This window comes from Tachysurus vachellii, chromosome 20 (genome assembly GCF_030014155.1).
Source record: "Tachysurus vachellii isolate PV-2020 chromosome 20, HZAU_Pvac_v1, whole genome shotgun sequence".
NCBI classification, from domain to species: Eukaryota; Metazoa; Chordata; class Actinopteri; order Siluriformes; family Bagridae; genus Tachysurus; species Tachysurus vachellii.
This window is the reverse complement of record NC_083479.1, coordinates 9,861,527-10,003,477: the sequence shown is the minus strand read 5'-3', so window position 1 is coordinate 10,003,477 and position 141,951 is coordinate 9,861,527. Positions and strand designations below refer to the sequence as shown.

The window sequence follows — 141,951 nt, the reverse complement described above, 5'->3', positions numbered from 1 at the left end:
ACATTACACATACCCCAATCACACCATGTGCACACAGTACACACACTACTCATAAACAGCTTTATTGTGATCGCTAGCTCTGCAGCTGTATGTAAAACCTGAGTCTCTGAATCGAACTTCTCACTCCCATACACATGAGCTCACAGGCAGGTGATAAAGAGCATCAAACTGTGCACAGCTTTCACGAACCCTTTGGTGAACTTTACAGAATCATGAACAGATCTCTTATTTGATCTCATTACTCCTGATCTTTCCAGTTTTTTGTACAGCCAGTTTTAAAGGTTCTTGAAAGGTTCTAAAAGGTTCTTGTCTGACACGGTCTCTGACATTATGTGCCCTTGTCCAGTGTACATAACCTTTAACCATGCCTCACATTTCTAAAGTTTCTGCAAACTTCTGAGGAATTTAACAGTTCTAAAAAGGTTTAGTTCCTCAAAAGCTGCTGCTGGATGATAGATGTTTGATTTCTCATCACACTGCAGCCTGAAATAACAGAAGAGACCCGAACAGTGGGGGACATCCGACATTACATATTATTACAAAGATGCACAAACATAAAGGACACTGCTTTGGGATTGTGTTATGCTTTATTGTTTCACTTTGCTGAGTGAATATGATGTTTATTTCCAATCATTTAGAATGATTTTAAAACCAAAGCTCTGTTGAATTCTCCAGTCTGATTGGTCAGATGCTATTGTAACATGTTTTATGTGGAGGCTCAATATAACCTGATATGGTGATGTTTTCTGTGAGGAAACGTTTGTTTGAGCTTTAATGAAAATATCTACAATGTTTTTTAAGAAACAAACGTAAAGCTTCTCAGAAACAGGCTACTGTGTGTGTGTGTGTGTGTGTGTCCGTCCGTTTGTGTACGTGTGTGTCCGTCCGTGTGTCTGTCTGTGTGTATATGTATGTGTGTGTCTGTCTGTGTGTATGTGTGTGTGTGTTTTATTAACTGGTGCACTAATGATGGATCATCTCAGCTTCTCAAACTGAAAAGCTTGTTAGTGTACATGCAAATATTTCTAAAAAAAAGTTGCTGCAGATAATACAGTGTGTGTATGACTCCTGAGGAATTGCTCACAACATACACACTTATATCTGTAAATAATGTAACATATAATTTGTCTCTATTAACAGTGACTTACTTTTCACTGAAAAACCTTCTCCAGAACTCGGCTGCGTCTGCCTTGGTGATGCGAAACGTGTCTCCCTGAAACTGGCCTTCAGGGAAGATGGCCTTAATCTCGGCCAGCATGTGGCTGAAGATGAGTGACAGCTTGGTGAGGTTTCGTCTAGAAGCCAGAAAGAAAAGAGACAGGGTTGCAACAAGGTCAGTACATAGATATGTTATCAGTACTCTCTATTCTGCGCGTGCACACACACACACACATACACACACGTTCGCACATGCACACAGGCAGACAGATGGAGGAGGCAAAAGGAGGACTCGAACAGCTTGTCCTTGAACCTGTCATGTGCAGGAATTGCACGGCCTTTAAACCGAACTGTAAATAATGCGCTAATGAGCTAAACCTGTGTGTGAAGGGCGTTCAACAGTGACAATATAAACATTAAACCACCTCGCTAAATTCCAGCCATGAGCTCGGTCACAAGAGAAAAGAGAGAAGGAAGCATGACCGAGTCAATAATCAGCTCTGGGCTTTGGCATTATTGTGGCATTGATGGGTCTCTAATGCCTGATTAATAGAAATATTACCAAAAAAAAACACTACAATGACATTTCAGTTTATCTGTGATGCTTAAAAAAACATCACAAATAGTTTGTTCTGTTTTAATTCTCAACCTGAACACAGATTTACGGCACAATGACAAACTTATTATCGCAATATAAAAATATTCTAATCGTGTCATTACACTATGAATGCATTAGTTTTTCTCTTTTGTGTCATAAATCAATTTTTTGTCAAGAAATTAAATAGAACAACATTTATTTAAACCAAAACAGAAGGCTACTCAGTTGTCCCTGTGTGTTTTTTAGCCTATTTCCAGCCACACCTTTAAGTAGTTAATTGCTGTTGTTCTAATGGACAAAAAATAATAATCATAATAATGATAAAAAAAAAAAAAAATAATAATTAATAAATAAATAAATAAAAACCTGCTTCAGCTGTCTGAATTCGTCCCAGACTGAAGATGAGCTCATTGTTTGTATAAAGCCACACTACTGCTAGCCAAGCCTCATACGACTGCAGGCTTACCGAGCACTAGAACTCCCTCACTCTCTTGGACACTCACACCAGCACTTACAGGCAATATAAAAAGTATTTATTACATCACTAACACCACAGACCTCAAAGTTCTGAAGTACTTCATTCCCTGTGGCATTTCTAGCTTATAATGGCACCTTCAGCTCAGCAGCAAGCCCACTAATAACTTATACAGTATCTCTCTCTGTCTCTTTCTTATTTTAAATCTCCATGGTGTGTCTCTGTCTTGTGTTGCACACACACACACACACACACACACACACACACACACACACACATCCCCCTCACTCACTCTCACACAGGTGATGCTCAATTAGTTAGGGTTACTATGCCTGGGGCACAGAGCTACTAGGAACTGCACCGCACATGGCAGATAACTAGCTCCTCAGAGTGCTGTCACAAACACTCGCACCCACCCACACACACACACACACTTTATAGAACAAAGTCAGACACCTGAACATCCCAAGAGAAATTCACCCTTTCCCATCACCCCATAAAAATCTCTCTCAGTCTCTCTCTCTGACTGACTGACACACACACACACACACACACACAGAACTTTCCATAGTCACATTTTTAGTTAGTAGATTACCTTCTCTGTGGCAGTGGTGGGCACGGCAGCATCTGACATACAGCCTCTGTGACACACTGCTACTGTTCACTATACTGAACACTCGTATATAAGAACACCAAAAAAACCCCGATATCTCATAAATGCTACCTGCTCCCCTCTGATTTAAACCTTCTGCTCTGGTTCATCCACTGGCAGGTTTGGTAATAATTACAAACCTATAATAATATAAGATTTTATAATATCGAATTGGCTCTGCAAGCAAGCTACATGAGACCTCAGCTCCAGCCATAACTTCAACCTTTTTATCTTGTTACAGGCGTGTGCTGGACCAACAGGAGCAAATTGTCGGGCAGTTTGCTATCCTTCACTTGCTCGGTTTTAATCTCGGTAGACAAGCACACACTTCTCATTGCTCTGGACTGGTGTAAGGATCAAACCTCGCTCAGCTGTGGTCTCACAACCAGGACAATCAGCTAAAGATCCTAAACTCAGGAACACTCTCTCTCGGTGTGTGTGTTCAAGGACAGATTGAGGAAGTGTCCTCAAACTCAGAGGTTTGAGCAGCTTGGGATTTTATATAATGCTCTCTCTCTGTGAACAGACTGCTTAAATACGCAAGCAAACGGATGGATTCGGTTCAAGAACGTGTGAGTGAGACTTCTGGCACGACTCGGCACAAACGGGGCACGTGCTGTGGCAGCTACTTAAGGAAAATTCTGTGATGACAGCCATGTCGCAGTCACGCTCATGCTTACTCACCCGCCCTCCGTCCGGTCTGTACAGGAGAGATATCATGAGTGCGGATGCAAACGGACAAAAGCGATATTATCCAACACACAGATACACAAACTGGGATAGACGTGGAAGCTAATGCATGAATTTCAATGCTCTTATATGAAAATCACTGCTTTTATACACACGGTTCACACACACAAACATACACACACTATAATCCTATAAACCTGACATGCACTGATAATATGCAGAAGATCCTTTGAAGACTCAAAGTGTGTGTGTGTGTGTGTGTGTGTGTGTGTGTTAATCCTGCTACAAAGCTTTAATCCTGAAAAAAGAGAAATTGCATTAAAATCTGAGCAATATGGGCAGTGCACAAGCATATACTATAGATTGACTCTGTCTGTCACAGACACACACACACACTTCTGTACCTGTATATTGCCAGCTCAATTAAACACAGCTCAAGTTAACATGGAAGCCACAGTCAGTGATGTGAATATTACCCGAGGCTTCTGTCCTGAACCTGTGAGCAATCACAGATACACTAAAGGTGTGGCCAGTAAACATTATACTGAACAATGCTGGCGTGTGTTCCTCCTCCACCTCCTCCGTGCATCTCTAACCACACGAGTTTTAGCTGTACAGCTTCTCCACTGAGCGTCGGTCAGCATGGAGTTTACTTGGCAGCTTTCGGTGCACAGTTTCTACACTCAAACAGTGCGAGCGATCGGTGATGCAATGAAAGCACGACTCCCTGGCTCCTCATTAGCATATCATGATGGTGGAAATCTAGTGAAGTCTAAATGAGACATGACAGATAGGGCACGTTATGCTCTCAGGGGAAGGGCCAGACGTCCACAAGTCTCGCTGCTTATTGTGTGTTAGGCAGAGGATCAGCTGAAGTGGTCATCTTTTATTATAATTGCCAGTGAAGACGACAGTATGAAAGTGTTGTGCTGAAGACTACAGGGTTAAGGTGTCCTTTCCTCTCATCTCCAGAGGAAATGGAGACTTCATGAAATTACACTGCGCTGCCTAGATTTCCCCACCATCAATTACGTGGTTTTCCGGTTTCAACATCCAATATCTATCCATCTCTACAACACAGAAGTGCTCTCTCTCTTACACTCTCTGTCCCTCACCCTCTCACGCTCTCTCTCCCTCCCTCTCTCACTCTCTCCCCCTCACTCTCTCTCCCTCTCACTCTCTCTCCCTCTCACTCCCTCTCCCTCTCCCTCACTCTCTCTCTCCCTCACTCCCCCTCCCTCACTCCCCCTCTCCCTCCCTCTCCCTCTCCCTCCCTCTCCCTCTCCCTCTCCCTCACTCTCTCTCTCCCTCACTCCCCCTCCCTCACTCCCCCTCCCTCACTCCCCCTCTCCCTCCCTCTCTCTCCCTCCCTCTCTCTCCCTCTCTCTCCCTCTCTCTCTCTCCCTCACTCCCCCTCTCTCTCCCTCACCCCTCTCTCTCCCTCCCTCTCACTCTCTCTCCCTCACTCCCCCTCTCTCCCTCACTCCCCCTCTCTCCCTCACTCCCTCCCTCTCTCCCTCACTCCCCCTCTCTCTCCCTCACTCCCCCTCTCTCCCTCACTCCCCCTCTCTCCCTCACTCCCTCCCTCACTCCCCCTCTCTCTCCCTCCCTCCCCCTCTCTCCCTCACTCCCCCTCTCTCCCTCACTCCCTCCCTCACTCCCCCTCTCTCTCCCTCCCTCACTCCCCCTCTCTCTCCCTCCCTCACTCCCCCTCTCTCTCCCTCCCTCACTCACCCTCTCCCTCCCTCACTCCCCCTCTCTCTCCCTCACTACCTCACTCACTCACAAGCATATATGTACATTTAAGAGAGCTGGGATGTGGTCAGTGTTCAGTTCCTGCCACATGGCTTGTGCTCTAGGCAATTTATGTGTAGTGCCAGCTCTAGATTTCACAACTATGAAGCAAAAACACATCCAATCCGAATATAATTCCCCCATCCACATAAATCAAATATTCTAAATCACATGTCCAACAGTGGGCTGGAGAACAGTAAGAAATTTTAGCCCTGTTAATTCATTGTGTTGGTGCAAAATGCTCATGGTGTTAAAGCAGAACTGGCAGCAGTAATCTCGTGAAAAAGCGGGAGGCCTGAGCGACCACAGACATTACAGGACGCACTCAGGGGCAGCTTGTTAAAATGACATGCTCGGATAATGTTACAGAAAGTGTGCGGGTGCCTTTGCGATAATTAGAGACATATCAAATACACCAACATGCTAATCAGACAAGAGGCTACAATTAAACCACATTTTTATACTAGTACAGTACCAGACATATTCCATTAAACACTGTGGTGCACCTGCAAGGTACATTTTACTGTTTAACTATTCATAATATTGCATTCTCTGCATTACATTGTTCTGGTTTTGTTTCGTAGCAGTGCTTTAAGTTACCACGTGCTGTCAGAAAAATGACATAAAAGCTTGCAATTAGCCCAAACAGCTGGATCTGCTAGAAAAGCTGCAATGGTTAATGATTTTTTTTGTTTGTTTTTTAAATAAAGAATAAAAATTCTCTGAACTACATCCTGTTGATCTGCAGCACTACAGATCTACTGAAACACTTTACTGGGTCTACATCAGGAATGTGGTCCCCCAGCTGGTGACCTCTGGTTACAGCACAGAAAATGAATAATGTCTGAGATTCCGTCTCGCTCCACACAAGCACGTAGATCTTTCACCCACCGGAGCGCTCGATTTCTCTTCTTCTTGGTTGGGTTGCAGAACGTTTTTTTATTTATTTTTTTAATTTTAAAATCTAATCATTTCCAGTCCTCGTAATTCTATATCCACGTTGCGAGCCAGAAGCGTCCGCCTGGAAGTTGAAGACTTTCTGAGCCACGTAAAGAGCACTAAATGCTGGATTGTGCAAGCGTGAGGTTGCTGGACGGAACTCACCGCAGTACTCTGGTTTCAGTATTGCTGCAGCATATGCTGTCTGTCCCGGAGGAGACAGCAGTGAGCAACCACTGATTTGATTAATAGCTAGACCATTTAGCCACAGAGAGTGAGAGAGTGAGAGCAAGAGTGAGAGAGAGGTAGAGCGAGAGAGAGAGAGAGAGAATCTCTTCTCCAGACACACAGCTCTCCATACTGATGCATGTGCACCACTGCATGTGGCATGAAACTGTCTGAAGTCTCTCAAAACCTGTTTTTGTTATAATGCTGTTGAGAAGAAAAAACAGTGTGCTGTTAGTATGACAAAACCATATGCTGCCATACACACACACACACACACACACACACACACACACACACACAAAAAAGCTGATTTTCCTATCAACACCTTAATGAGACAACAGGGACGTTCAACTACATTTATTCGATGTTCTTTGTATAGCGCTTTTAACAAATGGACATCGTCTATGAAGCCGTTTTAGAGGTCATAAGAAATATAGTACGAAAAGTGGAAAATTATAGCAAGATTAATATTATACAACACACCTATACACTGATATCATGTGATATGGGTTTTTTTATGTGTATTTATCCTTTTGGGGTAAAATAATCAGCTTTTAATAGCAAAAAAAAAAACAAAAAAAAAAAAAAAAAAAAAAAAAAAAAAAAAAAGAAAAAAAGACAAAAGGAGAAAGCACTGATGTCATCTTTGACCCACAATTCTCCAAGGTGTGTGTGTGTGTGTGTGGGGCACCTGTTTACTGACTGTAACCGTTTGGCTTCCTGTACACCTGTGCTCTCTCATTCTCCTATAACATTCTCCTATTCAGATAAACATACACTCCCACAAACACACATAGAAAGCAATAATGTGTACATAGGCAATGCAGACACCAGAGAAAAAAATAAACAAAAGGTTCATGTCAAGTTTAGAAAGGATTTAGCACTCAAATTAAAGCACCCTGTCCAAGCGTCGTGTGTAAATACTGCAAGCAAAGAGATGGATAATGAACTAATAAAATAAACTTTTTTCCATTTAAATTGCTTTCCTCGATTAAAACACACACAGCGCTAAAGAGACAAATAACACTGTAAATGAATCTGTATTCACACCATAGATTTCAGAACGATCGCACAGACTGGACTCATTTCCATAATTTGCTAATATGGCAGATGGCCCTTGCCACCCTTCTCTCGTTCGCTGCTCTCGTTTGGATTCAGTCCAAAATTATTCCAGACATCTGCAGTGACATTAGCTCTAAAACGATGATTTTTTTCCTTTTGACCAGCAGTAGCTTCTCGTCCATTTATTAGCCTTCAACAAATGTAAATCTTCATAAATCCCCATTCAGAACTTTAATCGTTCTACATTCCACTGAAATTCTTATTTCCTCTTTAGATTGACATTTAAAAGAAAGGTCACTATTTGACAGATAAAAGCCAATTTATGGTACACAATCATTAAACAGCACATATTTAGCCATTGAGAATATGTATAATTATTACTGTACCTAGTTGTAAAAAAAAAAAAATGGATCTGTAAAAAGGTTAAGTGGAAGAGCAGCACACAAGACACTTAATTAAAAGGGGTTGCCACGGTTGTATTTTTCACCCCAGATCTTTAAAACTCCTTGCTGACTGCCAAGACCTTGTTTAACAGCAAATTACAATTAAATCTAAAATTTCCACAAGCAAAGGCAAACTGTAAGTGCAAAAATGTATCTATGATGCAGACAAACCGTGCATGTGTACTACAGTGACCTGTTTAAGAAAAAGAAGAAAACTGTTTTCCAGTCACAAGCAGAAGTAAGGATCAGCTGATAGACAGAAAACATGAAATCTGTATAGTTAAGAGTCAAACCGAAGTAAGGAAGGAGTTAAAACAACCTGCCTTTATGTTTTTGGATCATCAGGGATCATCGAAATTTTAAATGTAGTAAAGTGAGCTTCCAAAAATCCATGTATTTATCAGTGTGTTTATTTGTAAAGAGATAAACTTTAGTAAAGAGAACCTAGCAAACGCACACATTAAGGATCAGTCTTATGACTTTTATTCGTTCTGACGATGTAGCCACATAAACGGAGGAACACGCGAGTAAACAGAGATATGCATCAGTCTGAGGTAATGTCAGGTCATCTGTGTTAGCTGTGCTTCTCTGCTGTGTCCATCTTCACCAGCATGTTCCCAGGAGGACCTGTGCCATAAGGGGAGGGGCTGAACTCCTCGATGCAACACCTGGCAGACAGCAACGCTCTGTGTGTGTGCGCACGTGTGTGTGTGTGTGTGTGTGATAAGAGCCAGCAAGGGTGTCAGCCAGACTGTTACATAGCATGGTGGGGCAGCTAATCTACTGACAAGCGCACACACACACACACACACACACACACACACACACACACACACACACACACACACAGAGAACACATCAGGGCCATAGAAAACAGATGAGGTACCATAACTACCCCCTACAGGCAAGCCTCTCTCTCGCTCTCCCTCACACACAAACACACACACACACACCTCCCTTGTCAGCTAAACCTTGATGTACTCATTTAACAAAGAACAAGAGAGGAGGATGAGGAGGCAGGAATGCCAATCTCTCTCTCCTTCTCTCTCTCAGACACAAACACAAACAGCAGCAGCACATTATTAGGCCTGACTTTCACATAATGAATTGTTTCCTAGCCAGATTTAACTCCTGCTTAATTGTGACTAATGCACTATTAAATGAATCATGCTGTCAGATGCCTGTATGTCCAATTGTCCGTCCTGACAGGCGGCTGTTGCATCGCCTTCACACAAGGAGCGTTCTAGATGAATGAATGTGACGGAGAACAGGAGGTATGGTGTTGTACACAGACTGACTTTTTATTTAACAGGAAGCACTCAGACAGCACAAGACAAAGCCATTCAGAGACAAAACCAACACACCCCTGGACCTGAGTAGTGACAATCATCATGCACAGAATGACTTTTCCTGTTTGGGGTTTTGTTGGTTTTAGGTTTAGTAGCAGGAACTTTAACCACAGAGCTAAATAAAGCGACAGTTCTGTAAAGGCAGCTGCTGACGGCCTTAATCTTAACGTCTGTCCATCACATACAACATTTCCTGATATGTTTGCTTTATTCCTCAACAAAGCACAACTGGTGTAGACCAAATAAAACGTGTGTCAGTGATAAAGACGGTCACGGTTTATCACTCGCATTTTACAAAATCCTTTCAAACGCTGTCACAAACTCACACACACTTACACTCTGCAGCTAGAAAATAAAACCAGTTCAAAGCAAAGCTGGTGGCTTTGAAGACACAAGATGTCTTTAAATCTTATCCTTCTCTTCACATTTTATCTGCGCTGGCACTTCCTTGAGTTGGTCCACGGCAAAGAGCTTCTTTGACACAGTGAGACTTTGATCAATAAATTCACAGGCCTTGTCTGATTTTATTCGATCAGGAGTTTGACCAATATGCTGGAAAAGGAATAACATTTGCACCTTGGACAATCTATGGAAATTAATCCATTCAAATGTCTTTTTTTTTTTTAATCCACACTGAAAAATTTAAGATGCAAATCCCTTCAGTACAACCACAGCGACCGGCGTTTTGATTTTCTTACCCTTTATGTTAAAAAAAAAAAAAAAAAAAAAAAAAAAAAAAAAAAAAAGGAAAGAAAGATTCAGTCTAAGCTTTCAATGCTATTTGTAGATAAAGCGAAAGCAGCGGAATAGCAAAGATAACAATAACATTGGACTGTAATTACTGTCAAACGCAAAGACACAGACGTAGCACCAGACTGAGAAGCTCAGGCCTGTGATCTGGCAGTAATGGGTCTGTAGAGAGTCTCAGGATTCACTGCAGTGCTCACAATGTGAAAGGTGACAATCCAATCACATCAATTAGCACATCTATACCAATCAGTATATTCTCAGCCCACACACACACACACACATACCTTCCTTACTGTCCTTTCCTTGTGAGGACCTTCCATCTTTCCTTTTTATAGATTTGGTTTCAGTTTTATGTCAAAGCTTTTGAGAAAACCTGTAAAGACTCAAATTCAAAAAGAATAGGAAGCACACTCACACTGTATCTCTCACACACACTCGCACACACTTTTTGCCTTACGATCAGTGTAAGAGATAGTACAGAGTCCAGTTCAGAGCTTCATGATACTATTACTGGACTAGACTGGAACCCTGAGGAACTCCAAACACACAACTGGTGTGTATATTTCACACGCATCACACAGCCATCTTACAGAAAACTGAATACAAGCTCACACCTCTAACAAACATACACAGTGCCACAGAGAAATCAGAGTCTCTAACCCTTTTAAGCTGCAGTAATACATATATTAAAGTCAGCCTATTCCCTCTGAAATTCAGTCAACAGTGACTGTCTGTCTGTGTCTCTGTCTGTGTGTGTATGTGTGTGAGTGTGAGTGTGTGTGTGAGTGTGTGCGCTCACGTGTGCATGTGTGTGTGTGTGTGTATGTTGAACCTTGACATCATAATACCAGGTTCAGCACCTGCCAGGTTCAAATCCTGTGATTTGCAAAAGAGCAAAAGTTTACAGTTTCAAAATGAAGTAGGTGTAAAATCATTTAAAATCTGTATCAATCCTCATTTACAGATTCACTTTCAGAACTGCATCTGGGCAACTTTCGAGCAAAAGCATTCAAAGACAGAAAGCTGCTTCTGATGGAGCACAGTAGATGACAAACTGTAAAAATAGTAAAAATCTAAATTCTGAATTTCAGATGTTCGATTTGAGGCTCTTAAGCATGAAGTGTTCAGTTTCAGTTGTTAGATTGGGGAAAAGTTGAGTACACAAATCACCAAACTAACACTGCAGAGTCCTGTCCAAAACCTTTACATTTCATCTGTATGGGCAATAAATACAGAGTGATTATTTGTATGCTGTCATTAAACCATCAAATATCACATGAAAGAGTTACACAATAAATGTAGATTAGTTTCAACAAATTCCATTACTAAAAAAAAATAGAACCCTGGCATTAATCAAATTTTCTCCTACAACACAAAAACTATCCTCAGATTAGTGCAATTAGCCATTCTAAATATTTGGACTATATCCCTGGTGTGTGTGTTTGTGTGTATGTGGCAAGAGCCGGCTCATCCTGTTCCAGCAGACTGTGGACACTTCTGCTTCGTCGGCCGCAGCGTGATTAAAATCCGTCCCAAAGGACCGAGCTGGGGAGAAGAGTCGTGGAGTCGTTTGGGAGGAGGTGTTGGGACACACAAGTCCCTTCATCCCTGTCTAAATAGATAAATTGGCTTTCTCTCCTCTTTTCCCTGCTCGCCTGCCACCTCGCCGTCATTACGCAACTGTTCACAATGTCAAATGGATTGTGTATGCCCCCCACCAGCCCCTCTTCTCTTCAGTGCCATGCCCTGGCAGCTACTGTGCCACAACAGTTTCCTCACGCTTGCATGCCCACACACACACACACACAGACAGAGATGTTGTGGAGACGTGCTGTATAAAATCAATCTCTTTGTTCCCACTGCATGGATTTATTGATTCTAATTTGCTCTGTGCTGAATATCATTTGACAAGCTCTAATCAGCCCAGCAGACTGTTTATCAGGGCTTGTCACCAGAAAGACCAAATAAATATTTATGTGAGCTAGAAAGAGAGAGGCTGCCACTTTCAATCTGTAATAAATGCCCATGTGCTACTCTGTAATAACGCCTGTGCTAATTAGCTCATCAGACATTCTTCAGGCTGCGCTGACAGAGATGAGTGTGTGTGTGTGTGTGTGTGTGTGTGTGCTTTTTTATTTTAAATTCAAATCAGCAACTCTTGATATTACTGATTAATTGCCGCCTTGTTATTAACAGAGTAAAGTGTAACCCCCACCAACCCACCCACCCACCCACCCACCCAAACGTCTTTATATGGTTTTTTTGTTTTTTTTTTACTTAAAACTTATTTTATGAGGACATTTGGCTTTTACCCACAAGGCATGCTGGCGAAGAACCAAGACGTCGTGTTTCTGTTTGGTTACTAAAGTTAAGGGTATGTATTAACAGAAGAACCTCACGCAACCATGCGAGGATCCTGAGGCATCTAGTGATGTACCAGCTCCAGTTAGGCTCTGCTTCATGAAATATCTGGACATTCTAGGAGGAGCTTCCAACTCCATGTGGTCTTTGAGGACAACAACCTCCTCATCAATACAACATTTATCGGACCGTATATTGAATTAGCATATATTTATATTTATAATCACGCCCTCCAGTGTCACCCAAATGAGGATGAGGTTCCCTTTTGAGTCTGGTTCCTCTCAAGGTTTCTTCCTCTTCCATCGTAGGGAGTTTTTCCTTGACACAGTCACCTCAGGCTTGCTCATTGGGGAGAAATACAAACACGTTTATATAAAACACACATCTTTATATAATAAACTTGTATTCTATTTCTTATGTTCTGTAAAGCTGCTTTGAGACAATGTCCATTGTTAAAAGCTGTATACAAATAAATTTCGATTGAACTGAATTAATAATTATTTTAGTCATAAAAGCGTAGTCGTAATAAGCATAGCGTGACAAGTGAGTGGTTTGTCTTTTAATTGTAGATGGAGCTCACATTGATCTGTGAAACTGATATGAATCAGCCGTTGTAAGTGATTGTAGGAGGTGTTCCGTAATAAGTTTCTACGCAGTAACGTCTTGTCACACGGAATGTTATGATTTTTTTTTAATGATTATAATCCAGCCAGGGGAATTCAGACTGGACAACATATGAACGGTTGCCACTGCAGCAGTTTTGTATTATTATATTAATAAACAAGGAAATGGATTCAGTGAAACATTGGCGTATTGATCATGTGGCTTTTCGGCTGAAAGCCTAAGAGCTTCTGAGGTAGATATTTGTCAGCGCTAGCCATGCGTGTGTACCAGCGTGCAGGGTTGGGGGTGTTTCCGATTTGCATATTTATATCATTTGTATTTCTTAATCAGAAGGAAAGTCTAGACACTCCTGCCCCCCACACCACACCACACCACACCACACCACACCACACCACACCACACCACACCACCCCCCTTATTGTAGAACCGCCACCTCGAGCAATTCATTATTCAACACTGAAATAAATACAGGAGCTGAATTTCCAGGCAAATCATCTGCAGAAACATTTCAGTTACTTCCCAAAAGCTAGCACATGCAAATGCTCAACTTCTCACAGAAGCAGTAACTTCATTACTAAAACTAGCATAACCATTGCATTACTCATACTTTCTTATACAGCATTGTTCCAGAGAGAAAAAAAAAACTGTTTTCCGATTCGAGTCTTTATTCTTTATACAGTTAAAATGCGTCTTCAAACCAAAAACTAATGCTAAATTATTTATGAGGTTAAATCTCAGGGAGCAAACAAACCGTTGGAATCAGCAGTTATACATGCTTCATCGTATTAATACAACGTTTTGTCTGTATCTGGCAGTGTGCAGGTTTATTGTTGTTGTTAGTGTGTGAGGGGGTACGTGGTGTGGCCCCTCTCAGTGGTAGGTGTAGGACTGCTATACACACAGCTACAATCTGTTTCTCCCTCAAGCCAACAACGCTTACCACTCCGGGGAGAGACCGTCTGTCTACTCCAGAGATGTGTTTATATTTAGTTTTGCAACATGCCATCATTTTCCACCTGCATGATAGTGTTATTATGAACACAACAGCGCACAGCCTCTATGGTCCATGTTGTCTACAGCGATTAGTTACAGAGCACATGAACTACATTTAAAGCTCAAGTAGTAATCACGACTTTCTAACCCAATACACACAGGTAGGCTTACTTGCTTGCTTCAACAATCTGGAGCTGGATAATGTTTGTTTGAGAGACTGGAGTGATGAGGATATGGTAGCCTGATGGTTAAGATGTGGGACCACCAACCGGAAGGTTATGAGCTCAAATCCCCGGTCAACCGAGCGGCCACTGCTGGGCTCCTGAGCAAGGCCCTTAACCCTTAACTGCTCAGTTGTATAATAACGAGATAAATTTGCTCTCTTTAAGGGAATCTAATCTTATAATCCTTTAAATAACCAAACAACGTTTGAAGCGATGATCTTGTAAAGAAAAAAATGCTGAGGACATTGAAGACCTCAAGGCAGAACAACTGTATTTCAGGGTTGAAGTGACAAAGTACACAAAGCACTTTGGGTTCATCGGAGTAAAGGTGAAACTCAAACAACATCAGCACAAACATCTGCATTACACAAGCAATTCCTGCAGGAAGGTAAAAGAAGTCTCAGTGTATATGTAAATTAAGACCAACCGCTGGCGTGATATCTTTCCGTTCCCTTGTTAACGAGGTCATTACAGTTGTGACCACACAAATGCTGGGGAAATACGCTTGTCCATACACAGCTCTTTCTGAATGGCGATTGTCCCAATGACAATGAAGCTTGTTTGAACACCTGCTTTTGTTCAGAATCTGATTAGAGGTATAATTTCTTACAAGCTAAAAAAAAATTCAAGAATGAAATTTCATATCCGTGCATTTAGCCTGGATAGAGTTACACACACAAATAAATGCTCAGCATTTATTACATTGGGCTTTTTTGAGAATACGGGTAGAAAAGTGGATTTCTATGTCTATATTTAATTACAGTTTATATTTCCAGAAGTTATCAAATTCTCATCGTTATTATCGTTATTAATGAGACATGTAATGCACACAGAGTGGCCTTATTGGTGCTCGAGTACAGGCTCTAGTCGCGCTCTAATAATAAAGTGTCAATCAGCAAGTCAGGCTTCACAATGATGATCAAAAGCAAGGTGTTCATTGCTTCATCTCTGTGCTATCATCATCATTTCCTTAACGGCTTTGCCAGGTCCGGTCACATCTGCACTTTTTCCACCCCAACAAGCAGGAATAATATAGTAGCAGGCAGATGTGTGTGAGTGTGTGTGTGTGAGAGTGTGTGAGTGAGAGTGTGTGAGTGAGAGAGAGAGAGAGAAGGTATAATCCCTAATTCACTGGGAACAGACAGTGTGATTCTTCACCCTCCCACAGAGACAGGAAGCGCTGCAGGAAATTAACTGGAAATGATATTCACAGCCTTCTGTCAACTCCTCAAATCCAGGATGACATCAGCTCACATGAACTAAACACACAATACAATACACCGCAAAGTGCACAATCACGTTTGTGTAGCAGCACTGCTGAGAATTTTACAGCACAGCAGAAAAGCGGAGCTGGAAAAAGATTAAGATATGTCTGTTATTATTATAGTTACCTCTAACGGATGAAATTAAGTGGAGATGAGCTGCAGGGACGTTTAACAGTTTATTGTGTCATGTATAAATAGACTGATTGCTACAAATCGTTGTTATTACATAGCACTGAAGTTACATAGGTTAATAAGTAAGTTAATAAGGTAACAACGGCAGTTATACAGTTCAGGAGCTTTGAAATGTCTACAGAGTCTTTTAACCTAAAGGACATTCACACACTAGTAGCATAACAGATAACATCACTATAATATCAGTATATGCAAAGCTGCCAGCTTTGGGAACATCAGTGCTAAATATGTAGCAAATGTCGTTAGCATAAAACACAATGGCACGACTGGTAGGATTATTATGTGTGAACTGCAATAATTACTGTAGAGTATTTCTGTAAAATTAGAACAGTTCAAAGGTAGAGAAACTTTTAACCTGGGTGCCTAAGAAAAAGATCTATCTTAGAAGAAAGAAATCTTAATTTAAACGCTTCCTAATCCTGTTGCCTGCTGTACTACCATCATCATCGAGGCCACAATCTGTCTGTCGGTACACTGATTTCTACATAGTAAGTGGATCTCTGATGAAAATGAGCCAAAATAGAACAATAAATCACTCTTCATTTAAACATAGAGAGATAATATAGAAGCTAGCCAGACTCATAATATTTGTGCTTGTGATGTACAGAGAGACTGCAGCTCAAAGCGAAACATTAAATCGCTGGCTTTATGTTTGAATGTCTTTCTATAACAGTTTGTATTTAAGCATCATTTATTCACCAAGTTCACCACAGACCCAGCACTGATTCCCTCCTGCCGAAGTCGTCAAATGGACGCTGATGAACACCCAACCACAAAACGGACCGACACGACGGTAGCTCAAAGACGGCGTGACAGTCTCCAGAGATCCCTTGAGTCACGGGCTGTCTATGCAGATCCATCCCTAGCAGAGGAACACCAGGGGACGAGGCACCAACCATCTTTATTAACAAGTCTTTATTAACACTTTACCAAGACAGGTGAAAGAATTCATGTATTAATGGTGTAACTAGACGACTCAAATACATTATCACGTTAGTTTAGATATCAGTTTGATATGTAGTGAGCGCATGTGCATTTCCACATGACAAAGAATTAATCACTTTACCAACTCTGTATTATAACGTTTCACTGTTTACTAAACAATGTACGTCGTGTATTGAAGCAAGCTGATGTTAAACTACTACACAACGTTGTAAAGATGAAGGTAGGAAAGAAAAGACTCTGAAGGCATCACCAGTTAAGAAATGCATTTCAAACATTTATATTTGCTTTCCTTCAAAAACCTCCAGTAGAACAGGCTTGATGGCATGCTGCCGCCCACACAGAGCAGACGCGCTCTCCAGCACGGCTTGGAACTTACAAAGGATACATTATCACCAGAACTGCTGCCTCAACAACAATGCTCACTTCCGCTCCGTCATGGCAGAGCACATGGACTCCAGACTCCCAAAGAAATGAGAGGTGGCTACAGCCTGAGAGGAGGGGATGTACAGGAAACTGTGTTGATCTGCTGAGACGAATTTCCTGTAGCGCACTGCCGGCGCACCTGCAGCCGAGCGCCTCTGAGAGTCTGGCGCTCGTCCATGTGCTGCTTAACATGTAAGAGAACCGTAAATTCTTAACGAGTGCATGATCTGTAGAAGTGAGGAGAAGGGAAACCACAGAGCGAAGCTTCCCAGCATGAGTACTTAAGAGGATGACGATGGAGAGAGAGTGGGGGTGGATGTGGGTTGGGAGCTGCCTCGGTTTGTCATAGCTGCAATATAGCTGTGTGTTTGTGTTTGTGAATAAGTGAATGCGTAATCGCGGCTTCCTGGGTGATCCCCAACTGTGTCATGGGTAAAAGCTGCTTATTCTCTGAGTAACAGTTTACTTCTAGGAGTCAGTCATCTCTTCATTCCTTGAGCCTCTCTTACTCCTTCATTCCCATCGTGTATCTCACTCCGTTTATACAACTTTACTCACTGTGTATGAATGAAACGACCCTCACTCACTCACTCACTCACTTCCTTAACAGATGTCTTGGGTTACTCCGTGTGAAGCTGATTGGTGTCAGAAGAGTCACAGCTCGTGGGAAATTAGCTGACGTAGAGGCATATGGACGTTCCCCTACGTCACCATGTTATCGCCTTAGTCTCGATGTCTGTTAGCTATAGAGGCCACGCTTGATTAGACCAGTCTTCATATTCAAACTCTCCATATAGTAAAAAACACAGCTAATTAAAATGCTGGATCAGGATTTAGAATATAGCTTATTCCAAGTTAATACTTCACGTGTTCTATTGAAACAGAAGTTAGTTGCCTAAAAGAATTTCTGGGATTAAGAGTTTTGCTGCTTTGATCCATGATCAGTTTTGCATTAATAGAGAGACCCAACAAGAGTGTGATAAGCAAGTGCATGCAAAATTCTCTAAAAATTCAAGGGTTAGACCAAAAACTAGCCCAGGCTCTGGAAGTTGATTCAATACACACTGGAACACTGAGGACTTTGAGGAGTGGCATGACTGACATGTACATAATGTTTTATAAGACGGTTGTGTAAAGTTGCTATATATCATGGTACTTGATGCTAGCAGATTTTTTTTTTTTAATGCTCTGAACAAATAATGGCTCAAAGAAAGCATGAAGTTAAAAGTCTGTAAAAATTATAACATCATAACAACAGAGAACACAGTGAGCATCAATGCCTGCCGGTTTTTGCGGTGCACTGTGGGAGTATCCTGAACACTGAGCTAGAGAGCTGATCTTTTTTTTTTCTTCTTCTCAGTCTGTGCATTAAAAACAGGGTCACTGTGGCGTTCACACATTTCTGGATTGTAGTCTTTTCTCTATCGCATAAATAGACTATTTTTAAAACAATGCAAAAATACTGCCACCTATGGATTTAACCTTTTCACCCGCAACTAATATTGGGTAATAAACGTATCTCTGGCAACCACAATGTCAACAAGTATAAAAAAATAAGTCTAGTCATAGTTACTAGCTACTTTCATGTAGCTAGCTTTGCCTTCAGTTTATGCTGAAGGCGGTTAACGGTTTTATTCATCGAACAGCATTTCCATTCAATTCTTTCCTAACTGTAAGCTGAAAAACTACAAATGGATAGTGAATAAATCATAAGGCAGTTTGTAGCTGAATTAACAGAATTTACTTGGATTTTCCCTCGTTTTTTTAGACTATTAGAAATTAAAAATTAACTAGACAGTGACAATGCCTCTAAAAATCTGCAAAATTTATCTGGAGTGAGAGCTTGATCCTGATGAAGGTTGTGGTGGATCTAGAGCCTATTCTGGGGAAACTCCATGGGGAAATGCAGAGTAGCTTTTCAGGAGGTAGGATGAAGCCAATGGAAACCCATCCGGACACACTGAGAACATGTGAAACTGCATGCAGTCAGTAACCTGAGCTCAGTATCGAACAGGGGATCCTGTGAGGCAGCCACACTACATGCATTGAACTACATGAACTACATGAAATTCACAACGTTGCTGAAGACTGATGGTATCTTTTCAGTGGCGAGAGCACTCTGGAGGAAAATCTTCATCTTCTAGTCTACTATTTTCTGTAATATTTTCTCATCTGTGCCATACGTAGCATCACATTTCCCAGTGAACATCATCATCATCATCATCATCTCCTGTCCTCAACATCACCAACATATGACCAATGACACATGCCTTCCTGTGTATTCTAGAAAATATCCAGGGAATAAATTGTTTTCCCCTGACACTGATTCTCCCTTACTCATGTACTAGGATCACGTCCAAATTTTCGCTACGTAGCCTTTGTGTTTATGTTATAAACGCCTAAAGCCGAAACTGACTGAGGTACACTCTGAAAAGAACCCTGAATCTGATATTCGCAATAAAGGAGAAGAAAAAAGAAAAAAAAAAGTCAAAGGGTTGTGGTCTCAGACAGAGCTCAGGCACATATACAATTCTGCCAGGAAGTAGAGGAAGCAGATTGACATCACAGTCATGAGAAGGACACTGTGACATGGTTACTTCCTGTACAAGTGTCAGTGTCCGTGGCGAGGTAAGATTTGTAAGATTTCTCTGGGAGGAAACTACTTTCTGCATGCCAGGCAGAATAACTGTGTGCACGCGTGTGTGGGTGTGCACACATAGGTGAGTGTGAGTGTGTTTATATATCTTGGTGAAGACTAAGTGCATCGTTATTTCCAAAGACAGGACCTTTCTAGTTAAAAACCTTGTACAAATCATGGCCACGATCGACAAACACAGACATAACACAAGCACTGCATATACATTTATGCTATTTAGTAGACACCCTTTTATTTATTTCGTTTATTAATTTGTTTTTATATACAACTGAGCAATTGAGCGTTAAGAGTATTGCTCGAGGCCCCAGCAGTAACCGCTTAATGATCCTTAATGATGGGATTCGACTCACAACCTTCCGAGCAGTAGTCTAACTCCTTAACCATTTGACATTTCTAAACAAAACAAAAAAAACTAAAGCTCAGTTTATGAAATGCTCTTTGCTCTACTTCACACTGTTTTTTCACTTTAGTCAACACCTTAACCATTGAGCTGCCCCTTCCCTATAACTCAACACTCACAACCACATGACAGGATGTGTCTATAAACTCTACCTAATATGTTTCCAGTAACATATATACACACACAGGTAAGCATTAGAAAATGTATAGGTCTATTTAAACATAGCAAGAGCCTTGCGTTCATTTACAGCGAGCAGTAAACAAAGGGACGGATAATTTTGTTAAAGCTGCATCCTGTTTCCTGGCACGGTGCTGTTAAAGCAGGCTGATTGTGCGCTGATCTCTTTAGGAAGCAGAAATAAAAAGGAGTCGGTTACAACGGCAGCAGCTGTGCTCTGTTCTCATGATTGTGTATGAACACCTCCACAATGACATGCATGAGGCCTCACACACGGATGTTATGGTAAAGAAACAGAGCTGGAGTATTTGGTTCGAGGGCTTTTCTGATCCTTAAACGGTCTCTAGCTCGCATATCTCTCTCATATCAAAAAGCTTGGGTGATCATATCATTATATTACATTAACACTGTGTGAAAATGCAGAAATATTTTGAATATATGAACAGCACATCCGATAGCGGTTTTTATATTATTATTATTATTATTATTATTATTATTATTATTAATATTCTGCCAAATACTGTCTCACACATTACACATTTTCTATGAGTACAAGCTTGTGGCTTTAGTTGGATCATTTAATAAGAGAAAGCCAGAAGGTCTCTGCACTCAGCAGTGTTTGAGGATTAAGATCTATCCATCATCTTCACACCACTAAACTTCCACCAGACTGAAATAGCTGCTTTAGGAGGGATGCAGACGTGTACCAGTGATAAACAATATTAACTTGCATCACTTTTTAAATTCAGTTTAAAGTCATATCTTTTCACCACCATGTCACATTAGTACGAATACAAAACACAGCTGTTTACATAATGGTTCAAACGCACACACTGTTTTCTTGTTAATGCATGTTTTTTTTTCTTCTCCTACTTGTAATTTGTTTGTTGTATCTTTTATATATCATGTTAAAATGATGGGTGTTCAGAGTTTCAGCGTAAGGATTTCACTGCGTTGTGTAGCTGATGGTTTCCTGTACATATGACAATACAGATTTGAGTCTGTTGAACCTAATGAGATGAATAACTTGCATGTTAATAGCAGTTGAATTGGAGGTTACGTTGGGAAGTTTCCTGCTGTTGTGCCAAGCTGATTCATGTTTGCATTCACTTCGCTGAACGTCATCGTTTCCCTAACCGTCTTGATTCGCTTTGTGTATTTAGCTAGAGTTAGAACTTAATTATAAATAAAACAAACACCCGAGCGCTGTGACTATTGTGCTGCTTTAATTTCTAACTAATTCATTTACCATTTCCAGATAAATCTCTAAATGATCGAATATCTCTTGCGGTCCTACGCTACAAGCTTCGTTTTTCGGACATGCTGCTATCAGAGTGAGTTTATTTTTTAGTGAGTCTTAAAATAGTCATCGAACAAATCTATCAAGGTTTGGAGCAGACGTTGTTCAATACGGCTCTTGGGCTCACAAGTTGTGTGTAAAGCCTGTAATTTGTTATGCCAAAGATCATGAGGAACAAATGAATATGCAAATCAGTCTTGGATGCATTGAGTGACGTCTACTGACTTTTCGAGCTGCCACCGAATCTGAACGCCATAACGACAGTCTTTAGAAAAGATCATCTCCCAATATGCAAAAGATTATTTGACATGATCCAGGTCTATAGCCAGACAGCGCCTGGAGCAAACATGTGGGCCAAACATGAGAGCTAAATCAGCGTGTCTTTCGCTCCTCAGGCTCGTCCGGCTGCGAGGAGACAGAGAAACAGCAAGACCGACAGAATGAGTGAGAGAAAAGTAAGAGGATCCGATCCCTCACCCTGTCTCTCTTCCTCCATTCTCTCTGTTCCGGTAATGAAACTGTTTATGGCATGCCGCTCCCAGATCAATATGTGCTCCAGCAGAGTGAAGCTGCTTAAGGATCTACTACAGGATCTGAGAAAGGGAGCGGCAAGTCCCAGCACTTCCGCTCTGTAGCTTAAATAAATGCATCCGTGGCATATAGACATTAGAAGGATTCGACCATTTCTGTCCACACAGGCTGCTCAGATACTTGTTCAGTCTCTTGTCATTTCTAGACTGGATTACTGCAATGCACTGCTGGCAGGTCTACCTATGAACGCAATCCGTCCTCTGCAAATGATCCAAAATGCAGCTGCCCGGCTTGTTTTCAACCTGCCAAAGTTCTCTCATACCACCCCGCTGCTGTGATCCCTCCACTGGCTTCCGGTAGCTGCACGCATCAGATTCAAAACACTGATGCTGGCCTACAAAGCCAAAAATGGACCAGCTCCCTCTTACCTCAAAGCCCTCATCACTCCTCGTACTGCACCCCGCACCCTCCGATCTACCAGCACTGCTCGACTGGTTCCACCATCTCTCAGGGTAAGAGGCAAGTATACTACAAGACTCTTCTCTGTACTGGCACCAAGGTGGTGGAACGAACTTCCCCTAGAGGTCCGGACAGCTGAGTCACTGGCTATTTTCAAGCGGCGGTTGAAGACCTACTTATTCAGGAAACACTTCAACTAGCACTTCTTTCATTATCTTTTGCATTTAAAAAAAAAAAAAAAAAAAAAAAAAAAAAAAAAAAAAAAAACCACACCTTTGACACTTTCATTGTAACTTTGAACAAATGTTTTAAACTCATGGTATCTTAAGTATGTAACTTAGTGATCCAGCATTAATGTATTCAATGTTAGAGATTTAAGCACTTATGTACGTCGCTCTGGATAAGGGCGTCTGCCAAATGCTGTAAATGTAAATGTAAATGTAAATATAGCAGTGTAATCAGGCAATTTAGGGACAAAATGATCAGGGGCCTCACACAGGATGATGACGAATCTAACGATAAACACAGAGACACATTTGAGTTTGTCAATAGCTGCAAGGTTGAAACAGGAAATTAAACCGTTTTGGGTGCATGAGGTCATTTAAGTAGTCACATTTAGATAGCACTTTTTCATGCATGTGGATTTTGCCTGTATGTGCGTTTTGTTTTTAAATCTTAGTGCCACAACAAGCATAGAAATATCAGACAGTTTGGACTTGGTCTGTTTTTTTTGTTTGTTTGTTTGTTTTTAACCACAAAACATAAAAAGAGTCACATGATTTCCATTTACTTTTTGTTTAGTCTTAGATTAAGTTGTATAGCCAGTGGAAGGTCCTCATTAGGATAGTAAAACATGGGTTGTGTTTGTGTGCGGTTTAGCAGTACGAGAGGTAAACATCACACCTCACAGTTGATGTATCTTTCACTTTGAGTGGTATGCAACAATCGGGCTGACGTGACATTTAGTCGTGTGTTGACGACTGTGAGAAAACCAGCTCAGATTTGGTTATAGCCGGATGGCAAAAGGTTCTGCTTTCCACGGTACTTGCATCATCACCAGACTTTCCCACAGCATATGACAAGATAAGTCCAGACTGTAAATGTAATGTGTGGATTCTGTCCATCTTCTGCATACTGTTCTGTCTCCATGCTGTTTTTTAATCCTCAGCATTGGAGCCTTGAGAGCTGCTCAGTTGAGCTGTGCTTAGTGTATGTCTGTGTGTGTGTGTGTGTGTGTGTGTGTGTGTGTGTGCGCGTGTGGTGGAGCCTACACACTTGGGACGTGTGTGTGTGTGCGCTGCATGTGATTACTGAGGGGGCCATAGGAGCCTGAAGGCATAAAAGTAGGCGCACAGACGTGTTCGCAGACACACGCTCACACACGCTCGCGCACGCACACACACACACGCGCACACACACACACACGCGCGCACACACACACACGCACACACACACAAAATGAATCAACCATGTCAGCCAGACTCCCAATGGACCAGGGCCACAAAGGCGCATCACTTACGGACAAAACATCTCCAGACGATCTTCACGCCCCCCACTTCTCAAAAAAACTCCCACTCTGACATGCACATCTGCCAGCAGGAACTGGGCCAACCTACATCACAAGCACGGACATGAAATAGAGGTCTCATTAAAGAAAACACACACACAGAAACACACACACAGACCCTTTTTCTTCAACGCCCTTCCCTTTTTTCTGTCTCAAACAGAATTCTACACTTCAAGCTCCAGCTGTCAAGATTATTATTGATTTTTGCCCTTGGCAATCTGAATTGCTCTTGATGCCTCACCTGCTCCGCTGATGTTAGCAAGACAAGCGGAGATGCTCCAGGACAGACGGGCGTCCGAGTGGAACGCCGGTATCACACAAGCTGTTGTGTATTCACACTGCTGTGATTCAAAACTTAAGGACATTAGAGACACAACTGACCCTGAAACTACGTAACGAGGAAACCAGATGTTGTGATGTTTAACGCAGAGACAAATAAAAGCCACTCTGTGATTAGGAAAGTGCTGCACTGTGGATTCATCCAAGTTTGCACCATTTGTGAGACTGCACGCGTCCAGGGTTTGATGCCACATCTTTTCCACATGACATCACATGACCTCCCCCACCCCGGGTGTTTGCGCGTGAGGACATTTGTAGCAGAGAACTGAGCATATCTTTGTATATGTGATTTTAAGTGGACGGACGCATGTGTTTATGAGTCTGTGGTTCAGGTGACGGGTGGCCCTAAGAGGACTAAGCAATGCTGTAGCTGATTTAAGGATATAGTGTGTGTGTGTGCTTGGGTTTGTATGTTTGTGCCTCTGCGAGTAAGAGTGTGTGTGTGTGTGTGTGTGGTGATAATAAGAGGGTATAAGTAGAAAGGAAGCACATGAACAGGATGTAACTGGGTTTCCCCCCTCCTTGCGTTTACTCTCTCTGTTCCCAGAACACTTAACCTCCAGCCGAAAGCAAGGAGCAACTTGCTATGAGATTGTAAAGGGACTCAGACCTACAGCGGCTTTCACCTGCTGATCTTTGGCCTGCACAATCATATCTGAGGTCTAAAGGATAACGATACTCACAAAGCATAAACACACCCAGTTCCTTGTATTTAATATCTTAACAGAATCATCACTCACAGGCTTTGTCCCCCCCCACCCCACCCCCAGATATTCTACAGCTTTAAAAAGGAGTATGATATGTAAAGCACCCCCCCCCACACACACACACACACATACTCACCCCACCCCAAGTCTTTTTTTAAATCACTGAGCGGATGAATGCACCCAGAAAGTGCTATCTGGGTGCTTTTACAGCCATGCGTCTGCTTGCCAAGTCTAAATCAGGGCACAACAGATTCTTTTGGTTTGCCTAATACTTGGTTTGGTTTTGTTCCACACTGCACATTATTTGTAGTAGCAGATCCCCATAAGTGGCTCATTTAGCCAAAAAAATAAAAAAAAATAAATAAATAAAAAAAATAAAATAAAAAGCTTCACTTCCTATAGGTCGGGTCTGATTTCTGAATCGAATCGTGACCAAAAGCACTCTAGAGTTCGGTCGGGTGCCGTTCAGAAGGTCTCGGGGTTGCTCTGGTCTACACTGGGGTCTGACTGCTAGGGTTTCACCTGCACAAAGGAACAATATCACAAAGCAAAACAAATGCAAACCGCCAAAAAAGTAAGGTTTGGTTAAAGATGCACTTCATGTTTGAAGTTTGAGAGACCTCAACAAAATAGTGTGAAGAGCGCTAGGAAAAAAAAAAAAAGCACAGCAGATTCTTCTTAAGTATAAAGACTTTTTACAAAGTGGTTCCGCTTTGGTAAAAAGAAAGCCTTCTACTGTAGCTTTCTAAATAAAACCTTAAAGATGTTTCAGCAGATGTTCAAACCAAAAGAAGTCTTCGGTGTGATGAGACGGAAACTCTGACTTATGACTAAAGTATACGGCTGCTTTTATTCTCAATTTCTGTCCTACGGACGCCCACATTTTTCTAGAACCACTCTGGACTGATAGCAAGAATCAAGATGAAGAAGAATCAAGATGTCAAGAATCAAGATGAAGCAAGCCAGTCTTCCCACCCAGTGACAACGCAGCCAATTCTGCCGTCTTAGACTCCTAGCGACACGACTTGCACCAACGTTCTATCTACTAAAGAAGTCAAAACATTTTCCTTATTGTACAAACAGGAAGTGCAGTAACATGAAAGAAAAGAGTAGAGAGCAAAGAGAATTTGTCATGTGTGTCAACTGATCGTAAGTCTAAAAAAATGTTAATTATAGAATTACTTAAACAGGACATCATGTGTTTAGTTAAACACAATCTTGTGTGCTGGGTGTGAAGGAAAGTAAAAAAAGAGAATTATTTTAGGAAGCACTGTTTCAATTAGAAAGGGCCCCGTAGGAGGACATATTGTTACGCATTCTGATCAGTGAAAACAAGTCGTCTCAGAGACACACTGATACTGCTATCCTGACATGTTTACCCCGGGCGGATTTGTCAGTTCTCGGCTCCAGACCCTGGTGTCACGCTGGTCCCATGATGTCCTGAGTGTTAATCACAGACAGCGTTTCGGCAGATTTTCCTATCGCTCGGGTGAACTGAAGAAGTGTTGAACTTGTAATGGTGAACCAGCTTTGATGTCTGAAACACAACTCCAGTCACTAAGACACTATGTTCAACATGATAAGGAGGACTGAAAACCTTCAGAGACAAAGAAAGAAGAAAAATAAGACAGGGCAGAGCCCCCTTATAGACTGGAACATCTGGTCACCGGGCCCCTGCTCCGCTGTCGTTTGAACTTCACTTTGTGTGTGTGTGTGTGTGTGTGTGTGTGTGTGTGCGTGCGTGTGTAATGCAGCTGTAAGGGGGTTGGGTTGTGTGTAGGGGTGTGGGGAAGGGCAAAAAGGAGTGAGATGGCCCATTTGGGACACAGGACCTTAGATAAGCGAGGACATACTTTCCTTTCATCCCTTCTAGGGTCATTAACTTTAAAGGAATTGCGACTTTAGTCTGTAAATAACTAAAATGAGCAACAATCAAAGCAGTTTGGAAAAAAATCTAAAAAAAATAAAAAATAAAAAAAAAATAATAATAATAATAATAATAATCATCATCATCATCATCTAGGGTGGGTCCAGACATTTTTTAATTACATTACCAATAATTATACAGAAATAAATAACCTTTCTAGTATCAAGCAATCAGGGAAATCAGTGGAACATGTAATTCAGCGCTGTTTGTTTGCCTCGGCCTAAATAGGGGCCATGAAATGCGCACGCACGCTACTAGTCTTGCTCTTTATAACTTGTTTTTAAACTAAATGTATCGCAGCGTTTTACTCATTTTAATTTTAATGTTACTCCCAGAGGTGTTCAGTGGGGTTGAGGTCAGAGCTCTTCAGTTCTTCCACTCCAGCCTCGACTCACCACGTCTTCACAGAGCTCGCATTGTGTACAGAGACACGGTCATGTTGGAACAGGTTCAATCCTTTTAGTTACAGTGAAGAGACATAAATAAGACAGCATACAAATCCTGTACAATCGTGTGTCAAACTTTGTGAAGAATTGTGTGTGTGTGTGTGTGTGTGTGTGTGTGAGAGAGAGAGAGATGCTCAGTTGCCCACAAACTTTTAGCCGTACAGTATAATGTACACGTCCAGTTCAGATAAGTCGTTCTTGTCCAGTGCTAATCGACTCTGCAGTGAGTCAGAGACGAGGCTGGGAAGCTTCGTGGACAGTGGAGACAAAATACAGCCTACTGAGTTTGCATACTCAACTACTGCACAGTGTGTTGCACAAAAGAACTTTTACATAGTGTCCCTGGGTATTATTACACACACGACAGCTCTATTTTTTTCTGTACATACACTAGCACAACTGCTCGTCACACGTATCAAAACGTACGGTTTTAAACCTGCCGAGCTGTAATATATTCTGTACATTTAACCTGCACAGAAGTCTAAGAGTGTAAAAAAAAACCTGGAGTCATTTATATGTATATTTTTAAGTCTTGTAAATGTCATTGTCCTTATTGTTGCTCTTGAATTGTGGCTGTTGTGACCATGTTTTTCCTCGAGAATTAATAAAGTATTCTTTATCTCTGTATTGATTTGTCTCCGTCATTTCATGTTGTCGGTTTATCTGCGTGACGCGACATTAAGCTTATATCGCAAAGTCTCATGAGAGCAAGGATTGTGCTTTCATAGCAGTTGTACAATTAGGAGCGAATGAGAATGATATTGGACAGATACTAGTATGACTGTTGATGCATTCTAGTCAGGACTGATTTAAATATCAGAGTATTTAGAATAAAGTTATGCAATAAGGTTTCACATATGGCATTTTGTTGCACCATAATTGGAATAAATGCAGTCAAATTATTTATAAAAGACATCATAAAGTCCAATTCGGTGTTCAATCTCGGTACAGCTTTACACTCTGTGTGTGTGTGTGTGTGTGTGTGTGTGTGTGTGTGTGAGAGAGAGAGAGAGACAGCAAACAAGTGGTTTAGACCAGTGTGTACTCCTTATTCATCAGGATTCAGGCCTTTGACATTTAGTCATTGTGCTCTTGTCCCTTTCGACTGTTTGTCTCTCGAGGTCAGAGTGGGGGGAAAAAAACCCAAACTCATCTCTCCAAGTACCTTAAACGTATAGTTTCACATCCTCCACTTTCTTTTTCCAGTCCTGTCTGCACTTTTGTTTCAGCTTCAGTACTGAGTCAGACAGAGAAGTGCACAGGCACCAAAAAGAAAACAAGAAAAAAAGGAAAAAAAAAATGTTAAAAATATCTAAATGAATGTTCACCGACAACACAAAAGAAACACAATGTTTGAAAACGGACAGATTTTTTATCCTGTGGTAATGGTAATTTGTTTAAACCAGAAACCATCACTTCACGTAAGAAGTGTAAGGAAAGTGTAAAACAGAATTTCCTTGGTATTTCTCTACATGTCGCTGCACACTCAGGTCACTTCTGATCGTGCTCAACAGAAGACAGCACGACGTCCTGCACTCACTCTGAAACGCTGCGGTACAAACAGCTGGTGTGTTTGCATGCATAATAGCAACAAAACTGTTTAAATCATTCAATCCTAACTCCTAGGAGGAAAATGAAGGTAGTTGGGTGTGCAGTAATTGCTCCTTAGCAGAATAATTCAGTTAATTAAGAATCTTTTTTTAGGAACGTTTGTGCAAAGCTCTGCCTGCCCTAAATACATTAACTACTAATTCCCGAGGTCGAAGCCCAGCTTTTTAGCGTTATTAAAACTCTTACTAAAATGAACAAATGTTTTCTTTATTAATTAATTAAAACACACACACACCATGCAGGTAGAAAAAAAAAGGAATCTTATTATTAATCATTTACTATGAATCTTCTGATCATTAACTGAAATTGTTTGTTTTTTTTATTAATGATTTTGTTAAATAGCTAGAACAGAAATCAGCAATTACTATTGTGCCAAATAAACGTGAGATTGCTACAAGTGCCTCATTGTTGTGTTTGGTTTGTGTCCGATTCTTTTTTGTTATATTTTTATGTTCAAATTGAGTAAACAACAGGTCTAATTATTAAGACGCCCTGTATAAAATAAAATCAACATATTTAGTTGTGCATAAATATGTATGAATTTCTGATTTTAACAACGAAGTAAGAACTGGGTACTGTGTGTGTGTGTGTGTATGAGTGCATATATGATAGTGTGTGTGAGTATGTGTGTGTATGGGTGAGTGTGTGGGAGTATGTGTGTATGAGTGAGTATGTGCGTATGAGTAAGTATGTGTGTGTGCATGAGAATATGCGAGTGAGAGAATGTGTGCGTATGCAGGTGTGTGTGTAAATGCGAGTGAGTGTGTGTTTGAGAGTGTGTGTGTATACATATATATACACACATATACATATACATACACACATATACATTATATATATATATATATATATATATATATATATATATATATATATATATATATATATATACACACACACACACACACACACACATATATACATACATACATATATATATATATATATAAATAATATATTACATATATATATATATATATATATATATATATATATATGCGCAATTGAGTGAGAGTGTGTATGTATATGTGAGTGAGAGTATGTGTCTGTGTGAGTGTGGTGTGTGTATATGCGAGTGAGAGTGTGTGTGTGTATGCAGGTGTGTGTAAATGCGAGTGAGTGTATATATATATATATATATATATATATATATATATATATATATATATATATATATATATATATATATATATATAAAATTGAGTGAGAGTGTGTGTGTGTATATGCCAGTGTGTGTGTGTGTAAGTGCGACTGCATATGCGACTGCATCATCTAGTCATTATTAAGCCACCATAATACTAACATCATTAGTAGCAGGATGAAACTTGGGTCATTCCTCCTCCACACTCTAATGTGCTTTGGTTACTGATCGCTGAGAGGTGGTGGGTGATGACGATGACGATGATGAAGCACAGAGTTGCAACATGTCAAGCCTTTACTGTTTACTCACAGCAGATGGTAGAGTTACAAGGCGGGTAGCTCTAAACAGCCGCAGCACTGTGTTTATCAGCGCTGACAGAGCTGAAGCCTGCCTCGAGCTTACTTAACACACGCCTACTCGCACAGACACGCCGATGAAATGCCGTGATCGGCCGCAAAGCCTTTATGTTCATTAATATCAAAGCTGCTATGATAAAGGTAAAGCTGGAATGTTCGCAAAAATATTTCAACCCTTATCTACTTTTTAACCTGAACAGAGCGCACTTGTTTAAAGGAATGCTCGTGGTCAGGTACAAACTATACGGCCGATGCAGAAAAAGGGGTGTAAATAAAACCACCAGAGGCTTTTCCCAAAGCCTTCACTAATGTACAGAGCCCCAGAAAGCACATATCTAATCGGTTCGAAGTGAAGCAGTTGGAATTTGCAGCAAAGCGGACAGAAAGGGATGGCAGCCTACACTGTACATTAGCCATCTCGGTGGCTGAATAATCCTATCCTCCCTCTGTGAGAGGACCTGGACACATCTGCCCTTCCGTCATCTACCCTTGGAGTAAATCTGTGCCACCGGTGCAAGACATTGCCAATTCTCAGAGGTTGGCTTTGAAGTAAGACATAGATAACAATCATTTGGTGCATAAGCTCAAGTATTAGGACAAACTTTCTCTGTATCTCTGTTTAAATTCGTCTCCCCTCAGCCCGAGTTCACCTCAAAGCCACAGCAACCTTTATGCATTTCTCAGCACATTCTTACAGCTAGCTACCTCGAGCTAGTAAACAAGCTTGTTTTCCTCAGTCTAACATCTTTGCTTTTACCTGCACGTTTGCATGTCTGTGTGCGCCGATGCAGAGCTGGATTAAAGGAAAACAAATAAATAAGTCTGATTTAATGAAAGGACCTGAGCTTGAAGTGTGCGGCACCCAGATAGCACCAGAATGACAAAAACAAACATAATGACCACAAACTGAGAATTACACGTAATCATGAAAGCTGTGTGTTTGACCATCTCAGTCAGACACATATGTGGCCCTTCAGCCAATAATAGCAAACACGCTCACTTTTGTGTGACTAACCTTAAAACACTGAGAAAAGAATAAAACCAACACCTCGATTATAACAAACCATCATCATCTGACACTTTTAATCACAGTTAATTTGGTAAGAGAACAAAAAAGTTTAAAATGAACACATTTTTCTTTGATTATAAAGCATAAAAAACACAATCCATCTTTCTTGGTGCAACTCATTTCACTCTGAAGCTAAATGGCTCGTCTGTGCATAGAACCTAGGCTACTATAAAATGAATTAGCATTAGGTAGGATTAAAGAAATACCCTTCTGGGCAGGAAGCGTTTCAGCAAATGTGCAAATGAGATTCAATTATTTTATTTATTTATTTATTTTTTAAATAATGACTGGTTACAATTTCAGTGCATATGCAGTAACAAACAAATACACGGTGTCCACAAAAAGTCTCAGTACACACTGGAAACAAAGCCCACTAGCTGTGAGGGTACGAATGCCACAATGCACCGGTTTAGTTTCTTGACCAAGATCATTTAAAGGAACACATTTAGAAAAAGATGAGCGATTTATATACACGAGAAACGTTCGGGTGTGTGAACACGAGTTCGTGATGAGTGGGAGAGACAACACTGTGTGTGTTCAAAAAGAACCATCGACCATGTAGAGGAGTATTTAGCAATAAAAAGTTACATTTTGCTAAAAGTATTCATAGGGACAGCCTGTAGAAATTAGACTGCGTGTAAGACCCATGGCTTTTTGTGTACGCAGAAAACTACGACGGTTTCCCCACTGTCTGTTGCTGTTTCACTGATTCTCCTAATAAAATGAGTGTGAGGCTGCATGGCAGGAACGATGTTTACAGCACACACACACACACACACACACACACACACACACACACACACACACACACACACACACACACGGCTGGGATCAGGAGGTGTAGCATAATTACAAAAGCGCATGTGAGGGCCTCTGCAGCATGCTATGTTACAGCGCCGCATCGTCGCTCTTGCGAATAAGTTTTGTTCGTATATAGCATGTCTCCGAAATCAAAATATGCTTCGTGAAGAATTATCTACAAGCCAGATGGACAGACGTGGATACAAAGAGCTGACAGCTAACAACATGGAAGGAGGAAAAAGGAAAGAACGAATATTTGCATGTGGAGGATAAAGGTAGCAGTGGCCCGTCGGCTTTTTGCTCATATCGCTACCTTTATAAATTTCCTTCTCAAATACAGACACAGTAAAGAGCATGTGCATTCACTGTCCTCCCGTCTTCTTTTGTCTCCAGTGGGAGGCGTTCCCTTTGTGCAATGAGGCCTGGAGGGCAGCAGACTGCATCTTCCACTCGGGGCGGAGGGTTAAAACACACACATACAGCAAAAGTGAAAGACCTTCAGCAAAAGCCACTACTATGAACACGCTGAGTGTCACAGACACCGAGTACAGCAGTTTGTCACGACAGCCTGTCAGCCAGAGACCTCAGGCTAGCAAATGCTCTTCTTTCTCAACCCCAACACATGCACGCACACAGTGACTTGTATTTTCTTATCGTCACTTTAAGCACACTCACCCGCAAGCCTGTTTTTTCCATCATAGCTCCCTCAAACACACACACAAACTGTGAGGTCAGGGTGAATGATCAGAGCTGTCAATTCACCCACATTGTAACACCTCTGCCAAGAGCTTTTCCACAATCCTCATCAAGCATCCACACAGAGAAAATACTGGGAAAGGAACCAACAACCAAAAATGCCAGTGTTTCCTGGCAACGTCTGAGGACATTTTCAAACAGGGCCAAAATGAAGACCAACTCTAAATAAGACACTGTTCTTTACAACTGATACTGGAAATGTCAATTGACTCAAGAAACAAGATTTCCCTTTTTTGGTAACAAAAACAGTTTGTCAGTTTTGGGTGAGCTGTGAAAGCAATTGACAAAAGGAATTGCCCTTTGGCCCAAAGTATTTATATACGAAAACCAAATTCATTTGTTCATTTAATGTGGATTTGCTTTAACTATCAGACCTGGATTTTGAAGGTAATTAGGAGTTCTTCACACTAGCATTTAAACAGACCGCAGTTAACACATGGAATAAGAATAAGTCACATGATCTGACCCCTTCTTAACCTCCTTCCTGCTGGAGGCACCATCAAAATAGGAACAAGATCATCCAGGGATTAGATATGAAAACCATGTTAACACCCAGGTATGTGTCAGCATCAAAACACTGAAGCCAAAGAGGAAGTGCAAAGTGCATGGGACTGTCCAAACAAAACTGCGTACACACGCACACCACTCAGTATTCAAGTCTGAGGAAATAAATCCGATGGGTAAAATTTTGTCCTGATTACGTTCACACGGCAGGAAGGGGAAACAAAAAAAAGCTGTGAAGCCAAGACCTTACCTGTCCTGGGACTGCTCCTCGTACATCCTCTCTTTGCCCTCTTTAAAGAGACGGATTGCCCTTTTCGATTTCTTCATCAGGCTGTCGATGTAGACTTTAAAGTAGTCGTTCTCACTGAGCTGTGCGAGTTTCTGGTTCTCCTCGTATTTGCACAGGATCATCCTCAGGTGCTGGTACGTGTCTGGCAGAATGTCCAGAATGTAAGGAGGGCTGTTTTTCAGCTGTAGCCTGGGATTCTGACACAGCCTCACCTAGAAAGAAAGCGCAGTCTGACTTTGTGCATTTGATTTACATCAGTTTCTAACTGAACACCTCAGTGACAAAAGCTAGGGAATAGCTAGGCAGGCTACACATGAAATGGTTAAGCTTAAGCTAAAAACATTCAGCATGCACACATTCCAGGAGATTTAGCAATAGTTTGCACGCAAAAAATAAAAAATAAATAAATAAAAAAATAAATAAAAAAAAAACACGATCTTTCAACTGAAACCGTGAACATATGCTGCATCCCAGTTTGTCTAGTTTCTGTACTAAACAAAGCCCAAGATGAGAATTAGTGGGTCCCAAACTGTAGTATATTAAAACGAGCATATCACAAAGGTACCCAGATGATCTACAATTTCAGGTACTTTTCCTTTGATACTTTCTTTCAGCTACTTGTGTGTTAAACAACTTTGTTAAATATTATACGACCTGGTTTAATATTACACATTTAATTGTTTAACGTTACATATTATCTGCCAAATGCTGCAGATGTATTTCCCTGTATATCTCCTCTGGAAATGTGTAAAAAAAAAAAAAATATATCAAAAGGAATGGTACATTGAATTTTATAATAAAATAGTACAAATTCATACATAAAAAATAATAATCTGAATCTGTTTACAGAATCGGTAAATTGTGTGGATTTGTAATTAAATATATATTTTGCATATTTTTGTACAGTGTACATTTTTGCATCCACTGCATCCACATTTATTTCTAGATCTAGATATTTCTAGTTCAGCTAGTCGTGCAAACCAATTTCCCCCGGTAGGGAAGTACCAACCTCTATATGTATGTATGTTTATATATAGTAATTAAATAAGTAATTATAGTAACTAAAGAAAAGCTGAAACGCGATGAGGAGGATGTCCATAGTGACAGTTTGTATAAGGAGGCATCGCCGATCTCTCTCCTTACAGGAGTTAGTGGTACTTATACTATACCTTCAGAACTTTGAGTGCACAGTATTAGGTGAACTTTGATGCTGCAATATATACCTTTAAAAATCATTTGAAATATATAACAGGACCTTAAGTACTTTAGTAAAAGTGCAGCACATGCAGGTGGAAGATTACATTTCTAGTGAGAAAGATGTATTTGGATGCTTCTACCTCAGCAACAAGAGGAAATTGTTTGGCATCATTATTTCTGAGTGTATTGTATAGAGGTGTCCTGAAGAGATCCATTTTGTCACAGGCTCTTGCAAGGTTTCTACTTTCTAAATGCATGTCTTAAATCCTTCATCATATCCACAGTGGATATCTTCATTCTAAAGATCTCGTTTGGTCTATCAACAGCTTTCCAAAAAAAAACCTGCTTTAATTTGCATATAAATCCCAAAATATTCCAAGTTTTCTAGACTTTACGCAACGATCCTACTTCAACAGGGCATTTGTTTATTTATAGGTTGTTAAACTACATCCACAAGGAGGCTCGTGTTGCCAGATTTTGCCGTTTTAAGCTTTTTTTTTTAGTTTCAGTATGGAAAATTGCCTTAAGTCGGAATTTTTTTTTTTTTGGATTGGTTTACAATATGTTTGAGGTGGTAAAGCGCTACTGGGATGGTAACTGGTTTCAAGCTGGCGACTGGGTGAACTACTTTGGGTTAAGTTGGGGGGGATAAAAAGGCTTGCGTCATCGTGAGTGGAGCCGGAAGCACAAGCCACACGCTTTTACCACTTTGTCCATGAGTTTCCATGTTTTTTCCACAGCTCGCCGGTCAGCCGCGGCCTGTTTCGGGGGTCCCACAGCATCGTGAATGGCGTCGATTATTCCCAAAATGCGCCCTTTCCTGGGGTTCGGGGCGCGCGCGCCCACACTCCGGCCACCGAGTGCGGTTGCCATGTCCTCCTCACTGTAAAAGAAGGAAAAGCTTTGAGCGCAAAGGAAAACGACTAGCTGCTTCGTCATAATAAAAAGGCCGAGCTACACGTTAGGCTCAGTCCGAAACCACACACTCGAAATAATAACACAACGTGTCTAAAAGTAGGGCACAAAAAAAGCACATATCGAGTGCATGCCAGATGTTTTAACACGGTTTAGTGTTTTTGTTCTGCAGCGGTTCAGGGACTTAAACCAGCTGACTTCAGAGGAAGAAAAACAAACAAGAAAAACAGCACTAACTAACTAACTAACTAACTTTGTACCTTCAACTAAACGCCACTTCTTGTAACAATTAAAATAGTGCACAGTATAAAATGTTATTATACACATTATATATGTGTGTGTATATAAACACACAAAACTGACAATAAAACTCAGTCTTTTTCTTCCTTTCGGATTTCTTACAGTCATGACATGTGAGAATATATGAGAATTATTTTTTTGCCTCATGTTAAACTAGTGTTTTGTTTGTTTCAGTATTTTACACCAAACACTTTTAAAAACCAAAACAAACCACGACGCTGCGTTCAATAACATCTGTGAGCTAAACGACTAGCATTCAGTGTTCCTGCCTGGTACAGTGTGTGTTCTGGTTCCTCCATAAAGTCCAGACTTACTGCGGCAGGAGAGAGGGAATGTCAGAGCAGGACACAGGGAATGTCACAGCAGACTTCCCGAGTTCCTGAAAACACAGAGGTCTCCAGAGACTAAAGAAAAAGGCGATAAAAACAACACGAACACATCTATTCCAACGTCGGGTCAGTAAACCGCATTATTCCGGAAATCCTTCCCAAACAGAATAAAAAAGAAGGTAGTTTAAATCCTGTTTTCCTCGATGGGGAGGTTAAGCGAACACAAGCGCGTTACCAAATCAGTACGCTTTAAAAGCCGAGCTCGGGCTGCGTCCTGCGCAGCTCCCTCCCACCCAACACCAGAAAGGGGCGGGGCTACGACAAGAGCTCGTCTTGGTGGGTGGGATTATGGAAATTAAAGTTCTTTTTCAGCCTATCGCAGACAGGTAATAACGTACACTTAATATGAATATTATGACTAATGAGGCGCAGTTGTGGGTGGTTGTGCATGTATATGTAGATCGGTTTCCAGTGGAAACAAATGATGTTGAGTGTCTTCAGACGACATGGGAGGTTGAATAACTGATGAGTCAGATTTAACATAGGTTCACATTAACTGATAAACCTTGACTGATTTATGTCTTACTTGCTAGCTTGATGATAATAATAATAATTCATTCATTCATTCATTCATCTTCTACCGCTTATCCGAACTACCTCGGGTCACGGGGAGCCTGTGCCTATCTCAGGCGTCATCGGGCATCAAGGCAGGATACACCCTGGACGGAGTGCCAACCCATCGCAGGGCACAAACAGGGCACACACTCTCATTCACTCATGCAATCACACACTAGGGACAATTTTCCAGAGATGCCAATCAACCTACCATGCATGTCTTTGGACCGGGGGAGGAAACCGGAGTACCCGGAGGAAACCCCCAAGGCACGGGGAGAACATGCAAACTCCACACACACAAGGTGGAGGCTGGAATCGAACCCCGACCCTGGAGGTGTGAGGCGAACGTGCTAACCACTAAGCCACCGTGCCCCCATAATAATAATAATAATAATAATAATAATTGCAAATTAAAATTTTGTCCCATATTCAGCCTTACACAGTATGACATGCATGTTTTAGTGTCTTGTGTCATAAAAAGTAGAACTATAAAATGCAAGTTTTATAAAAACAGAAATAGAATGATCTGTACATGCAAATGGAGATGTGTAGCTGCACAGTGTGCAATTAATGCAATAATGCATTATGATCTGTGAAAAAGAAATCTGCTGAGGTTTTCAGCAGTGTCATGTAGAAAAGTCCAAGCTCTAGGTTTTGTCCTGTATTTGTTGTGGCCCATTAGCCAAGCATTAGCCCATTGTCTCATTAGCCAAGCAAGTTAACTCAACATACATACCCCCAAAGGTACCAGCAATCTACTATATTCTGCTAATCTTCTTATACCTTTGTAATGTTCTATATATTTAATGAGATCTCACAAGATCTGACAGGAGGAGAATTCACATATTTGTCTTTTTGTTACTTAATTTTATTATTTTTGTGCATCAAGCACTAAATGGGATGTCCTGGGCAAGTAAATGAAGTTGTTTGGAAAGTCGTTTCTTTACATCATACCAAATTTTATTATTTATTAATAGAATTAAGAAAATTTTAGTTAAAAATGACATTCGGTGTCCTGTTGCTTTTTTGCTCATCTCTTGAGCCAAAATCATGACTCTGTGTCATGAACATGTGTCAATGGTCATCTGAAACTTTCTTGCATGAAAATATGGTTACACAAGGAGGATCAAACACATAATTGTTCTTTAACACTGTATATTATTTTACCAACCACATCCCCTTCTCTCCATGACTTAAAAAATAAAACAATAGAACGCCTCATAGAAATTATAATGGTTTTATTGATTATGAATGGAATTGTATTGGTTTTAATAGAAACTGTAATGTCCCTGTGGGACTGCTAATTTTGAGCCTGCTATTGCTTCCATGTATCTAGTGGATATCATTAAGGATCAATAGAATGCATTTGGCAACTTGAAGGATGCATGTTGTTATTTACTGAACACCAGTAGGGACCATTAGGTCATCATTATGTATTGAGATTCTAATATGTTTCTACAATAATTTCTTTGTTTGATTATCATGATTTAATGATCTACACAAACAAACATGTTATATAATGGAATATGGCCCAAAACACACCACATAATGGAAAAGATTTGATAATGGATAACAGTTGATGATTTGTAATGGTATTTGTAGTGAAAACCATTAGTATTTGCCAGTTGATAATACTTTATGAACTAGGGTGTATTTGAGAGAAAGGCTTCAAATGCATCATTGTGCGAGGATCTTAAGATTCTCATCTTTTCCTATAAAGAATGAGCGATTCCCTTAGTACAGTTCCCTATGAACTATCAATCATGAATTAAATGTGTACCATTAAATTTGGTTGGAGCCACGAAGCCTTTTGCAACATTGTGTTTACCATAAAGGTTTCAGCAAGGATTTTGCTGAAGTTATGCACTCAATTGCAGATAATAAAACACACCTTTGAGGTTCCCCTTATACCTCAGATGGTGTATGGGTCAATATATCATCAGTCTTATTGCTGTGCAACACATCTGGCAACGAGTGCACTGATTCATCCAAAATGAGATGTTGAACACAGCCATGGCTTGTTTCGAAATACTGTTAGCAGATCGTTTGGTTCATTTCCAACCTTTCTGAATTGATGAACAATTTATAATATTTGAAGCCATGTTACTCATCGATTCATGAGCGATTTCAGCTTGAATCCTCAGTCAGTAGAGTGAGCCTTGCATTTAACAGTCATGATGCTGGCAGTGAACTGAAGCCCCACAGGACTTGACCAGTGGGTCATCTGATCTTATTAAACTAACTCAGGCTTACTGCCCTCACATTTAAACGCACCAACGGATCCATGTGCTCCGGGTGTGCATGGCTTTTATCAAAGAAAGAATGGGGAGAGAGAGAGAGAGAGAGAGAGAGAGAGAGAGCTTGACTGAGAAGGTGTGAGGCTTGGCTTGCTTTGGGTTTTTTGTTATATACACAAGAACTTAACAGAACTGCAAATATGATTAAGGAATTAAACCCATAAGAAACAAAAGAAGGAGTCTGAAATGGCAGAGAGGTCAGAGAGAACTGCTGATTTGCTATATAATGCTGAGAGAATCAGCAGAATGCACATGTTTCTTCTCCAGTGGCATGTGACATTCCTTCCCTTTTTCTGACTTGCAGAGGTCAAGCATATTGTAATGGCTCATAGATAGATAGATAGATAGATAGATAGAAAGGGAGAGAGAAAGAGAGAAAATCACACAGATAAAGAGCATAAAGGTCTCTTGGTGTGGTTTTTCCTTCTGCAGGACTTCTAAGGTAAACGCTGCTATGTTACCGTTAACTAGTTAGGATAAGAGTTACGGTAATTAGTGTTGCACTTTTTTCTTTTTTCTTTTTTTTTAAAAAGCTGGTTGAAATGTAACAATTGACAAACCGCCTTTCCTGTCCCTGCATCGTGTGGAGACGCGAGGCCTCAGCTGTGTTCTGAAATGTGATGATCAGTATCGCTGACATTTCTATGAGTCATGTGTAGCTGCAGTGACTAAGCTCAAAGTTTAACAGGGGCAAATGGTGCTTTTAGAGCATTTGACAGGAAGTTTGAGGCTATTTGCCTGTTTGGGAACCAAGGGGCTGAAGCTTTGCAGAGTTTAGAAATCATCATTCCTGTGACATGTTGAATTCCTGTTGTGATGGTGAAGATGTGAAGGTATTTGTGATGATTCAAGATCTCCCCAGCGACACGTGTTTTCTGGTAATACACAGAAACTTTACGGCAACATGTCAGCACTTTCTTTCCCTATAAACGATGTCTTAGAGAAGAATTCGTTTTGCTAATGAGTTGTATATCAGCAGGTCCAAACTTCATTAATCACTAATTACTCATTAACGATTTGTTTCCCTGTAGCTAGTGAAAAGATTATATTTACTGAATAATGTGGGTGGATTATGAGCTGCAGTTTCTGTGCATGCTCTCATGTCAGTGTGGATTTCCATCCAGTTCTCTGGTTAACATGCTCGTAGCTGGATTGGCCGTGCTAAGATTACCCATAACTGTGAATGAATGTGTGAATATGTGGGCATTCAGTTTATTTCAATTTCAATTAAATTTTATTTGTATAACTTTATTTGTATAACTTTCAACAATGGACATTATCAGACAGCAGCTTTACAGAAAATTTTTAAATGTTATTCATATTTCTCCTTAATGAGCAACCCAAAGGCTAAAAAGTCCTTGAGATAATATTAGGAAGAAACCTTGAGCAGAACCGGACTTAAAATTGAACTCTGGGTGACACCGAATAATGTGATTCCAATAATGTTGTTTCTGTAACAGCACACTAAATACTCAAGTGCGATTGTGTAACCAGGAGCTTTTGAGCAACTTATAAGTATGAGCATCAATGTAATTTCTAAATACAATATATTTTGAACATAAATTCTTTCCTGCCAATGAAATCAAATGTTTAATGATGGAAACCCGAGCACGAAACGACCGCAGAAACAGCAGCTCAAAGCCACTGCCTTGGTCCCCGAGTGGTTCTATCCACAGCAATCTCATGTATCTCCAGGCTGTCGACATTGAGCCATCCGACATTGAGCAGGAATGATGCCTTTTAATGGACAGGTGTCCCATTCAGAGTGCCTCGCACCCAGGACAGGGTTCTTGCTCAGCGAGTGAAAGTGTGAGTTTGAAAAATAACTCCAGAAAACAAATAGCAAGGTGTAATTAAACCTGCAGGACAGAAGGGTTGAGCCAACAAGAGAACAGGGAGGGGAAAAGTACCAGAATGTACAGTGACAACAACAGACTTACTACAGTGGTCTTTAATAAGATAATCGATCTAAGGCCAACAGCATAGCAATGATGCTATGAGTGACTGAAACTTTAATAGTGATGCAGAAAGAGGACTGGGGTCCTTATCACAGTATGTTCTCAGACTTCTGACAAACATTTTACTCAGAAAAGTTTCTGCAAAAGTACATCATGGCCTTTCATCTACATATAACAGCATGAATACTGATATCAGTGAAAAAAGTCTGCTTAATTACCCAAACCGCTTCAAAGACAATCATCTAACTTACAGTCTGCTCATGCTGTGCTTTGCTCTGCACATATGTAGCACTCTGGTGTCTTTTAGAATTAAAAATAACCCCACAGGGTTGGATTTTGTGAGCGGGGGGCCGACAAGTTTCATAAACTGAAAAAACGCCCACCTTGTATTTTTTGAAGCATCTTGTTCTACACCATTACATTTGCTTACCAGTTCTAGATGGCAAAGTCAGCTCTCTCTTTTTAACATTTTTATCCATGATGCATGAGCACATGTGACCGAAAACACGAGGGTGCTATGATTACTGTTTACCGATTGGTCATCATGGAAATGAGCCCATCATGGTTTTGGAAGCGAGGTGACACATAAATAACAATTATATGTTAAAATCATCCATGAAGGCAACTAATTACATCAGTTAACGCTTACTAAAGGCTAATCAAAGAACAAAATGGAAACAATACACTATAATGAGAAAGAACCCTTGGTGAGTGAACAGTTTTGGTTATTACAATTTAATTATAAATGAATAAATAAATGAATAAATTTTAATTTATTAGCAAGTATTTGTATAAAATCAACAAAAACAGCAATATTGTTTAATAACAACAACAACAACAACAATAACAATAATAATAATAATAATCTGACAAGCTTTTAAAAACATTTCTTACATAACATGACAGAGGCAGATAGGCATCAGTCAAGTCGGGGGGGTTAAACCACAAGTTCTGTGGAAATACTGATAAAAAAAGTTTCTCAGAGCCTGAGAATTCAAAAAATATTACAGTGTGACAAAAATGTAAAGGTAAATTTACACAAAACTCGGTTGGATTCGTATCTATTCTGTCGTTTTTTATATGAATAAGACTTACTGAATTTGTTATGAACTGTAAAAAGCTTCACCCATCAGTTATAACCGAAAAACTATTTAGACTCAGTGGAAAAAAGTACAGAAGCAGTCACACTTTTACCCTCATTAAGAAATGCAAATTTTATTAATATGAAAATGTTTTGTAAAAAGCCCCTTTAACGTGACACACGCTCACCTCCATTCCGCTGATACAGGGGTAAAATAGATGAAGTCATTTGCTTTATTGGAACACGAAATACGCTAATATGTTATGACTAAAGAAAACTCATCAAATATTCGGTAATAACATTTTCCACTGAAACCTTTATTGCTAAAATAATTTAAAAAAAAAAAAGATCCGTGTTGCAATTAATTTTTCACACATTCTTAAAAGGATGTATTAATGATTTGAAAGGAAAGAAACACAAGTTGAGTTTTAAGAATATGAGGTGTGTAGCATGACTTGATGTGTTTAGTGAATTAGTGTTTGACAGGGGTAAAACTCTACAGAGAATAGCACTGGGTTGAGAAGTGGATAATACTACCATTCAGCGTTCTATCAAACATCTGGAAGGCGTCCAATTCATCCATCACCCTAGCCTGTACACTAAGCACTACACTAAGCTCTATGCTCTGTCTCTACCCAGCTTCCCAGACATCTTAACCAACCGTTCAATTTCAAATCCTTACGAGTAGACGTAGGTTGGATCTACATTTTTCTTTTTCCGTCCTAAAGCATTTCGACTTTTAATGTGGTACAGGAAGGCTCCCACGCTATGGTAGGCATGTATGTGCGGGTACTGCTGAGTAAACAAAAGCCCAGCAAACAAACACAAATATCCGGCAATACAGCCTACAGGCCCGGCGAGGGGAGTCTGACCACTACCCTGCTGTATTCACCATGACAATAGAGTTTCCTGAGGCCACAATCAGCAGTCATGGTACAACTTGCTTCCCTCTAAAGCAATCTATTTGCATGTGCTCTAAAGCATGCACTGTAATGAACATGGCTTTTTAATGTTAGATAAAGGCATGAGGGAATGTTTTTTCTCTCTCAGATGCTTGCACTCACACACTCTTTCTTATACTGCCCTCGCTCACTCTTCTTCCCTCTATTACGTATCCAGAGCGATGGCCATGGCAACAGGGCTATATAAAGAGTTCGGAAAAGTGTGTGGCACTCTGATAATGCTTAGGAGTTTTCAGAGAGGAAGCTGCTGAAGATGAGAAACAATCCAGCCAAACAGAAAAGCCACACCACAGTTAATCTGAGCTGCAGCTGGTTTTGAGGCAAGCGTTTACACACAGAAACACACACAGATTTCATATGCTCTCTCTCTCTTTCGCTCTCTCTTTCGCTCTCTCTTTCTCCTTTGCACCTTTATCCTTCAGAGCTTGTCAGTGCAGTAATCTTTCGCAGTGATGATAAGCAGGCATTAATTTATAAGTTAGTGAAAAATGCCTTAGTGAATCAGTATTCTGTCACAAGTACAAAGCCTAAGGTTGTAAAGGTGCTCGTTTAAATATCATAGCTCACATATAACCTGTATAAATCACCCAGAGGGAGAGATAGACATGACATAAGAGGACTGTTAAAGACCCTGTGAAAAATGAATAGCAGAAGCAATGCCAATTCTTGTTTAGTAACCTCAGTGAGTAACCTTCAAACCTTCCACCTAAAGTATACCTGATTCCATCCTGAGCTTGTCTTACTGTCTGTGTTTTACATTTTGACCATATAGGCTTCATCCAGTAAAAAAGAATATACCAGAGTGTGGACTGGCTATGCAATGTTGCCCCTATAATTTGTTGCCTTATTCCCTGTGTTTCTTTAATAAGTTTCAGATTCACTTATCTGAATAAAGTGTTAAGAGTAGTCGGGTCTTATACTAGTCAAGGCCTTTAACTATGCCTTAAACTTTGGTACGTTCTGTGCTTGGGGCCAGAGGAACTGGTACTGATACTCAAAGGATAAACAGACTGCAGACACTTGCCTCATTGGTTTTGTATTTAATCCTTTCTGAATCAGAAGCCAGAGGAATGTGAGCTCTCAGGCAAAAAGAGTCTTGTGAAGAGGAGGAGGAGGGTGGTTTGGTGTCGGTCGTGTGTCTTTGTCAGCCTTAAAAGGAAGCAGCGTTTTTTTCCGGCATTCCCAAACATGGCCTCTGACTTTGTTGTGAAACTCGACACTTGCTTGTCCCCACCCTCCAAATTACGGTTTAAATCTGGCAGAATATAATACTCTGTTCTTGAACGGTTGTACAGTCCCCACAGAGAGTCAGTACATCTGTGAGATGGTAACAATGGTAACAAGAGCCCTTTGCTAATTCTTGTATAAATCGTTGGATAAATATAAAATGTATAAGCTTTTATTACAGCTACTTAACAAAACAGCATAACAGCATTAACACCAAACTCTGGCATTTATTTCAACAGATCAAATTCCTGTCAATGAAATGCCCCCTGTAGGCATCTAAAGAGCATGTACTGGGGTGAATACAGCTGGAAGAAAAAGCTTGGAAGCGCTTCGATTGACGTCCTTCTATCTGTGAAGCATGATGGAGAGAGCTGGAGCTGTGTGGAGTTGCCTTATTGCCTCAGGGTTTGGAAGGCTTCACATCACCAAAGAAACAACAAATTCAAAATCATGCAGTTGTACAGGATGTCAAATTAGTGGCCCAGCACGTAAAGATAAATGAATGTTGGATCAATAAAGGAATTTTCTGGAGGAAAGATAGAACATTCAGATGATAGGAAATGTTGGTTGTTGCAGATTATTGCTGGTCTACTAGTAATTAAGTAGAAGGATTTACGTCATTTTTCTAGCCTGGACTATCATTAATTACTCATTGTTCACAATAAAGACGTGAAAAATATAACTGTACATTTTATAAGAAATTGATGCAGGTAATTTACAGTTGTTTACTTGCACATATGAGACACGTTTCCTGACATGAAAACAAACAACCACATAGTTTGCAATATAAACGGGTGAAACTATGATTTTACTATGCTTTACTTGGCTTTGCTAATGTACCGTATACTACAAATGAATTGATCCTGTGATAATTAAGTCAATTTTATTGAAAAAACAAACAAAACAAAAAAACAAGATCAATCTGGGTTGAACTACAAAGGCATGTAACTGAGTGAAGCTGAAATGGGGGGTGGCAGGGTCCTGGTTTTCATTATGTAGAAGTAAGTTCCTCAACAAAGAAGGCAGAAGAACAAGCTTTGAACTAAATTCAGCCATGGATTGGCGACATGAAAGTCCCACAGCAACCTCACATCAGCATTGCTAAGTTAACTCATACTTTATGAGGAAGGGTTGATTTAGAAAAGCTGTGTATAAGATGAAAGAGGGTCTCAAGGCTAGTAAGGTTTCAGTCCCTTTTTCTATGCCTTGATTTGAAACACCAGTGATTGTGTTCTCAATTAGCTGAGGAAGGTCATCAACAGCAACAGTGGCATTTTTCCCCTCATAGTGTCACTTCTAGTAAATGAATGTGTTTCGGTAGGCAACAAGTACTTTTATTGTAGCCTTTAAAGAGGTTTAGACTGTAAGGACACTCAGATCAGTGTACAGGGAATGAAGAATTTTTTACTAGGGAAAGATAGAAGAAGGTAATGCCAAATGTGTTCAGACTTTTCCTTTAATATTTTTAATGGTACATAAACATAAAATATGTTTCCCATCACAAAAACATATCTACAGCCTTAGATCAGCTTATATAATTTCTAAACACTTCCTCAAGCTTATTTCCTTCTGTAAGTATTTTTTTTCCTTGTACAAATAATTCTATTTACATTTTTACATTATTTTTTATTATACCTTTATGTCATGGAATGGTTATGTACATGACAAATAACATTTGAATATGAAGCTAGAATCCCTGCACTGTTTACTCACATGAATGCTACTGAATACATGAATACACACTGGACTCAACCTACCAGAAGTTCCCAGCATTTGCTGTTCTATTCAACACCAACAAAGGTGATGAACAAAACAGATCTATACATACAAAACCTTAGAGCAAGTAACAAACTATATGCTTTTTTCACCAAATGTACACAGACGTTTGATGTCTAAACAAAATGTCCCACATGCCTCAAGCAACAGCATTATGAACAAAGAGTACATGTAAAGCTTTCGTTTGGGCGGGATTTCAGATTTTGCACATTCCCATTGCTTATTTTTGGGTGGTTAATGTTATATAAAACAACTACAGTACCTACTGAACTCTACACTGCTAGGACCCTGATGTTTCACTAAAACGTCACTGTCTGTAATCACCTCACAGTTCTGCTCCACCCTGTACATAATGTTACATCATTTTTACAGTCCACTTGGCTTTAGAGTCCCCGTTAGCAAATATGGGGCAAAGCAAATTTCTTCTCAACTGGCATTACCAACCTGATCTCAGCAATTCTAATGAGTAAGATATTGTATTGCATTCAATAAGTCAGGAAAAGCTTAATTAACAACTACTAAATCTTAAGACTATAAAACTACTAAACTTTCCGTACAGTATCTAGAATCATGAAACTTATGATATATTCTACGACACCTACAGTACCTACTGAACTCTACTCTACACCGCTAGGACCCTGATGTCTTACTAAAACTTCACTGTCTCTAATCACCTCACAGTTCTGCTCCACCTTGTACATAATGTTACATCATTTCTACCAAGTGTAAATGAATATAACTGTAAATTCATTGCTTAACCCAGTTTTCTTCTATTTATGTATATTATCTGTACATATACTGTATATTTCTTGGTTATCGTTAACATACAATCTACATAATGTACACATTTGCGCAGACATATATAATTATATAGGTTTAGATATATATATTTACATATTTATCTGCACTTGTTTCTTTGCACATTTTTCTATTATTTGCACTTCTGGTAGATGTTAAAGAACATTTTGCTGCTATGTTCCTATCTATCTATCTATCTATCTATCTATCTATCTATCTATCTATCTATCTATCTATCTATCTATCTATCTATCTATTTATCTATTTTCTGTGCTATGGCTATGTTCATAAATTCAATTCAACTCAATTCAATTTATTTGCATAGCACTTGTAACAGTAGACATTGTCTCAAAGCAGCTTTACAGAAGCATAGAAACATCATAAAAATGTCAAAGGATAATATTAATGTTACTCTTCATATCTAACAATTTTCCCTAATGAGCAAGCCTGATGGTGCCAAGGAACCAGACTCAGAAGGGAACCTCATCCTCATTTGGGTGACACAAAACAATAAATCATGTAAAAGTAAATAACGTCTTTTCTACAACAGTTTGTAGAAAGTGTGTATTTATGCACACCAGATATAACACACTGATGGAGACGTCCCTTGCTTTGTTGGATGACATTTAATTGTCTACCAGCGGCTATAGTAAGAAACAAGACCAACCAATCAGCATCATGCTTTTTTCCATTATTGGTTGAAATCTACTAGCCAGTTCTCTAGACTCTGAGCCAAGAAATATCAAAGTGACAGCCAATGAAATACTGAAGGTCTACCGCAGCAAGAGAGAAAGAAGTAAGATGTAATTTTCCACTATGACTAGCATATTACTTTAATAATTTTCATTGGAACAGACAGAACTGTCAGGATTTTCTTTCACAGGCCTGTTAACATTATTAATATGGCAGGACTGGTTGATGGTAGATCATGCTTCTGCTACCGTCTGGCATTGACTTGAAATACACATGCACAGTGCATGCTTCAATTTATTTGTACAGATCATGTAGTGATTTAATTGAACATATATTCCCCCCGAAATTAATTCCTGGCTACACTGACTGTAGGAATAGGATGAATAGGATCTGGTGTGGTTAATCAAGTCATTGCTTAAATGTTGTATGAGTTGTCCGTTCTTTAGGCTGATGTAAGAGGTGCCATAGGAAAGACATTGGAAAATGGAATATCCAGGAAAGTATTGGTGCTATTAGTAGTAGTGTCTGGAAAAGTGTATCCGGAAACAGATGTTCAATGTTCCTCCTCTGGAACATGTACAGGTGCCACATCAGCACCTCCAGATATATGGAGGGGCTAAAAATGCTAAAAATAAAAAGCTACCATTTTTTAAATCTCCTAGTAATATGTGCACTTTCTGGATTTTCCAGAGGAACAATGTTGCGCTGGCCAGACGAAGCTAGCGTGCTCACGCTGAATGATGCATTGTTCCGTAAGGCCAAAAGGAAGGGGGTCAGACACTGGGGGCGGTCTGTGGCATGGAAAAGTTTGGATGGTTAGAACCATAGTCTGGAGAAATACTGCACACTGTCTTGAGACAGAAACATGGAATCGGTGTCAGATCACAGAATATAAACCATGAAATCATAGAATCATAGACCTTTACAGAGATCTGCATATTTTTAAAGCTATTAATTAAAAGCAATTACTTAATAAAACGGTTTATAAGAAAATAAGTAGATAAAATGCATATCTTTTGTCGTTTGCTTTAATCTATGCTATGTCTGCATTTCTGTGAAGTTCAGAGAATGGGTGTGATGTGGGTGTTATTTGTTTCAGAGAAAGCTCCTTTTCTATGCCTGTCACGTTAACGTCTCCTCTCCTCTCCTCTCTCTCTCTCTCTCTCTCTCTCTCTCTCTCTCTCTCTCTCCACCTACACTCAACCACGCATTTTGCACCAAACTTTCCAAGCACAGCCAAATCTCATCTCATATCTGTATCTGTGATGAAAATCTGATAAAAACTGCACAGCTCTCTGGTTATAATCGGCACAACAAACATTAATCATCAATAAGTATATTCTTTTTAAACAAAGTGTCCGTCGTCTAAACAGACTCTGAGAACATGTGATACACAAAGAGTGTAATATTTGGCTAAGCCAGTGATGATTAATAAGGCTATTTGGAAGGGAGAGAATTTAGGTGGCTTCAGTTGTGAGCAATCCTGGCGCTGACGACTTCTGTGGGGTTTAGTCTAATGGAACAGGGAGTGCTGAGAAATTTGAGGAGATCGTGGTATTACAAATGTCTTCTTGACAGATCAGAACACATCCCCAACCCACTTCAAAACCTGGCTTGTTACTCAGATGGTTAATGGAAAGTGTTGGACTTGACTCCTATAATTTGTCTTTATGTCATTTATTTCTTTAACTTCACAGCATAATAATAAGTCATGGCAAAAGTGTGCAATCAGAGGCCATGAAAGAGAACAGAATGCTGTACTGGGCTGTAGATGTTTGGCTGGATCATGGCGTTGTAGTTTGCAAAGAGAAAAAGGTTTGTCTCATCTCCCTATTTTTCTTTGCTGTTAGGGCTGGGTGTCATGGGAGCAGCAGGTAACTCATTTGAAATGGAAATTGCTTTTACAACAAAGTAACTTATGTGCATTGTTTAGATGTAAATCTATACTAAAAAATTCAAGTGAATCTGGAATTAAGCCAGGTTCACAGTGTACCATTTAAAGCCTCATTTTACTGCTGAAAAAAAAAGAAAGAAAAAAATGATCACACATCAAAAAATAATTCCCATGACAGATTGCGTAAGTTAAAGAAAGGATGCATGGAATTGTGAAAGCTCAAAGTGCGAAAGCTCAGTTATCTTTATTAGACCAAATCTATCATCTGTCACATGGGTCAAAAACAGGTAAACAGAATCAGATCAGAATAATCAGACATGAAAAGACAGGCAAGGGTCAAAACCAGGAAGTATCTAGCAATACAGGAAACCAAAGCATATTAGCATAGAAAAATATCAGCGAGATTAATCAGTAACCAAACACGAAGCAGGCGAACACAATAGAAGAAATGACTGATCCCAGAACAGGGGTTGAGTTAGAGAATCTTAAACAAACTCAAAACATGACATAGGAACAGGATTGTAGCCTGAGCCCCATCTCACACCGAGAGGAGAAATACATTACAGATTTAGTGCCATTTCACAAGCAAAGGCATTTGACAAGCAAATTCTGACAGTGGTAGAATCTTTTGAAGCTAAAAGCCACCACAAGTAAGATGGCATGAGATGACATGAAACTCGTATGACAGCTACAAATACAGTAGCGGCAATAGTGTAACTTTGAGGAATGTTTATTCAGCCGTGTTTTTTCTGCACAAGCCCGAATTACGCTAAATGACGATGGAAGCAGAATGTAGTAATTTTCTTTAATCACAGTCTATCATTAGAGGATTTTCATCATAATATCTGTCATGGAAACTACGTCATCGAGTAGTCTGTTTTAGAATTCAGCCAGGATTTTTATTGGGATCATCTAATACTATGTGACGAGTCTCTCCCTGTTCGGGGTCGCCAGAGCAGATCACATGGTCACATGGTCTGGGTTGCCAGAGCAGATCACATGGTCTTTACACTGGATGCCCATCCTGAGAGGTAGCTTATCATTGGCTGGATTAGCCCTTGGCCCGGAAATTAAACCCAGGCCATGGCAACGAGAGTAAAAAAAAAAAAAAAGACAGCTGCAATTAGACTTTAAACTCAGCTTCAGCCTTGCATTCTCTGCCCCTGGACCATATATTATATGAATATATTGTACACTCTATACTACATAACATCGTCACTTACAGTCTGATTGACTGTTAACACCTCCACGTGTTAAATAAGAAGTCTTATTTTTGAGCACCATATTTTTCAGAGCAGGGGCAACATGTTCTTTTAAAACCTGCATGTGGCATAAAATAATGATGATGCATGTGATCAATTAGAAACCAGTACTGAGAGTGCTTCTGAAGCCTTTTCATGCCTTTCAAGCCTTTTCCTTTAAAAAAAAATTCACAGCTTTTTGAAAACAACTCTAGCACTCCCTTAACGATGGACGAGTTAAAATTCTTTGAAATTTTAGTTGCATCAACAGTGTGATGAAATGATTAAACTGGCCGTTACACAGCATCATGATTGTACATTCCAGCAAATAGATTTATGAGAACATCTTGCTGTATACTGTATGTCACAAGTATGAGATGCAGGAAGAGAAACCTTGCTTATGCTGCTAATTTATTGTCGTCTGAACGTAAGGGTTTTTATCACAGAGGAGCTGTTTTATTACAAACAACACCCTCAGCATGAAAAGGGCAAAACTAATATTTCTAGAAACTGTTTCCGCCATAACCTCTTATATAAGAGTTTCAGCAGCACCACTTCACAAAAAGTGGTAGTGACAAGTCTCCAGGGTCCACATCATGAATTATGGCTTCAAAGCGAGATATAGTCTGCAATAAAAAGGATCATTCTGGCACTTTTTTGAGACAAGGAGCAATAAAAATGCTTGTGGCTCCTGACAGATTTTTCATTTCTATTATGTTTGAATTTTAGTATCAATAATAGTAATAAATGTCAGTAGTGTTGAAAGTGCAATGCATAAAACCATGAAGATACAGATCTAGAACTTCAGTTCATATACACTCATGAACATAAGAATGGAGGGGAATGTGATGTCGCTAACTTTCACTGTGGTATTAGTGTTGGTGCCAGATGGGCTGCTTGCAGTACTTTAAGAAACTGCTGATCTCCTGCAGTTTTCATTGCTGGAACTGATGAATTTACATAGAATGTACAAAATAAAAAACATCCAGTCTGCAGACAGAAACACGTTTCTGAGAGATGTCAGAGGAACGGTCTGGTCTGACAGGAAGCCTATAGTAACTCATATTATCATTCTTTATAAGCATAGTGAACAAAACACATTGAACCTTAAAGTGGATGAGTTACTACAACAACTGAAGAACACATTGGGTTCTACTTCTGTCAGAAAAAAGCACGAATAAGACACAACAATGGACACAGATTAAATAAAACCGGGCAGTTAAAGAGTTTATTGCCTGTATAACTGTTCACAACATTCTCTGTAAATTCTACAGACTATGTTCATGAAATCCCCAGATGATCATCATTATCAAAACACCACTCTATAACCAAAGTCACTGAGATCACACTTTTCCTTATTCTGATGTTTGATGTGAACCTTAAATGAAAATCTTAAACTGTATCCTAATAATTTTATGCCTTGTGCTACTTCCAGTTTATTGAAATATTGCATTTATGCGATAACACGGCTACTTGTGTTTCTATTAAAGTGACCAGTGAGCATATTGTGTTATAGTATAAATTTGAGTCACATAAAATGTCTAAAATTAATACCACTCCTAGTGCTATTATAACTCTTTGATCGCTAGTGATTTCCTTAAGCTATACTGCTGAGTGTGATAGCAACAAGTTGTGCTATTTTTATTATCATTAAAACTTTTGAGCTTTTTCTCATTTGTTTTAATACTAAACACTCTCTATAAAGCTGAGTGAACAAGACAACTTGGGAAACTGTTGGCAAAGTAACAAACTCTGACAAGAAGCTAAATTATTAATACTTCAAGCATTAGCTGAGTCTTTTTTTATGGTAATAATCAATCTTCCATTTTAATCTCCACACACACACACACAACATTTACCACCATCCTTCTTCCTCCTTTCCTTTTCTACTCAGCTACTCTTTCAACAAACCTCTAACAAGATGGCACCATTTTAAAAGGGTTTCCTGAGAGGTTTGATTGAGATTCTGACATTTGACTTCGGTTGATTAAAGTGATTACCTTTTCAGGTCTTTATCAATACTGAGGGCCACAAGCTGTCTCCTAATTTGACTCCTGTGCAAGGATGTTGCAAAAAACACACTATTTTCAGGTTGTTTTTTTGTCACAGAATATCATGCCATATGAATGAACAATACGGTCTGAAGTTGTCAGTGAAAATGTGGATAATTCATTCACTAAAACAAGGAGAAACAGGAAGGCTGGGAAAACTGAGCAGCTACATAACAAAAGAAGAAACAAATCCATAGCACAAACTACAAAAACAAAATACAAAGACCCGCGGCACCGAGCCGATCAAGGACGAAGACAAACAAGTACTCGAAGATGAGGATTTCGAGATGTGACACACAACACGACCAGGATAAATAGAGGAGACAATTAGTAACACATAAGGGACAGTGTTCAGAGGCGGGAAAGGAAAGGGTGGGTCAAAGACATGTGAACATAAAACAAACAACACATAAAGCGACACATGAAAAACACACTGCCGGAACGCCCCCTAGAGTTCCAGCAGTGAATGTCCAAGCACAACCCTGACAGAAGTTTGTTATTATGCTAATAAAATGCCCTTTTCCTTAATGCTGAAGTAAACTATTATCAAACTATTATCAAAACTAGCCTGTGATAATATAGTAATGTAATCAGACTGTACAGTGTAATGAAATCGAGGCTTGTTGTACAATCGGCTTTGTTTATTTTAACACACACGGTTTATTGTGAAGGCAGTTTCAGCAATGCAATAAACAGTTCATTCACTAAATTGTATCACTCATTTCACTTCTGTTATTGAGGTTATGGCCAAGTGTCAAAAGGGGTCCATTTAAAAATTTCCCTTGGCTCTCTTCTTCCATCTAGAAAATAAGAATAATTAGATGATAGAGGCTGGGGAAGCACTCTGCCACGAGGCCATGAGCTCTACATTTAGAAGAAGAAAAAACAGTGGTATTAAAAAAGGTTATGTTTTCACTACAGGAAATGGGATGAGTGGAAATTTTCCTTGGATTTTTAAAAATACCCCTAGCCCTAAAGCTCAGTGTTGTGAAATCAGACTGTGCCATTCAGCTGGATTTCCTCTTGGCTACTGTATCTGACCCCAGCCATCCGTTGTGTTGATTAACACTGAACATGTGTTTTCATGTTTTTGCATCGAGGTAACCCTGGCCTCTTGCCCAAGTGTGTGTGTGTTGTAAAATCTCTAGACTCTCATCTATCATGTGAGTTTTACTGGGCAGTAGTATATGCTGAAAATGACTGTATATTCTGGAGTTAGCTTAAGCTATGATACAATCATTTTTAATAATCATACATGTGGTTTTTTGTAATTGAATTATATTCAAAATATTTTCCTATGCTGTAATTTTTTTATCGACATTGGACAGAACACAAGTTGACAATATTTATAGACCAAGCTAGTGATGATGGATTGAAGTCATTCAATCGAAGTGACTATATAAACTTTGTAGTAACTACAAGAACTCAGTTGTTTATGCATCATGGTGTAAATGACGGTGCTTTCATCATGCAAGCGATCTTTGATGCAGCAGATAAGGAGTAGACTGTTACATTAAGGCTGAAGGGAACCAGTGGATGTTTGGTTATGGTTACCTCTTATTGATCCATAAAATGCAAGTTTCAGATCAGCCTCTTATACAGGAAACGGTATCACAGAAAGAGTTCTGCAAAACAAATAATAAATGGCTCCTACATGAGCAATAGCACTGCAGGAGGATTTGAACATATCACATTCGTCATACTCAAAAACGACACACTGAACCTTATAAAGGGATTTTGATAGAAACAGTTCAGTCATAATCATTTCTCTTTCCTGCTCATTCTGGCCTTGATCACGGCCCAATAATAGTCCTGGGAATCTGCCTGAGTCATTGTGATTTGTCAGATTTTCCACAAGGTGACATTTTTCTGTCAGCCATTTTTGCTGAGTGGCCAAAGACTCAAGTGCTGCAAGGCTGAAAGGGGAGATGGCAGTTGCCTTGAGATCTACTTCTCTCTCTCTCTCTCTCTCTCTCTCTCTCTCTCACACACACACACACACACTAACACAAAGAAGACAGGAACATACATCCAGATCAGGATTACAACACATGACCCCTGACCCTTAGCAAAGATGAAAGCAGGCCTGTGACATGGAGAAGAGGCAGGTAATTAGAAAATGGTGGAGGGAAATGAAAGACAGGAGACCAGGAGTTAACTGATAACTGTCTTCTGTGATCAGGTATCACTGCTCTCTTTCCCTCTCACCCACTCAGCCTTTTATTCACAAGAAAGAAAGAAAAAAAAAACGTCTATTCAGGGTTTAACATTTATGCAGCAATGGCGTTATGTCTCCTGTCAAAAGTGAAGAACGCAGTAGTATAATCTGCTAAATAGTTTCTCTTGTGCAGATGTGCATATGTGTGAATAAGATTTCACTCACTTTTACAATATTGCCATCTATGGGGCATAAGAGTATAGCAGTGACTAAATCTGGTGGATGAATATGTCTCAGAATGAACATGCAGGTCAAATGCACAGACATTTTCTTCTAGTCACACTTCAGCAGTTTAATTTCATCCCGCAGTTACAAACTGATACAATCCAGCAGTTAGTGGCAAGAATGTATTAGTGCATACAAAATGTTGAGGTTTAATGGGTTATAAATCTGCCTGAACACCCAAATGATGTGTTAAGGATAAAATACGATAGTCAGTTGAAAGGATTTCAGAGTGCCATCACTGTCCCTCTTCCCACGAACACTTGAAATGCTTTACTTCTCTTGAGAACCTTTTAAGATACAAGCCTGGTTAGATTGTAATAGATTGTACTGATGAGAAACGGCAGAACTGCATGCTGTGTGGTTTGAGCTTTTGATGTCAGACCGGCATCTTTAAGGGTGTCAGGAAATCAGACTGAACAAAAAAAGCGTGTGCTCTTTCTCCAGCCACGATATCCGTGTATCAAGATGAGCATCGTTTCTTATTTTGATAGATTCTTCTTTAAATTGTATCGACTTTGTGTCTTATGTTTAATCCTTACTTTATTGTAGTTTCATGTTTTATATTACTGAAATGAGTTAGGTTTTATATCAAGGACGATCGTAAAAAAAAAACTTTTCACTACACGTCATACTGTAAATGATTGTGTATGTGACAGAAAATTTGAATTTGAATTTATTTATGGATTTTATTTTTGCTTAGTATGATTCCCGGTGGACGTTTCATGTGTTTAGTGAACCTGCAGCAGGCAGTTGTTCATGAATCAGATTTATAACCTCACATGATCTGTAGAATTCATTCGTTCATCTGCTGTAAATCCTGGAGACACTGGGATTTCCAGGGATAACAGGATTACATGCTTATTAACACTTAGAAGCAAGCTGGGAGGAAACTGGAGAACCTAGAGGAAATCTGCTGTGAGACTGTGAGACTCCACACAGATAGTAACCCAAGCTCAGCACTGAACCCAGAGGAAATCAGGAGCTGCGAAAGGCTACACATGCCATTACACATCACTAATATTATTATCTACAGCTAGGAGAAAAAATATATAATATAATATATTACAGAGAAATCTGATTATTTACTGATACATAATGATTAGGCATTGTGACATTGTGCAGTCATGTATTGTCTTTTGAAGGAATATTGCTAGTGTTACTTATCATCATCTGGTTGCTAACATTATCCTTAAAAGCAGAACTGATGCTACTGATCAAAATCCAAAAGACTGCATTTTGCTTTTGCTGTATTTGTAGTCACAATATTATGGAATTCCATGTGTTTTGTGTTATCTAGATTAGTGTATGTGTGTGTGTGTGTGTGTGTGTGTGTGTGTGTGTGTATACAGAGGGTGTGATTATAGGGTCAGGTTTAGGTGTAGTGATAATAATAGTTAAATAATTAATATATACTGTACATATTGACATTATTATATTAGTAAGGTAAAAATGTGAGTATGTGTGCGTGGGTATGTGCATGTCTCTTTGTGTGTGTGTGTGTGTGTGTGTGTGTATGAGAGAGAGAGAGTAAGTGGGCCTAGATTTTAAGAATCACAGGATGTAGACAGACCCACATGTGCGTCTGACTAAGGCACTGCTGATATTCAGTGGAATATAAGGTGTATACTAACTGTGTTTTGTGTGTGTGTGTGTGTGTGTGTGTGTGTGTGTGTGTGTGTGTGTGTGTGTGTGTGTGTGTGTGTGTGTGTGCGCGTGTGTGTGTGTGTGTGTGTGTGTGTGTGTGTGTGTGTGTGTGTGTGTGTGTGTGTGTGTGTGTGTGTGTGTGTGTGTGTGTGTGTGTGTGTGTGTGTGTGTGTGTGAGGGGATTCCTCTGCAGTTAAGCATGATTCAGCCTGCCTACAGTACTTGCTTTGGGACAACAAAGGCTCCTCCAGGCTGCATTTCCTGTGCACATCACTAATCCCAGACATGTCAGCCCTTAAAGCTGGCCACAGTGAGTAATGAGTTTGTGACTCAACCAACACACACAAACACACACACACTCACTCACCCACACACACACACACAAAATGTGAAGTCTCACAGACCAACTGACCCCAGAGCTTCCAGCATGAATGGACATCTTTACGCCCACACACTTTTCCCTCACCCCAGGATTTTCTTTTACTGCACTAAAACATGCCACTTTTCACAGTACTCTACAATAACATATCATAACACAGAGGTTTGTCTGAATACATGTGTGGTGGCCTGGGAAAACCCTTGACATGCTGAAATGTCAGCATTGTCTATCATGTATACATAGTTCTGAAAGCCTCAAACGTTTCCTAAATTAAAAGAGATTTCTCTCTTTCATGTATCTTCGACAGAAGTGAAGCTCTAGTCAGCAGCTGCTCGTGAACCTTGTGAACCTAGAAACACATCAGCCTCAAGCAAAATTAAGCTGAGAGCCTATCACATATGGATTCATTCATTTTCCACCGCTTATCCGAACTACCTCGGGTCACGGGGAGCCTGTGCCTATCTCAGGCATCATTGGGCATCAAGGCAGGATACACCCTGGACAAAGTACCAACCCAGCAGGGCACACACACACTCTCATTCACTCACGCTCTCCGGACAATTTTTCCAGAAATGCCAATCAACCTACCATGCATGTCTTTGGACCGGGGCAGGAAACCAGAGTACCCAGAGGAAACCCCCGAGGCACGGGGAGAACATGCAAACTCCACACACACAAGGCGGAGGAGGGAATCAAACCACCAACCCTGGAGGTGTGAGGCGAACGTGCTAACCACTAAGCCACCGTGCCCCCCCTCACATATGAATTATGCTACACAATTCTAACTAGTGAATTTTTGAGAGGTCTTAGATGTTTGATGCAGTTTGTGTTTCCCATCACAAGGCAAGGAGCACACAGAAGAGCTAATATCATTAACCTGGGTCGGCAGGTTTCAGCAACATTTCCAATCCAATACGACACAAAAGACCTGAAGCTAGATCAAAAAAGATTGAAAAAGGTATTGGAAAAGCAAAAGCAATTTTCCTCCCTTTTTTGTAGCTTTTGAAAGGGAATCAAGGTCACCACGGTACATATGGATTTCTGATATACAGACATTATTCATTTGATAAATCCCTTTATCTTACAATAAATGCGCTTCTGTACATTGGACGAAAAATGTCTGCACTTACAGATACTTTGTTGTTTTTAATTCTAATTATTTGATGTCAAATATTTGCAGAGTGTTTTTAGTAACCACTTTACAGCAGAAAGGGACATGGTGAACACTGGTCACGAGGCTGGAATACACCCTGGATGGTCCGTCGCTGGGCACCGTACACACCGTACACACACATATTCATACACTTATTCACAACTGGGGCATTTAGCCAATCCACCTACTGTCATTTTTAGGGGGGTGTGAGAGGAAATCGGAAAGTCTTAAGGAAACCCATGCAGATGCTGGAAGAACTTGTGAAACTCCACAAAGGCAGAAACCAAAAAGCAAACCAATGACCCTAGAACTGTAAGGCAGTGAACCATCATCCATCCGTGCATAACTGTGATCGCCTCAAAATGAGCTGAGCTTTATGCCATCATTTAATTCATATATTGAGATTCAAACACATGCTCCCTTACATCTAAAAAAAAAAGGGACGGAACATCTGAATATTGGAGCTGACTCCTCTTCAGAGCTAAGCAATTATTGTGACTCATTCAGGAATAATATAATATATAGGGAATAACTCAAAACATTGACACACTTGCAATTGGAGTTTTGTGTCTTGTACATGTCTCAATGTCATGACAAATTAAACGAAGCTCTTTGCTTCACTGTTTCCCCTTTAGCCACGCCTACAATATAGCTAGCAAGGCTTTAAAATGTGAACGCTAGTGTAAGAAGTGTTGATTTCTAAACATACAGGTGACTGAAATGCAGCTATAGATGCCTCATTGTCTCCTCATCAAATATTGCTGGCCATTTTTCTTTCTACTGTTTGCACGGCCCGTGACAGCCACAGAGGGCGGTGATCATTCTAAGAGCAGATATTTTATTCAGTTTCCGGACTGTGAAGAGAAATCACTCACTCAATCTCAGTAACAGCTTTATCACAATCAGGGTCGAGGTTAAGCTGGATCCTGTCTTGTGAATATTGGGTGTAAAGAGTTGTGCACAACAGCAGTTGGAGGCCATTTATTTTCAGTGAGAACTGGTAACTTCTGGGGTCATGAGCGACGTGACGGTGAATGTGGATGTGTTCAGTGATTCGACATTTTTCGATTTTATGCAAATATTTATGCATGATTCGACTTTATGCAAATATACTGTAGAGCGACTTGGTGCAGTGACCTCCAGTGGGAGTGAAGATAGTAGAGTGCACATGATTCATGGGAAAGAGCACACACTACTTATCCTTCATCTCATACTATATGATATAAACATACACTGGTGAATTTTACATACAAATGCCAAATCTCCTTTCAGAATGGCAGAGTGGCAAGAAAATTTTAATTGCTTGTTGCACCACCCACTATTAAATGTACTTACTATGGCAACCAGTAGCGTCAGCATCTACTGGAGACTTCATATTACAGTGACTGGCAACGTGAGGTGATAAAAATCACTGTAAGTGTGAACATAGCCTTGGGTGGGAGTAGAACCTGGACAGGACATCAGTCCATCACAAGGCTCATTGCATACACACATTCACAAACTCAGTCACAGCTATGGGTAATTTATTTTAGTCAGTCCACCTACTGACATGTTTTTGAGAGAAACTGGAGAACCTGGAGGAAATTCACAATGACAAAAGGAAAACATGCAGAAACACAGCATAGTAACCTTAGTTTAGGAGGATCCTGGAGCTGTGATGTGGCATCACTACCTATTGCACCACCATTTTGACCTATGAGGATAATTAATTAACAAACAATACAAAAAATATTCTTATTAATCTTATAAAGACCATAGAAGAACCTACCTTGAACGTGGCTTATGCAATACAGGTCTTACTTTTGGGTTAAGATGTGTCGCAGAACATTGTAGAAATGAACATTCTAAAAAAAATGATGTAATGCTTTTTGTAGTTTTCCATAAAAGTACCACTTATATGATAATCTTTTTAAATCATATTTATTATTAATCTATTTAATTCTCCATTGTTGCTTGATTGTAATTCATTGAGATTTTCTTTACAATTCTGTGTTCTGTCTACCTGACATCACAGGGGTGAGTTGATCAAGCTGTCCCTATAGCATCGTTCATGTGCTCAGTCTTTTCATCATCAGGAATAGGATATGAGTCCGTGCCAAATCTCACTGGGCGCATGCCACGGATCCACGTAATGGCTTCCTGTTGGTTAACATAAATCAGAGTTAAGATAATGACTCTGATCAATGGGATTGTTTAGGAAATGTCTAATCGAATCGGCCTGATGCAGCTCTTCCTCCCCATAAGATCTGATGCTAAACATATTATCTCTCCATTTCCATCAGGCCTGGGGCGCTCACTGTTCCAGCCTGCCTGCCGGGACATTCATCTCACACACACACACACACACACACACACACACACACACACACACACACACACACACACACACACACACACAGACGGAGAGAGAGAGAGAGAGAGAGAATGAGAATGAGAATGCAGGTGCATTTGAGCTAGATGCCATATGCCATGCATTCCTGCTTTCACCAGAATCTAAACTTTAACTTGAAAAATCCTGAAAATGAGTAAACTTGACAGGTTCTCAATCTTACACTATGTTTCATTTAAAATGGATTTTTGCTGGACATCTTGCTACACTATCTATGCCTGAAAGGTGTGTGCCTACTCAAAACATGGTGCCTACTGCCTCCTTGTGGACCAAACGTTTTATGCATAAGCTATATTTCTTCTCATTACACCCTGGTGCCACTAGAAGCAGGAGCTTGGGCAGGTTTGTGGTGGTTGTGTAGTTTATCCCAGTTTCATGAGCCGTGGCCACAACCTGCATACACATTCACACACTCACTTGTTCAAGTGCATTCAGAGAAGCCATTAGTTGATTTTTGTTTATAGAGGAACCCTTCAAGGTCCTCACTCTGGAGGATTAGCTTTGGCTATGAATAGATCATCACCATTCATTTATTCTTCAGGAACAACTTTGGGAGGTAGAAGAAGCAAAGGGAAACCCAAGGGAAGAGCATGCAAAAAATTCCACACAGGCAGTCTGGATTCAACCCATGAATGTTTAGCCCAATATATAACAAAATGCTTATATTCTTATACCATTTGTACAGTTTGGTTGGACTAAAGGGATTTAAACGTCTTAGTCACTAATTAATTCAGTAACTACTTCAATGGGCAGTGGTGGCTTAAGCAGTTATGGCCCTGGGTTCTTGACTTGAAGGTCAAGGTTCAAGCCCCAGCACTGCCAAGCTGTTGCTGTTGGGCCCATGATCAAGATCCATAACCTTCTCTACTCCAGGGGTATGAATGACCCCAATGTCATTTTCAATCCTTCCAAACTTCCTTGCAATAAACACACACTGTGAGATAATTATCTCACACAGGAGCATAATAACATCACTGTTGTTCCCATGCAAGAGGTTCTGTAGATAGCTACTTACATACCTAACATAATCTGGACTACCATGGCACAGACAGCTAATGATAATTTCCAGCTTCCTTATTGGGTGGTTAATTTAATTAGTAAATATTGGAGATTTTCTGATTGTCTGACTAGCTTTAATACGCTAATTAAGAACATGATTTTTCAGTAGTGTTTTCATACATAAAATAAATAAGTCGGTCGTTTTTAACCCCTAACAAATAGTCATAGCCATGTATTCAGTATTTTCCTGTTACTGTTACTGACATCCTGACTTGTAGCTCATTAGTTGAGATAAATGAGTGCACGGGTGATGTCGACATGTAGAGAAAGACAGATGAGGAGATGAAGAGAGAAAGAGACAGAACTGAAATACTGACTCCAAATGCCAGCAGCATCCTGCTGTGATTGATGATGTTCCTGTGCAAAGGCTCCACTTCGCTCATTAACGAAAAATGCAGCGTCGTATGAACTCGGAAAATTGACCCTTCTCCCCTCTGCTAAATTAGTCTGCTTTTTATCGCACTAAAACTATTAACATGTAATCCCCTCTTTTTTTTATTCTAATGAGGCATGCTACTCCTAGTGTGCCTGCTCCATCCGTTACTTGGCCTAAGGGACATACCAGAGAGATTTGGCGAGGGATCGAGGGAACCAGGGAGTCATTTAGTCCGAGTCATTATCATGCATTTGTAATAACAGGCAGGAAGAGGCTCATTTTAAGTGGTGTCCCAGTATTCCTGTTTACCTAGTAATATAGACCCTTGTTCTGGGGATTAGTTGTCTGAGGATGGCTTATATGGATTATAGAGATCTCTGTAGCCTATATGAGCCATGACACTCTGTCATCTCACTCTCTCACACTCTCTGTCTTTCACTGTCTCAGAGCTTTCTGAGCCTAGAGCACTAACCTAGAAATCCCCAGCCAGCCAATCACACACAGACACACAGATACGTTCACTTCTTGCAGTGATTTTTTAACTGTGTCAAATCTTACTCTCCTTCTCCTGTATTTTTTTCTTTACATTTTTTCACTTTGTCTTCACCTGTTTGGAGATTATGAAAGGGTCTTGAATAACGAGCTGCTCTAATACGGATCGTTTTGTACACTTTATTGATGTTTTGCTCAGCATGTCATTTTATGTTACGTGGGCATGTGGTAGCCTAGTGGTTAAGGTGTTGGGCTACCGAGTATAAGGTCGTGAGTTCGATCCCAGGTCCACCAAGCTGTCACTGTTGTGCCCCTGAGAAAGGCCCTTAATGCTCAGTCATATAAAAATGAGATAATATAAGGGTGTCTGCCAAATGATGTTAATTAGTATATTAGCATGATGGTGCAGCAGGTGGAATTGTTGCGTCACAGCTCCTGTGTCTGATCTTCGATTTTGCATGCTGTCCCCATGTTTCTCAATGTCCAAAAATAAATGAATGAATTTTCTCTACAGAATCTACTGTATTTCTTAGCTGAGTTCATCAGTTCCTCAAAATGACCACTAGGCGCAATTACCTAGATAAACCAGTAGGGGGCTGCAGAGTGGAGCAGCGCTAAAAGCCTGTTTCTGAAGCCCACTAGAGAGTGCCAACACACCCCTCAGTACCTTTGCTGAGGTGAAGAACACATCAGCCCTCTCAGCACTGACTGTGTAGATGCACCACATGGAGTCTTCTTGAATCAGCTGGAAATCAAGGACCACTTCAGTTTCCTGCTCTTCCAATCTAAAAAAAATAAAAATAAAAAAAGATTTTAACACCGATCGTCATACAAAAATAAATGAACTGGTAACAGTTTTTATTTTATTGTATTTTATTTTATTTTACAGATTCAAAAGATTGTCTAGGGTTTATATTTATTTACTGACCAGGTTCTAACAAGGACCCTGTTCCAATAAGGAAACATTCAGCTATTCAGTACAGAACTAACAAATGCCAAAGAGTGTTATAAATTTTCCTATTGCATACCATTACTTGCTATATAGATGTAGATATAAATTCTAAAGTGTACTGTGGATGCTATCTCTTTATGTCCATTTAAAAACATGTGTTTTAACATATCATACAATGGCACTCTTTCTTCATCTTTCACAAAGTGTACTGTCCTGTACATTTAAGCCATTTGGCAAATGCCCTTGTCCAGAGTAACTTACATGAGCAGCTGAGGTTAGGGGCCTTGCTAAAAGGCCCAGCAGTGGCAGATTGGCAGCACTGGGAGTTGAAATTACAACCTTCCGATCAGTAGGTCACCATTTTAACATCACAGAGTTACCGCTGCATTACCCTGAGCTCCCACCATCTCTTTTGTCCTTGAACGCTGATTGAACGTTTACATTACAATTGAACTGCATTGCACTGTATAAGAAACATATTTCAAATGCTGTAAATTACTATTTATACCAATCTTTCTTGAATTATCCTAATGTTCTGGTTGATACTTTAGGGTGAGGTCACACCTTTTATACAAAAGCCTGTCAAAGTAGAAAATCCTATCTCTAACCAGTGTGATAATGCTCAACAAAGGTGTGACCACTAATACAATACTCAGTAATTAATGTAATTACGAAGGGAGGGGTTAGACGAAGGTCCCTTCACACAAAGCCCCCTAACAACAAAGTAAACATGCCAAAGATAATTCTAAACTTAGATCATTCTAAACTAAGCTGTATTCGAGCTCTGTTTTCACTGTCAAGAGCTGCCATAGTTCAAGGGGTTCACCGAATACTGTAGAAATACTCAGCATGCTGTAAAATATTTTAAATTTACTACACAACCTGAAAAAAAAAAAACATTTTCCTGAGTAATTCTGTATGCTATACGTTTCTCCCTAGACTGTTCAATAGTGCCACCTTTCTGTAAATCCAGAGGCTGCATGTGAAGCCTGAGATCATACAGGCCTGTTATTACTTTTGTGGAGTCCAAAGAAAATTGCATTCCTATCTCTAGTGTTCTGTACAAAAAGATGGTGTCACGATGCAGGACAAAGGCGAGTGAGGATCCAAATGCAGATTTTTTAAAGTTTAATTATTCAAGACACAAGAAAGCAGCTGAACAGACAGGCAGACAGAACAAGGCAACAAACAGGGCTAACAGGAAACAGGAACAGGCACACCAACATCCAACATACAAAAATGACCAACACCAGGGAAGTGAACAAACAGAGTATATATAGCTGACAGGAACCAATGACAAAGCAGAGACAATCAAAGACAAAGACAACACACCTGAGGAGATGAATGAGTACAATTAATGTCCATGGAAACCAAATAGTGGGCGGAGCAAACAATTAGCCACAGGGAAAGACAGCAGACAGAAACAGGACAGAAACACAGACAGACTCATTACAGAGCCCCCCCCCTAGGAGTGGATTCCAGACACTCCAACGCAGAACCGGAGGGTGGTGGAGCGGAGGCGGAACAGGGGTGGGAAGGCGGGCCAGGTCCATGTGGCGGCAGAGGCCAGGGCAGAGCCGGCGAAGCCGGAGGCCAGGGCAGAGCCGGCGAAGCCGGAGGCCAGGGCGGAGCCGGCAGAGCAGGGGGCCAGGGCGGAGCCGGCAGAGCAGGGGGCCAGGGCGGAGGCGGCAGAGCAGGGGGCCAGGGCGGAGCCGGCAGAGCAGGGGGCCAGGGCGGAGCCGGCAGAGCCAGCGACCAGAGCGGGACCGGAGACCAGGGTGGTGCCGCAGGCAGAGCCAGCGACCAGAGCAGGACCGGAGACCAGGGTGGTGCCGCAGGCAGAGCCAGCGACCAGAGCAGGACCGGAGACCAGGGTGGTGCCGCAGGCAGAGCCAGCGACCAGAGCAGGACTGGAGACCAGGGTGGTGCCGCAGGCAGAGCCAGCGACCAGAGCAGAGTTGGCGGCCAGGGTGGTGCTGGAGGCGCTTTGAACCTATAAGGATGGACAGGAGAGGGAGAGACTGACAGAGACAGGGAGACAAAACTAGGGACTGATAAAGCAGATAGGCAGAGCCATTCGGTATCAAGCGCTTCAGGCAGGACAGAGAGTCTACGGGGCTTGGGCGCAACCATACTCGCTGGTTCCGTCGACCCGGTCGGTTCGGCTGGTTCTGTCGACCTGGTAGGCCCGGCTGGTTCTGTTGACCCGGTCGGTTCCGTTGACCCGGTCGGTCCGGCTGGCTCGGTTGACCCGGTCAGACCCATCGACCCGTTCGGTTCGGCTGGTTCTGTCGACCCGGTTGGCCCGGCTGGTTCTGTTGACCCGGTCGGTTCCGTTGACCCGGTCGGTCCGGCTGGCTCGGTTGACCCGGTCGGACCCATCGACCCGGTCGGTTCGGCTGGTTCCGTTGACCCGGTCGGTCCGGCTGGCTTGGTTGACCCGGTCGGTTCCGTCGACCCGATCGGTCCGGCTGGTTCTGTCAACCCGGTCGGTTCCGTCAACCCGGTCGGCCCGGTCGGATCTGGGGTCTCAGCGGGTTCGGCGGGTTCGGTCGGATCCGGTGTCTCAGCGGGTTCGGCGGGTTCGGGTGCTTCAGCAGGTTCGGGCGCTTCAGCAGGTTCGGGCGCTTCAGCAGGTTCGAGCGCTTCAGCAGGTACGGGCGCTTCGGCAGGTTCAGGCGCTTCGGCAGGTTCGGGCGCCTCAACAGGTTCATGTTCTTCAGCAGGTTCATGTGCTTCAGCAGGTTCGGGCGCTTCAGCAGGTTCGGGCGCTTCAGCAGGTTCGGGCGCTTCGGCGGGTTCGGGCGCTTCGGCGGGTTCGGGCGCTTCGGCGGGTTCATGTGCTTCAGCGGGTTCAAGTGCTTCAGCAGGTTCGGGCGTTTCAGCAGGTTCAGGCGTTTCAGCAGGTTCGGGAACCTCAACAGGTTCATGTGCTTCAGCAAGCTCGGGCGTTTCAGCAGGTTCGGGCGTTTCGGCGGGTTCGGGCGCTTTGGCGGGTTCATGTGCTTCAGCGGGTTCAAGTGCTTCAGCGGGTTCGGGCGTTTCAGCAGGTTCAGGCGTTTCAGCAGGTTCGGGCGCTTCGGCGGGTTCGGGCGCTTCAGCAGGTTCAGGCGTTTCAGCAGGTTCGGGAACCTCAACAGGTTCATGTGCTTCAGCAAGCTCGGGCGTTTCAGCAGGTTCGGGCGTTTCGGCGGGTTCGGGCGCTTTGGCGGGTTCATGTGCTTCAGCGGGTTCAAGTGCTTCAGCGGGTTCGGGCGTTTCAGCAGGTTCAGGCGTTTCAGCAGGTTCGGGAACCTCAACAGGTTCATGTGCTTCAGCAAGCTCCGGCGTTTCAGCAGGTTCGGGCGTTTCGGCGGGTTCGGGCACTTCGGCGGGTTCGGGCGCTTCGGCGGGTTCGGGCGCTTCAGGTGCCTTCGGTGCTCCAGCCGGTGCCGTAGGGATGCCGGCCGCCCGGACCGATGCCATCGGGGTGTCCGCCAGCTTGGCGATCAGCCGGTTCCCCCGGGCCTCGCCCGAGCTTTCCGGTCTGGCACCCATGTGGACGGGTTCGGTCACTGGTGTGCACAGGTCTGGGTCGGACCGAGGTACTGTAGGGGCCTCGGGCGTCCGTGGCTGGACTGGTTCCGCAGCCCACGGACCCCGATGCCTACTGCCCCCCCCCAAAAAATATTTAGGGCCGGTGTCCGACTCTGTCCTGTGCACGGTTAGGGAGGACCCGCCCAGGAGCAACGCTACGTTGGCCAGGTCCGTGAAAGGCCCTACCTCTCGGCCCAATGGCACTAGGTAGCGCAGCCTTGTTCAGTCAAAAAATTACCATCGTGAATTAGCATGAATTCAAGACTCTAGAAAGTAGAATATACAATAACACACACACACACACATACATACATACATAAATATGTTTACCATTTATATTAAGATTATATTAATATTAAGATTTATATTAATCTTATATTACACACTCACAACACTAATAAACCATAAACATCAGTGATCACACCAACAAATGACCACACCAACTGAAAAACACCAGTATGCATATAAGGTGGATTACGTTTAGGACATTATGAATGAGATAACATGAAGTCTTTAAGAGATGATTCGATACTTGACCACGTCGTTACTGACGCAGTGTAGCTTTATTAATCATCAGTAGCATCTCAAGAGAGAACACCATTGTAGAATAATTACTGTTGTTATAACATCTGTGATTGCGGATAACTTCGGTTGTGTTAAAATAAAATATCTGGCTGCAGTAAAGCCAGTACAGATGTACATTTATTTCTTTTTTTATTTCTATTTGAATAATACAAACAGGTGTTCTGGTTCAAATGGGTCAGTGTGACCTGCATCATGTAATCCTTTATATACACATATAGTTCTGACAGTTTTTGAATATAATTTAGTAGGAAGAAATTAAACGTGTTTAAACACACTTTGTCATTTGCTGCATCATGATGCACTTCTGTGCATATATTGACCTTAACCCTGGAAGCTTTACAGTCACACATTTACAGCCTGACTACACGGATCTCTGATTTTCTTTCAACAGCAATAAGAATCCCAGAATTGGTGTTTTTAACAGCATTAAAAATAAAAACAAGAATACCCAAATTATACACTCCCTTATACACTATTTCCATTTATTCTTGTTCAAATATACTTGATTTTAATCTTTTAATTTTTTTACTCTGCCTGTATTTTCAGCTCTAACTGGGAACTGAACTGTAATAATCTGTTCAATTATTAATTTATTTAACTCTGTTTAACTCCTGTTTTATTCTCTCTGATGAGAAGGCAGTCGTACAAGCATTTCACTACATGTCATATTGTGTATGGCTATGTACGTGACAAATAAATTTTGAATTTGATATAAATACTGTCATACTATATTACAGTTGTATGCAAAAGTTTAGGAACCCCTGACAATTTCCAGGATTTTCATTTATAAATATTTGGGTGTTTGGATCAGCAATTTCATTTTGATCTATCAAATAACTGAAGGACACAGTAATATTTCAGTGGTGAAATGAGGTTTACTGGATTAACAGAAAATGCGCAATATGCATCAAAACGAAATTAGACAGGTGCATAAATTTGGGCACCCTGACAGAAAAATCACATCAGTATTTAGTAGAGCCTCCTTTAGCAGAAATAACAGCCTCTAGACGCTTCCTATAGCCGTAAGGAGTGTCTGGATTCTGGATAAATGTATTTTGGACCATTCCTCCTTACAAAACATCTCCAGATAAGTTAGGTTTGATGGTTGCTGAGCATAGACAGCCCGCTTCAAATCACACGTTCAGATCAGATGTTCAATGATATTCAGGTCTGCGGATTGGGATGGCCATTCCAGAACATTGTACTTGTTCCTCTGCATAAAAGCCAGAATAGATTTTGAGCAGTGTTTTAGGTCGTTGTCTTGTTGACATATCCAGCCCTGGTGTAACTTCAGCTTTGTGACTGATTCCTCAACATTATTCTCAAGATTCTGCTGATATTGAGTGGAATCCATGCGGCCCTCAACATAACCAGATTCCCAATAACGGCACTGGCCACGCAGCCCCACAGCATGATGGAACCTCCACCAAATTTTATTGTGGGTAGCAAGTGTTTTTCTTAGAATGCTGTGTTCTTTTGCCACCATGCATAATGCCCCTTGTTATGACCAAATAACTCAATCTTTGTTTCATCACTCCACAGCACCTTATTCCAAAATGAAGCTGGCTTGTCCTTGTTCGTTGGAGGTGGTCTGTGGGCTGTTTTTGACCATTTTCACCATTCTTCACCTTTGCCTCTCCAATATTTTATGTGGCCTTCCACTTCCTCACTGTGTTCCTCACAGTGGACACTGACAGTTTATATCTCTGCAATAACTTTTTGTAGCCTTACCTTAAACCATTATGTTTGTTTTCAGGTCATTTGAGAGTTGTTTTGAGGCCTCAATGTTGCCACTCTTTAGAGGAGAGTCAAAGAGAACAACAACTTGCAATTGGCCGCCTTAATGAGCCACCAAACCAACTGTATGTTCCAATTAATCAGTGCTAAGCATTTACAGGTATTCAAATCAACAAAATGGCAAGGGTGCCCAAATTTATGCACCTGTCTAATTTCATTTTGATGCATATTGCACATTTTCTGTTAATCCGATAAACCTCATTTCACTACTGAAATATTACTGTGTCCTTCAGTTATTTGAAAGATCAAAATGAAATTTCTGATCCAAATATTTATGAATGAAAATCATGGAAATTGTCAGGGGTTCCTAAACTTTTGCATACGACTCTATACTATACTACCGCATATACCACATATACAGAAGTGAGTACACCCCTCACATTTTTGTAAATATTTTATAATATCTTTCCATGTGACAACACTGAAGAAATGACACTTTGCTACAGTGTTAAGTAGTGAGTGTACAGTGTATAACAGTGTAAATTTGAAGGCAGAAGGAAGCCTCTTCTAAAGACGATGCACAAGAAAGCCTGCAGTTTGCTGAAGACAAGCAGACTAAGAACATGGATTACTGGAAGCATGTCCTGTGGTCTGATGAGACCAAGATAAACTTATTTGGTTCAGATGGGGTCAAGCGTTTGTGGCAGCAACCAGGTGAGGAGTACAAAGACAAGTGTGTCTTGCCTACAGTCAAGCATGGTAGTGGGAGTGTCATGGTCTGGGGCTGCATGTGTCAGGATCCAGCCATGTGCTTTTGTTTATGTTCTGTGTCACGTGTCTGCCCCGCCCTTGTTTATTCCTCCATGCCTCTACACACCTGTTCCTTATGTGTTAATTGTTATGAGTATTAAGCCATGCCATGTTGCCTATGGCAATTGGACATTTTCACTTAGGCGTGTACTCACTTTTGTGGCCAGCGGTTTAGACATTAATGGCTGTGTGTTGAGCTATTTTAAGGTGACAGCAAATTTACACTGTTATACAAGCTGTACACTCACTACTTTATATTGTAGCTAAGTGTCATTTCTTCAGTGTTAATTATTCTATCTATATTAGTACTACATGCTAATAACTGATTAATTACACAGATAAAGCAGCGATCAACTTAGGCTGCCTGCAAGACTTATGTTCAGTTTGAGAGCCTGTTATCTTTTTCCAGCTAATCTGAACATGTGCTACCATTTTAGTCAGACATTTGACTATAGATTTTGATGGGTGATTAGTTATTTGACTTGAACTAGGATTATTGGACACAAGCATATTTTATGGTGCGTTAATACTACGCAGAATTTTATACATATGCTCAAAGCTCAACGAATACTATGACTTTCTCAGACGATGGAAAACACAGGGATGTCCTTTATGAACAATGCTTACAAACCTTTACATGGAGTCTCTCCTTACAGGCTGCACCAAACATTGACTTTACAACTGTTCTGCAGATAGGGGAAGGAGCATGGCCCAAAAAGTCATCATAACGTCTGCCAATAGAGGACAGTCAGTACTCCAGTTACAGCAGTAAGGGGAGAGTCCCAGATGAATAAGTACATTAGAACATGCGCATGTATTGTTCTTTATGGCAGAAGGTTCAAAGCACATGGAACTGAAGGTCCAGAAACCGGTCACCAGGTTACTCAATAGACAGTAATTTGCACTTATATACTAAACTGTACTGATTTACTCTACGTAATATAGCTCCTTTACCTCATTTTCCCCCACTTGTCAACATATACTGGAATTTGCTGTGTGCTCAATGGGGGGATGTGGTAGCTCAGTGGACTAAGTACATGGTCTTTTCAAAAACTCAAAAACTCACCCACAAATGCTTGATGATCCATTAAAAGGGTACCCACGTATAAGTACTTGGGTATATGGATGGACGACAAACCTTTATTTAATGTACTTATTGCTAATTTAGTTAAGAAGCTCAAAATAAAGATTGGCTTTTATTTTAGAAATAAATCTAGTTTTACATTTAATGGCAAAAAAAAACTTGTGGAAGCTACTTTTCTGTCTGTGACTGATTATGGTGACGTATTACTGTATATATGCACGCAGCCTCCTCCATCTTACGGAACTTGATTCAGTGTATCATGCGTCTCTACGCTTTATTACAAATGCAAAGTCCCTTACTCACCATTGTATTCTTTATGATCTGGTGGGTTGGACATCACTGACCACTCGCAGAAAACAGCATTGGTATATTTTTATATATACAGCCATGCTAGGTAAACTTCCAGCTTACCTCTGCACCCTCCTCTGTTTCAATTCTGCTAGTTATCAGCTACGTATCTACGTAAGTGGTTGCTTTTTAATGTACCCAGGGTTTGGACAGATTTGGGAAAAACTGCATTTTTATACTATGCACCATGGGCATGGAATAAGATCTTAAATTAGAAATGTGTATATCAATAAATACATTTAAGACCATCATAAAAAAATGTGGTTAAGGAGACATGTAGTTGTTTTTCTTGAGAGGTCCTTGTATTTGCATGATTGTATGTATGTATGTTTTTACTATGTTGTGTTTATGTATGGCTGTTACCTTGTATGTAGCATTTTAATATGTTGTTTATGTATGGCTGCTACCATGGCCAGGTCTCTCTTGTAAAAGAGATTTTTGATCTCAATGAGACTTCCTTGTAAAATAAAGGTAAATAAAAAAAATAAGGCGGTGGACTACAGAATTTGAGCTTCCAAGGTCCACCAAGCTGACACTGCTGGGCCCATGAGAAAGGCCCTCAACCCTCAATTGGTCAGTTGTATAAAATGAGATAAAAATGTATGTCGCTCTGGATAAGAGCATCTGCCAAATGGCATAAATGTAATGTAATGTAACTGTGTGTTACCAGCTTTACAGAGTTGATTCTCACTTTAGGAGTTTTTGCTCTTTCTTTGATTTTTTTACTTGATTAAATCATGTTTGATACACAAAAACTAGCTCTGTTAACATTATTCAATTCAATCATGTGGGAAATAATGGATGCATTTGAATTAAGTAAATTCTCTTGGACTCTAAAACCTGGTCTATGAGCATGAACAATCTACTAAAAAAATAAAGTGTCTGCACTTTGCTTGTGCTGCTGAAGAAGGGCATTTCGTTTGAAACATCCTGTTTCTCTTGGAACTTTGAATATACTTGTACACATGCTCATTCATGTAACCCAACACATAAAATCATCAATATTTTTGTCAGCTCCAACAAAAAGGATACAGTAACTCAAATAGCCAATCAAATCTCCACCAACCATATTTTTCTCCAGCAGGAACCTTGTCATGATGCGCACCTTGGATTCAACCTCTGTGTATCAGTATTTGTGCCTTCTTGGGTTTCTGAGAGTGTAAAGGAACTCTTTTTCTCTCATACTTCACAGTCTCATACCAGCAACAAGTATCACAAACAACAAAAGAAAAAAAATCATCCAGTCTCTTTTTGGTTTCTTTAGTGTTCAGCTGATTGAACCTATTACATAAAAAAACAATAACCAACTCCTGATGTAATGCATGAGAAAAACTAATCTTTTATTGCCTGTGATTTTAATAGAGTATGTGATAATAGATTTGTAAGTGGAACATGAATGGTTGCTCGCAGAAGTAGCGCAGTCACTCATAGGCTGATTTAATTCGCTCTTGACAAGTATGCCTTTGAATTTTTTAACCTGTCTGTCGAAAATGAGTGGAGGTTCCTTAAAAATGAAAGCAGTATAAGGGTCATCTTGAAGATTTTTTATTGCTATGATGATAAATGAGTACAGGAGGAATTCTCTCTGTCCTAGAGGCAGATTTTGTAGAGGTCACAGCATCTAATATATCAATAGTGTTAATAATGCAGATTATGGCGTGATCTGTGACGTTCTCCTGATCGGTAAAATTTGTTGTTACAAAAATAAGACATTTCTTAATGTTTTTCTGAAGGAGTCTAATTAGAATTTTACATACAGTAGTATCTGGGATGGGAAGAATTGTGCTGTAAGCCTGACTGAGAGACTGTAAGTTTCTAATGGATGTTGATTTGCGATTATGAATTTTTGGACATGTCCAAAAAGGTTGTGCTCGAGTCAGGGTACATAATACTCTATATATAATTCAGGGCTGGGTTTAAAATGTAGAAAAGGATTAAATAAACCTTTGTATAAACATACAGTTCTCCAAATGTGCAAGTAGTGATTTAATGTATGTTGCCAATGTACCTAAGGAACTATGCAGATGCACATCCAGTGAACTGTATCGCTGAATACATCTAACAAAGATCTGCGTAGGAAGGCCACATTTTTTGGCAAAATATTCGAGCAAAAGCAGTTTAAGTGTTTCTGATAGTAGGTGGGATAGTAGATATTCTCAGTAAATAGGTCCTTTTCTAGTCACGCATCAAGAAAATAGGAATGACTATATAGAGACTTTTTGTGCCCTTAGTAAAGAGAAGAAGAAGTCATTCAGGGACTGATTCTTTTTTATTCATTTGCTAGAAATGTCTTTAACAAATGAAGATAAAATCTGGACAAGATATTGGAAACATGGATACTATCAATGAATGATAAAAGAACAAACCTCACTGTACAGGGGCATCTTTCTGAGACGTGAGATTAGAACTATGGTTCTATATCACAGCTCTTAACTGATATGAGGTTTATTAAATATTAGGGCCAGAACTAACAGACTTTTGGTGACAGTGCTGGTAATTCAGTGTTTCTAGGATACTACTTCATAGGGATTCCATTTGAGTAAATAATAAAACCATCCATCCATTTTCTATACCGCTTATCCTACTGGGTTGAGGGGAACCTGAAGCCTATCCCATGAGACTAGGGACACCAGGCAGGGTACAGCCTGGACAGTAGCCAATATGACAAGGCAAAATCACACACACATTCACACCATGGACAATTTAAAGATATCAATCAACCTACAATGCATGTCTTTGGAAACAGGGAAAACCAGAGTACATGTAGGAAGCACAGGAAAAACATGCAAACTCCACATACACATGACAAAGATAAAAACTCAAACCACCGACCCTGAAGGTGCGAGGCAAATGTGTTAACCACTAAGCCCCCCACTTTAGTTATAAAATGGCTTAAAAGATTACAAAGCAACAGAAGTGGAGTAAACATCACAGAGCCCTGACCTGAACCCCATGGAACATTTGTGGTCTAAGAAAGGAGAACTACAACCCTGACTGAGTTACACCAGTTCTGTTTGGATAAATCAGCAAAATTCTGGCAAGCTTGTGGATAGTCCCTGGAAATCAGTAATAATAAATAAAAGTGGAAATATTATATTATATATAAGTGACCAGTTGAGATGTGGTAGACATGATAGATTCCCAAAAAGTAAAATTTAAAATAATGAAAAGTATGTTTGCTACTTATTGAAGTACAGATGCCTGTTATGTACTGTACGGCAACAAAAACTGACCAAGGTGTTTTACACGTGTGTATATACACCGATGAGCCAATACATTATGACCACCTATCTAATAGCCTGTGGACTATTAAGCCTGCAAAACAGCAGTCATTGTTTCAACGAGGTGGTGATAGGTCTCTGGTACTATAATGTCAACAGCAGGTCCTCCAGTTTCTGTACATTATGGGGTGGTGGTGATGTAGTGCAAACCTGCTTTTCTAAATGGAACTACAAGTGCTTGACAGGGTTGATATCAAGGCATTAACAGAAATTCACCATCATGTTCTTTGAAACACTCCTTGACTATTCTGGCAGTGTGGCATGGCGCATTAGCCTGTTGGTAATGGCCATCACAGGCAGAGGACACAGTTGCAATGAATGGGTGCACTTGGTCCGCAAAGATGTTCAGATACCTGAGTGTCCCAAGAAAACATTGCTCACAGCATAACATCGCCAACGCCAGCCGGTGTCTACCCAACAGTGCATCCAGCCATAGCCTCTGTTGGTATTCAGCATATCTGTGCTCAGCCATCGACGTGATGCGCCAAGAACCTTGATTTTTAAGACCAGGCCACTTTCTTCCAATCATCCATAGTAAAATGGATATGAATAGCCAATTTCATGTGTTGTTGGCGATGGCAGGCAGTTAGCATGGAGACCTGGGTGGGTTGTCGGCTACACAGGCCCATCTGCAGAAAGCTGCGATGAACTGTGCTGTGAAACAATGCCTTGGTCACCACTGCTGCAGTCCCTGTGGTTGCTGTGAACAATGCGCAAGATTCTCCGCTCCCCTTTGGCATCAATGAGTATATATGAATATAGTATACACACACATGTTTTTCTGTGAGTACTGAGAAAATACAGTATACCACAGGACAAAAATACATAACCCATGATAACACTGTCCAAAAACAGCTATTTTATAAAAGTATGCTTTCAAAAACTAACTGGCTGTTTCAGTTCATTTTAACCTTAACATTCACATATTTGAATACGTTTACATTTGTTTCACCATCCTCCTGCTATCAAGCCCTAGAAATCTCCCTCAACATGTTTCAATCCATCCTAAGCTCAGTTCACATTCTACACACCGACTTCTCCTCCCTGATTTCTTTTCTCTTAAAGTAAACGAATCCAGTCACGCTTTGCTTTCTGTTAAGAATTTCCCTTGATAGCTGTACTATCTGTACTCCATAATCCTAATCAGTACACATTTCTGATGTGCTCTACAGATCCAGGAATATAGATGCATCTCAGGATTACTAAGAAGTATTGCAGGTCAAAAGACCAAGAATTTGAGAGTATCTTCTCTTCAATTCAATTCAATTCAATTCAAATGTATTTGTATGGCGCTTTTTACAATTTACATTGTCTCAAAGCAGCTTTACAGAACATAAACAAAGTTTATAAACAGAGTTTTTAATCTACATTTAAACTTGGCCCCGAACGTGTCTAAACGTGTCTGAGCCCCGAACACTATCAGGAAGACTATTCCAAGTTTGGGAGCAAAATACAACATTACAGCTACTCAAGCTAAGAATTACAGGGAAAATATAATTTGTCTAGTGAAAACAACTTAAATAATTATTTTACACAACACAACTGACATACAACTGACACAATCAGAAATTGTTCATTTTCTATTCTGTTCTTATAATAACTAACCAAGTGAGCTATACTGAAGTAAACACTTTGCTTATCAACAACAAATAAACAGAAATGTATCATAAGCTTTGAGTGAGTGAATGAGTGTGTGTGTGTGTGCCCTGCGATGGGTTGGCACTCCATCCAGGGTGTATCCTGCCTTGATGCCCGATGACGCCTGAGATAGGCACAGGTTCCCTGTGACCCGAGGTAGTTCGGATAAGCGGTAGGAAATGAGAGTGAGTTAGTATCATAAGCTGGCAGGTTAACTTTAGACTCCTGTTGGGGTCTAACCACATGTCTGTCTACATATTTCTGGCAAAGGTGCCATTATCCTACATAAAGATATTTCCAAATACAGAGCCTTCATATTGTAAAACTCAATATCAACAGATCTGGCTAGCTCGACTGCTTTACTCAGCTAGCTAATAGCTGTACATGTAACCTGTACATATTTTCACAGGCTGGATGTTGTCCTGTAAAATGGCAACACATTTCACAGGCTTTGGTTCATGTAATTCACTGATCATTATCAAGCTGTTTCCTTTGAAAACTGAAGATAGCTGATACATTGGCCCAGGGATGCTCATCTTTCTCCACTGTCCCAGACACTTACTGCGGCTGAGTAAAGCATCTGATGTGTAGACCTTCAACAGGAAATTGCTTTATTTTGATTTGCGAATAAAAATTATTATTTATTTTTGTCATCTCTCTGATTAAGATTTACCAGGAAGAGTAGGGTAACAATAAATTGTTACATTATAATGGTTTCAAGGCCTTGCGTGTTTGGTGTGTGTTCATACATCATAATGAACCTGCCGTAAATGTAACTATTATGTGTTCAGGTGTTTCTGAGCTCAGTTGTTTGCTGACTGCACAACTGGCTTGCAATAATATCACAGGGTACAATGCATACATGTTTCACACAAGTGGGGCCATTTATCTTAGCATGTGAAATTTTAGCAGTGAAAAGAAACCAGAGATCCTAAAGGAGGTCATTTTTGCTGTACCTCACAATAAGACGTTTTATCTATTTATCTTTATCTATTTTTATAAAACAAGGAAGCTGTGAAAGGCATTTCACTACATGTTTTACTGTGTATGATTGTGCATGTGACAAATAAAATTTGAATTTGAATTTAAATTTGATTTTCATTAAACCCGAAATTCATAAGCTATTCATACTTTAGTCATATTATGCATAATTTACACAAACACTTTCAAGCATCATTAGGATATGAATATTTTTCCAAAATGATAGGACTTTCATGAACACCAAATTTCTTGATCAAATGCTCATATGAGCGATTTATGACAGAATTTGTTTGTATTCAGTTTGGTAAATAAAATCCAATGTCTTTGAAGGCTGCATCTTTACATTACTTTATTTTTCACTGTTCGTTACTTGGGCACGGTGGCTTAGTGGTTAGCACGTTCGCCTCACACCTCCAGGGTCGGGGTTCGATTCCTGCCTCCACCTTGTGTGTGTGGAGTTTGCATGTTCTCCCCGTGCCTCAGGGGTTTCCTCCGGGTACTCCGGTTTCCTCCCCCGGTCCAAAGACATGCATGGTAGGTTGATTGGCATCTCTGGAAAATTGTCCCTAGTGTGTGATTGTGTGAGTGAATGAGAGTGTATGTGTGTGCCCTGCGATGGGTTGGCACTCCATCCAGGGTGTATCCTGCCTTGATGCCCAAAGACGCCTGAGATAGGCACAGGCTCCCCGTGACCCGAGGTAGTTCGGATAAGCGGTAGAAGATGAATGAATGAATGAATGTCGTTACTTTGCTCAGGTTCAACAACAGTTAACCATTTTCTTCATTCAAGTTAACGAGTTCCTTACAATGATCAGAATGCATGCTTATTTGATGCGAGTAGTGTACACTAGTACATGTGTCATTCCATTGTACAAACATACATAGTAACAAACTGCCTTGTGTAAATTAGTATAAGTAGACAGAATAAAAGTGGCTGGTAACCACTTTCTTCAAATCCTACCCTGTAACCATTAATAACATTTTCTAACTCTGTCTATCAAGGAAACTAACAAAAAAGACTTAACAGCCGATACACAAACTGATCACCCTGCACACCCAAGTTAGTGATTTTTTTTTGTGTTGCCAAGGATTTTGTGACCAGTCGGTACTATGTACATCTCTTACCATCTCAAAATAAAGATTTTTGGTTTATATTCTGTCTTACTTACACTGTTATACTTTTATTAATAACATATGGGAAAACAGTGATAACAAAAACTCCAACATGATAGATGTATTAAACTGAACTCACAATTTAATGTGAGCCAACAAGTTTTTCAAGTTGTTGAATTAAAAAAAAAATTACTAATGTTTTAAACAAAACAGCAACTGAAAATAAAAGAAATGAATAAATGACTGGGCTGCAAGTACTGAATACCTTTTTTTTATATATATAATTTCTTTCTTTTTAGAATTTTAATCAGCTAAGTTACTAGATATCTTTTGACTAGGTTTTTAACAGTTCACAATCCAATATTTCTGACATTTTACGCATGGCTGTAAGGATTTGTCTATTTAGTCACAAGAGTATTAGTAAGGTCAGGCACTGATGTCAGGTGAGGAGGCCTGGCATGTAGGTGCCATTCAATTTCGACCCTAAGGTGTAAAGTATAGTTGAGGTCAGGGCTTTGTGCAGGCCACTCAAGTATGTCCATGCCAACCTTGTCAAATCATGTCTTTATGAACCTTGCTCATTGCACAGGGACATTGTTATTCTGGAACAGGTTTGGGACTCTTAATTCCAGTGAAGACAGATCTTTATGTTACTATACATTCCAGACAACTGTGTGCCTCCAACATTAGTGGAACATTTTGGCAAAGGCAAAGTTTAAAGGTCAGGTGTCCACTTACTTTTGGCCATATAGTATACTTCAGAATATAGTATAGATGGAGTACTTTGCATTTTTTGATCAAGACAATGAAAATGACAGAAATAAGTACTAAACTTACAGTAGTCTGTTTGAAGTTTGTTGTTTTTTTGTGCTAAACACGTAGCTATATTGCTAATTGCTCTCATTTAACATCAGAAGCACTGGGGCAAGGAACACAGAGACATATCAGGACTACCACAAAAAATCCACATATACTATGCTTTTATGAATGTTTTTTGTAAATGACAATTCTACTGGGACATTAATAACACACATAACATCAGAGCCACAAATACTTATGAAGACTAACATACACTCAGTTGGACATTTATTAGGTACACCTACTATGTAGGTGAACTTTGTAGATACTTAATTACTAACTGTGGGCCATCTGTTGCTTTGCAGTTTGGCAGAATACACACTGCCACCAACAATCCACTCCTCCCTCCCCAGCCTCCAATAACTACACACACAAAATTTATGAATGGAAATGAACCATCTCTGACCAGATACTGTATGATGGTCCAACTGTATATAATGAATGAGTATGTGGTGCTTGAGTATTTACTCACTGAATACTCACTCAATTTTCTATACCAACTTACATGATTATATTGGAACAAATGTACCATACTGAACTAAACTGTAACTTTCCTTTACACTGGGCTCGTACATCAGTGATACACCCATTGTACCTTAAGATGTATATTTTACCTAGAAAGGTGCAAGTATCTTCAAAGCTTCACTCTAAAAGCTAATTACAGTCCAATTCCCTGCATCTGGGATTATGTATTATGTATTATATAGTATTATGCTTTTGTACAATATACAGCAGCAGTAGTGTGTGTAACATATCATCCGTATATGTTACACACACTACTGCTGCTGTATATTGTTCAAAAGCATAATATTGCACAACTCTGTTATTTGCACTATCATGCACTTCTCACACTTTTTGTACATAAATGATCAGTCATATATTCTGTATTCCTATTTAATACTCATACTGTCTATATTGTCTCACAATATCTGTATCGTCTCATATAGTCTGTTTTGTCTTGTCTTGTATAGTCCAAGCTAAATGTATAGTATAGTGTTATTTATGTCTGTACTTTTGAGAGTCACAAACAGCTGGAACCACATTCCTTGTGTGCGTCAACACACTTGGTCAATAAACATTATTCTGATTCTGATTCTGATCTGTCCATTTTCTGTTCCACTTATCCAATGCAGTGTCAGGTAGCCTGGGGAATCCAGCACAAGGCAGGGGAAACCTTTTACAAGGTGCTCACTATGGACAATCCTAGAGATGCCAAACACTCTACAATGCTACCCACTAAGCCACCCTAAGTACCCCAATTACAGTACAAATGTGCACTGTAAATGTTTTTAATTGCACTAAAATAAAATAAATAAATAAACAAATTTAATATGTTAAAAAATAAGGGTACATTTTAGTCATCTTTTTCCCTGAAAGTGCATGAAATGTATTTGTGACTAAATAACACAGACATGTAATTGACAGTATCTTAGTTCTATGACTAGGATTACTTTGCATAGTCATTAGTAAAGGTCCTTGTGAGTGACTACCAAATGTATCTATCAATGTACGGCTTTGCCAGCGGTTTTGTAGTGAATAAACCTCTAGTAGATTAGTAAACAAGTCTGAATAAAGAAATATACCGTGGAAATGCTACTAGAATGATTCCAACAAGTCAACTATTTCTTTGTAGGAACCAAAACATCACAAGCACACCAGCTACTGTATACAAGAAGGCTAAGTCTAAGTGACCTAATCATCATTTACTCCTGTTCATCACCTCGTTTTTTACCTTTTGTTTTGTTAGCAAGAAGCTATGGGCTTGTTAATGACATGAAAAAATGAGATTACAGGTTAGAATACAGAGAAGTGCTGTTGATAAAAAAAAGAGGGCATGAGAGTCTGATGGGATTTAACACGGAAATTCAAATTAGCACTAAGTACCTAAGTCGTATCACGTGACTGTATATACATATACACACACACACATATATATATATATATATATATATATAGTATAGTGAAATAGTGCGTTTGTGTTGTTATGGTATATAACATGCTGTGTGTTTGACATTGTCCCTGTTGTGATCTCAGGCGAATGAAGTGCCTCCATGTTCACATCGACTGAACATTTCGTCCTCCATCACCGCCGAACAAAAAGAGCTCGTAGACATGTGTACAGAGTGTGAGTGTATCACCGAGACATTAAACCACAATGTTGGATTAATGTATGTTTCGGATGGGCGTTTAATCGGTACACGGTCTCTGTGTGGCTGCGTGCTGCTGCCTCTCAAGGCGCGCGGCCAATCGCGGCTGGCGATACCAAACACACACGTTCACTTACTCTGTGTACAGTAACACACACAAAAAGTGAACATAGACATACACACTGTCGGGAGGTGACAGAGGTGCACAACGATACAACGGCAGCAACACTGTGTCCGCCGAGTCACTTTAAAGTGCCCTGGCTGTTTCAGGTAAGCACCCAAGAGCTCTCATATCACAAACACTTCAGTGACCATGTCTCTCATACAACACCCAGGAAGCATTAAGTGCTCTCTCTCTCTCTCTCTCTCTCTCACACACACACATACACACACACACACTGACTCGGTGGTCTGGAATTGTGTATTTTTATATCTCAGACATTTCAGTCAGACTGAAATGTGAAAAGTTGACGCTAGGCCGAAATTATGATGGTACTTATTAAGTGGCTAGGCCAGTCATACACAAAGCTATGGACATCCACACACACACACACACACACACACACTGTTCAAGGCAGTTGTGGGGACGCAGTAGTTAGGGGGAGGGCTGGAGAAAAACATGCACAGAAAAACTGTTCGACTGAATCGAAAGTACTGCTACAGCGACTCGTTTATCCTCCTGACGACTCGTTTAGAGGATTACACACTGTTTCTGTTCACTTTTTGTCGACTTCGAGGTCGGACTGCAAAAGCGTTCACGGCGACGTCCATCCGGTTAGAGAGAAAAAGCAGCAGGCGCTTAAAGTGTGTGTGCGCGTGAGTGTGTGCGCGTGAGTGTGTGTGCTCTACTGTACGGCCAGTGCAGAAGGATGTGTCAGTAAGTTTAAGGTGGACGGAGGTTGGAATGACAAGGCCTTGGTGTTTGGGCTCGCCTTCATGGGGTAAGTTTCCGTTTTTCGACGCCGTCATGACAGAAAACTCAGATGTATTTTGCTCCTAAACAGCGTCAGTGCGGATTTATTGGCAGCTCGCGGATATTCGGTGCGAATTTTCGTGTCAGTTTGTTGCACCGTGCGGCGCGAGACAGCTTCGGGACTCAACACCGTTCCCTACAGCGGATTCGATGATACCCAAATTGCGATTGCTGGCGTGTCAGACTGAGCATAAACACACTCAAGTGTTTTCTACGTGAACCCGATCGTGCACGATAAAGCACAGCGACAACACGTACGACACCAAGCCGAGAAGCAGCTCTCATCAGAGCCACAGAACGGAGGCACTTCCCCTCATCATACCGTCAGCTTAACACTAAAAAGCCGGTGAACACGCGTGAACCGATCACCAATACGGTCAATCTAGCACGAAGTTTAAGTTACAAAAGTGACACGATGTCGAGCAAGACCTCGTAACACAGGGCTTTTCCTCGAGATCTGCTCCTGACACGTTCGGAGAGCAGAGCAGCAGTTCGCATCAGTGAGCTAAAGCTAGCTAGCGAGCTACTTTTATTCGCTGCGACTCAGTTGGAGAGACCTGTCGAGGCGCCTCGGCACTAAAGTCTTCACTGAAAACTCGTTATAACTAATAAAACCACACAACCAGTCGAAGGAGCAGGTATTTGTCTGCTTCTGTTTTCCGTCAGGAGTTTGACAGGAGTGAGATTTCTGCTTCGTTTTCCCTAAAGCAAGATGGACTCTCTTTGGCTTGTCTGTCTTGTCAGACCCCAGATCGACATTTTGCACCGAGATGTAAAACCGAGCACGATTTGACTAGGGCTCATTTGGCCTAAATAATGACTCTTGTGTGGAAATATAACAAAAATTGGTGATATGTGGAGCTTTTAATGTACTTCATGACTGATACGCTGATCTTGAGGGCACTTGGCTTGCACCGGTCTCTCTACCTGCAAAACTAAACACTAAACACAGCGTCCGGTTTATCCAATCACACACCGAGCAGGTAATGAACCGATTCCGGGATTCGGCATCGGTTACTTTACGATTCATCGATAGTAAATGAACAAGCCATCCATAGTTAGTAGCTTCATCGCTGCACGTCTCTCTCTCTCTCTCTCTCTCTCTCTCTCTCTCTCTCTCTCTCTCACTCACACACACACACACACACACACACACACACACACACACACACACACACACACAAACACACACACACGACGAGGTGAAATGTCCTTTTAAAATGTCGCTGACCGCCACTGTGTGCTGCATTAGGCTGTAGTTCCTGCATTGAGGACGAGGTGTGTGTGTGTGTGTGTGTGTGTGTGTGTTTTTGTAGGTCACCATCATCGCATGTCACAGCCTGACTGACAGATCCATCTTCATCTTACAAATCCAGCATTTCCATAGTCTGTGATTAAGTAAGTAACTCCTTCCGATCATGCCATGTTTTGGTTTTGATCTCAGACACCATGCGGACTCTTTATACCTTTTCAACTTTATGTCCAGCCTGGCCGCAGATCACCTAATCGTTACCGCATATCACAATCATACACTCATACCTAACCTAATCATGAATACACAGGAATTATGTGGTCAGGTAGAAAGGTCTAAAAAAAAAAATTCATGGTAAGACATCTGCAGAAAGCAAGACCGCAAATATCAGTCTATCGTAGTGTCTGTTTACAGTTTTCTATTATGTAAAATAGCCCAAAGTCACTGTTGAATGGTACAAATGACCAGAAATTACGATTTGTGTAATCTTTACTCTTATATGATGATGGTATATATCTCATACATGGGTGTATATGCACAATAACACCCCTTTTTCTGTTTCAGCTGAACACACAGCACATTCGGTTAGCATCAGAAGAAACGCATGCTTTTATTTTCAGTGATAACTTACTGTTCAAAGTAGATTAGGGTAGATTATGATTGAATCCTTCTGTAATCCTATATGATCATGTTGATAATATTGCGATAATTAATGGATGCAAGGTTCAGACAGATTGCTAATGTCATTGTTAGTGAAATGAAATTCTGGTGAAATCTGGATTACTAGTTTAACATACAGTATTGTTTATTTTAACGTTTTAAACGCTCTGACTTGCATTTCTTAGACTACAGACCTTCCTAATTAATCTATAGTTACAGAATAATTCAGGTAATCACTAATAATATGCTTATTAAATAATGAATATTCCAGGTTCATAGGATTAAAAAACAAATACATACAAATCCCTGAAACACCCTTCAGATATTTGTCTTTGATTATTAACCATGCATTTTAAATTTTACTTACTTTTAAGAAGAAGACAAATACTTTCACCAATAAAACATAATAGACACAATATGGCCAAATGTATGTGGCCTTAACTTGGCTAACACACCAATATGAGGTTGCTGGGCTTCCTGTTTGAACACCATGCGAACTAATATGGATTTGCATTTTTCTGGGAATATTTTGGAGAGTGCCTGTGAGAATTTGGGGCCTTTCATTCAAAAGAGCATTTGTGAGGTCGGGCACTGATGTAGGACGAGAAGATCTGTTTGTTGGGTGAGTTTGGGGGTCTTTGAGGCCACTGGATTTCCTCCACATCAAACTTATCAAACTATGTCTTGATGGATTTCACCATGTGCATAGGAGTATTGTCATGTTGGATATCTTTGTCTCAATCCCTGAAAAACAGCTCCAGAGCATTAGCCCTCCTCCACTAAACTTTATTGGCTCTGTCTATCCCGGTAGGAAGTATTCTCCATCAGATTGCTAGATAACAAAGCGTGATTCATCACTCCAGAGAACATGTTTCACTGCTCCAGAGTCCAGTAGTGGTGTGTGTTATACCACTCCAGCCAGCACTTGGCATTTCACAGTGATCTTAGGCTTGTGCACAGTTGCTTGGCTATGGAAACTCATTTCATGGAGCTCCTTACACACAGTCCTCATGCTGGTGTTGCATCCAGTGGCAGTTGGAGAGAGTGATGCAACACAAGACAGGTGATGAGATTCATGGATGAGATTTTGTTGCTTCTTAATGCTTGACAAGGGCAGAGCTAGCATGGCAGAAATGCCGAAGTTGGCATCATATGACTGCCATGTTTAAAGTCACAGAGCTCTTCTGTATGACCCAGTTTACTGGCAACGTTTTGGCGCTTTCAAGTCATAAAAATCGGATTTACGAGTTGAACGTGTGTGAATCTCAACATAGAGTTGTAATTACGAGTAGGAAAGATTTCAAGTTGGAGGCGTGTCAAGGAGAAAACATGGTGGAATCGAGTAATGTCTGTAGTTACAGGAACATGTTGAAATTGATTGATTGTTTACTACGGTGGCCGAGAAGTGCAAAACAAATGAACAAATCCGAAACCAAATTAACAAATCCAAAAACAAATGAACAAATCCGAAAACAAATGAACAAATCCGAAACCAAATGAACAAATCCGAAACCAAATGAACAAATCCGAAAACAAATGAACAAATCCGAAAACAAATGAACAAATCCGAAAACAAATGAACAAATCCGAAAACAAATTAACAAATCCGAAAACAAATTAACAAATCCGAAAACACATTAACAAATCCGAAAACAAATTAACAAATATGAAAACAAATTAACAAATATGAAAACACATTAACAAATCCGAAAACACATTAACAAATCCAAAAACAAATGAACAAATCCGAAAATACAACGACAAGTCAGACAACCCGGAAACGGTAGTGTATCGTTTTTTGAATGGAAACTTACCGATCATTGGACAAGACACCTGTCACTCAAGATATACAGGTATGGAATCTTATGTGTAATGTGTAAAGTTCTCCGTTTAAATATAAGAAAATAACAGAATTAATCCACAGTAACCCATTCCATCCATCAATTCCAACTTTTCCCTGCGGCAGACTGTTGAACTTCATGTATACCTTGAGTGACAGGTGTCTTGTCCAATGATCGGTACGTGTTCCAATCACAAACTATACCAACCGGGTTGTCTGAATTGTCATTGTGTTTTCGGATTTGTTAATGTGTTTCGTGCACCGATTCAGACAACCCGGAAGAGGTAGGTATAGTTTGTAAAAATTTAAACTTAACGATCATTGGACAAGACAACTGTCATTCAAGATATACAGGTGAATGAAAGGTGTCTCGTCCGATGATCGGTAAGTTTCCTTTCGCAAACTATACCAACCTCTTCCGGGTTGTCTGACTTGTCGTTGTGTTTTCAGATTTGTTAATGTGTTTTCGGATTTGTTAATGTGTTTTCGGATTTGTTAATGTGTTTTCGGATTTGTTAATGTGTTTTCAGATTTGTTAATGTGTTTTCGGATTTGTTAATGTGTTTTCGGATTTGTTAATGTGTTTTCGGATTTGTTAATGTGTTTTGCACTTCTCGGCCACCGTAATTTACTCATCTCAGAAGCCAATTTCAGTTATTACATGTTTGGTATCCATAGCAACTTATTATAATACAACATTTGTTGACATGTAAGAGTTACAGTAGATGTTGTACTATATAGACCACATTACTTGTGGTGACATGTTTGTCAGGCTTTTGTTTATTTACAAGCTAATTCCCTGCACCAAATGCGACATTATACAAACACCTTTGCTGTTCATTTTCTAGAAGCAGAGTTTAAAAAAAGCCTTGCTTTAGTATATTTAAGAGTGACGATACATCTCCATCTGACCAAAGTGACTTACATTTACAGCATTTGACAGACGCCCTTATCCAGAGTGACTTACATTATCTCATTTTTATACAACTGAGGGTTAAGGGCCTTGCTCAGGGGCCCAACAGTGGCAGCTTGGTGGACCTGGGATCGAACTCACAACCTTCTGATTGGTAGCCCAACACCTTAACCACTAGGCTACCACATGCCCTTGAAAGCACCTGATGTTCTCATTACGTCTTCCTAACACTGAACTCAATAATAAGGGGGTGTTCACATACTTTTGTCTGTGTAGCGTATCCCATGTACACAATGGGAGCAGAGCCATCAGAACTATCACTCGTGGTTGCCCCAAGTGATGGAGGGAAATGTAATTGCATGAAAAATGCAATACATTGTTCAAAATTATTCATCAGTCATTAAACCGAAGTAGCGTTGTCCTTATTGATTATTTTCATAATTGGTTAATTGACTGTATCCCTCATGTAGTCTCTATATCGTGGTATCAGAAAACATACCGGTACAGACTATTGTTAACATTTTTTTGAGTAATGATTAAAGTGCTTCACAAAGGCTTTGTTTTATCCTAAAATCTAATTTTTTAAATAAAAAATCCCAACAATAACATTTTGAATAATGTATATACAAAATATTTTTAAATATTCCTGATTAAAATAATTATTGTGTCTTTAGCTTTGCTATTTCTTACTTAAGACAGGGAAGAGATATTATAATGACTTTATTAAATCTTGATTAAATTTTCAGACTTCAGTCTTAAAGCTCAAACAATATATACAGGCTTTTATGTTAGAAAAACTTTTGTGTTTTCATAATCATAACTTATTGTCAGAGATGGTCAGAGTATCGTTTGTTGTTTTTTCTCAAGTAAAAGTAGTTATGAAAAAAGTTTTCATCCATGTATCTCCTTAAATAAGAATAAAAAACTAAACGTGGCTGTTACGGCTGATTTATATTTCTGCATTAATGCGTATTTGCGTGGCGAGAGAGGAATCATGGGTAATCATGACCCTCACTAGAGTCCTTCCGCAAGCTAACTACGTGGTGTGAATCTCTCCAGTGCTGTGCATCAGGTGAAAGCTGATTGGTCGTAAGGGAGGTGTGTCTGAGTGCATAGATGAACAGTTTGACGACACGTTGTGACTATTTCAGTGGGTGAAATCAAATTCAGTTTGATATGGTTTAAATCGGAGTAATACTTTAAATCTCAAGCATTAAACACATCTGAAGGGGTTAGGGTCAAAAAGAAAGACTGAAAAATAGCTTCCTGAGAGCGTAGTCCATTAAAAACCGCTCTGAACTGTTTTAACGGATGGAAAAAAGTTTAAACTTTACTTTTTACTCTGTTTAAAAGTATTCTGTCTGCTAGTCTCTCATACAAGTGTCATTTGCAGAATGCTTGATTTCATACATTTTTTATCAAGGTGTGTGTGTGTATATATATATATATATAATATTTTTTTTTTTTGCCATGGTTTCATTTTTGAAGTCAGTATTCAGGTTTTCAGTGTTCAGGAAATAAAGTTTGAACATATAGACGCAGAAGCATTCTATCTTAGTGTGTGATCCTTGTTGTTGTTTTTTTTTATCAGGTTATTTACAACTTGGGAATGGAAGAAAGAATGCAACTTTAACTGTAATCTAAACTCAGTTGTCTTATTTAAAGGTAGAAAATGGGTGCATTGCAGGAACAGTGAACCTAATTGATCCAACAGTTGATTGCACCAGCTGCTGGTGTGTAAACAGCAATTTTAACAAGTCAGGTGTACGATTTAGCTTAAGTACAGTTTGAGGTGTAATGCTAGGTTGGAGTTAGATGATATGCATCCAGATATGACGTCTATTCCAAACCCTTATGAGTGACACCTGAGAGTAGGATGGAATATCATTTGGCTCAGCAAACAGTAACAAGTAGACAGGACTATTTCCCAGTGACCATTCAGTAACTTTCTAATAGTTCAGTTATATCTTAGCATTTGCTCATTTAACTGACACATTTATTTAAAGTGTTACAACGAAGCAGAATCTAATCCAACATTGCTATGAGTTCTGTAACTAAGTGTCCATCAAATGAACGGCTGTAAACAAGTTCACGATACGTCTAAGATGGACACAGAAATCAAGTGCGTTAAATCAAAATTAAACATGCTGGCTAGAGAGAGCGCTACTATTTTTCAATTTTGATTTATTTGTGTAGCGCTATTAAAGGTGGGGTCTCCGTTGTTTGAGAAACGCTTCAGAAAACTGTCGGGCCGACAAACAAAACAAAAACAAAACTAACGTGTAGCCAATGAGCAGAAAGGGGCGGGTCTTGTCAATATGTGTGGAGAGAGTGTTCAGTGCGCATGTGTGACATTAGCAGAAAGCGGTTTTTACATTGACATGGCGGATAAAAACAAAGAAAGAAAGCGAAGAAAGGCTTACGATAAGGCAGGAAGTAGGACCCATGTTATAGGATCAGCTTTCCAGCGCTGGAGAGAACTGAAAGAGCAGGAAGTTGGCAGCGTATTCACAGATTGGAGTTTCCCGAGTCAATAACTCCTGAGCTAAATGCTGTTACTACACAAATAACACCTCTTTTCTATCGTAGTAATGTAGAGAGGCAGCTACAACCGTGTTTTGCTAGTAACAGCGTTTAGCTCAGGAGTTAAAGACTCGGGAAACTCGAATCTGTGAATATGCGGCCAACTTTACCTAAGACGGCGAGGTTGTTTTTTTCCTTCTCGATAGGTGAGTAACGTTGGTTTTGCTTTGTAAATACGCAGAACTAATATATGCCGTCCTTTGCATGATTATGCTTGTGTGTCATTTTTGCTTGTTTGTTTATCTTCAATCATATTGTTCTTCCCTTCAGCAATGACAGACACATTTTGTTCCATTAGTTGCCTGGGTTACATATGTATGTGTGGGCGGAGCTATCAATACAGGGGTGGGACCCATTTGGGTTAGGGGCGTGTTTGTTTTGGTGATTTCAAATGTCAATATTGGCTTTTAAACAACGGAGACCCCACCTTTAACAATTGACATTGTCTCAGAGCAGAGATGTAGTCTGCAGTTCTACCACAAACAATAGACTGCTAGGATTAAAGGGTTTCCTCAGGAGTTTTGCGGATGGCTAACAATCCTAGATAAATCTCTAGATCAAGCAATTCTGATTGATAAGTTTTATATAACAGCAGCGCTGACAGTAATGCTCGTTACAATGCAAAGCACAGGACTTTATTAATGCACTCAATCTATTATCATTTCTGCATTAGCAGCCAGTTCTGATACTTTAGTATGGTAGACAATACACTTAACCTACATCTTTATTATAAACGTGTGTTTGTTAGTGTAGAATCGTTGCTGTGATGAAGGTCAAAGTCTTTTATTATTTATTATAGAATCATATGGACGGAGTCGCCAGTGTCATCACTTTGTATCACGGAAAGCTGTTCCTTTAAATTAACCACCAGATCTGCAGTACAGATGGTTTTATATAGGGATATATGGGTTCCCAGAACCATGGACCATTTATTTATTTATTTTTGCAAGATTCATTTCTAGAGAAAAAATTAAAAAGGAACTTGTTTTGCAGACATTCTTCAACATTGAAGCTAATTATAAACAGATCAAATGTAAGGCAGGTTGTTCATTAATACAAGTAAATATATGGGGGGATGTGGTAGCCAAGTGGTTAAGGTGATGGGCTACCAATCAGAAGGTTGTGAGTTCGATTCCTGCGTCCACCAAGCTGCCACTGCTGGGCCCCGAACAAGGCCCTTAACTCTCAATTGCTCAGTTGTATAAAAATGTAAGTCGCTCTGGATAAGGGCATCTGCTAAATGCTGTAAATGTAAATATGGTTATATAAATATAGTATAAAGTGATTGCTGTGGTATGAGAGGAATACAAAACACTTTAAAGCATGCTGTTCTTCGGTTTTGGAGTGGCAATTGCATCACCACCCCATTGTTGCTTATTTAACTGTAATAACACCTTGAGTGATAATTTATTTTTTCCTTAAAGGTACTTAACCACTGACAGGTGAAGTGAATAATATTGATTATCTCATTACAGTGGCATCTTTAAAGGGGTGGGGTATATTAGGCTGAAGCTGAAGTGTCGGTCATCAAAGAGTGATTTTGATGAGGCCAGGTTGTGATGGCTAGACTACTGGGTCAGAGCATCTCTAATATAATAGGTTTTGTGGGGTGTTTCCAGCATGCAATGACTAGTACCTACCAAAAGTGGTCCAAAGAAGGTTAACTGATGAACCAGCGACAGGGTCACAGGCACACAAGTCTCATTGTTTTTGTGGGGAATGAAGGCTCGCCTGTCCGGTCTGATCCCACAGAAGAGCTACTGCAGCACAAATTGCTGAAAAAGTTAATGAGAATGGTGTCACAACACACAGTGCAGCACAGCTTGGCGTAGACCTGTCAGCATGAACGCTCTGACTCCTGTGTCCACCTCTGAAAGCACCTACATTGGGCACTTGAGCATCAGAAATGAATCATGGCACAGTGGTGGTCTGTTCTGATGAATTTTTGTTGACGGCGGAGGCAATGTGTGTCACTTACCTGTGGAAGAGATGGCACCAGGAAACTATGAAGGCAAGCCAGTGTAGGCAGTGTGATATTCTTCTGTTGGGAAACCTTGGGCCCTGGCATTTGTTTGACGTGTACCATGTACTTAAATGTCTGAGCAGGATAAAGCACCGTGACACAATACAGGAATTGTCTAGGAAACTTATAATGTGTTGAAGATTTTCAAGATCATGTGTCCCTCCAAATTCCCCAGACCTCAGTCCGAGCGTATGTGGGATTATGGGTATGGAGGCCCAACCTCACAACTTCTAGGATCTGCTGGTAATGTCTTGGTGCCAGATACCACAACACACCTTCAGAGGTCGTGTGGAGTCCATGCCCCATTGGATCAGAGCTGTTTTGGCACAAGGGGTATCTACACAACATTAGGCAGATGATTTTAATCTTTACTGATTGGTGTATAAGGCTACATTCACACAGTATGCAAGAAGTGAGCATTTCTTTTGAGAGTTGCTTGCGATATGTGCTGCATAATTTTGCATGTTCGTCATCACCACCCCAAATGTTTATTTATGAGGTCTGTTACCTTGCTGCCCTGCCACTGAAATCGTCCTTCACTATTATCCTCCATCTTACCTTCCTGGTACCGTGAAATTATGATGAATGTTGAGCTGGATTGGCAGAAAAGTCATGTGAATTCTGAGCTGCCTCTTCAGACAAGGTCCCATTGCCACGGATTGGATACATATCAGATTTCAGTACCATGTATAAAAATGACCCAAATCAGAATGAAGAATGTTAGATTCACCGTGTTCTTTACTGTTCATCCATGTATGTAACAAATCCATGTCACCTTTGAAGAAAAAGCTTTGTTTTGGGCCATTTTTGCCATCTTTGCGATTGTAGCCTAATTACAGTACGTACGATTAACCCCAGAGTCAAGGTTTGTTTCTAGACTTGTGCAATATGATGTGCTCATCATAACCATTTGATACGACACGGCCACCTTATCCCTTGATGTTTATTCCAATTATATTATACCTGCCAACCTTTATGCTCCACATTAGAGTATGCCATCACTCAAACTTACTCCAAAAGTGAGCAGCCATTTCACCCAAAACAAACGAAGCCGGAGACGAGCCACATGTAAATCTGCTATCACTCACCTCACATATGCACTTACCTAACTTTCTTTTGAGGAAAATGAGAAAATATGTTGAGTTTATTAAACGTGAAGTAAAATCTATTTGAGTCTGTTTAAGTTGGCTAACATCACACAAGGATATTTTATATATAAAAAATAAGTTCATTCTTTCCGTCACAAATACCATCAAATTATGTCCACCAAAAAAGACTCTCAAAAGATTTTGAAGTGTTAAATCGAACACTTTTACAAGTGAATGTTGGTTGTGATTAGAAAGTGATCAACATGCAGTTATTTATTGAGTTTTTTCTTGGTGCTCTCACTGATCTCACAGTTGTTGTTTTTGTTTATTTATTTATTTATTTATTTATTTATTTATTTATTTATTTATTTATTTTTACAATTTACTGCAGAAACAGTTAAAAATCCAGCACCCTTGAGGGCTTGAGAGATATTTCTGAGAGATATATGCGCCTTAAACCCTGATGGTGGAAATACTCATTTTTCTGACCTTGTTTATGCCGTTAGCAAAATGTTCACCACCTCAAGCTATTCAGATGTTACTATCCCTGGATTTGGATCGAATTTTGGACTTCACCTTTAACAGGCCTAAGATGAAATCTAAACAAACGTCTCCAAATTTCTAAAGGAATTCCTCAGCATCGGAGCAGTGTTTCTTTACGAGCTCAGAGTACATCAGGTTCTGTTATCTAGCTGCTGGAAAGCAGAGGTCAACTCCATCTCACGTCAGTCTGTTTAAGGAATTCAGTCCCTGGACTGTGAAATCCACTCAAGTGGACAATTATTGATTTTCATTCATGGAATTATTCCACTAATTCTCCAAGTTGACCCAAATAGAATCAAAATCGACTAATCCAATAACCTTTTGTCACCCCGTCTTGGAGTTATTCATCAGATATAAAAGCAGCCTTGACCTTTATATAGTAGGATGAATCGGAATCAATTGCAAGATTTAATCTGAAGTCATTTTCAGGTGACTTGTTGAGAGTCTGTCAGCAGCAGTAGCAGTATTTAACTTCGGATAAGCTTTGGAAAGCTATTTCTTTTTTCATTTGCTTGAGCCATATGTTCAGTAAACACTAGTAGTATTATTTCACATTGCTCACACTGACAACCCCAGGCTATGCTTAACATTTCCATCAAAACACAAGTCGAAACCCTGGGACGTAAGTAGATGCGTTGCTGTGTGTCACGTTCACAGTGTAACAGTGAAACAGATATTTAATAACTATTTTCCTGTTAGAGTAGTTCCGAGTGTATATCAGGCCATTTATTTTATTGTTTTTTATTTTTCTATTATAGTCCCATTTGTTGAAATATATTTATTAATTTATTTATTTATTTATTTTTACACAACAGGTGTATGCAGTGATGCTATGGTGATGTAGCATGATTCTTGGTGGTGTATAAATATTTATAAAGCAAAATATGAGTATAAAATCTTGTATTACTTTCTTTTGAAAATTTCTTGGTGTTTAGTCAGGTGTTTATTGAGCCAAACCTTGACTTGTTTAGTTCTGAGTACTGTGTAGAGACTCGTAATTAAATGAGTAAAACTACCTGAGATCAAGTAGTGATCTGAAACAAATTCACTGTTGGTTGTTGGTTCCTACATCAGTAGGTTTTTGCATGCATTTTTTCCCCTTTTTATTTATTTATTTATTTAGGACAGAAATTTCAGGCCACAGACTTCATTAATAGCTGTCACGTTACTGGAGTGATTTATTCAACAGCAAGAGGGCAGCAGATACTCAGGGAGGAAAACCAGCTAGAAAACAGTGAAATGTCTGCTAGTCACAGATGACTGTGCATACTGCTTAGCAGGGGTTATGCTAAGCACTGCACTGCAGATAATGTATGGGTGATAGTTTGTGTGTGTGTGTGTGGGTGTGGGTGTGGGTGTGGGTGAGATTATATTAGCAGAAGAGAGAAAGTGTGTGTGTGTGTTAGCAAAGGTCACGTACAGTAGAGGTGCAGCGAGCCTGCAGCAGATAAACTCTGAATCCATCTCTCTCTCTGTGTGTGTGTGTGTGTGTTTTTTAAAACCAAAGCTTACTAATGTCACCTCACTCAAGCCCAGGGGATTGTGGGCACAATTGAGACATTATGAGGAAGTGTTCAAACAAATATAAATGGGAGATTTCCTCAGATTTAAGTGTTGCATGCTTTTGAAATTTAAATCACAGCCTGTCTCGACACTTCCCTGCCACAGAGCACCACCTTGCTCTGCCAAAAAAAGAAATGAAAGCGTTCAGCTGAGCCAAAGTAATTACAAGTGTGTCACGCCTCTCTGCCTCTTTTCAATCCTCTTTTAAGAGCTGGTTGTTGGAAGCCTGAGCTTGACCTCTGACCTTTGCTCTTGTTAGGGTCAGCAGCAGCATGAAGGGCGGAGGAGGGGGGAAGGAGGTGCCAGCAGAGGGCGAGGTGAGCAGCAAGCAGAGGCCCAAACGCAAGTGCCTGCAGTGGCACCCGCTGCTTTCCAAGAAGAAGGCCCTGGACTTCTCTGAGGAAGAAGAAGAGGAGGATGAGGAAGAGCTGGAGAAGGTGCCTTATGAGTTTAGGTTGTTTTAATGCTGAGCAAACGGCATAATTTGCAGTCAGAGGAAAAAGCGTATTCTTGCATGCAGTCTCTTAAAGTTGTTGTAATCTTGACTGCTGCATAATTGTTTTAATTGATTTAAGGGACTGATGAAATATAACCTGCCTGACTGATGCCAATGGTGTGATATAGATTCATTTCTGGAACGATTATCCATACTAAAGTATAGTATTATCCATACTATTATTATACTATATTATACTATTATTAGTATTATACTAAAGTAACGATTATCCATACTAAAGTATAGTATTATCCATACTATTATTATACTATATTATACTATTATTAGTATTATACTAAAGTAACGATTATCCATACTAAAGTTGTGTCTCGTAAGCTATTTTCACACATTCACAGTACACAGTAGTTTAACAGCAGCTGATTGTGTGAGACTATTCTGATCTGACCTTCTAGTGTAAACACAGGTCTGGATGTTTAACCCCTTCTAGTGTTTTTTTGTTTGTTTTTTTTGGGGTGTGTATTTTTATGATAAATGTGGTCTCTTTAGAATCTGCCCTAGCCTAAACCCCTCTCTCCCTAACTCCCGTGTGACCCTAAACAATTCTAAACAGTAGAATAAAGCACCAGCAGGTTGAAATGGTCTATAGTCAGAGGAAGTCCATTGTGACTCCAAACAAGCTTAGAAACTATACTTGATATTCACTGTAATATGAATTGTACAGTAAAGCTGAATGAGAAATGTTTGAATATTTTTAGGGTTACTGACAGGATTTCACAGGAATGTATGTGTAGGTGTTATTTCCTGGTAAACTGTTGGTTTGAAGCTGTAATACGATTGGCTAATAGCCTGAACAATGAACAGTAGTGGGTATTCATTGATAAAAGAAGCTGTAGCTTCACTAGATAAACTTCTATCATTTCATGGTTTATAATATATCGAAGAAAAAAAACAACTGTGACATAACGTATGGGTCGGATGATCTGCGTTTTATTTCCCCGGTCCAAAGACATGCGTTGTAGGCTGATTGACATCTTTAAATTGTCTGTACTGAATGGGTGTGTGAGAGTGTGTGCGTTTGTGCCCTGGGATAGACAGGCATCCTGTCCAGGCTGTACCCTGCCTTGTGCTCCGAGTGTCCTGGGGCAGGCTTCAGGTTCCCTGAGACCCAGTAGGATAAGTGGTGTAGAGGATGGATGGATGGATGGATGGATGGATATAACTCTGTCAGTTTTGGTTTAGTGTTTAACATTGATGTTACAGGTACAGATCTCCTCCATGTTCGTGGCTACTGTGAATCTCGGGCATTTCTCTGTGTTTTAAATGAAAGCAGGATATCCAACAGGTTACAAACAGAGCAGTTCAGACACAAGTGAAGTTTACTTTTAATAAACAGGCAGATGGCATACAATCAGTTATGTATTTGTTTGGCTTGTATGCAGCCCAATCACAAACATTAGATTAAGTAGTAAACTGTAATAAAACTGCAATATGGTTAATGCTTGTGCATTTTTTTCCAGGTTTCATTGGAGAGCCCTGAGCACAGCAGTCAGACTCCTGAGTGTGTGGCAATGGAGGATGATGGTGAGGAAGACTCTTCAGAACAGCGTGCTCGCCGGCCCATGAATGCTTTTCTGCTATTCTGTAAGCGGCACCGTTCACTGGTTCGCCAGGAACACCCCAGACTGGACAACCGTGGAGCCACCAAGATCCTGGCAGACTGGTGGGCCGTGCTGGAGCCCAGTGAGAAGCAGAAATACACCGACATGGCCAAGGAGGTGAGACAGACCCTACAAGGTTTAGTGGTAATTTCCAAATTTAACAAATCCCAACACTTCAGACGTTGAGGCTAATCAATTAAGATTTGTTACAGATTGTTCAAGATAATTGTTATATGATCCTTTAGTGTATATATATATATATATTCTCATAAACTACAATTAAAGAATCTATCCACTAGTATTAAAGTTTAGGCAGCAAAGTGTATATCAAGCCTCTTTTAATTTCCCCTAGAACCTAAGGCTCAAAGTCTCATTTTTCATTCGATTTACTTCATTCTTCTAGTCAGATTAAAGCAATTTCATGTCCCACTGAAAAACAAAACATTGGGTATCTGGACGTATATACAGATATTTTAATTTTGATATAAAATGTGCATTTATATCGAGCCGTATGTGTCTGTGCAGATTTATTTAAATGATTCACAAGGCACAAACTGAGAAACATTGAGATACAACGATATTGTTTACTATTCAGAATCTCTCTCTCTCACACACACACACACACACACACACACACACACAGTGATAGAGAGAGCACGTTATTAGGACACCTGTACACCTATTCAGTTCACACATCAACCACCAGAATGAGGTAAACAATGTGATCACTGTGATGATGACCCTGGACTGATAATATTGGATTTTCCATACAACAGACTTTAGAGTTTTATGTTTCTCAGAATGGTGCAATAAAGAAAAAACATATAGTGAGCAGCAGTTCTGCAGATGGAAAGGCATTGCTGAGAGGGCAACAGAGAACATCCGGACCTTTTCGAGCTGACAGGAAAATCTACAGTATCTTGGATAAAGTCTTTGTGCATTTGTGTTGATCAGAAAAGCATCTCAGAATGCAAAACATGTCCAGCCTCAAGGTGACTAGTTTTACAACAGCCATGCTAGGGCTCGCTTCTGTCACCAAGAACTGGAGCTTCAGAATGGAAATATATAGTCTGGACTGATGAATCTTCTGCCATGGCACACAGATGGTACCGTCAGAATTTGGCACCAACAGCATGAATCCTGGATCCAACCTTCCTTATGTTGACAATGCAGGCTGGTGGAGGTGGTGTAGTGGTGTGGGGAATATTTTCTTTTCACACTTTGGGTTAATTAATACCAATCACTCATCACTTGAATACCACAGACCATTTGTTGCTGACCATCTCCTTCCCTTCACGGCCACAGTTTCCCATCATCTAATGGCTATTTCTAGCATGAAAATGCACTATATCATAAAACAAAAGTCATCTCAGAGAACTTCATGAGTTCATTTCATGAACTGTGAGTTTCTTGTTCTTCAGTGGCTTTCCCAGTCTCTGGATCTGAATCCGGTTGACAGAGATGGGGGACTCGAGTCATGACTTGACTCGAGTCAGACTTGCGTCGCGAATTTGAGATTTGAGACTTGCTTGACAAATATTAAAAAAGACTCGACTTTGACTTGACATTCATGACTTGAGACTTGACTCGGACTTGAGTTAAATGACTCAGAGATGGGGGACTCGACTTGTCTCGAGTCAGACTTAAGTCGCAAATTTGAGACTTGCTTGACAAATATTAAAAAAGACTTCGACTTTGACTTGACATTCATGACTTGAGACTTACTTGTGACTTGCACCAGTATTAGCATAATGTTCATAATAAAGTGCTCAGAGATCGTAAATCAAATTTTAGTATCTTAAGTCCAAGCATATTAGAGACCAGTATGAATTATACAAATTATACAACTACAATGACACTATTATTAAAGGTATGTGGTTTTGAGTGGGGAACGAAAGGCTGGGGTTAATGTTGATCTCCGATTTCTTATATTTCTTCTTTTTCTCACAGTAGTACTTGTGCCGTGTGGTGTTTTGTGTGTCTGTGTTGAGCAGTATAAAGATGCCTTTATGAAAGCAAATCCAGGCTATAAGTGGTGTCCTGCTACCAGCAAGCCAGTGAAGAGTCCCACTCACGCAGTGAGTAACGTGCGCAAGAAGACCTGGTCTGTGCCCTCCAACAACACCAAGGACATCCCTGTTGCCAAAAAAGTGCCCAAAACCGACAGCACACCACAGCTAAACTTCGCCATGGCAGGTGGGTTTCATAAACTACCGATATATTTTAGTATTTTTATCATGACTCACATTAAATACATCCTGCAGAACTATAATAATAAGGAAGAATCTGAAGTCAGGAATTTCATTCAGAACTGAATTAAAAAGTACGTTAAACATTGGACATTGGAACAAGGGCTCAAACTTTAACTCTAAAGGTTTGCATTTGGTTTATTATGTCTTTATTGTGAGTGAGAAATGATAGGACTCGCAACAGACTACTGCAAAACTTGTGAACTTTGGTTTGTAGGACTCAAGTGCCTAAATTCACTGTTAACCTGATCGGTGTTTATCAGATAATCGTGCTTATTGTCAATAGCAGAGGGCAGGCTGACGGGTCTAGCACAGAATAGAATAGTCCACAACTACAATGAACCACAAGCAACCAAAGATAGGATTAAATGTTCCAAATTGCAAGACTTTGCAAATAAAAAGTGACACACTGGGTTTAAAACTAACCAAGGTACCAACAAGGAAGAGGTGAACACAACAGCAGAACAAATCAGCAATAGGACAAGGGAGGAGACAGGACCAAAACACAAACACGCTTGTCACTTTGAGAACTGCGACACATTCAGAGCAGGGAAAACTGACAAAAGGCCAAAGTCTGTAACCCAAGACTGAACAAAGCTCTGATTTCTGAATGCATATTGATTTGCAAAGTGTCTAATTGCCTGCACATGCATAGCTTCGCTAAGGAAGCGTGCACATCAGGTTAGTGACCTTTCACTGAGAACACAGTTATTCAGAAGCCAGACATTTATTTACATAGTACAGAAGAATAGCAGTTTATCGGCGAATGTTTAATGTACAGGTGTAGTTTTTAAGTGTAGTATGATTGCTGGCACACTGATGAAAACAAATAGACAAGAGTTTAGAAAGGAATGTATTAAGCAAACACTAAATCTATCACAAACACAAGCATTAAGAGCCAGGAGCTTAGAAAATGTGAACAGTTTTACACATAAACAGGAGCAAAAAGGTGCAATACACACCAAGAAAGCTTTAAGTCCTTCACTCTGGTATTCATCAATGTGCATCAGTTTTTCCTGTGTGTACAAGGATCTTTAAACGATGCTCTGTAGTAGAGCAGCAAATATTCTGTGTATCCCAGTTCATTCACACACATGTTGAAGAAGATGGAAATCTTCAGTTCACTTCTAGAGCTGTATAATCCAGTGCTAAAACTCATGGTGAGCCAAGACCATTAATGTCTGTCAGGTTATAGCAAAGAAATATACACTCACTGTCCAATTTAATAGGAACAGCTATACACCAACTCTGCCAATTCTGTGACAGAAGCTCAATGCATCTTCACTTGATACTCACATGAGACATCAGAATGGGGGAAAAGTGTGATCTCTGTGAGGATAACTGTGCTGATCTCCTGAGATTTTTACACACAACAGTCTCTAGAGGTTATACAGAATTCAGCAGGCTGAAACACCTTGATGATGAGAGACATCCGAGGAGAAAACAGTTGAAAACTGGAAAGTAGAACCCAGTGTGGCGTAGAACCCAGTGTGGTCTTCTGTTGTTGTAGCCCGTCCAACTCTCAAGCTTGATGCCTTATGCACGGTGAGATGCATTTCCGCTTATCACAGATGTAAAGAGTAATTATATAACTTATCGTATCCATCCTGGCAGCTCAAACTAATTTGGCCATTTTTCTTTATCCTCAATTATCAGTGTTTTTCTTTTTCTTTTTTTTTTCTTTTTTTTTTTTTTTTTTACTCCATTCTGTGTAAACCCGAGAGACTCTTGTGTGCAAGGATCCCAGGAGATCAGTAGTTTCTGAAATACTCAAACCAGCCGTTCCTAATACGTTCCTATCAAAAACTCCAGACATACGAACAAAAGGCCGAAGTGTAATATTTTTTGTATTGAAACCAACAGTTTTGCCAACAAATGTGTTTTGACAAATACCAAAAAAAACCTGAGTTAAAAACTTAGCTGTTTGGCTAGACGTAGAGTCCCAGTCGTCATGTAACGCATCTAGATGAAGTCAGAAGTCACATATTGTCTCATTCATCTTTTGACCTCAATCCAATTTGTCTTTAGTGTATAGCAAATCACAGCCCATCTTCACTATCCCAAATCCTTTTTTATAGAAAGCCTTTTCAGAAGAGTGGAGGCTGATACAGCAGTGTGTGGATCAACTTTGTATTAATGCCATGCATGGTGCCATGCATGGTCCATGTCAGTCGTCCACATACTTTTGAGTGGCAGTGATTTACCTTTGATGTCTTGTTCCTGTATGTATGTTGTGTGTGTAGATCCAACTAAGATGGGTGGCCTGAGCATGCTGCTGCTAGCCGGAGAACACGCCCTGACTGCCAGAGAGGTACGACAACAACACTACATGATCGGTTTTATCATTGCGAAAGATGGTCTGATGGTCTGAAGCAGGGACTGTGGTTGGTTCTTGGGTTTACAGACTGTCAAGCTAAATGGTTGGATTAGGTAAAGGTTGAATCAGCTCCAAGGCAAGCAGTTATTCCATTTACCTTTGCATTACAAAATCTAGTTGTATTGCAAAATCAGGCTTTTCAGTAGGGGAATGACCACAGCAATTCAGATACTGCAGCTTCTTCAAATGTTGCAACCCCAGGAGTCACTACAACTGTAATATCAATTCCTTATAGCACTGGTTTATTCTTTTAAATGAACATAATCAATTATGGGTCATTATTTAAATGTGTACAATAATGTTTTGGATGTTTATTGGTGCTGTAGTGTGTTTTTTTTTTTTTTTTTCAAATAAAGGCTCCTGTAAGATGATGCTAAATACATGTTAAGTGACCGGGCAAATAAGCTAAAAACTCTAGTACTCAATAATAAATACAGTAAATAAATAGCTAATTTCTACCATTATAACTCATTGTATATTGTTATAGTTTGAACCCATGGTGACCATAAAATATCACAAGTCAAACCATGACCCAGCCTACTGAGGAGCCTTAAAGAACGGTGATCAGTGTGGGGTAGTATACTGTAATTCGTTAACAATTTAACACATACAGTATATTTAGCTAATGCGATCTAATAGAAGGTTTGTTCAGTAAATAATCCAATGTGCTATAAAACAATGGTGGTAACTCTAAAATGAAATTGCTAAAGCTACATGTCATACACGTATTGAAGTATCGATTCTGTCCGACATCTGCGTACTTATATACAGAGTTACAGCTCTGGGCTGTCGTTTATATTGACCTTGTACTTACTCTAATGAAGGTGACAGTCACAGTCCAGGTTACTAGATGTGTCTTTAAGGCACCATTCATACACATGTAATATATGACCTTCAGATAGCACTTTAGAAGTTGATTTTGTCATCCTCTGGAATAACCCGATAAAAGGATGTGCAGTTGAGTAGCACAGATCCTACTCTTTGTCATGTTTGACTTGAACAGGAAATACATTCCAAAGACTGAAGAAACAAACTTAGATGATCAGAGCCACGATTTCATTCCTGATTAAACTCTTGATTCAGTGAAGATGTTTTTTGTCATTAGTTGCACAATGCTAGCAGGACATCTTGTGACAAGATGATTTAAAGCCGGCAGGAAAACATGTGGGCATGTGGCCTAACTTCTCAGAACACATTTAGGACAACAAGTGGAAGTCGGCTTTATGTGAAATACAATCCGCTGATAAGTCTGTGTTAGTACCGACCTAACTTCTGCTTCCCTGAAATACTTGGCATGTGCACAAATAAATTGTTAATACAAAACCAGGGTACATACAGTATATGTGATGGATTGTGATTAGAGTATGAACAAACAAATCAGATTAGCTTTAAACACTTCAGATTTGGAAACCTGACGGATTGGGATATTATTTATTTTCGGTCTTGACGCATCGTCTGGCGAACGTGACTTTTAAAGATATGCAAAATCACACACCAGGTATAAACCATGTCCTCCACGTCTGCCGATATGGATTCATTTCTTCTAACAACTCAACACTTCCCACTAAAAGTCAGCACATGATTTATTCCTTACGTATTTAGTCCACATTACAGTACTGACACAAAGTGTTTAGAAATGTTTCTTTGAATGACAGAGTGGCTCAGTCCTCTTATACCAATATAAATGTGGGGATAAAATGCAGAGAAAAGCAATCTAACAGCTCAGAGAAGTTCTATAAATCTGTTCCCTGATCTTATCTGCTGTAAGCGAATTATGTAGATCTCATTAACAGTGTCAATCAGCAGCACTGACTGACATCAGCACATCAGTAGCAGTGTTTTCTGCCCTCTAGTGACGTCAAAGAGGTATCACAGCAGCAGTTATCAAAGGTTAGGCTCTTTATATAAGGCACAGTGTCTGTAAACACAGAGCAAGCTGTGTGTGTAGCACATCTGTTAAAAGCAGGAATTAGTATACAACACATACGAGATCTAGTCTAACGCTGACACAAGGGAATGTCAGTAAAATAAAGAGACCGTTCAGGGTGAATATCGGCATTATGTTATTTGTGCTATGGCATTAAATGGTAGGAAAAGAGCACCATGACAGCAGGGTGTGAGCAGGAACTTTACTGTAGCAATTCAGCTCAGAAATCAACATACCGTATCATGCGATTTTCCTGGCAGGATTATTTTATAGCATGACGAACACATTTGGTTTGGGTGTAATGACAAGTAAAGATGGCTACGGTTTGTGGTTATAGTAAACAAGTCAGTATGTTTATTTTTAAAGGGCTATGAATACATGTGTGAGAAGCAGAAACCGGGCTGATAAGCTAACACAAATTATGTTGCAGTTTTGCACTTAAAGATCTTTAAAAGTAGCCAAGAATACACAACTTTATGGCAATTTGGTGTTGAGGGATGATGTTCAGTGATGCTGCAGGAACCTGCAAGACTACAATGCGTAATATATGTTTACCGTGCATTCCTAAATCCGATTTATGCTTCGTAAACACGCTTAAAGGGCACAGACGAGCGTCTTCTGCTGGAGGTTCGGTGAGCAGCAGAAGGAGCAGGGTGTTCATTCTGCTGTCTGTGTCTCGAAATAAGTTCTCTTTGTTCCCTGATATAATGAACACATGATCTCTGGCCAGCGAAATCAATTGTGACAGGCCCATCTCCACTGTTACAGAGACTGAGCCGTGACTCAGTATAAACCCTCGCTGCACTGACGGTACCATTAGAGGAAAGACATGAGGAAATAAGTCTTAATTGTGATCATGTGTTTGTGCTTTGGGAAGTTGGATGGATGACCTGCTGTGGTACAATCTGTAAGCATCTCAGTGTAAGGCTACTGACCTTGGACCAGTTCGTCTCCATATACAGTAAATGGTATAGGAAATCTAAAAAGAAATCTGTTTGCAGATCTGTATTTTATTCTGTTAATTAAATAACAGTTTTGTTTTTTTTTTTTAATTGATTTTGTCTATACGATGAGATGAAATCTTTATATTGGGGTTTTCATCTGTAATGGGTTAAACCTTAAAGGAAACACAATCCTTGCTATAGATATCCCCCGTTACAGGACCGCATACATAAAACCAAAAGAAAAGGGAGAATGTATAATGTGAAAGATTTGAAATGTGCTTGAATAAGAGACTGTATTCTGTTGACGTCTCAGATCCCAGTTCAGAAAAATAACATTATCTAATCACTTGCATACTGCATCATATATCAAATATGGAGGACATTTAATACCAGGCTCAGGAGATGCCCATGTGCCTGTCTGTGTGCCTGTGAAGGCTTCTTGACTCTGAGGTAGAGCTCCGTCTGGCATGGTTGTGTCTCTGTGGACTGCTCTCATTGCTGTTAATCTGTAGTAAACTCCATTTTGCTGCTACTAAGTGATCCTAATTGCCCTCAGCTCTGCATTTATGTCACCGAAGAGCACCCGGGGGGGGTCCATCGAAAAACAATAAGCAGCATCTCCTTCTGTTTTATAGACAAACAGTATTACATCATTGGGCAAAATGTGGTTGTATTGATTGAGAGATTATTTTCAAAAGCAAGCAGGATTGGACACGTGCTTTACTAATGAATAACCACACATTACGTTCAGCATACACAGACATGCCACGACGCATGGCCTGCTTCTGTGGTCTGTTACGGCCGACACACGTCACTTAATTAGAAGCAAGAAATTTACACACAGGGCTTTTTGTGCAGATCTGGAAATGTAAAGGTTATTAATCTGGATTTCTGTCAATCTTTTAGACTGCTGTCAAAGAAACACTCCTGATTGTGTGTTTAGGCTCGACCTTATAGTTATGCACTTACTTAGAGAACTGAACAAAAAGAGAAAGGTATAAGAATCTGGAAAAGTGAAAATCTCTTCGAGTTTATTATGAGAGATTTTTACTTTATAACTTTTATTTCCCCCGATCTGATTGCAGCCAGGTTTAAGTGTAATAGCTGTAGCTAAATACAGACGTAGCTGCTACATGTATGGAAAAAGCAAGAGTATGTGCCTGCTTCCTGGCTTTGTTTCTGGCTGTGCATGCTTTAGACCTACAGGTCCTGTATTGTTGTCTGATGCCCCTTTTCCACCGAGGCAGTTTGAGTGCTGGTTCAGAGCCTAATTTAAAATCAGTTGTTTCTTTTACGACATCCAAAGCACAGGCTCTGAACCAGGAAAAGTGGTTCTTAAGTAGCACCAAAACATTGCTGGTCTAGACTTAAGAACCGCTTGCGTCTAGGGCTGGGGGCGGGGTTACTGTGACCAACAAGACAAAAGAGAACGTCTTTAGTGCCATTTTTAAATCATTTTAAAAAGCCATGAGCATTAACAGTAAGGCAACATCCACCATTGTCAATGTTGTGTTTGTGTTTGCCGCTGCTGTGCTAACGCTGCTGTATAACGTTGTATACAGTGATGTAAGACTCGGCTCTGTGATGGCTCTCTAGCCAATGGAAAGGCAAAGTGGAACCAACTTCAGACCAGCACCAGCGCTAGCTCTAAACCAGCACCTGGTTCTTTCTGGTGGAAAAGGGGGCATAAGTGTTGAATAGAGGAGCTGGTTTTCACTCTGTGGGAGCGTCTCCAAAAAGAACAGGACCTGAATCAGTATCCCTAGTTGTATTGCTGTTCAACTGAGCAATAATTTGTCTGTAAAATGAATATTATGCAAGTTTTATAGCTAGGAAAAGAAAAACCGTATTCATTTTGACCTTTCATATAACCTTTGATTCGAGGTCTCTGTGTGTGGCTTTTATTTCCAGTCTTATTCAAATTTTATTTGTCACATACACATTCTTTAGATATGTTATCCTAATTCTTTTCGTTTTTCATTTTTTTTTCAGATCTCGTCTAGTAATTCACAGAGCGGCGTTGCGGATGTTGCAAAGCATACTGGAAAATCTGCCCTTTTCCAGTTGGCCGAGGTAAAAATACCAAATACAGACATGAAGTGACGAGCAGCCGTGTGCAGAGCCGGCTTCAAACATGTAGGCTCAACATTTTGTACGCTTTCTTTGCACAGATTTCTTCCTGTCCACCCCAGCTTGTTGAAGGGTGTAAAAATTCGGAGTGTCGAAGCGCAGCAGCCCCACAGACCGAGGTGAGGAAACCTTTTCACTTCTAATCCTGTATATTATCGTAAGGAAGTGTGGAATCGCTCTCTATTAAGCTATCCACTTAAGACTCATTAAATTGCAGCATGTGGAACTGCTAAGCGGAAGAAGCACTTTACGTGGGCATAAAACTCGCTGGTTAATTGTGAGCTGCTGACCTTTAATTAGCTTTTTAGTATTCCCTTCTCTGGCAAACACCTTGTTAATTAAATTAATATGTTCATGAAGAATAAACAAAGCAATCGTATGTCATGCTGTAATAAGAACTAAGTACCAGCTAGGGAGAAGTTTTATACCTCCAACTTTAATTAAGATACTCAGATTAAAACTAAAGTGGCCTCACCTGCAGTGTGTGAGCAACATATACATGATGATTATTGGTTGGTCAACACACATTACACCACACGTGAGAATGAAAGATCTTCTGTAATATACTCGTATTTCTGAAACGCGACTGTCGTCATCTTGTTCTTGCTTTTAAGGTATGTGGCCTTTCTCAGCCCAACTCGCCAGATTTACCCAGCAGCTGCATGCAGTCTCCTCTATTTCAGCTGGCTGAGGTGAGTCTCCAGCCACGTACCATCGTACACTGCGTACAAGAGTCTAGTCCACTATATTTTACATTTGCAATATGTGGCATATCACCTTTATCCAGATCGACTCAGATTTATCTCATTTTTACAACCAACCAATACAAGTGGCAGCTATGCAGTGCTGGGATTTGAACTCGCGACCTTCTGGCCCGTAGTCTAATGTCTTAACCAATACCACTGCCAATTTTGTTACCTCCACAGTTCGTGCTTTGGGGGTTTTCTCCGGGAATTCCGGCAGGATGTGGTAGCTCAGTGGTTAGGGTGTTGGACTACTGATCAGAATGTTATGAGTTTGAATCCCAGGTCCACCAAGTAAATTCCAGTTTCCTTCCCAAGTCCAAAGTGTTGTGAGCTGATGGGGATTTCTGAATTGTGTGATTGTAACATCAGCTGGGTTGATTCAGGGTGTGTGTCGTGTCTCAACAACCCCAAAGGACACCCCCCCCCCCCCCCCTTCTCGAAACTATATTACATCATTCTGCACTATTATCAGAGAACCCTAATCGGTCCTTATTTGAGGAAACTAGCAGTAAGAATGAATGAATCTCAGTGGTTGGTTGTGCTCTTGTAGGAGAAATCATCAGCAAAGATTAAAGCACAATTTGTGTGTTATTCTTCTTATATCACAATGATTTACCACCGATTACATTTTCATGCCTCTGCCACAGTAAATATTGTAGTAGGGAAGGCATTATATTTACAACTTGTTCATCCTTGGTGCAAAATATTAAGAAGGAATGTCTGAATGTTTGTAGGATTTTTTTCTACATCAAGGTCACAGCAAGGTCGAACGTCTAAAAGTTTTACTCCGATAGCTTCTTTCCTCGGTCATGGCACGATTCACCAAATTAATCCACACATCTGACCAGTCAGTGAGATAAGAAACGATAACAACAGCTGTTACGTTCTCAGCTAAACTAGTCAGGCTTGTGCAAGCATCATCTCATAGCTTTTTTTGTCAGTGCGGTGTCTTTATGCCGTTGAGCAGAGGAGTCGTAAATCTATTATAACGTGTTATAATGATCGTGTGACTTAAGTCATTTTCCACCGAAATACAAATGAAGTTATCTTGGTCTGACCTTTTACCAACACAGAACTTGGGGACTGATGTCAGAACACATGCCTGAATTAGCTGCTTGTAGTGCGCCCCCCCCACCTTTTACTGTAAAGTCTGCTTTAAACATGCAAAAGTGTTTGTATATGTTATATTTTCCCTCTTTGAATTTGAAGATGAATTTGAGGTCTGATTATATGCTTACGTGCTGCCCATAAACTATCACGTACCAGCGTCTATGTAATCTGAAGTAAACGGTGTCCCACATCACGCTGCTTTGAGTGTTAAGTGTGGAGACTGAGGTGGTTGTGGCTCCTGTGGGCTTTTGGGGTTACAGAGCTTACTGGGGTTTTCAAACCATGGTAATAAGATTATAATTATTGTAGGAGGAAGCTGTTGATATTTAAATATATATATTTTGTTATCACAACTTTTAATGTGGATAATAACCAGGTTTTTTTTTTTACCATTGTTTTGTTGCAGATTTCATCTAGTGATTCTCAGGTTTCCATATCTGAGGTGAAGCAGTGCGGCCAGTCTGCTCTCTTTCAGCTTGCAGAGGTACAACGCACGCACACACACACACACACACACACACACACACACACACACACACAACACAATTTAACACATCACTAAGGTGCAATGTTCAGTATATAGAACTTTTTTGCACGTACAAAGCTGTAAAGTTTTCATATTTGGTGTGAAAGCCAAAAGCTTTTTTTATCTTATATAAGTACAAATGTAAAAATGTTCTGTGTATTTGTGTGTATGTGCGTGCACGTGCATGTGTGTGATCTGAGTGGACTGGGATCTCATTCATAATGAGGATATAGCAAAAGCAAAAGATGAATGACTAAATGAATGAATGAATGAATGTACCTGGGATTGTGCGGATGTAATGCTGACACCTGGTGGCTCTTGCTAGTATCACATATCTTGAGGTGTACATTAAAGAGAGTTTAACTGATTCACTGTATATAGATATTAACTCACCTGATCGTCAGAGGATATTAAAGATTAAATGAATGGTGTAAAACAAATCTGTTCAATATTTTGTTGTGCAATTGTTCTTGAATCATCTTTATCGTAAAAGATTTTTGTTCTGTCCAATCGACGTGTGTGCTGATGTGTACACATGTATTGATGCTTGTATTTTAGATGTGTTTAGCATCTGAAGCAGAAAAACTGGAGGCTCTGTCCTCCCAACCAGCCATGGACTCCTCCTCTCTCTGCGCCCAGGACAGTGCTCCAAACACAACCCCCACCATGGACCTTCCCACCCTGACATCAGCCTCATCCTCGCCGACGTCCTGTAAGAAAAAGAAGAAGAAGCCAAGCGACGTATCAAAAGGTGAAAAAAGCCCCGGCTCGCCCAAAAAACCCTGCAAGAAGCGTTCTTCGTCCAGCTCAGACCTCGAGAGCTTGATGTACACTATTGAGGCAGTGGCTAAAGGAGCCTGGGGCTCAGAGGAGATGGAGAACACCAGGAAGCGAGCGCGTCCTTCGGGCAGTCCGGTGCTTCAGCCTTCAACAGCAGAGAAGAAAAAGACCAAACTCAAAGTCAAGAAACAGCTCAGGACCAAGGAGGAAGAAGAGGAGAAGGGAGAAGGAGAGGACTGCAAAACACTTGAGGCAGAAGGGTCTCTGCTTATCCATGAAGCAGAGCTGAAATTCGAGTGCAAGGACGAAGCTGACGTTAAAGTGGACAGCACGGAGGATTCAGAGCCACACACCTCTACAGCACAGCAAAGCAAAAGCGTAGAACCGGCCTCCCCACTGCCAAGCAAAGGAGAAGAGAGGGAGCTGGAGGCTAAACCTGTTCTAATGCAAACAGAAGAGAAGGAGATCGAGCCCAAACCTGAGGCCTGTGGGTCACGGAAATCAGAACGGAGCTGTAAGGGAGCGCTGTACAAAACTCTGGTGTCTGAAGGAATGCTGACATCACTGCGGGCTAACGTCGACAGAGGTATCAGAGTTGTATTAGAACTGTAATATCATAAAAAAAAACTTTCCACAACTTCCGCAATTTTTGCCTTTGTAAGGTAACTGTTGGGTGTCGGTCAGGCTTAGCATTATTTTAGCTGTAATACAGTAAAACCACACTAACAGGAAGTCGCTAGGAATGCACAAATATAGGCATGTAAGACTGTATGTGTGTGATTTTCAGGAAAGCGAGGCTCCATGCGAGGCACCATGTCCGAGTCTGAGATAGGATGGACAGACGAAAGCTGTAATTTCAGCCAACCTGCTGCCAGCAACCCCAAAAAACTGAAAAAGTCCAAATCCAAAGAAGAGCCAGTGCCAGGGTGAGCTCACTCAGTCCCATTGACTTCTAAAGTCACATGGTTTTATTGTGATTAAATTATTGCTTTGTATTAGTGAGGTTTTTTATTTTTTTTTCACTTCCACACAAACATAACTGTATCTGTACAGTAAGGGTTAAACTGTCTATATGAGATAACTACGTTTATTGGAAGAAAAGCAGAACCAGCAGGTTCACAAAACAAACAGGATTATTGAGATTTCAAAGGGTGTTGGATTACTTTAGTCTGTGATGCATTGCTTTGTTTGTAGAAGGAAATCATAGACATTCAACACTTTGACTCCGAGTTTTAATTAGCACATGATACAAAAACATGATTGTTTTTTTTATATATATATATATATATATATATCTCTGCAGCAATTTAGGGAAGCTGGAGGAGGAGTTTGAGAAGAAGTTTAACAGCCTGCCTCAGTTCAGTCCGCTAACGTTCGACAAAAAGAGCACAGCTGTTACCAAAAGGAAGAAAGCCAACGTAGCCCACCCTCTGGAAAATCCTACGTCTAATAAGGGTGTGTATCGCTTTCAATCACTTCCTCTGAACCCATCCACTCCTTGCCTGTTTTAGTCATACCAACAGGAAGTGCTCAGTGCATGTCATGATGGCCATCTAACACAGCATGCCATCTTCCTCTTTTCTGTTTTATATACAATCAGGTCCATCCCCATCTCAGAAAAAGACTTTATTCCACAAGATTGTTAGCAAGTACAAGAACAAAAAGGAAAAGGCTGGAACTTTGGACAAAGGTGACACAGAGAAAGCATGTGTCATGTGTCTGTGCTTTCTATTTCTTTCTTTCTTTCTTTTTATTCTGGCTTCTTGTTTGCGTGTGTGTGTGTGTGTGTGTGGCTGAGTCGGTGTGGGTGTGTAAATGTACAAGCTCGTGTAGCTAAATAGACAGGTGGTGAGGATAGTTGTTTTACTGTGGTTTATAGCTCTGTCTCTGAGCTTTGTGCTGCAGAATAAAGTAGGTCACACACACACACACACACACGCACACACACACAAACTAAAAGGACAGAAGCACATATGAACATTATAGAAAATATTTTTCTAAATAATCACCAGAGTCTTTCTGCATATTTCCAAATACGGACCCTGCTACATTTTCCAGTGCTGCAGTACGCAAACGATAATTAGTGTCAGTCTAAACGCAGCACTGTAGCGCGAAGTGTGATGGAGCGTTTGATTTGTAGCACTAACATGTAGCATTTGTAGTAATAACATACCTGCCAATGTCTCCTGTCCGTAGCCGTAGCACAGCCTGACCCAACGGCCAGCGACACAGGCACGGCGAAGGCAGACTCCTCGAGCGCTTCGCTCTCTACTGAAACCCGTAAGACGGGAGATGTGCCTGTGGGCAGCCAGAAGAGGAAGGCCAGAAAAAGCAAAATCACACACTTGGTGCGCACAGCAGACGGGCGACTATCACCCGCTGAGGGTGAGTCACAGCATACGCAATAACACACATTAAAGTTGTCAGAATCTGTTTAACAGATCAGTGTTCAATTTCGGTTCTATTTGTAGTAACCTTACTTGAAACCTTTGGCCAAATGACCGTAATCCCACTTCAAAAATGTGAAGTGTGTCTTCATTCATTTTTTTTGATTCAACTGATTGATTCATTTTTTTCCTTTAATATTTCAGATTTTTGATTTAAGTAAAAATGTGATATTACATGTAAGTAGCATAAAGTTTCCTCTATTGACTTGGAGACTCCAATAAATTTGAGTTGTGTTTTTTTTTTTTTTTGAAACGCAAATGCCATTAAAATAAGCACGTTTTTTTTTTCACTATTGATAAATAAAAATCAATGGGAGTCAGAAGCAACTCATGGGACAAGGAAAGGCCACGTTCATTAATCACAGGTTGCTCATGCACTGCTGATGTATTTACTGCACATTCATTTACTCATCAGCACAATGGGTTCATACACATATTGGAAAGAAAAGCAACTAAGTTCATTTATTGTAAGAAGCTAATAAATCCGATAACAACATGGAATATAAACTCATCAGCTCATTTACTAGCACCTTCTCCCTCCTTGCTCTCACGGCATGATTTCCACATGGTGCAGGAAACGTTCTTCTGAGATTCTAGTCTGTGTTGACATGATTGTGTCACGTTTTTTTGCAAAACATTTAGGTTACAAAGCAAAAAATCTGTTTCATGAACATGGCAACGAGTTCACATGACCTTCTACGAAACAGGAAATTTGTAACATGACAGATTAACATGCTGGAAGTAGCCATTAGAAGATGGGTAAGTGACCATAAAGAGAGCCAGTGATGCTGGATTAGTATTTAAAGTGTATGCCAAAAGAGATCTTGCCCACACCAGTACCAGCAGTCTGGACTGTTGACACAGAGCATGTTGGGTCAAAGTGGCAGTTTCTGACCTTACCATCTGCATGTCGCAGCAGAAGCCAACATTCTTCACACCATTTTTTTTCCCCAATTGTTGGTGAGTTTGTACCCACTGTTCCCTCAGATTCCTTTTAGTTTAGCACCTGATGTGGATTTGTGCTGTTGTAGGCAACCCTCCTCAAGGTTTTTAAACAGTGTTTCTGTGTTTGAGTTGTTTTTATAGTGGTGGAGTTTTTTTTTTTTTAAGGTTATCATAGCCTTCCTTTCAACTCGACCCAGCACTGGCAAATCTCTGCCCGCCCTCTTCAACAAAGCATCCACTTGAGCCTTAACCGAATGAGCTTTTATTGATGGGAATGTAATGTAGGAGATTGTAGGTTTGGGGTAGGTTTAGATCTGATACACTGATGCTACTGCTTCTTTTGCTGGGCGAGTACAGAGACTTAGATGTTGAACCTGCACAAATATAGAGATATAAAGAATATGCCGGAGGAGGATAATGCACAAGGAGCCCTTTACAGCACATCTACACAGGTCGTGCCGGGGTGGTGGAGGGTAAGGAGGAAAAGCTGTAGCTGTGACTGTGTAGTGAGGCAGAGCCCTGGCGTTTACTCAGGATAATGAAGGTTACATCGATAGGAAAGCACAGTCGGCATCTAGGGAGCCAATCATGAACTAGCTGTACTAGTCATCTCGTCATCTGTACCAGAATAAATTCATGCCTCCCCTGGCAGCCACATGATTTGCAATTGCAACAAATTGTCAGACTCTGCTTTGGCACAGTTGGTCAGTATTTCTACATGTTGGTCTGTGCTGGACTGTATAGATGTTGTGTAAGGGCTTAGAACAGTGCTCTGTGTTCTGAGAGCCGTATCCAAATACAGAGTTTTTCCTAAAAGATTAGCTTCCTGAAGCTTGTGCCAATTCTGGGCATGTTGCATAAAGTGATACTACAACATACAGGAAAAAAACGTGTCCTGAGTGTGGCTTCGTGTCTTTGCAGCGGACAAAGTAAAGGAGCTGACCCAGGATCAGGATGGAAAGCCATTAACTCATGAGACTTTATGCAACACAGAGAGCTGCTCCACTGACCCCGGACCAGCCGAGACTGACAGCCTGCCGGCCTTCTTCAGTCTAGCAGCGCTCGCCGAGGTCGCTGCTATGGAGAACATGCATCGGTGTGTAAGAATACAAAGTGAACACACAAACACACAAAGATACACATACAGTATTGTGTAGAAGTCTAATAAAAATAAATGTAACCAGTAAAGTCAGTATTAGGCACGATAACCCTTTGCTTCTTCAAAAATCATTTAGTGGTCTGAAACATTTTGGGCAGCTTTATAACTTTAGTTAAACATTGTTTCCTCAGGAAAATGGTTTGTTTTTGCAGGCAAAACCTGCGAAAACCTGCAAAAGAAGTGTTGTGGAGTATTCATGTATATTTGTAGTAAACATTTTTTGTACTGAATAAACACCTAAGGAAACATTTGTATTAAACAAGAATTATGGTATAGACTTTTGTACAAACCCGATTCAAAAAAAGTTGGGACTCTATAGAAATTGTGAATAAAAACATTGCAATGATGTGGAAGTTTTAAATTTCAATATTTTATTCAGAATACAACATAGATGACATATCAAATGTTTAAACTGAGAAAATGTATCATTTTAAGCTGAAAATAAGTGTCATCAACACAATAAAATTTCATGGCATCAACACATCTCAAAGTTGGGACAAGGCCATGTTTACCACTGTGTGGCATCCCCTCTTCTTTTTATAACATGACTGAGGAGACAAGTTGCTCAAGTTTAGGAATAGGAATGTTGTCCCATTCTTGTCTAATACAGGCTTCTAGTTGCTCAGCTGTCTTAGGTCTTCCTTGTCGCACCTTCCTCTTTATGATGCGCAAAAAGTTTTCAATGGTTGAAAGATCTGGATTGCAGGCTGGCCATTTCAGTACCCGGATCCTTCTTCTACGCAGCCATGATGTTGTAGTTGATGCAGTATGTGGTCTGGCATTGTCATGTTGGAAAATGCAAGGTCTTCCCTGAAAGAGACGACGTCTGGATGGGAGCACATGTTGTTCTAGAACTTGGGTATACCTTTCAGCATTGATGGTGCCTTTCCAGAAGTGTAAACTGCCCATGCCACACGCACTCATGCAACCCCATATCATCAGAGATGCAGGCTTCTGAACTGAGCGCTGATAACAACTTAGGTTGTCCTTGTCCTCTTTAGTCTGGATGACATGGCGTTCCAAACTTTAAATTTTGATTTGTCTGACCACAGAATAGTTTTCCACTTTGCCACAGTCCATTTTAAATGAGCCTTGGCCCAGAGAAAACAGCTGCGCTTCTGGATCATGTTTAGATATGGCTTCTTTTTTGACCTATAGAGTTTTAGCCGGCAGCGGCGAATGGCACGGTGGATTGTGTTCACCCATGTTTTCTGGAACTATTCCTGAGCCCATGTTGTGATTTCCATTACAGTAGCATTCCTGTATGTGATACAGTGCCGTCTAAGGGCCCGAAGGTCACGGCATCCAGTCTGGTTTTCCGGCCTTGACCCTTCGCACAGAGATTGTTCCAGATTCTCAGAACCTTTGGATGGTATTATGCACTGTAGATGATGATAACTTCAAACTCTTTGCAGTTTTTCTCTGAGACACTCCTTTCTGATTTTGCTCCACTATTTGTCGCCGCAGCATTGGGGGAATTGGTGATCCTCTGCCCATCTTGACTTGAGAGCCACTGCCACTCCGAGAGGCTCTTTTTATACTCAATCATGTTGCCAATTGACCTAATAATTTGCAAATTGGTCCTCCAGCTGTTCCTTATATGTACATTTAACTTTCATGAAATCCACAATGAGCCAATATTTGGCATGACATTTCAAAATGTCTCACTTTCAACATTTGATATGTTATCTATATTCTACTGTGAATAAAATATAAGTTTATGAGATACAGAAATTATTATTTGTACAATGTCCCAACTTTTTTGGAATGGGGTTTGTATAATCTGTACACACTGTAATAGGCTCATGCTTAATTATTGCATCTGCGTGTTTGCTTTCAGAGGTCAGCGTGCAGTCGCCATAGCTGCTGAAGGTCAGGTGAAGGACATGGCTCCTCAGACTCCTGTACTGATCTCCTGTGCTGATCAGTGAAGGTGTAGACCTCGTCTGGGAGTGGACTTATTGGGACATACCTGAGAGCTTTGTGCTGGGGAATATACATACATACACAGGGAGAGAGAGAGGGTGAGAGAGCTAAGAGCAGGCAGAGCTTGAAGAGGAGGAGGATCGCTACGTTATCTCTGAGGCTTCATCACACACAGGATTATGTAGAGGGTGTGGCCTGGCTTCCTCTGTTTACCCAAGGCATTCAGAAACGGAGAATGGCTGTTTTATAAACGAAACCTTTTTTGCAATATGAGAAAATGGACCTAATGAAGCTCTCTAAGTTTTGTTTTCGGTTTCAACCTTTTTACATAAAACCCCACTCTGCCTCTCTCTCTCTCTCTCTGTTAGAAAATCTTGTGGCTTCCTGCTCTCCTTCCTGCCCAGAAGCATACACATGTACACTGCATATTGTGTGTGTGTGTGTGTGTAAGAGAGAGAGAGATTTTGCTCTACAGCCCCCATACCTCACAGCCAGCCTGCTTATGTGCCCAAGTCCCTCTCAGCGCAGGCTTCACGTTGACAATGCACAATTAATGCCTAGATGCCTCTTTTCTGGTCAAAGACCCGTTTTGGACGCAGTGCAAGCATATACGGCTGCTTCTCTCACAAAAGCAGCCCGAGTGAGACTGAAAAATGCACGTTTGTGATCCAAAGCAAACAAGTTACTAAGTGACTGAACACTGACCTGGTCAGAAGCCATTCTCTTTTTTCCTTGCGCTCTCACAGCTCCCCGTTACTGTACTGGGCACCCTTCCACTCTCACGTGCACAGCTATAGAGATAAATAGATTGTTTTTTTTTTTTTTATTTTTAGAGCAGTATACTTGAATGATACAATGCATTTTATGTCAATACTTGACCTTTCTGCGGTGTGTGTGTGTGTGTATGTGAGCACCTGCGTGTGTGTGCGTAGCATCCCGATAGCTAATCCAAAAGTGTGTGCGCGCGTGTGTGTGTGTGTGCGTGCACTTTTGTGCTGTATTGATAGCTAATCCAAAAGAGTGCTACTAGTTTTATTAAGGTAGTTTCGTAACAGACACTGCACTAATTTTTAGCTATACTACACCAAATGGCAGTTTATTTTTTGCTAGATTGGCTTAGCTAATAATCTGGAATTTAATAAACTGGCATTTTAGTGTGGATCAGAATTTTAGGCAATTTGTTTTTCTTCCTCTCAGCTTTTTTCGATTTTCTATCATCCAGAATGAACGCGTATAGAGTTATTTTCTGGGAGGAGGTGACAGTGTTAAATTTCATGCACCTCTTTCTCCAACATGTGCCAGCAGAACACAAACACAGTTTTTCAGCGTTTGTTTTTTCTGCTGCTTCTATCCATTCCTGGGAGTTTGAAGTGTAAGAGAGAGGAGGAGAGTAGAGAATCAGGTAGAGAATCAGGTCTCTCACCTACATGGAACTCTTACAGCATAAGCCCACACAGCACCGAGGAGCTCACACGGCTGATGACATGCTCCTGACCTGACACACACTTTAATTTTTTTGAATTGTTTTTTTTTTCTTTCCAATAAATCAGCATAGATACTTTCCATCCCACTGTGCAAATCAAAGGTCACAGACTGTTGGAGGGGGAAAAAAATTCTGATTCTGCTTTCAGAAAGCTCGTCGCTTAGTCTAAATGAAGGAAAGCTCAAGCCTGACTACACGATGGGGAAAACCTCCACTAGACACCTCCAACTTCACAATGACTGATGCTTCTTTTTCTCCATTGCCTATGTTTTTCTGCATATCAGATCTGTGAAGTTGAAATTTTATAAGTAATATGTTTTTGTTTTGTTTTGTTTTAAATAGAAATTATAGTATGATGTATTTGATCATCTTTATTCCCCTAAATGTGTAGTATGTTTAGGGAGTGATTTTGCTGGCCTTTACCTTTTTTTGTATGATCTTAAGCCTCACCATGAGGCTAGTTCTACTGGATGAAGACTATTGTCAAAACTCGTATACAAATATAAAATAATAATAATAATTAATAATAATAATAAGCCAATGAGCACTGAGAAATAATGCACCGCTTCTAGAGGAAATAGTCCCTGCTGTTTTTGGGAACGCACATGTGAGGCAGCCTGTGCTGCCATGTTTAACTATTGTCTAATGAGCACAGTGAGATATGTGTTACCTGTGAGTCTGAATGTCCTGTTCGCTTCAGTTAGTCAGAGCCAAGGGTTTTAACCTCATCGTGTCTGAACAGAAAGGGTTAACAGGTAAACAAATGAACGCCTGATGCAGTAACGTATTCAGCATGCAGAGAAGCTGGGAGGATTATTGACCTGTAACGGACAGTAAAGATGAGTGTTTCGCTTGTTCAGAACATTACAGAGTAATATTCCATACGGCGTTACGAAGATTTTCTTTCTTTCTTTTTTTTTTTTTTTTTTTAAATCGAATCTCAAGCATGTCTGTTTATGAATTTCAGATTATGGTGGTCAGAAGTATACCGTGTAGGTGGTCTTTGAGGACTTCTAAAGTGATGAGATGTACTCTGGCTGATCAGTATCTCAAGCTCAATTCCTAAATGTTTGTCTTAGATCAACTTTTGCTAAGAGATGTCTTCCCAAGTGTTTTGTGCACATCCAGGGCTGCGGCAAACACGTTCTTCCCGTCATGTATCTTGCTATAAAGGAAGAAATTGTACGGTGTGAAAGGGACTATAAACTGAGTTGCTGTTTATAGAGAAGTCTAACTAATAAACCGGCAACGTCGTGTCTACAAATATGGACACGTACAGCAGGGGTGGACAAATAGTTAGTCAGCTGGACAAATAAAAACTCAGGTGCTGCTCAGTTCCGGGTTTTGGTTGGCCGGAAACGTAATATTCGCAGATAGAAGGCGGCTTGTGCGGAATTGTTTATTTGTTTCTCTATTTTTTGGAAAGGTGTCAGCATCTCTCTTACGCTGCATTTTATTTTGCGTAGTTTTCTTAGGCATACAAACTTTTTCAGCAGAAATACTATGACCTTGTGCACACTAATAAACGCCACTATTAGAGGCTAGTATTTGTAGTACAACAAGCAGAGCAGTTCAGAATGTGTAGTGTGCACTGTGGTTACAACCTCAGGGTGGGTTGCACCACCAAGAAGCTCATTTCTAAACATATATATAAATAACGTTCCTTTTTGCAGAGGTTCTTTTTTCTCCTCTTTCTGGTTGAACAAGTGAACAAGGTGAACCAGCTTGTCTGCAGGGCTTCGATGGATAATAACCTAATAGCCCAGACGTGTAATCTTCTCATCCTGGGTGTCCGGCTTATCGATTTGTCCACCCCTGACACACCGAGTTGACAGTTCCTTAGATATACTGCAGGTGTAACTAATAAACTGCCAACTTATAAACTGTATGTGCTATTAACTAACAAGTGGGTTTTTTTTTTTTTTTTTCTCCCAGACATTTGCCAAAGACAAGGAAGTGCTGTCTCTTTAAGTAATTTGATAGTGTGCAAGGACAAACCAGGAAAGATAATTCAAGTCAGCGAGTCTGTTTTCAGGTAATAGATGCATCAATGCATTATATTAGCACAATTCTATATTTCTGATGGATTTCCTCAGCCTTTACCTGCAGGTTGGCATGGTGTACAAAGTGTTTTTAAAATGCCTATTTTAGAAAAACTATATTTGCACCTTAAACCCAAAGCAAAACATCCCACTCTGAATGATTTACCCCTTTTCATGGCTCAATCCCCCTTTCATGACTATTTGCTCTGATTAGTCAGTCCTCTATCACAAGACACATTATTGCATTGAAAAAAAAATTGCCATTATACAATAATGCAATGAACGATGATGCACTTCTTCAAACATCCTTGCATGATCCATAGATGAGGTTTGATCCTTTTCCCAACGCCTCCATTAAATGTCATTCCCCTGTTTTTTCTAAGTACTGTAGAAGATGCCTCTATAACTCTCGAGTTCCTATAATAGCTGTAAAGCTTATAGTATAATACTCTTTTGTGCTAGAATTGTCTCTTGAATGTAATGGATTTTGTACCTGTATTTTTCTAATTCCAATTCCAGTCTTTCTGTATGCGACAGCTTTGTATGGAGGAGTTTGCTCCCAACTGCGATACGATTTATAACAATTTCCACTCATAGTTGTAACACTGATCTGGAGCTCTATGAAGAGCTTCTTAGTCTCATCATTGCATCCATCTCTCTCTAATCAAATAACTGAATATTTTTGGATATTAGAAACATTGTCCCATAATCAGACATCCAATTATATTCAATGATTTACAAAAAAACAGGGAAATTAATGGCTAACACAATTGCCAAATGCTCTGTTTGAAGCTTATTTATTTCTGTTTTCTCTTATGAGTCTTAAGAACCTGGATAATGCATCCATTGGAAATGGCCATCTTTTTCTCTTCTGTGCAAGAACGTATGTCCACTGGCTTTTGAAGCAGTCTTGTCGAAGGGTTACCTTTTCCGTGTCCTCAAATGAGTTTATACAATGTGTGCTTGATCTAATTCGTGTCACTCGTACTGTATGACGCCATGCTTGTTACAGTCCTGTTGTCAATGCAGCCTTGCCTTACTGAAACCCTTGCATAGTAAAAGGGTCCCTTTTGCCATTACCCTTCTCAACAAGTCCTACGTCATAACACTGTCTGCTGACGCAAATGTTATTCCTTTAACACCTATTAAAGTAACATATAGACATACGTTGTCGGTCTGATTTCTTCTTTCCTGCTCAAGGATCAAGATGGATAAAAAGTAAAGGACTTCTATTATTATAATGAGCTTCAGTCCAAGACACTGCTTGGCTGGCAGTATTATTAGGAAAAAGAACCATGATTAAATCTTGCATTTACAGGATCTACAGGAAAGATGCTAATTACATAAAATGTAATAAAAAGATTATTGTTCAAAAGTGCATTGTGATGTTTAGGGTGAATTATGTGAAAAGAAACAGAAGAGCAACCGTTTTCAGAAAAATGAAGGGAAGTCTTAGTTCACACGTTGTATGTTAATGAACGAAATATTCCAAAAACAAATCTTAGATACAACGTGTAATTCATTAAGAACAACGTGATGTGGGAATTGTCAACCCACTGAGGGCTGGATTTCAAATCACACAGAAAATCAAAGTAAAAAATTAAAAATACTGGCTGAACTAACTTGCATGAATTTTATCACAGTATCTCATAATGTAAGCCATTGGTGTTTATGGGCTCCACTTTCCTGTATGCACTTCTAACAACATATGGGCATGCTCTTAATAAGATGTCGAATGGGGACCTGGGGATATCCAATAAGATCTGAATCAGGGCCTCAGTGAGCTCACCTTCATGCCACCCTCATGTAGTCTGTATGTACACCGATAGCCTTCTGAAAGTCATTTTTAGGGTTCTGGTAGCACTCCTCCTGTTTCTCCTTGTGCAAAAGAGAAGATACTGGTCCTGATGCTGGGATGTTTCCCATCTAAGGCCCTGTCCAGGTCTCCTCTTGTAATGGCCCATCGCCTGCTATCTCTTCCATGCTCTTGGGAGCCACACAAAACCTCCTTTCAGGTATTGCCTCGTGCTACAAATAGTAAGCAAAAAAACTCTTTCAGATGTTGTGTTCAGGTCATTCAAAGCAAGAGCCTCTAAACTTCCTACTAATTTTTGACAGCTGTAACCCTGATCATTTTAGTCATATTCTTTCATGCTACAGTGGTTCCTGTTCTCTAATACTGATCACTATGTTTTCCAGACCATAAAGGTTTTTGTAGAAGTGCCTGGGTTATTTTGTAAAACATGCTAATAGAACAGTGGTACACCCAAAATACACTCCCAGCTAATATTCCTTCAAATTCTGAATGAAGATTTAAGACAAAAAAATGAATCAAGTGTTTAGAAACTCTCCCCTGATTTTATTCTCCACTGTACATATAACAATATTCCTTGTACTACATTCAGATACTTTGAATCATTTCCAGGGATGTAAGTTTTTTCTCCTCCCATGTCATTATAGCATAGAGAACATTTGTTAAATTTCCTACAAAAGCACTTTGAACAGTAAATTGTTTGAAAAAACGATGATCGCTAGTGTGGCAGAGATACAATACAAGGAAAACAATGCAAATAGCCTCTTGGTGGTTACAATACAAGAAGACTCAAATGGGGACTTAAGGCCACTTATTCACTCCAGGACTCTTTTAGCATAATTTACTCATGAATATCAAAGCTGATTATTTGCATTTAGAAATAAAAATGGATATAAAGTGAAACACCAGAGGGTTTTTTTCTCTTATGATTCATGCTATAGATTAATGCTGCAGATGGGGGAAATGGTAGCTGAGTGGTTCAGGTGTTGGACTACCAATCAGAAGGTCATAAGCTCTAATCCCAAGGCTACCAATTTGCCACTGTCAGGCCCCTAAGCAAGGCCTTTAACTCTCAATTGCACAGAGGTTTACCCGAGATAAATATAAGTTGCTCTGGATAAAGGTGTCTGTCAAATGCTGTAAACGTTTTTCTACCAAGCTATGAGTGGTTTCAGTAGACAAAATACATGAATACACTACATACACATATACTGTATAGTAATATATTTATATAGCAACTATAGTTTCTGCCACTGACACAATACTATTATTCCTGCTGCCTAATAACGTAAGCTCTACAGTATAACTTCAAGTTCCACAGTGGCTCTATATGTCTTGTTGCTACCCTGTATGTTGAGGTTATTGTGGGAAAGTCATTTATAGCTGCTTTCAAGTCAAGTCAAGAAGCTGTTATTGTTTTTTCAACCATATATAGCTGTTGCAGTACACAGTGAAATGAAACAACATTTCTCCAGGACCATAGTGCTTTATAAAAAAAAAAGACAGCTAAGGACTTAGTAAATAGTCCTAGATGCAAGTGCAACTGTGCAACCTGGTGCAAACAAAAAATACAAGACATTACACAAAAGACAATATAAAAAAACACAGCTGACCAGTGTAAATATTGTATGTTCAAACAATATTGTGTGTGCAGAAATACTGGAATGAACACATTAGTATTATAGCAGCAGTAACATGAGGTATTGTAAAGTACTGTGCAAAACAGCATGTGAAAAGAGCAAACATTCAGTTTACTGACAGACAACTAGGGCTATGTATTCAGCAGCTCTCAAATCAAGTCAAGAAGCTTTTATTGTCATTTCAACCATTTATAGCTGTTGTAGTACACATGAGTCAACGTTTCTCCACAACGAGTCAACGTTTCTCCACAACACACACGGAGACATGAAGGTGGTCTGATTCACATTAGGGTCACTTTAGAAGGATCTGAGTTCATGAGTTATGTTCACATTCTGTTTCACCATTAATTTAATACAAAATGAAAGGTTTGCATGTAAGAGATCAAACCTGTCTTCTGTTTATACTTCTGGTTCATGCTGCTTCAGCATCACTTCCACACTCTTTGTAGGTGTGCATGGGTGTTAGTTTTCATGATAACACTGATGCTATCAGGTCTATAGGGTTAAAAAAAGTGTTACCCACCTCCTGCAGAAAATAAAAACAAGTGAGAGAATCGTTTGGATGTGATGTTAATCTTGGGCTATTAATACAATAAGAAAACCACAACTAAATAAATTGCTTTTCCATATACTGTATATCTAAAATCTTATGCTTTCGCTAACTGGCTACTTTATTAAAAAACTCCCTTACACCTGCTCATTCAAACACTTGTCCAATTTCATGCAGATTCAAGTGAAGAGCTTCACTTAATGTTCACATCAGACAACAGAAATATTAAAAATATGATCTCAGAGACTCCCAAGACATGGTTAATGGTAAGAGGTGGGCTGGGTAACTTCAGTACACACAGATTGGTATGACAAGAAAAAAAAAAGCCTTATTAATAAGAAAGGTCAAAGGGAAATGATCAGACTGATTTGAGCTCACAGGAAGTCAGCAGCAGAACACAACTGAACTTTGACTGAAATGGGCTATAATAATAATACAACATTATATTTCAAGTATTAAAAGAAGAGGCCTTTTTTTGTCACATATACATACATAAAAACATTACAGCTCAGTTCATTTTTTTCCCCCACATATCCCTGCTTGATGTGAAGCTGGGGTTAGAGCACAGAGTCAATCATGATACAGCAGTAAGGTTCAAGAGACCAAAGGTTAAAGACAGTCGAGAAGCAAAATCATTTGATCTTACCTTTCAGTAGACTTAGATGTGGTTTCTGCTTGGTTGGAATGAAAACTTGCACCACACTGTCCATATCAGATGCTCCTGCAATCAGCAATATTACATCCGATAGGTATTAAAAATTCAGATAAGCTGAGGACAGTTACACAGGTTGCCAGGAGGAGGGACCTGCAAATCTAAAAAAATGCTGTATTATACACAGTGTGTTAAAAACAATAAGTGTAAATGAGGCAAAGTATTGCACTGTGCTCAAGTAAAATAAAAAGTGAATTGATTGACAACAACCACAGCACCCAGACATTAGATTAGCAGTTTCTTATGTACATAATCTTGTTGCATTTGAGCATATAGGTCAAACAGGTCTGTACTTGAACAAATAAGTGGTGGACTGTTCTCACCACAATCGAGACACTGAGGCTGTAGTGTGTGGTTCTGGTGTAAATGTATCGTATTTATAAACTACATCAGAAAAATATTTTGCTTCTGTTACTTTTAGCTACTGTTACGAAATGCTGTGATATAATGCTGTTGCCTGCATTTCCTGTATTCATTTTCCATGTTGGCTTCTTCAGAAAGCAGAACTAACAGAAGTTAAGACAAAACATTTCAAAATATTTCCCTGATGTCATTTGGTGTATCTGTGTTTAAAAAAACAAAAGTGCTCTATATAGACTTGTTCTATATACACAAAAATGTAAGCAGTAGCAAGGAAATCCTTAGGAGATCAACCATATTGTGTTTGTGTAGAGATTTATCAATGTTCTTTATTTATTGAGTAAATTTTAATTCATTATTCTGTAGGCAGTTCTGCGAACCTGAAAAAGCAGTGTGGTTATTTCGTCACTTAATGTGGGTGGTTAGAGGTGTTAGTACATTTGGACAGAGCTTGATGCGATGTGTGTGCGTATGTGTGTGTGTGCGTAGGAGAGTGTTAGACCTATTAGACACAGCTGCTGCATTCAAGGAGAAACGGTTTCAACCTTTGCACTAAAAATGTCATCGGGGCAGCTCTTGAGCCTTCTACTAGCTCTTCCTTTTTGTTCTACAAACAACAGTAAGACATTTTATTCTCACTATTGGCTTGGTTTATATGCTGTTGTCTATTTGTCTTCTTAACAAGACTGTGTTGCTTTACTGAATAATGAGTCATTTCATAAAATTTCGGTTTTTGTTTGTTTGTTTGTTTCCATGAACTTTCTTTCTTTCTTTTAAACCCGCCTGGATAACCTTTGTGAATAGATTATTGCATTTACAGTTATACTTTTTAAAGATACCGTCTGTCATTTTAGAAACCTAAATTATTGATGCAATTTAATTCAATACCTAAATAAAAGGAATTACATTTAAACGTCTGTGAATTGATTTGATTATACGCATTATACTTGTTTCTAACCAATAAGTTTGAAACCCATGTGTTTTCATTGAAAAATGATTCACAGTAATCTTTTGGCATGAATAAGAAAATGTACCCAAGGATATAAAGATAAAGTCACAGATCATCATGAAATGTAATCATTAAGGTTGAACAATTAGTTTAAAAAGTCACAACACGGTACTTTGAGGCATCCACCACAATATTTAGTTCAACGGTGTTTTCCGCATTATCCTATAAATAATAAAGCGCTTTTTAATGATCCAATAACTTAATGATTAATGGTACCAACAATGCTTTTTTCTCTCTGAACAACTAACTTTATGACATTCAGATTATTTTTCATATATTGCCCAACCCTAGGTATTGGAGAGTAGGTATTTGTGTTATAAATATGTTATAAGCTCCTTATTCAATTCTTAATGCCAGGATTTTTGCACTAAACCAATTTACTCTTTCACTCTCTAGATGTGGAGAGCATTACAGTGTATAGAGGAGGTTCTGCCTTTCTACCAAACCCTTCCATGTTCACGTACAATACATACAGGATCAATGTGAAGTGTGAAAAGGATGGAAAGGAATTATGTAAATATGTAATTGACCGTAATTCAAGTATTCTACCTGAATGTACAACTCGGTTTAAAGTAATTAAAGAACCTTTAGGGCTGAATGTAACAGATGTTGAAATCAGTGATGCTGGTAATTATACGTGTGTGAGTACCAGAGTAATACCACCACCAACGGAGAATAATTCTACAACCCTGCTGCTCAAAGTTATTGGTAATTATAATCATCTTTTACTCTTCATTTGCTCTTGAAAGTTTTTCTGATTCTCAGTATACTAACAGAGAATATATTATGTTTATCTTATTCACCCTGTACTACATTGTATGAAACGTCACTAAGTTCATTGTTCTCTCTGCAGATCCACCATCTCTCACCCTGCAGTTGATGAACAGCATTAACTCCTCCTGTGTGGAGCTGTTCTGCTCTCTGCAGGGTTTGATACCACAGCAGGTGAACTTCACATGGACCAGATCAGATCAGCTTCTTCACTATTATGAGTCCAGCAATATGAGCAGCTTCCTGGTGCTCTGCAAGCCCAACTGGACAGATGGAGAAACGCTCACTTGTCGTGCCGATTACTCAGTCAATCACACACTCTACAGCAGGAACATCACACTCCCATATAACTCAGGTGAACCTTTTACCTACTGTCTGATGTGAACATTTATTTGATCAAATTAAATGATGTGAGACTTGTGACTAGAACAAAAGCAGACAGTTTTATTTAGTTTGGATTTCTCTTTTGGCTTTTTATGTTCATATGACACCAGACATTACTTCAGCACTATGTTTACTGAATACTTCTTCAATACTTGCTTAGTCACATGATTTCTCTGGATGTTTCTTCTCCTAACTTATTGTCACACTTTGTATGCTATGGCATTAACATGACAAAATACAAAACTCAAACAATAATCAGAGAAGCCATGACTAATATAAAAGAGATTCAGAACTTTTTTAAGTTTGTTACAATTATTACATGATTGATTTCAACTCAAGAAAGGTTTTTTTTTTCCAACATGTGTTCCAAACCCATAATATGCAAAGTAGTAACAACAAATGATCTTAAATGCATGTTTCGACCTGTTTCAAACATCCATAAACACACAGTTATTTAGATAAGCTTAAACATAAATAAGCTTGATTATTATTTTTTGTTTACTGTATATTCAGTTTATCTTCAGAATGCACAATTTTATTTATTTTATTTTATTATTTTTTATTCTTATTTGCTAAAGTTCTCATCTGCATCATTACTCAACCTGAGTAGGGTTGAATGAAAAGCAGGTATTAAAAGACAAGTTTTAAGGTTGAATAAAATAATATAGAGCGTAGTAAAATATAATAAGACATATATTGATATAATAAAAACATTTAGTAAAATATTGAGAATGTAATGAGTATAAATAGAGTGTAATGGAAAGTATACAATTTACACAGAACTGGGCCCTGTTCAAAAAATCCCTGATTAATTAGTCACGAAGGTCCTAAAATGTCTTCAGTCCTATACTTATTAAAGATTACATGTAAATTAAAATAAATAAATAATATAATATAGAATGAATAAATATGTATTAAAACAGCTCACATAGAGACTTTCAGATCAGTTAGATGTAACAGCCTTACAGCTCAGAGCATCTAGTTTTGCAAGGCAAACACAACTGTCTGTTGTATCGTTGCCAAATGTTTAATGCATTAGAACTTCAAAACGTAATCAGAGAATTGTGTGCGCTCTTTATGTGAGACTGTGCCACTGTCTGACAGTTTGATGTCACACTGAAATGTTTTGGACTATAAATACACTCTAAAACTATGAAATGCCATAAAAGTGCTAAACAACTATAATTATAACTATAAAAATATTAATAGCAATATAAAAAACTAGGAAATGCCATTTAAGCCAATATTAAACACATAAATATGACACTTTTAGACACTTACCTTTAGTATCTTCTTATAAAAAGTCCACATAATTTTTTGTTTTCCTTTATTTTATATGGAGGACACTAAAAAAGGCAGCATTTTAATAAGAGATCTTGCTGATGTTTTTATGGATAAATGTATGAATAACATTTAGGTTTGCTGAATAACATGGAATTAAAAATGGCATTGTTTTAATAATTGAAATAACTTAAAAATAGCAAAATAAAAGCATGATGAAATATGCCATATCATTGTAGAGTATTATTTATATAGTATCATATATGATTGTTTATTGTTTATCATTTTTGCAGCATATTATACTTTCCTTGTTTCAGTCCTCATTTTCAGTCCTCATTTCCCTGTTTTTTGTTACCATAGACACACAAGTACATTTACATTTTCAGCATTTGCCAGACGACCTTATCCAGAGCGTATATACTGTAATACCATAAGACTGAAACACTGTTTAAAGTTTGTTTATTTATTTATTTATTTATTTATTTTTAATTTTATAAATACATACACAAATACAGCACACAGGGGAGAAAATGCTAGTTCAAGCATTTAATGAAGAAGTAGGTCTTCAACCATCGTTGAAAAAGCCCATCTTAAGTTCCAACTTCCTTCTTTTACTCTGCAACCTTGAGGTGGTCACAAAGATGATTTGCATAATCTGAAACCTAGAAAATCAAAGCAGCCGCAGAACCCGTCTTTAAATATGTTTAATAGCTTTTAGACTTGGGGGGCACGGTGGCTTTGTGGTTAGCACGTTCTCCTCACACCTCCAGGGTTGGGGGTTCGATTCCCGCCTCCGCCTAGTGTGTGTGGAGTTTGCATGTTCTCCCCGTGCCTCGTGGGTTTCCTCCGGGTACTCCGGTTTCCTCCCCCGGTCCAAAGACATGCATGGTAGGTTGATTGGCATCGCTGGAAAATTGTCCGTAGTGTGTGATTGCGTGAGTGAATGAGAGTGTGTGTGTGCCCTGCGATGGGTTGGCACTCCGTCCAGGGTGTATCCTGCCTTGATGCCCAAAGACGCCTGAGATAGGCACAGGCTCCCCGTGACCCGAGGTAGTTCGGATAAGCGGTAGAAAATGAGTGAGAGTGAGAGCTTTTAGACTTCACTCAACAAGCTTAAAAAAAGGCCATAATGAGGGGCAGATGCAAATGTTTTGTGTTGCTCTGTGCACAGTTCTTAAACTGTGTGTTTGTTTGCTAGTTATTAATGTTAAATGCAACCTAATGATGCTTGTAACAGCCTGTAATGTACATCGTTCCACTATCGAGTGTCACTCAGAGGAGGATGTGTTTCCTTTGTCATGTGCTCACATTTCCTCCCCATTACCTCTGTGGCTGAATCTGAAACCGTACTCACACGAATAATATTCAGCTTATTTGCTGGTTAATCTAACTGGCCACTGTCATGATTGTAACAGGCCTATTTTTAATAACATTAAAAGTCAGTAATACTCTTATAAATTACAATTAATAATTAGTAGTGAATTAAATTCTGAAGGCAAAGTAACAGTAAAAGTGTGTCAACATGTAGCAAAACTGTTTGTGTGTATAATAGAGTAGATGAAGAACATCTACGTGGTATTTAAAGATCCTCGGGTCATTTGAGAGCAGAAAGAATCTATCTGTGATCAAGTAAGAAAAGACAGCAAAAATGACACTGTGGAGGCAGGAGTTCTAAAAATGTGTCATTTTACTCAACCCAGGGGTTTTACAAAAACTACACACAAACGGAAGCTATTTTTTTTTGCTTGTGCTATATATATATATATATTATATTTATTATATATTATATATATATATATATAAATATAACTAGCATCGTCAAACTTAAGTAAGATGTGTATATATATATGTGTGTGTGTGTGTGTGTGTGTGTATATGTGTGTGTGTTTGTGTGCAGGGGTGGCATCCATGGCAGCCTTGGTGATCACTGCAGCTACAAGCACATGTGCAGGGCTGCTTCTCCTCATTTTACTTGGTGTAGCCATCTTCAAATGTGAGTCCACAATTAGTGTCTTTTCATCTCAATTATTCACAACATAAAATATATATATATATAACTTTTTTTTCCAGACCAGACATATTTATTTCCAATGTATTTCTTATTGCAACTCTGACGCCAAGATAATTAAAATCTTATGATTTTAAAAAGTAATTTTGATGAAGATAAAAATTTATTTCAAATGTAAACATTCTGTTTTGTCTTGCTGACATCTTACTTAAGTTTGACGATGCTAGTTTGAGCTAAACATAGAGCAAAGTTTATATACTTCTCCAACAGATAGAGAGCATTTATTTTACACCACTTCTATTACTGAACTACCTGTCTGTCTCTGTGTTAATTGGTAGGGAAGAAAAGAGATTCTTCCCATGGATCTGTAGTCTACAGAAATAAAATCTATGAGAACTTCACTCTTTCCAATGCTGCGGTGAACCCCACATTGACTGCTCCCCGAAATGCTCAACCTGTCTCCACAAACATCAGGAATACTACCAGATCTACTCCACATAGAATCATGCAGACTCAGAGAGAGGAATGTATCTATGAGAACTAAGCAACTGCTATCTTAAAAAACAAGACTCCAGGGTTGGTCTGTGTACATTCTTTTTTATTTATTTATTTACTAGGCACTTTTGTATTTTTGGAACACAAACTGTGGACACATTATCAGTGTCTCTACTCTAAAGTAGGACCAGACTAACCATGTCATCTCTGTATATATAGTTTCTTACAAATAAATGATAAATGTTGCACCATCAGCTCCTTGCAGGTGTATTGCAATACCTTTTATGAGGTGATGGATCTGTAAAGCAGTTTTGGTATGTTGGTAAAAATAAAGCAGACCACAATGTTGTTTCAGTCTTTAGCAACGCTGTAGAAAAAAGTTTTCAAAGTATAAAATAGATAAAAGTAATAATTTATATACTTAATATTTACATGAAAATATTGATAATTTATATACTTAATATTTACATGAAAATATTTTAATATGGTTTATAAAAGCAACATGCTTGAGTGAGAATACAATCAAAGCTTAATATTGTAATGGGCATGAATTTGCTTTAAAAGGTGATGAGGACAGGGGGGTCACGGTGGCTTAGTGGTTAGCACGTTTGCCTCACACCTCCAGGGTTGGGGGTTCGATTTCCACCTCCACCTTGTGTGTGTGTCGTTTGCATGTTCTCCCCGTGCCTCGGGGGTTTCCTCCGGGTACTCCGGTTTCCTCCCCCAGTCCAAAGACATGCATGGTAGGTTGATTGGCATCTCTGGAAAATTGTCCGTAGTGTGTGATTGTGTGAGTGAATGAGAGTGTGTGTGTGCCCTGCGATGGGTTGGCATTGCCTTGATGCCCAATGATGCCTGAGATAGGTACAGGCTCCCCGTGACCCAAGTTAGTTCGGATAAGCGGTAGAAAATGAATGAAGTGATGAGGACAAAAACATAGAGAGAGATGCACTGGGCGCCTATACAAGAGACTTCAAGAGACTAATTCTTAGTCTAGCACGGCAGTAATCTATAACTACAAAACTTTTGGTAGATAAATGTGCATTTGCCAAGATTGTCAAGATTAGGTCTCTAGCAGTTAAGCACAGGAAGTTCAACAAGAATGAATTGATTCTGCTCCCATATCCTCTCATGTTTTCTTGGTTATTGGCTTTTTACTTGTTTCACCGCACCCTCTTGCTTCGAAGCTCTTGTCACTCCTCGCTCTCCCTCAGATCTTCTAGCACTGCTCGACTGGTCCAACCATCTCTCAAGCTACAAAGAAGGCATGCATCAAGGCTTTTCTCAACAGGTGCTTATACCCCTCAGCACGTGTTCAGACCCCTCAGCTCTCAGAATAGACAGACACATTCTACATTCTACAGACACGTCTACAGCGCTTGACCAGGGTGAGGGCAGAGGTCGCAAGGCTTCCACCTCCTGGAGAGGGAACAGAGGGGGTTGATAACCATATGTGGCTTGGAAAAGGGACAGGCCTGTGGCATTGGACGGCACAGAGTTGTGGGCCTTGAGACTCCTCTGCTGGGTCACAGATAGTGAAGGCTGCCATGAACTCATGGACATCCTTCCTCCAAGGATTCAACCAAAAGGTTGCTGTAGTAGAGCCAAGGTTTGGGTAGCACCAGAGTGACAGGATGTGCAGGAGTTGTGGCACCATCCACAATTCCTATTTTGCCAGGGTGAACTGACGAGAAATTGCAATGGGCTTGTCGTTCTTGGACCCCGGGTGGTAGGAGAGAGTGAACTGAAACCTCCCAAAGAAGAGCTCCCACAGGGAGGGTTTGGAATTCGATAGTCAGGCCGGACGGCATCACTAATCATTCATAGTGACCTGTGAGCATGTTTCACGCTGCCTTCCATTTGTCACCCGCATTGCAGAGGTTGAGGTTGGTAAAGATGGAGGCCCCCTAAGGAGTTTGAAGGCAGATGACATTAAAGGCAAGGGATAACAATTCTTGATAATGATCTCATTTAGTCTCCAATAACCTATACACAGCCATAAGAATTTGTCCTTTTTGTCTGCATTAAAGAATCTGGCCCAGGCAGGTAACAGGGAGGGATGAACGATGACAGCAACCCAGAAATCCTGAATGTAAGTGTTCATGGTCTCCTGGTCCAGTCCTGAAAGATGATAAAGGCATCCCCTGGGTGGTATGGTTCCCAGTATGCGGTTGATGGCACAATCATAGGGCAAGTGGGGAAGTAGAGATGAATGTATTAAACAAATGGTATGGTGCTGAGGACAAGAGGTGGCTCATGGGACACAGGAGGAGAAATGGGCAGGCCTGGACTAATCTGTTTTGACCCCCTGCTATTTAAAAAAAAAGTGTATGGTTGATGGTATCTTTAGTCTGTTACCTATTGAACCAGTGTGAACATATTCAATGATAGAGACTTCAAAGCACTTTTGTACTTTTTATAAGGCCGTCTGCCGCGAATAAAAATTTAAATGTTAATGTCACTGGAATGCTTAAAATACCAGCTAACCCGGAAGTTGTCAAATTGTCAAAAAGAGTGGTAGGAGCATGACATCAGCAGTTGTTTATTCATTGTGTATGCCAACCTGTCATTTCATTTCACTTCTCCAGAGATTTCTGCTTAGGTCTAAACCATTATTCTTTAAATCAGCAGTTGCATTTTTAAATCACTGTATCTGTTTGCAGGGCTCTGAAGTGTCATGCATTGAGAGTGACAGTCACTCATTTCGGTCTTTTGTCACGCTCTCCCGCCACACATTGTATTTCTCACGCAGAACAACTTACTATTTATCATATATTTAATATGCAGCAGCGCCCAAAATGTAAAATGTTAAAATGGGCAGGAATCAAGCGCGTCTCCCCTGGAGTTCTTAGTCGAACCTGCCACTTATCAGCCAATCAGGCTAAATCGTAAGATTTAACGCAACAACCAATAAAAAAAAGCATATACTGGAATTGTTCATCATCATCCTCGTTCACCCACAGAGAAAAGCACTGGAGCTGCGAGCATCACTTTGAGCACAGAGTAAGTCATGATCTCCTGTTGTAAATGTTACAACAAATTCACAACTTGTTTGACATAAACAATGACATTTTGTCTGCTGTTAGAGATGTTTCCCAGATAATCAGCATGAGTTTTTCATGGGTGTCTGCAACTTAGCCAACAGTTTTACAGCCTGTTCACTGACCCCTGCTCAGAACAAGTAGTCTAGGCCCCTGGTTCTCAAACTGGGGCCCCTGAGATGGTCCCATATATTGTATAATAAATTATACAATGTAGTGCATAATTTATTATGTTTTGTTTAATGCAAATATTATGTTTTGGAATGTTTTATGTCATAAATTTTCTTTTGGGGGTGGGGGCAAGTAGGGATGCACTGTATACTAGGGGGTCCACACGCCGAAAAAGTCCCAGAGAAGGTGGCGAAAAGGGTAGGCCCATTGTTGTGCTTGGGTGGGGGGTTGGAGATGTCACTCTTGCCTGTCATCAAAACTCGAGAGTCCTGTGTTTGCCATGGCTGATGGATTGGCTTATGTCAGTATTACATAAAATATTTTTAACTGATTTCTTTTAAAATGTTTTGATTCAGTTGTCCCAGCATCCCAACTGCCTGGAATATCAGCTCACAGGGTCAGAGCACTATTTCACTTACACCTCTGTTCAGTTTCTGTTCTGCTTCATTTACTTTATTTACATCTATTTATGTTAACATGCTTTTGTTCTGATGCATGTGGGTTTGACCATTGTGCAAGGCAGGAAGCAATGAAAAAAATGGATACTTGTCTCTGCATAAGAATTCTTATCATAATGCAAATTTTGTGCTCAAAACAATATTAGGAACCAATAGGTCACATTCAGATTTTGTGGATACAATGCAAGTAAAATGATATGACAGAATAGACAAGCAATTATTTGGTTATTGGCAGGCATTGTGAGAAAAAGTCACTTAATCGGCGAGCTGTGTTGTACTTACATCCAACAATACAGCTGTAGCGATTTTGGCTGGCGAAGCAAGGTAAATATTTGTAAGTAATTATAACGTGTTATAGTGACTCCTAAATATTTTAACCTAAGTTGAAATTGACGGTAATGGAATTAACGTTACACTTATTTGGTCTGTTCGTCCGGCGAACAGGCCGTGTAACCTTTATTAATTCTATGAAGGCAGTATCTTCCCGGCCGAGAAAGACGCCCTTCCCTTTTACTTTATACCATAATATAAATTAAATTAACTTAATAGAGCATGTAGTTCAGACCAGATGTTGCAGGTACCTTACTGTAAGTTTGTGAGCGATACTCAGAGAATGAATGAGACAAACACAACATAAAGCTAACTACACAAACAAACAAAAGAAATAGAGAAAACAAAGATGAAAATAAAATACACAAAAGAAATTGAAATTGGGGAAAGGGAAGAAGAGACTGGACAAGAAGAAATTGGAAAGGAATGGCAAGCTTAGACTCCAAAATTAATCACACCCTGACTGGGAAATCGTCACAGAAACTTAAATTCACCTTACGATTCAATGCGAGATTCCTACTTAAAATACGCATCTAAATTGATTGGTAGAGGAAACGGTTACTTGCATTGGCTTGCGGCACAAGAGTCTGGATGTAACGGAGAAATCTCAGTCAGGATGGGGTCAGACGTTCTTCCTGAAGATGGTTCTGGGAAGTGGAGCTTGCCGGAAGTTCTATGAAGGAAGATGGAGTAGTCTCTAAGCAGTTCCGAAGATCTGACCAAGGATTGGTGGTGTTTGTGACATTTTAAAGGTCCCGAACTCCACCCATCTTTGGGGAGATGGCCAATACTACGGCCTGGATTTCGGAGGGAAAAACTCCCTTTGTTTCAGGTGTCTGTGGGCGTAGTTTAGCTATAAAACTTTTAGATGACTTTAAAGTTTTATCCAAGGTGTATTAAGACGGTATGGTGCCTTTTCGTGCTCAAATAAAATACACCATTGTTTGAAAAATGAGTAACATAATTTTGTGGTCATTTGGATACTAAACATGAAGGGCAATGACGGTGTAAAGCCACGGTACTGTACATTACATACACAGATCAGTAATCAAAGTGTAACTGATGTTACTACGATATTGTGTTCTGATAAAGGCAAAGAAACAAAAATGAAACACAAAACAAAATGCACTTTCATTAGGGAAGTGAAAAACAGATAACTTTGTATACATCCTGACATCAGACCTTAAAAGGACATACAGCATTAGAACAGGTATACATTAACATGCCAGGGTCGGTAATCAAAGTATAACTGATGTTAATACAGTGTTGTTTTCTGATACCTAAATAAAATACACCCTTGTCAGGAAAGTAAGGAGCAAATAATTTTAAGTCAGGCAAGCCTTAAAAGAAGAAATACATTACAGCAGGTTACAAGAATAAGAATCTTAGAGTATCATAATTGGGGAGGAGAAACATACGATTATGGGTTAATGCCTTGTGATGTGGGGCATTTTATTTACTCGTTTTATTAGTAAAAGGAATGTCCCATTGTGTTGTGTGTTTGTGTGTGTGTGTGTGTGTGTGTGTGTGTGTGTGTGTGTGTGTGTGTGTTCTGGTTGAGGGTCACTATGAATTCAACCAGAGAAGCAGCATGGGGTTATCTGGTTTGTGGTAGGATCCAGACATTCTAGAGCCAGTTGTGTGTGTGTGTGTGACACTGTGGAATTCAGTCCCTCAATAAAATTGTAAACTGGAAATCTAAATGACCTGTACCAGACGCTACACAGCAATGGAAGGGATATTTACTGAGACTATGAATAATCTGAAAAATTTGGAAAATTTCGCATGTCAGTCAAAAAAGACAAAAAAGGAGTGTGAAACCCTCTGTGTAAGTGATAGCCTAACCTCTCCCCAACGGTGACCCTGTATGATATGCAAAGTATCTGTGCTGAAGAATGACAGGCTAATCATCCTACAGGAGAAAGAGACTCTATGTTTTTATTATTTTATATGCAAAATATGATAATAAAGAGCAATTTTAGAGCAAAATATGATCTAATGAAATGATGCTACACACACACACACACACGTTGTGTTTTCATATTCAAATCATATTTAATGGTCAAAATGGTTTCAAAACAATCTCCTGGCTTTCAAAGAGACAATGCCCCGAGATAGATTCATTTCAATTATGCAACACCTTCTAACAGACAAATTTGCTGCGGTCTCCGACATCTGGACACGCAAGATCTGGACACTTCAACAAGAACTGTGCTGAGAGTTTCACTCCAGGAGAACACTTGACCATAGATGAACAGCTGTTCCCTACCAGGGTTCGTTGTCCATTCACACAGTATATCGCAACCAAGCCAGACAAATTTCAGACAAGTTCTGGATGGCCACGGATTTGGAGACCAAATATGTCTGCTATGCATCTCCTTACTTGGGAAAGGACCCCAGTCATCAGAAGGGAGAGAGGCTGGCAGAGAGCGTGGTCATGAATCTGATGGAGCCATTTTTGGATGATGGGAGAAATGTCACGTCGGTCAATTTCTTTACTTCACTGTCACTGTTCTTCTTTTGTTTTTCTTGAAGACCTGACACACCTCATCTTCACTGAACTGAATTTTAGGTGTGTTGGAGTCGGTGTTTACAGGAGGTGAGAATTGGGCTTTTTCAAACCTGCAGTAGAACTCATTCAGGTAGTCTGCCAGTTGTTGATTCACCACAGTGCTGGGGGATGGTGTCGTGTAGTTGGTGATGGCTTTCAGACCTTTCCACACTGAAGCTGAGTCGTTAGTGGAAAACTGAGCCCGTAGCTTTTCAGAATAATTTCTCTTTGCCACTCTGATCTCCTTTTCTAATGTGTATTTGGCCTGTTTGTACAAGACTCTATCCCCATGAGCACTTTGCACAAAAATGCTGAAAGCAGCACATGTGAGAACCAGAAACTGAGGTTTGTTGGATGGATATGTTTCCTACTGTAAGTGCAACGTGTCAAAGCGGTACAAGAGGTGTGATTCCCCTCTGTTGAGATTTTCACAGTTATTCAGCTCGATTCTCCTCCTGCTTTTGTTGCGCAAACACCCCCATCACCTGTGAGGCCAGGCACATTTGCATTTGTTCACTCAGAGTAGCCCAGATCCAAGGCAGGCCAAACCTCTGTGTGTGACATGGAAACCTTCAGAAATGCCCAAATAAAAAATGCCTAAATAAATGCAAAATAGTCTGTTTTGTTTATAAAAAATTGTGTGAAAACAGAATGAAAAGTTGCTAATACAATGACATGGGGTCTATTTGACTCATCCGGAAAGTTTAATGTGTCATAACTTGGGTTTCCTTCCACATATTTGCCTGAAATTTACCAGGATTGTTCCAAATTATTATTATGGGGCACGGTGGCTTAGTGGTTAGCACGTTCGCCTCACACCTCCAGGGTCGGGGTTCGATTCCTGCCTCCGCCATGTGTGTGTGGAGTTTGCATGTTCTCCCCGTGCCTCGGGGGTTTCCTCCGGGTACTCCGGTTTCCTCCCCCGGTCCAAAGACATGCATGGTAGGTTGATTGGCATCTCTGGAAAATTGTCCCTAGTGTGTGATTGTGTGAGTGAATGAGAGTGTGTGTGTGCCCTGCGATGGGTTGGCACTCCGTCCAGGGTGTATCCTGCCTTGATGCCCGATGACGCCTGAGATAGGCACAGGCTCCCCGTGACCCGAGGTAGTTCGGATAAGCGGTAGAAGATGAATGAATGAATGAATGAATGAATGTTCCAAATTATGAACTTTGCAAGTAAAATTCATTTTGTCTATTTTCGTTGAACTATTTGTTCATAAAATAAACACTTTACTCCCGAGTCAATTTGACTCGGCCACATTTAGTGGGCAATAGGTCACACTTTTGCCCTTTTCAGTGCAATGAACATACATACAGACACAAAAATGCACACATAAAATGTACACTAACACACGTACCCAAAACACACACACACGCGTGCGCACATGCACTCACACACACACACACACACACTGGGCATTGCATTTCATTAGGCCTCCAGAAAAAAAAGCTACACATTTGTAAATATTTCATACTTTTGATATGCCTTTGCCTAGCAGAGGGCAAAATATGATCTAACGAAATGATGGTACACACACACACACACACACACACACACGTTTTCATATTCAAATCCTGTTTTCTCTCTTATTTATGAATTTAGTTGCTTCAGTCAGCTTTGACCTGGGGATGTTTGACATACACCAACCAGTGGTGAGGTTTCTTGTTTATAAATTAAATATAATAAAAAGCATAAGAGGTGTAAAGGAAGTTTTATTCACAATAAATTATGCCATGTTTTTGAGTGGTGTGTGTGTGTGTGTGTAGCCCGTTTTTGGGTGATCAGATGGCATCTGGTAGGCAAAATAGACATAACAAGTGTAAAATGTTTACAAATATAAGCTGATCACACAGAATGCTGATCAGTGTAGAATTTTTGATTTATAAGCATTCAAGTCAATTTGACCTGGAAAAAAACAGGTTTTATTATTTACTGACATTAAAAATGGTCAAAATGGTTTTAATTTAAATTTAGAGACGTTTCATTGGTTAATGCCAGCAGCTGTTACACTGATCACGGCGCCACCTGGTGGATCAACGTGTCATTGCAACAGATGCGCGTAGGGGGCGTGAATAAAGCAGCTACTGATTAACTACGTCAGAGCGGGGGAACAAGATCATTGTAGCACTCCTGGTGGATGTCTGGCAGAATCACACAGTAATCATGCAGTGATCATGCAATAGTCAAACAGCAATTCTGAGCTGCTGCATCTGTATAATAACCAACAAGAGATTTAATCAGTTTTTTTAATCAAGGTGAAAATACCCGCATGTTGTCACTGTATGTTATGAAACCACACCAAAGTAACCAAAACCACACTGTGTGGATTGGTCTGCTCTGTTGGAACCAGCTATGATGAACTTTATCTTGGTGGAAAAAATATGGATGAGAAGTTTTCAGATGAGAAGGTGTGTGTGTGTGTGTGTGTGTGTGTATGTGTGTGTGTATGCGTTTGCAGGTGAGTGCATGTGTGTGCGTGTGTGTGTTCTGGTTGAGGGCCCTATGAGTTCAATCAGAGAAGCAGCATGGGGTTATCTGGTCTTTGTGTAGGATCCAGACCTTCTGGAGCCAGTTGTGTGTGTGTGTGACACTGTGGAATGTAGACCCTCAATAAATTGTAAACTGGAAATCTAAATGACCTGTACCAGACGCTACATCTATTATATTATATTCCTACCTCTACCGCTGATTCCGGATTTACACACAGGATTCAGGAATAAGGCCTCAGAGTTGTCTTCACAGTACCTCACAAAGGGACATTCCTTTTACTAATAAAACGAGTAAATAAAATGCCCCACATCCCACGGCATTAACCCATAATCGTATGTTTCTCCTCCCCAATTATGATACTCTAAGATTCTTATTCTTGTAACCTGCTGTAATGTGTTTCTTCTTTTAAGGCTTGCTTGACTTAAAATTATTTGCTCCTTACTTTCCTGACAAGGGTGTATTTTATTTAGGTATCAGAACACAACACTGTATTAACATCAGTTATACTTTAATTACCGACCCTGGCATGTTAATGTATACCTGTTCTAATGCTGTATGTCCTTTTAAGGTCTGATGTCAGGATGTATACAAAGTTATCTGTTTTTCACTTCCCTAATGAAAGTGCATTTTGTTTTGTGTTTCATTTTTGTTTCTTTGCCTTTATCAGAACACAATATCGTAGTAACATCAGTTACACTTTGATTACTGTTCTGTACTGCTGCCTTTATACCGTCATTCCCCTTCATGTTTAGTATCCAAATGACCACAAAATGATCAGTTACTCATTTTTCAAACAATGGTGTATTTTATTTGAGCACGAAAGGCGCATACCGTCTTAATACACCTTGGATAAAATTTAAAGTCATCTAAAAGTTTTATAGCTAAACTACGCCCACAGACACCTGAAACAAAGGGAGTTTTTCCCTCCGAAATCCGAGCCATAGTATTGGCCATCTCCCCAA

The 141,951-nt window shown here is 40.0% G+C and overlaps 3 protein-coding genes across 6 annotated transcripts in view; 2 read left to right on the top strand and 1 right to left on the bottom strand.

The window, feature by feature from the left end:
* Window positions 1-37,224, bottom strand: part of cblb (Cbl proto-oncogene B, E3 ubiquitin protein ligase) — a 72,965-nt gene extending 35,741 nt beyond the window's left edge. The window contains exons 1-4 of the mRNA XM_060895382.1: window positions 36,928-37,224; window positions 36,104-36,281; window positions 34,163-34,413; window positions 1,149-1,295 (exon numbers count right to left, since the gene is read on the bottom strand). Of these exons, the coding sequence (XP_060751365.1) occupies window positions 1,149-1,295; window positions 34,163-34,413; window positions 36,104-36,271 (566 nt within the window). The 5' untranslated portion in view covers window positions 36,272-36,281; window positions 36,928-37,224. The remainder of the gene's footprint in view (window positions 1-1,148; window positions 1,296-34,162; window positions 34,414-36,103; window positions 36,282-36,927) is intronic.
* A 45,498-nt stretch (window positions 37,225-82,722) lies between these two features.
* LOC132863216 (HMG box transcription factor BBX) lies at window positions 82,723-122,088 on the top strand. 4 transcript variants are annotated; one of them, XM_060895896.1, is made up of 17 exons: window positions 82,723-82,850; window positions 84,870-84,951; window positions 96,278-96,455; window positions 97,993-98,250; window positions 100,128-100,329; window positions 102,626-102,693; window positions 107,623-107,703; window positions 107,802-107,879; window positions 108,375-108,452; window positions 110,023-110,100; window positions 110,701-111,508; window positions 111,710-111,848; window positions 112,226-112,377; window positions 112,523-112,612; window positions 113,119-113,307; window positions 115,236-115,410; window positions 117,314-122,088. In XM_060895896.1, exons 3-17 carry the CDS (start codon window positions 96,291-96,293, stop codon window positions 117,402-117,404), a joined length of 2,652 nt encoding a protein of 883 aa, XP_060751879.1. In that variant the 5' UTR covers window positions 82,723-82,850; window positions 84,870-84,951; window positions 96,278-96,290; the 3' UTR covers window positions 117,405-122,088. The 4 variants fall into 4 exon arrangements, with proteins under 4 accessions (XP_060751879.1, XP_060751878.1, XP_060751882.1 ...); XM_060895895.1 differs by lacking the exon at window positions 82,723-82,850 and adding an exon at window positions 83,176-83,521; XM_060895897.1 differs by lacking the exon at window positions 82,723-82,850 and adding an exon at window positions 84,411-84,536.
* A 4,357-nt stretch (window positions 122,089-126,445) lies between these two features.
* LOC132863627 (uncharacterized) lies at window positions 126,446-132,201 on the top strand. The gene is made up of 5 exons (XM_060896541.1): window positions 126,446-126,618; window positions 127,405-127,716; window positions 127,862-128,134; window positions 131,342-131,437; window positions 131,791-132,201. The coding sequence occupies exons 1-5, from the start codon at window positions 126,558-126,560 to the stop codon at window positions 131,994-131,996; spliced, it is 948 nt and encodes a 315-aa protein (XP_060752524.1). The 5' UTR covers window positions 126,446-126,557; the 3' UTR covers window positions 131,997-132,201.
* The last annotated feature ends 9,750 nt before the right edge of the window (window positions 132,202-141,951 follow it).

Excerpts from the sequence above, each read along its gene's own strand:
- LOC132863216 (XM_060895896.1), top strand. The coding sequence starts at position 96,291 with ATGAAGGGCGGAGGAGGGGGGAAGGAGGTGCCAGCAGAGGGCGAGGTG. Across the intron at positions 107,704-107,801 it reads CCCTTTTCCAGTTGGCCGAG|ATTTCTTCCTGTCCACCCCA; the intron begins GTAAAAATACCA and ends TTCTTTGCACAG. Across the intron at positions 112,613-113,118 it reads GGCTGGAACTTTGGACAAAG|CCGTAGCACAGCCTGACCCA; the intron begins GTGACACAGAGA and ends TCCTGTCCGTAG.
- LOC132863627 (XM_060896541.1), top strand. The coding sequence starts at position 126,558 with ATGTCATCGGGGCAGCTCTTGAGCCTTCTACTAGCTCTTCCTTTTTGT. Across the intron at positions 126,619-127,404 it reads TTTTTGTTCTACAAACAACA|ATGTGGAGAGCATTACAGTG; the intron begins GTAAGACATTTT and ends TTCACTCTCTAG. Across the intron at positions 127,717-127,861 it reads CCTGCTGCTCAAAGTTATTG|ATCCACCATCTCTCACCCTG; the intron begins GTAATTATAATC and ends TTCTCTCTGCAG.